Raw genomic sequence first — 114,508 nt, 5'->3', positions numbered from 1 at the left:
ACAGTGGGGCAAAAAAGTATTTAGTCAGCCACCGATTGTGCAAGTTCCCCCACTTAAAATGATGACAGAGGTCAGTAATTTGCACCAGAGGTACACTTCAACTGTGAGAGACAGAATGTGAAAAAAAATCCATGAATCCACATGGTAGGATTTGTAAAGAATTTATTGGTAAATCAGGGTGGAAAATAAGTATTTGGTCAATAACAAAAATACAACTCAATACTTTGTAACATAACCTTTGTTGGCAATAACAGAGGTCAAACGTTTACTATAGGTCTTTACCAGGTTTGCACACACAGTAGCTGGTATTTTGGCCCATTCCTCCATGCAGATCTTCTCGAGAGCAGTGATGTTTTGGGGCTATCGCCGAGCAACACGGACTTTCAACTCCCGCCACAGATTTTCTATGGGGTTGAGGTCTGGAGACTGGCTAGGCCACTCCAGGACTTTCAAATGCTTCTTACGGAGCCACTCCTTTGTTGCCCGGGTGGTGTGTTTTGGATCATTGTCATGTTGGAAGACCCAGCCTCGTTTCATCTTCAAAGTTCTCACTGATGGAAGGAGGTTTTGGCTCAAAATCTCACGATACATGGCCCCATTCATTCTGTCCTTAACACGGATCAGTCGTCCTGTCCCCTTGGCAGAAAAACAGCCCCATAGCATGATGTTTCCACCCCCATGCTTCACAGTAGGTATGGTGTTCTTGGGATGCAACTCAGTATTCTTCTTCCTCCAAACACGACGAGTTGAGTTTATACCAAAAAGTTCTACTTTGGTTTCATCTGACCACATGACATTCTCCCAATCCTCTGCTGTATCATCCATGTGCTCTCTGGCAAACTTCAGACGGGCCTGGACATGCACTGGCTTCAGCAGCGGAACACGTCTGGCACTGCGGGATTTGATTCCCTGCCGTTGTAGTGTGTTACTGATGGTGACCTTTGTTACTTTGGTCCCAGCTCTCTGCAGGTCATTCACCAGGTCCCCCCGTGTGGTTCTGGGATCTTTGCTCACCGTTCTCATGATCATTTTGACCCCACGGGATGAGATCTTGCGTGGAGCCCCAGATCGAGGGAGATTATCAGTGGTCTTGTATGTCTTCCATTTTCTGATGATTGCTCCCACAGTTGATTTTTTTACACCAAGCTGCTTGCCTATTGTAGATTCACTCTTCCCAGTCTGGTGCAGGTCTACAATACTTTTCCTGGTGTCCTTCGAAAGCTCTTTGGTCTTGGCCATGGCGGAGTTTGGAGTCTGACTGTTTGAGGCTGTGGACAGGTGTCTTTTATACAGATGATGAGTTCAAACAGGTGCCATTCATACAGGTAACGAGTGGGGGACAGAAAAGCTACTTACAGAAGACGTTACAGGTCTGTGAGAGCCAGAGATTTTCCTTGTTTGAGGTGACCAAATACTTATTTTCCACCCTGATTTACGAATAAATTCTTTACAAATCCTACCATGTGAATTCATGGATTTTTTTTTCACATTCTGTCTCTCACAGTTGAAGTGTACCTCTGGTGCAAATTACTGACCTCTGTCATCATTTTAAGTGGGGGAACTTGCACAATCGGTGGCTGACTAAATACTTTTTTGCCCCACTGTATATTAATGAATGGAATAAATGTAATCTGAAGTATTATTCAGTTTGTTCATGCCGGCACAGCAATGTAGTGGATGGCATAGTTAGAACTTAAACAGAAAATACTTGTCAGATTAAACATAATCATGCATAATATCAATCAGTGATACAAATATAATCCAGTTTGTCGAAATACCAAAAAGCTCAATCTCCAAATGAATCACTCATTCTTCTTTTTTAACTGCCTGAGCTTTTTTAAATCACATAAGAAACTCTAACATGACCGTGAGTGACCTCTGGGTGCTGATGTCACTGTTCAGGTCAGTTATTTTATTGCCCCTTATTGGAAACAGACAGACTCTGAAACAATCATCCACAAAGAACAATATAAAAACAGTAAAACCAACGCACAACAACCACAAAAATGTTAAATCACTAATACACCAAGTCATTAGACACAGTAAAGATCGTCGCCTGCAGCAGTAGCAAGCAGAGAGCCTGTTTAGTGTAAACACGGCTGACTTTGTTTTTACTTTGCACTTTATTTTATTTTATTTTATTTTTTACGGTCATCTGCTTTTGATTCACTCTGAAGTGTGTTGTTTCTGCTCCGTGTGTCTTCATGTGCTGGATTAGCAAAGCCAACAGGAAGCCGCCAAAGCAAAGTGTCTGATCACCTTCATCAATGAGAGATTTCATTTTTTGATTTTCCATCAAATCTGCTAGAAACACGCTTTGACTTGCTGATTACTGAATGTAAACTGATGGAAAAAATCTCAGTCTTTCCATGTAAAGTTACATTTAAATAAACACAACGTTACGAATACTTTAGGGGTCACTGAATGTCACGGAGGCCCCGAAAGTCCCGCAGGTTTAATGGGACATATCACCCAAACTCCACAGTGAGATGTCAGCAGTGCTAACAGAGGCCTCAGCCTGTCACAGAGCATCATATGCTATTATCAGACAATAATACACCATACTCCCACCCTGGCCCCCACCCACTCAGAGCCTCCTGCTGGCTGCTTGCTGAGGGCCGAAATTGTGCAACGCAGAAGGCTTCTGGTTTTCCGGAGCCAGAAAAAAAGGCTAAGAGAGGAAAAAGGAGATAAAGAGAGGGCGGTTGGTGGTCTGAGGCCGGCCAAAGATGCCTTACCTCCCTCCACCACCTTGAATGTGTGTGTCTGTTTGTGTGTGTGTGAGGGGTCCAGGCAATAACAGTACGGATGAACGTCATGAAACATCAGAAACCACAGCAAACCCACACTTTTTTTACAGATGTTCACAGAGGCATCCGTTAGCCGTTAGTGCTGGTTACACACACACACACACACACACACACACACACACACACACACACACACACACACACACACACACACACACACACACACACAGTAAACGGCTGGGGAGTGAACAGCTGCAGCAGATGTTGACATCTTGTTCTCTCAGCAGCCAGAAAACACTCAGAGAGTGGACTGCTACACTCAGAGGTCCTCCAGGACATGAAGTCTGAGTTTGTCCTGAAGGTGGCGACAGAGGGAGAGGTCCCCAGGTCACCACAGTTGGTAGGTTACACAGGCTGTGCGTATTGTGACGAGATCCCAGAAAACTAAATGTAAAAAACAAAGAGTGTGTGTGACACAGGAGTTTGGCATTTGAAGCACATATTTTATTTGAATGAGCTTCTTGGTAATGAAAGGAGCCTCTCAGTCTGGTTCAAGTCTCATTTGGCTTTCAGTGGGGATGCATCGATCAGCTGTGAAGCTCACGTGAGAAAAGCCTTTCTTACATTCATGTTCCATCAGCCAGTAAAAGTTTTCTTGTCTGCATCGTAGCTGCATTTCATTTTCACAACCTACACGGATATTTTTGGCAGTTTCTCATGTTCCACAAACATCTGAGTAGCTTGTGATTTGTAGGTTTCCACTGTGGAGAATTGCTGCGTACATGCAGCAAAAGACAGCGACATGTTAAAGTGCAGGAGGCCCGTGATGATCTTTACTGCTTTCTTCACAGTCATTCAATAAGATCCAGACTTTAGTGACAGGTCTGTCTTGCAGTGATGATTTTTGGAAACTAGAGCGTCTAGAGGGGGATAAAATCGCTGTGCAGTAAATCATAAGGAGGGATACCTGGTCACTCTACCTAGGTCTGAGTTGTCCACTTACTGACTCATCCTCACCCGCGAGTCGCGACCCTGAATTGGTTAAGCAAAAGAGGATGGATGCATGGATGGATTCTACCTTCAGCAGTTTATTTTTAATGTGTCTTAATTATTTACAGATATTTTCTTATTATTAACTTATTTATAACTGATCTCTGTCCTCTATAGTGAGGATTTTCTGATTATTCTGCTTTGATATATAAGATGCGAGCACAGGGCAGGACAGGGGCACCTTCATAGACTTTTGACCTGCGCATGATTGTTAATGTCTTGCCAGTGAGTTTTGCAGGTAATGAACAAAGTTTTTCTACTTGCTTGTAAAAAATCACCCTGACTTTGTTTTCTTAGAAGAGATGATGAAACAATAAATAGTTTTAAAGGTTTTTGTGGATATCTTGTTGACTGCATTTACATATAGGGCATTTTCAGATACTTCCCTGCAGAGGTATGTGCCACCTGCCTAGACCTCTTGCCCCTCCTTTGACCCCGCCCCCATGTAAAACTTTCTAGATCTGCCACTGAATTTGATTTAAAACAGAAAAGAGCAGGATGGATGGCTGCAGTTGAAGTTACAGTGAAGGGCGCCCCCTGGTGACTGCTATGGTCTCTGCACCTTTCCCGTTAGTTTTCTCTTTGAGGTTGTTGTCCTTATTAAATCCACAAGATGTTCTCTGGATGTTTTCAGGTCGAGTGACTGTGAAAGCGCCTGAAGTCACTGAGCCCACCTCAGAATCGACAACAAGACGAAGTCATCCTCTTTTCATCTTCGGCTTCATGATTTTTCTCCTGTAACTTCTTCCCCTTCTAATAGTGAAATGTTCCCGTGCCCCTGGCTGCAGCGCATGCTCAGTCAATTGCCTCAGTTCTCTTTCTGCTTGACTTTATCACTATTTGGAAGCGCATCTGTAACCGGAAGGTTGCCGGTTCGATCCCTGGGCTCTCTGTCCTGGTCGTTGTGTCCTTGGGCAGGACACTTTACCCTACCGCCTACTGGTGTTGGCCAGAGGGGCCGATATCGCGCATATGGCAGCCTCGCCTCTGTCAGTCTGCCCCAGGGCAGCTGTGGCTACAACCGTAGCTGCCTCCACCAGTGTGTGAATGTGAGAGTGAATGAATAGTGGCATTGTAAAGCGCTTTGGGTGCATTGAAAAGCGCTATATAAATCCAATCCATTATTATTATTATTATAATTTACTAAATGACTGATTTCTTCCAGGACTGCGCATGCTTTGTGGCTGTGAGGAGCGCTTTATTGATGATGCCTTCAATGTATAATCGTAAACATTCCTCTCTGCGGACACAGGTCACATCCACACTGAGATTTACATTATTATTATTATTATTTTTTTTTTAAAGTTATGAACCTTTAAAAATAACAAGTGTAAACACTGATCAGTCCATACATCCATACAGAGCATGTAACAGCAGGACACTGGTGGGTTTCTTGACATTCACTTATATTTCTGAGAGATTAAGCTTAAGACTGACTCAGCTGTCACAAAACCATTCGTTGTTTCACAGCCATAACTCTGTCCTAGATGACTCCCTAGTGTTTCCTTGTTTTCTCTTCCCAGTGTTCCCAGTGCTATCATATTTACATTCCTCAGCCTACACGCTTTGCGCCACCTTCCACCATGTTAACTGTGTGTAGTACAGCACCACTTGCATAAAGTTGGGACCCTGCGCTAAAGAGAACACAAGGATCTCTCATAAACCCAACTTTAATTTATAACAGAACATGGAAACGTTAAAAGAACAAAACAAAACATGCAATCAGATCAAAACATCTGAAATAGCACCACTTTAAGAAAAACACGAGTTCATTTAGAATGAAAACATGTTAAAGTTAAAATGAACTGAGGTTCACAAATCTGCAAAAAACTGTGTTTCAGAATAATGCTCCTCAACATAAAATATCTCATCATCTGCAGTACATAACATCATCACACGACAATCTGAAGAAATCTCTGAAAAAAGCTGAAAATGAATATTGGGCCTACTGTGATCTTTGGGCCCTTCAGGAGGCACAGCATTAAAAACAGGCATGATTCTGTCACGGAAATCCATGCATGGATTCGGGAACACTTCCAGAATTCCCTGTCTGTCACAGTTCACTGTGCCATCTGAAAATGCAGGTTAAAACTTTAACATACAAACAAGAAGCCACGTGAACATGATCCAGAAAACCTCCTGCCTTCTCTGAGCCAAAGCTAATTTAAAATGGCCTGAGATAAAGTGGAAAACATGGATCCTGAGTCGTCTGGAATAAAGACGAGAGGGACCATTCTGGCTTGTTATCAGTGCTGCATCTCTGATGGTAATGGGGTGCAATAGTGCCAATGAAATTGGGAGCTGGCACATTTGGAAAGTATCCATCAATGCTGAAAAGTATATACAGGTTTTAGAGGAACATATACTGCCATCTTTTTCAGGGAAGGCTTTGCATGTTTCAGCAAGACAATACTGCATACTGGATCTACAACAGCATCATGGCTTCATAGCAGAAGAGTTGTGGTGCTGAACTGGCCTGCCTGCAGATCAGACCTTTCACCATATGAGAGCATTTGAAGCATCATGAAATGAAAAACAACAAAGAGGATCCAGGACTGTGGACTCCCATCATTCTTATATCACATTATTTTATTTACCTGATAAATCTCCCCACCTTTAATATAAAACCTGTTGAATGCAGCTTTTGTATAAATAGTTAAAAATTGTAAATTCTATTTATGTATAAAATATATTTTTACATAATGTGTTTAAAGCTGCTCAGTTTAAGAATGTTCTGGACGAAAAGTTACACGAGCTCCATCAGAAACTTCAGAATCGTACAGACCTAGAGCCCGGTTGGTGACTCCACCACAACCACTGGGGACAAATGTTTATCCCTCGACCGGTTGGCGAGTGGCCGCTGGAAGCTGCTTTTTGTTTTTAGGTGAAACCAGTCGTCTGCTGTGCTTCACTAAAAACCTTCTTGTGATTGCTCTGGTTGCAAGCAGATTGCTGCAGTTGTCATAGTTTGCGTGGAAGATGTTGCCAACTAGTCACCGAGCAGTATTGAAGCAGTGAAAAGGGCAAACAAATCAGAAACACACTACAGCATGGATGCATGACTTTAACTTCCCAAAACATAAAACTTTTTTGAAACTCCTGTGACGAAACTCCTGGAGTTTCTTTTGTTAAGATGCTTGTTTGGAAATCCCGTGTTTATGACTCATTCAGCTTCAAAAGCAGCAGCTCAGTGTTCATATATGTATTTAAACCATCTGTGGAATTTTAAAAGCATATTTCAGGCATCTTACCAAAGAGTTTTCCATGTTTATAGACTAATTCCTGCAGCACTTAGATAAACAGGATTTCTGTCGATCCTCGGTGCTCTTCAGCAGCTTTAATGTCAGAACATTTCTACCTCGATGTGTTTGGAACAGACCAGATCTCAGTTTGGTTCATCATTTTGTTTAGATAATGCTGATTTCCTTCCTTTTTGCTCTTTCTACTCTGCAGAGCAGTTATATATTCTTCTGCAAAAACCTGAAAAACATTTGAGCTGTAAACATTTTATTTTCATTTAAAGCAGGAAGAAAGCAGGAATGTCAAAAGTGTTTGGACAGTGAATGTTCTGATGTCAGAAAGTCCTGTTGCACCATGTAAATAAAGTTCAGTGAAGAAATATCTTTATCTGTCACAGTGAGTTTAAAGAGTTTCTGGAGAATTTGTGCTTTTAAAAACAAATGTAAAAGTTTTGATATAAAGAGTTTTATCAATGGTGCTGTATGGTGTGGTGTCATCTACTATCTTTCAGTACGCAAGCTGCCTGTTCACAGTTTAAAAAGTTATTTACATTCACACAGAGAAACTGTTTTTCAGAATTTTGTTCTGGAGTTTAAATTAAGCTTTCATAAAAATCAAAGCCTCGAAGGATCATTAGGCAGGAGGTGCTGTTATGGACAATTAATTTCACCAGGCAGGAACAAACTAGTCCAGTGCACATGCTCAGTAGGAATCTGTCCCTGTCTTTGTAAAAAGAGCAAGACTTCAAGATTTACAAGTCTTCGTAATTAATCCCTCCACTTGATTTCTGTCATGTCTTATATCAGTGTCCACCATTCTTGGTTCAATCTTAACATTTCAATTGCTTATTTAAATAAATATGACTTTTGATTAATCGATGTTAAAAGAGTTTTAGGATCCAAATATACTCTAAATCTAAAGTAAGAGAATTCATGATAATAGTGGATCATCATAATAAACAACTATAAACGAATCCTACATCTGGTACTATACGTGCTCTCATCCACTAGAGGGAACTTGAGGGCAGAAGAAAATTCAGCAAACATGAGTAATTAAACAAATACATTCAGTAAAGGACTTCATACCCTCCCTCTCATAGCCCTGCGACAGAGTGCAAAATTAATATTTCTTTGTTCCGTTATGTTTAACCAGTTTAATGACGTGTGGAAATCTGACAATGATTTAGGTCATTTTGATGAGAAATCTAGAAAAGTGTTGATAAACTGTCAAACCCTGCTGCAGTCGTGACGTTGAAATGCCATTATCTTATAAGAAGGTTAAACTGTGGTCACGTGATCTCCTCAAACGTAAAGTGGTGGAGAAGCTGTAAAACAGAGAGTGAAACCAGCGGGTGTTGCGGAGGTTTGTTGAACTTAACATAAAGTCCAGGGGCCCGTTCTTCGTACGTCGCTAAGTAAGTTAGCTGGATTAGATTGTTGACGATTTCGCGTGATCTTGGATCGTTCGGTTCCCCGAAGCTCATCCGGGACTTGCTGTCAGAGCAACAGAGCCGTAAGCGTAAACCTGCTCGGGAGCAGGTTTACTTTATGTAAACAGGATTAGATCGCGGCCACGCAGGTATGTCCGCTTCATTTATACGAAAGCAACAGCGATATTCCACCACTGTTTCACCATAAATAAATGACATCAATGTAACTAAAGATAATGCAGCACTTGATCCTTTTATTGATGTCACACAGATACATACAGGTCATTTCCTAAAAAAGGGAAATGTACTATTAACATTCTATTACATGTATGTGATTATTACAGATGTAATTCATATTTCAGAGTAGTAATTGTAAATTACTTCGTGTAATCAAGATGAGAGACCACGGCTATAAAAGCGAAGGTGGATTTGGGAAGCCTGTCGCAGCCATGTCCTGTCCGTATACGCGAGCAACCCATTGCGGAAGGTGCAAGATTGATAAGGAGAGTCCTCAGAATCCAGCGTATATTGCGGGATAGACAGGATCCTTTAGCTCAGCGCGACAGTGTGCTCATTGAGAGATATCGATTTTCCCGTGAGGGTATTATTTACTTAACCAACTTGTTGACGAGGGGGTGCAGGACCACCACCTGTCTTTTTTTCCTCTGCCCTTTTCTTGGTTGCTGTTACGAACGAACTAACAGAGTATTACAGGCCAGTATTACCTTGCCAAGAGACGAAAAGCAATATAAGAGATAAATATTACCATTCTGTAGAATACTCCTGTATTCCACTTTTACTTGTTCCCATGTTCTTGTGGGTCCTGTTGTGGCTCTAATGTGAAAGGGGATATAATATAACATATTATAATATAATATAATGCCATATGATATTGGACAATATAGTGTCATATGATAGATCTACCCTACCGCCTACTGGTGTTGGCCAGAGGGGCCGATGGCGCGATATGGCAGCCTGGCTACAACCGTAGCTGCCTCCACCAGTGTGTGAATGTGGGAGTGAATGAATAGTGGTATCGTACAGCGCTTTGGGTGCCTTGGAAAGCGCTATATGAACCCAATCCATTATTATTATTATTATTAAATTACCTACGAGTTTGATTTGTCAGCAACTTTCTGCCAGCCCTCTCTCCTTGCTTTTGCAGCCTTTGCAGTGTTCTCTTGCGTTTTAATTAAACTCTGAAACTCCTGAAATCCCTCACTCATGAGTTCTTGCTCTGCTGCCGGATAATACCGAGCACGCCCCTTCGACATTTTCGCCGACCAATCAGCGGGTTGCCGATCAATGTTTCTACTATCGATGCGTAGCCCCTTTTACGACACCCAGTGATGTCACATTACTGCGTCCAGCTGTACTAATCGTCAACAGCAGGTGTGTTCGGGGAACCGGATTAGCGAGCTCACGGTTAGCGCGATAGTTTGGTCTTGGATGTGTCATTTGGTCTTGGATGTAGTAAGCGACGTACGAAGCACAGGGCCCTGGTAAAGATCACTTCTGCTGTAAGCTAGTGATGGCCAAATGAAGCTTTCCGAAGCACTGAAGCTTGTATTGAAAAACGGTTCATTACTCGAAGCTTTTCAACACAGTCCTCTCCGGTGACATCTGGTGGTGAACATTTTGAAGAGCAGCTTGAATCTGCAAAATAAAACGGACTGCTCAATCATCACTGCTCACTCAAGAGTGGAGTTCTCTCTGATATTGGGCCACCGTTCCGTTGCTTTGAACATGTAATTGATTTTGTTTTCTCCATTGGGGGGGCTGAAAAAAATGTAATGCGTATTTGCGTAATACATTTTGATCAATAAACTTTCCCTATTTAAACATGCACTATGGTGTGGCCTTTCTTTGCTCATAACTCCTTGATGTTGGTAAATACAATAAGTGAGCAATATATATAATATACATATGAGAATGCACAGCACATTATGGAGTATGCCCCTGCTGTGAAGTCCTGCCTCCATCTACTTGTCATTTAATCACTGGACAGCTGGACAGGTTCATACAAAATATTAGATTAGGCCAATTGTCCTATACATATTTTTGACCTAGGGGTGGGATTGATTGTGAACTGGAAAGGGAAAATGCTTAGGAAGCTGAGTACGGCTGCATCGTTACTGATTTGTAGAATCATTTTGATTCGATACAGGATCCGATTCAATTTGATTGGAATCTGGAAAGTTTTGCCTCAGTCAGAAATATTACAGTTCTGATCATTTAACAGTATATATCCATAATTTCGTATCTATTAAAAGAAAGCTGACACATGTGAGACTTAATTAGAGATGTAAACAGAGAGTTATGAAACCTGCAGCTGCAGAAGCCAGCGAGGCAAAGACAGCGCGGACCCGACGACACATCAACATCTGATTCTGACGCGTCGGGTCCGCGCTCTGTGTTCACGTTTGTATGCAGAATCCGTAAACCTGCTCCCAGTTACTGTTTTAGCTGTATGGTGTTTGACGACATGTTGTGAGGTTTAACCTGATATGCTGGCGTTTCAGGCATAATAACGTTAATTTACAAATCGACACGGGATTTTAATGAATCAATATCACTTTATTCAATTTAGCATGGATTGTAATCAGAAAAGCGATAATCAAAACCCACCCCTAATCAAGAATTTGCAAAGTAAAAACATGATCTATGTAAGGTAGCCCTTTTGTTATTTACAGTTAAAAAGAGGATTAGTGTTACTGTGTGCTGGCTGAGTCTGTTTCTTTTCTTAGAAATAGTTTCTCCTGCCCTGGAGAAAATCCACTTGCATGGAACAGAAGAGGCTGTGGAGTGCAGGAACCACACTGCAAGCTGGTAGATATGCAGGTATTCCTGGGTCCTGCAGACTATCACCTAAAAACAATAAACAAAATGATTTTCTAAACTGTGTAGCAATGTAATGTACGTATAGTGTCAAATACATTGTTGTAGTCTTCATTAGCTTTAATTCACATGGAAGTGTTCCTAAAGTCATATGCTGTAATGATATTTACATTATGAAAACATGATTTTGGACATTTCAAGTTTTTCACTTCGGCAGATAAAATGAATTGAGCAAAATCAACTCAAAATATTTCCACACGCCATAACGTCCTCTCTTCCTCGCTGGCTCCATATCTGTCAGTGGAATGATCACCTCTTCGCTCTATGTCACCATCAACACACTCCACGAATCCCGTGGATGATTCACTTCCTTATATCCGTTTGAATCAGGTACCGAAGCAGTTACGTGCGTAATGAAGCTTCGGACGTCACTGGTCACGTGACTTTTGCCAAACGAAGCAAGCCTCGACTCAGTGCTTCTGAACCAGTGTGTTGTTTTTTTCGACACACGCTCCGGAGCGTCAGCTTCAAGCGGGCCATCACTACTGTAAGCTGTGTTTAACATGTGCGGTGCTCTCGCGTCTCTTTAACAATCATGTAATCGATGGTCTTTCCTGTGTTCGGGTGATCCACGTAATTCAATTCAATTTTATTTATTTAGCGCCAAATCACAACAAAAGTCGCCTCGAGGCGCTTCATATACTTATACGTACTTGTGTACATGTTGAAACAGCCGACAGAGCAAAAGTGGACAATAAGGAGAGAGTAAGAGAGAGAGAGAGTGGACCCTCTCTCTCTCTTACTCTCTCTAACTCTCTAACTCTCTCTCTCTCTCTCTCTCTCTCTCTCTCTCTCTCTCTGTGTGTGTGTGTGTGTGTGTACTGGTCTTGGGTGACTTTTGAACAAACCTGTCTTCATTCTCAGGTTGTGCGTTCGCAGAATTGTTGTTTACAAGTGCTTGAAGATGAATAATTTGGAGGAAGAGGAGGACAGAACACCGTCTCCTGTGTCTATGGCCAGTGACTGGTCCAAAGGTCGTCCTCCAAACTTCAGTAATGAACGGGGACCCTCAGACACAAAGTAAGAGGCGGTTTCTGCTTTACACTGACCTGAAAATGAGCCAGAGTCAGTGGTAGTGTCTTTAGTTGTAGAATAATGTTGTTCTTCCTGTTTTTTGTTTTTGTTTTTAACCTGCAACTCATATGTAATAATTTTATTTTTATTGTTTTTGTTAAATACCACAACTACCTGATACCTCTGCATAGTTAGGTACCCACATAGTTAGATACCCACAAACTAAATGTAGGGTAAAGACTTTAAAAAGAAATCTTACTAATACACTTTTTGGGTTTCAGGCATGGTAGTGATGATGTGAAGGATAAACCTATAAAGAACACAGAAAAAGTAACAGTAAAATCAAACAGCAAACTGTACATATAATGTTTATTTCCCAGCATAGAATCTATAATGCACTTAAAACAATCTTTAAATGAAAGACTCAGAGAAAACGTGTTGTGAAAGTCGGAACATAATCCGCACCTGACAGTTTTCATTTCTGTTGTGTCAGCAGCAGACTTGGTGTTGTTTAAGGGTTTCAGAGTAAAAATGAAATATAAAAACAGATTTCAGACGTAGTGTACGTACAAACTTCTTATGAGGTCAGCGGAAAGTGTCCTGTTTCAGGATCAGATATTCAATTCAATTCAATTCAATTTTATTTACACAGTGCCAAATCACAACAACAGTCACCTCAATGCGCTTTATATTGTAAGGTAGACCCTACAATAATACATACAGAGAAAAACCCAACAGTCATATGACCCCCTATGAGCAAGCAATTTGGTGACAGTGGGAAGGAAAAACTCCCTTTTAACAGGAAGAAACCTCCGGCAGAACCAGGCTCAGGGAGGGGTGGGGCCATCTGCTGCAACTGGTTGGGGTGAGAGAAGGAAGACGGGATAAAGACATGCTGTGGAAGAGAGACAGAGATTAATAACAAGTATGATTCAGTGCAGAGAGGTCTATTAACACATGAGTGAGTGAGAAACATGACTGAAGAAGAAATACTGCATCATGGGAATCCCCCAGCAGCCTACACCTACTTCAGCATAACTAAGGGAGGATTCAGGGTATGGGGCCTGATTATTTAAGACCTTGTATGTGAGGAGCAGGGTTAATTCTTATAGAACAATAATGCTGTTGTGAAAATGTTTGCTACCAACAGAAAACAAAAAATTAAAATTAAAAAATCGATATTTGTTATGTATTGTTGATCCTCATTAGGGGAAACAATAATTTGGAGGAAGAGGAGGATGGAACATCATCCCTTGTGCCCAGCTGTATGTCTATGGCCAGTGACTGGTCCAAAGGTCGTCCTCCAAACTTCAGTAATGAACCGGGACCCTCAGACACAAAGTAAGAGGCGGTTTCTGCTTTACACTGACCTGAAAATGAGCCAGAGTCAGTGGTAGTGTCTTTAGTTGTAGAATAATGTTGTTCTTCCTGTTTTTTGTTTTTGTTTTTTCCCTGCAATTCATATGTAATAATTTTATTTTTATTGTTTTTGTTAAATACCACAACTACCTGATACCTCTGCATAGTTAGGGACTCCACCCAGGGACTAGGGTGACCAGATACCCACAAACTAAATGTAGGGTAAAGACTTTTTTAAAAATATATCTAACTAGCACACTTTATGGGTTTCAGGCATGGTATTGACAATGTGAAGCATAAATATACTCATTTATTTGAGTGCAGTTTTCCAATTTACCATGCTGGTCTGTCGTGGAGCTAATATGGCGCGACAGACAACCATTCGTACTCACATTCACACGTATAGGTAATAACCTAACTCCACTTACTGCATAACTTTGGACTGTGGAAAGAAGCCAGAGTATCTGGAGTAAACCCACCCAAACACTGAGAGAACATGTAAACTCCATCCCAGATAGATCAGGGAAATACAAAAACTAACTGAAAAACTTTAAACCAGTTAAACCAGGGGCGGGGAACTCTGGGCCTCAACGGCCGGTGTCCTGCAGGTTTTAGATATCACCCTGAGTCAATACACTCGGATCAACTGATTAGTTCATTAGCAGGCCTAATTTAAGAAGTAATTTAGCCATTTAAATCAGCTGTGTTGGATGAAGGATACATCCCCACCCCGCAGGCACTTGAGGCCTGGAGTTTCCCCACCGCTGATTTAGACCCTCCAACTCTCCCCATAGAGGTCTGAGAGATCTTCTAGAAATGGTGATGTTAATTTCTGGTTAATCAATTGGTCAGTAGGGGATTATTTTATACCAGTTAATCTCCAATCTTGAACGTAACAGGATAGGTTACCATGGCGATTTACCTCGGTGAGAAGTGAACCACCTTCACAGCTGGACAAAATGCTGCTTGGTAGTAGAGTCCTCAGGAAGAGACCGAAAAGTAGATATCAGGAAAATACTGTCATGATAAACCCTCTTCCTTGTAAACAGATGTGTTGACAGGGTGCTGAGAGCTCGTGTTTTGGATTAATATAAGTTCTGATGGTGTAAAAGGAAATAATTATTGCTTGATAAGTAAAGAAAGAGCATTGACTTAGTAATAGACCATTCTGAGACTTTCAACTTAAATAACTTCATGTTTAGCCACATGGCCAGAATAAGTTTCCCTTTCTATCCACAGAAAGAACAAGTGTGTGCAGGAGCCCGTGTCCAGTTCTGGATTTTGGACAGCCAGTAGGAGCAGCTGTGTGCAAAGTAAAATTGAGCATCTGTTTGCTGATGGAGTCATTAAAAAAACTAAGCAATATATGTTAAATGTTAAATATGTGTAAAAAACTATATATAAATTTTGTTTTATTGTCTTTATTGTCTTTCAGTAGATGATGGCCTTCAGGAAGTTTTCGATGAACATAAAATCTGTTTGAAGATGCGATGTCAATCTGTGACTGAGGGAACTGATAAAACAGGATGTGAAACTCTCCTCAACGCAATCTACACTGAGCTCTACATCACAGAGGGACAGAGTGAGGAGGTTAATACCCAACATGAAGTGAGTCAACTTGAGAGAGCTTCAAACAAGAAGACCCTCCATGATGCTCCAATCAAGTGTTGTGACATCTTTAAAGCCTTACCCGAACAACAAAGGCAAATCAAAGTGGTTCTGACCTACGGTGTTGCTGGCGTTGGAAAAACCTTCTCAGTGCAGAAGTTCACTCTGGACTGGGCAGAAGGTTTGGAAAACCAAGACATCAGTGTGGTGATTCTGCTTTCATTCAGGGAGCTGAACCTGATCAGAGATGTGCAGTATAGTCTCCTGGAGCTGCTCCAGGTTTTCCATCCAACATTACAGAAGGTCACAGCAGAGAAGCTGGCTGTCTGTAAACTTTTGTTTATATTTGATGGTCTGGATGAAAGCAGACTTTTACTGGATTTCACTAAGAGGAGCGTCATGTCTGATGTCACACAGAAGTCAACGGTCACGAATCTGCTGACAAACCTCATTGAAGGCAATCTGCTTTCTTCGGCTCTCATCTGGATAACTTCCCGACCAGCAGCAGCCAATCAGATCCCCCCTACATGTGTTGACCGTGTCACCGAAGTGCGAGGTTTCACTGATGCTCAGAAAGAGGAGTACTTTAAGAAGAAATTCAGTGATGAAGAGCTGTCCGGCAAAATTATTTCCCACATCAAGTCATCCAGGAGCCTCCACATCATGTGTGGAATCCCAGTCTTCTGTTGGATCACTGCTACAGTTCTGGAGCACATGTTGACTGGAGGGCAGAGAGAAGAGCTGCCCAAGACCATGACCGACATGTACTCACACTTCCTGTTGGTACAAACAAAAAGGAAGATTAAAAAGTACCATGAGGGAGAAGAAGCAAGTCCAGAAGAGCTGATGGAGGCTGACAAGAAAGGTCTTTTAAAGCTCGGGAGGCTGGCATTTGAACATTTGGAAAAAGGAAACCTCATGTTCTACCAAGAAGACCTGGAGCAGTATGGTGTGGATGTGACAGAGGCCTCGGTGAACTCAGGACTTTGTACAGAGATTTTCAAAAGAGAGTGTGTGATCTTCCAGAAACCAGTCTACTGCTTTGTTCATCTGAGCATTCAGGAGTTTCTGGCTGCCGTTTACATGTTCCACTGTTTCACCAATAAAAATACTGATGTTCTGCAGGACTTTATAAATATAAAATCTTTTCTTGAGAAACCCTCTAAAAAATCTGGAAATATTAATTGTTCCATCCCATCTCTGGATGTCTTTCTGAGCAGAGCCATGGAGAAATGTTTGCAAAGTAAAAATGGACACCTGGACCTGTTTGTTCGCTTCCTTCATGGCCTTAGTCTGGAGTCCAACCACAGACTTTTAGGAAGCTTACTGGGTCATTTGCAAAATAGTCCACAAATCATCAAGAGAATTATAAACAACCTGAAGAAGATGAACAGCGATAAAATATCTCCCGACAGAAGCATTAACATTTTCCACTGTCTGATGGAGATGAATGACCTCTCAGTACATCAGGAGAGCAAAGAGTTCCTTAAGTCAGAGAACAAATCAGAGAAGAGACTCTATGAAATCCACTGCTCAGCTCTGGCCTACATGCTGCAAATGTCAGAAAAGGTTCTGGATGAATTGGACCTGAACAAGTACAACACATCAGAGGCAGGGCGACAGAGACTGATCCCAGCTGTGAGGAACTGCAGAAAGGCTCTGTAAGTCTAAAGGCCCTTTCACATAGGACGCGGCATGTGCAGCGCTGTACTCCAAAACCCATTCTTTTCTATTGCACAAGACTACTCGCACATGCTATGGTCAAAGTTCAACCCAGCTGAACTTTAACCGCTATATGCTGTGACATACCTTTGCACAACCAAGAGAAACGAAGCCTACAGTCACACTAACCTCAACCACACAATGGACGAGGAACTCTATGACACATGTTTACATACATATATAGGGACCTCCTGGAGCCCTTGAGTAAGTCACTCCATTCAACAGCTATGTGGAGGAAAGCACTGTTGTGGAAACGACATACTCTTCCCTAGTTGGGATACTTACAATGTTTTGCCTTTTATGGATGAGAGATAAATGTTTTGAAATGACACAGAGCAGGCACAGCTGGTACACATAGAGTGAGCAGAAAAAAATGACATACAGTGCAGTAGTCAGCGCAACACAAATTTTGGGCCATTCACTCTAGCTGGCGGTCAGTGCAGCACACGCTGCCGCATCCCACTCTCATTCCTACTCTCACCTATGGTCACAAGCTCGGACTGAATGGATGATGTTGCAGATACAAGTGGTAGCAATGATTTTTCTATGAGGTGTGGCTGGGCTTTCTTTCAGAGCAGCTGTTAAATTGAAAGAGGTGCCCTGGATGATCAAAAGTCTTGACATCTCTACTCAGAATGCTTCTTGGTCTAGATATCAGCTAGCTACACTGGAAAGCCCCCAAATTGGCTGTTGTTCCCAAAAGGCTTTTCGCTGATGGGTTCCCTGATTGAACAAGATCTGCTCAACTGTTTTGATGTTAAATGCAAAAGCAAAAATAAATATGTAGTATCTTCTTCCATGATAATGTCTTTTGCAAATTTGTCTTATCACAGACTTTCTGACTGTGGAATTTCAAAGACTCACTGTGAAGTCTTGGCCTCAGCCCTGAAGTCCAATCCCTCCCATCTGATAGAGTTAGATCTGACCTTCAATGAGCTGGAGGACTCGGGACTGAAACTGCTCTCTGTAGGACTGGAGAGTCCAAACTGCAGACTGAAGACCCTGAAGTCAGTACCCTGACCGTTGTTGTTGTTTTTAATACATTTACTTTATAAATTTGGATATACATTTTCAGGATTTTCCAAAACAACCAAAAAAGTACATAAAAAGTACACAAAGTGAAACCTTGCTTTGGTTAGTATCCTTTTCTGTGCTTAGAAAGTGAACAACACCATTTTGTACCATTTCAGACTAGCTAAAATATGTAACAGACTGCTCTTAATGGGGGGGGGGATTGTTTGGAAGCATGTACCAGTGAAATTTTAGCCAAAGCTTAGTAATCATACCTGCTAGGGTTAACCGATCCTACATAGATAGGAGGAATTAAAAAATCAAAGTAATCCAATCTAATCATCACTGAATGCCTGCAAGATACAAAACCATCATTAGAGAAATGCTAAGTCGTTATTTCAGTTAGTGATTTTTTTTATGATACCTTTTCCCTGAATTAGTTTTATATCTGTGCATTACATACTATAAAGTGATGTGGCACTACGTTTAAAACCTGTCAACATGTCATTAGGTCAGAAATAATTGTATCTGTCTTTTTCTTTCTTCTTTTGTTATTCAGACTGTGGCACTGTGGATTGTCAGAGATTAGCTGTGCTACTCTGAGCTCAGCTCTGAAGTCCAACCCCTCCCGCTTGAGACATCTGGATCTGAGTTACAACAAGCTGCAGGATTCTGGAGTAAAGCAGTTGTGTGGTTTTCTGGAGTGTCGACCCTGTCAACTGGAAACTCTGAGGTCAGCTGTGTTTTCATATTAAACTGTGTTTTCAGAATGTAATGATGATCTTACAGGTTCAATTCACAAAAAGTCATGTTCAAATATCTTGTTTTATCTGTCCCTAATACAAGACACAACGGATCTGCAGTTTGTTTATGCCAAATTCTGACTGCCTTTAGAATGTTGCAGCAGAAATCGAGACACATTAGACAAGGGAATTGTTTTTCAGCTCTTCTATTGTCCACTTTTGGTGGTCCCCAACCCTTTCATGTTGTTAGCTGCTACATGTGGCACCCACTGTGTTCTTCTGCTTTAAGGTTCAACATGTTGTGCATTTAGAGGCCCAAAACAGTTCGGCCATTTTCCCTCTTACATCAATAAGAGATTTTCACTCAGAGAACTTGTTGCTATGCACACGGGTGTTCACTGCTCGTGGACTTAAATTACACCTTTCTTGGCTGCTACTTCAAAGCACATTGTGCGCTGTCTGTCCTGCGTGCTGCACAACAACATTGAATATTTAGTATTTACTGCTGTTTACACTTAGCTAGATTAATGCGATGGTGTTGTGTTTAGTATGTTGCTTTGTTGTTGTTTTTTTCTTGTTTTCTATTCTTCTTCTCTCAACAGGTGATCCAGGAGATTTTTTTTTCTCCCCCCCTTTCTCACTGTCCCTCTCCCCTTCTGTTTTTCTTTTCCTTCCCCTTTCTTTCTCCCTTTCCTATCCCTCACTCATGTCTGTCCCGTCTGTAACATCTGAAAATAAAATATAATAAATAATAAAAACAAAGGTCGATCAAATGGACCAATACGGCAATGCCACGATGATCCATTTGGCAAAGTAAATCCATTGGGTATCCTTGTTGGTCTTCAGACAACAATTCTGATGGCTAAAGAACCAAATGGGACAGGCAAAAAAAAATAAAAAATAAAAAAAATAAAGAGAACTTGTTGCTTTTGTGTCTATTCTCTGTAAACCCTAAAGATGGTTTGTGGGTAAATCAGATCAGTAGTTTCTAAAACACTCAGAACCACCTGTGTGGTTCAAATAATCCTGATATGCTCAAAATCACTTGTTGCTTGATTTGAACTTAAGTAGGTAGGTTGTCTTAACCATGCCCACATGCCTAAATGCATTGAGTTACTGCCATTAGGCATTACGCAAATCAGTGTTAACAGGCAGTTAAATGGGTGTGCATATGTTTTTTGCTGAGCACAACTGCATGTAAATGAAGTCACTGCTTGAGCTGGCAGTGTATGAGAGCTGATTTTATTATGTCTTTGTTGTGCAGCAGAAATAGCAAGATTTGATTAGTAATAATAACAGCTCTTTTTTTACTTATTATGTTTGATTATTTATATGAAATATTTAAAACAGAAACATTGTCTTTTTATTTTATTCTTTATTCAGACTAAGGGAGTGCTCTTTGTCAAAGGCCAGTTGTACTTTTCTGTGCTCAGCGCTGAAGTTAAACCCCTACCACCTGAGAGAGCTGGACCTGAGTAGAAACGGCCTGCAGGATTCAGATATGATCCAGCTGGTGAATCTTGTGAATAATTCAAATTACAGACTGGAGAATCTGTGGTAAGTAGGAAGTTGCATTGAGTCAATGCTGCTTTTAGCACTACTGTATAATACACAGTTGGTATCGGAGCAAAGATCGAGTGTTTCCTTTTTTTTTTTTCTTTTTTTTTTTTTGTGTCCCGTTTGGATCTTTAGCCATCAGAATTGTTGTCTTAAGGCCAAGGCCAATGTGCTTTGAGGCAGCAGCCAAGAAAGCTGTAGTCCGCGTCTGTGAATACCCGTGTGTACACCTGTGTGCATACCTGTGTGGATCAGCATGCTTGCATTCCAAAGGTTTCTCCATGTAACGATCTGCTAGGGAGTGTGGGGAGCCACAGCCCCGTCCTCCAGGGTATGAAGCAGGTATGGAGGAGATCAAAGCTCCAGACATCCAGAGGCTCCCAGAACACAAGAGACCAAGGAAGACCAACAGAGGGGCAGCCGCGCCACTGTCCCAGTAAGAGCTGAGGAGAGTCCCAGATGAGGGCTCACTCAGCAGCCGCGGAGAAGAAGCCAGGGGGAGTTGCAGTGACGCGCCCGTGAGCTCCGTCGGCAGCCAGCCGTGCCTGAGTGACCGAGCCCCAGGCCGAGAGGCCGGGGGCACCCCACCTCCGAAGTGGCCCGAGCGAGCCCCAGGCTCCAGGCCCCGATAAGCGGCCGCCAAGGAGTGAGCCGGTGTGTACCCGGACGCCCACCCCCAGACACAAAGAACCACCAACGCACCGATACCTGAGGGAGTCCGCCACTGGCAGGGGAAGTGGTGGTGGGTGGAGATAAGCCTCCAAACCTTGGAGGGCCTGAGATGTCCCCAGAGAGGTGGCGTCTGATACCCAACCTGACATATAGACACAGACATACAGGCACACACAGACACAAACATCCATTCCCACCCTCATGCTCTCATATGCAATTATTCAACACTCAACCAACGTGGAGACAGACATAAAGAGACGCTGTACACACGATCACACTCCCCAAGCGTACTCTACGAACCGGGTCTAGGTACCCTTGCCCCTGGAGGGGGGAACTGCACCCAGACCCAGGTGGTGTTACCCTTTTCCCTGCGGTGGGGAGAGGCAGACCGCCCCGACTCCGCAGCAGCAGGGAGGCCCCACACTCCAGACCGCAGTCGGACGGCCAACTCCTCCTAGCCCCCCCGCTCCAGCAGGCCGCAGAGAATGGGGGTGAGAGAAGACTCCAAACCTCCCTCCACCCGCTCATTGTAGTGTTGATGCATGTGTGTTCTAAGGTGCATTTAAAACCCAGGAGGGCATGGAGCTACCTGCCAGAGAGCAGCAGGTAAGCGCATAGTCCCTCCTGCTAGCCCTCAATGTCTACGTGTATTCAAAATTGAGAGGTGGGCAACGACGCCAGGGGTGAGGTGTACACCCTGATGGTAATTTGGACTCCGTGTATCGTGCCCACCCCCAAGATCCTATATGTATGTGTAATGAGAGTGTGGTAATGTGAATGTCTAAGTTGTGGGATAAAATTGAGGCAGAGGCAGCCAGAAGGGGACAGGGGGGGGGGGGGGGTAGCCTCCTCTGCACCCTGGTGACATACCCCTACTCCAAGGCCCTGCATGTGTGGGTGGTTGTGGTGGAGCGGGAAGAGGGAGGCAGCTGGAGATGGGGAGGGAAGGAAGGGAGGGGCAGGTGACCCCTCCCTGGGGCCAGCTCCCCCGCTGACCCCAGTAGGCACTCCCATACTCCGCGACCCGCCAGGGAAAGGGGGCCCAGGCCCATCCAGACTGGGGCCCAGTGTGTTTCGAGTGTTTCCTATAAACCCTCACTGGCTGCTTTTCTCAGTAAAGCGGCAGCTGTTAACAGTCATCATTTTTTGAGAGGACGAGATTAGACTGAAGCTTGAGAGGGCTGCACTGTGTTAACGTGTTAGCGCCGTGCAACCCTGGCATGGGCCGAACGGGAATTTGCTGTGTTAAGGCGTTAACGTCATATTAACGAGAATAACGCTGACAGCACTAGTAAAGACCCTAGAAAACCCCAAAAATCATATGATCCCCAATGAGCAAACACTTCAGTGACAGTGGGAATAAAAAAACTCCCCTTTAAAAGGAAGAAATCTCTGGCAGAACCAAGTTCAAGAAGGGTAGGCCTTCTGCTGCAACCGGTTGAGAGTTAGTGGAGGAAGACAGGACAAAAACACACTGTGGAAAAGAGCCATAGACCATAACTAATGATTAAATGCAGATTGGTGCATAAGCACATAGTGAGTGAAGGTGAAACACTGGACCTATTGCAGAATAACTAACAGAGGATTCAGGGTCACCTGATCCAGCCCTAACTATATGCTTTTATCAAAAAGAAATGTTTTAAGCCTACTCTTAAAAGTAGAGATAGTGTCTGTCTCCCGAATCCAAACTGGGAGCTGGTTCCACAGAAGAGGGGCCTGAAAGCTGAAGGCTCTGGCTCCGATTTTATTTTTAAATGTGTTAGCAATCACAAGTAAACCAGCAGATCGAGAGCAAAGTGCTCTATTGGGAAGATACGGTACAATGAGGTCTTTAAGATAAGGTGGGGTCTGATTATTCAAGATCAGTTTTTAAGGAGAAATATGGTCTGTCTTTCTTCTGCCGGTCAGCACTCTTGCTGAAGTATTTTGGATTAACTGAAGGCTTTTCGGAATTTTCAGCATCACTCTGAGACAGGATATTTATATTTTGAGAGATGTTGTGCAATTGAAAGAAAGTAATCCTACAAATTTGTTTATGTGCATTGAAGGATATAAAGTCGATTCCTCACAGTGTTGCTGGAGGCCGAGGTAATGCCATCCAGAGTAAGAGTCTGGTTAGATACCATATTTCTAAGATTTTCAGGGCCGAATTCAATAACCTCAGTTTTATCTGAATCTAAATTTAGAAGCAGGAAATTAAACTTCATCCAGGTCTTTATGTCTTTAAGACATTCCTGCAGTTTAACTAATTGGTTTGTGTTATCTGGCTTCATGGACAGATAGAGTTGGCTGTCATCTACATAGCTGTGAAATTGTATGCTATGTCTTCTAATAATACTGCTTAACCCAGGGGTCGGCAACCTGCGGCTCCGAGAGTTATCTTCATTTTAGATGTCAAAAAGTATTTGAGGCTCCCAGTGTTTTCTTTTGCGTGGAAACCAGGTCCAAATGGCTCTTTGGGTGTTAAAGGTTGCAGACCCCTGGCTTAAGGGAAGCATGTATAATGCAATGTATAACAGACTCCATTTACATGAACAAATTGGAGTCTGTTAGATAGATATGATTCAAACCACTGCAGCGCAGTACCTGTAATACCTACATCGTGCTCTAATCACGGTAATAAATCATGGTCAACAGTATCGAACACTTCACTGAGGTCTAGCAGGACAAGCACAGAGATGAGTCCACTGTCAGAGGCCATGAGAAGATCATTTGTAACCTTCACTAAAGCTGTTTCTGTGCTGTGATGAGCTCTGAAACCTGACTGAAACTCTTATAATAAGTCATTCCTATGCAGATGATCTGTTAGCTGTTTGACAACTACTCTTTGAAGCTCCTGGCCTCCAGAGCTGTAACCATATTTGTTACAAGTATCATCATTACTAAAGGAGGCTGAGAAGTAGCTAAAACTCTGACACAGTGAGCAAGAGTTCAGGAGGAAGAGGCCCTCTGTTCATTTCTAAAGCAAGTAAAGAAGTGTTGGAGCCAAGACATTTGAAGAGATATAGATATGGATATAGATACATGGGTCTTTTTGACCAGATAGTTGTACAATCAAATTAGATTTTTTCTCTCTTTTCTTTAAAGTCAGTCAGACAGAAGCCTGCAAACTCCTTTCCCTTATTTCAGAGAATCATCCTTACACTTAGTCACTGTTCGTTTTTACACGCAGAGCCTGATATGCAGTAATCATATTTTTTTATGACTCTTGTAAACTCTAATTCATGACCTCTGTTATTTCTTCTCTCTACAGCCCCCACGAATTGTCGGTAACAGTTGTCTGCTGAGCTATGACGAGCTCTGCCCTGATGATCTGGAGAGTTTTAAACAGCAGCAGGAATTTGTGCATTAGCATGCCCTGACTCGGCCATGAAGTTAGAAGAAAAACTTCAACCAGCAGTGACTTCTAGAGGAATCAAAAGAAGTACAAATGACTGTTTCAGTGTGAACTGCCCTTAGAAGTGCAGACTCAATAAGAATTATTCACAGACATTATGCAAACACATATATGTGCTTAAACTGTGCATATGACTGTTTCTCCTGCTAATCTGGGATTCTGTTCTCTTTTCCTGAGCTTGCTTGTAATGAGCAGGCATATTTAGAACTACGACAGACTATGTGTCTATACAAAAGATGAACTGTCTTAGAAAGTATATTAAATATTTATCTGTTCAAAATGTATTTAAATTAGAGTCCACCCTTACTGGAAGTTAGTTACACTCATTTCTCTGTGATGTCCTGGTTATAGATGATGGACTAGTGGGTCCTTGTTTGGACCTGCTTACTTCTTTTCTTCTGGTTTGCTATGCTTTAACACTTTTAAATGTCAAACTTTTCTTTTAAACTTGAGCCACAGCCTTTGTCTTAGAGAATAAAACATTCATCTGTGTAAGCAATATATTATATATACTGTAAGTCAGTGAATCCTGATGAATATACCATCATCCCTGTGTTTTTCATAAACCTGATAGAGTATAAAAAAATCATACCAGCACTGCTCCTCTGATTACTTCTTATGGTGACACAAGGTTTATAGTCATTTAGACGGCACTCAAATCAGTGTAAACTAGAGTAGGCTTTGATTTTCTGTGTTAGAGCGCCACACTGTGGCATAATTGAGAACTGCAGTTAATGTTTACACAGTAACTTGCTTGATTGTTAAAGACTGCTTGCATGCACAGTTTCATTACTGTCAGTGGATTAGGTTCCTGTTTAGTCTTCCAGTAATTAATATTTCTGAATGCAAAGTATTTGTTGGATGCATAAAAATGTGAAGGAACGATGTGAAAGTTTAATAAACCTCTATGAGCTCACTGAACCCTTTAGAACTCACCACAGTACTGAGACTGCTCTTATTAAAATAGCTAAAGACTAAAAAAAAAAATCCTGTCCTGTTTGGCAGCGTTTGCAATCAAAATTACGACCTGAATGCAAACATATTTTTCCAAGATCAGCTCTATAAATTCTCTATAGGCTCCTCTTGTTCAGGTGTTTCTTTTATGTATTTATTTATTCATTTCTATTCATCTTATTTCAGTTATATATGGTATAGCAGGACAATGTCTTAAGGCAGCCCCCAAGAGTACTGAAGCCCCAAGGCCACACATCTCAGCAACATGTGCGCGCCCAACCCAGGAGGAGAAGGAAGGAGGCCCTAGATCAGAATCAGAATCAGAATGGGTTTATTGCCAGATGTTGAGGTTTACAACATTAGGAAATTGCTGCGGTGCTTCAAATGGCCACAGGGTGAGAGTCCCAGAGGTGAGGGGCGGCTGACCTCCCTGGTGCAAGCCCAGTACAGGGTCCCAGGGCTCCAGGCCCACAAGTACCGCCCAGTACCCGGCAGAGCCCTCCCACCCCTGGCGACAAAGATGAGCTACAAGCCTGTGCCAGAACATCCAGCCACAAGCCCCGGAACCAGCAAGTACCCACATCCCAGGGAAGGGCAGCTGTGAGAACATATCATCCCCACCCTCGTAAATGTCCTCTTGTCATGTCATACATTACTTACAAGATCCTGTTACAAACCCCTCAATACCCTGATCCCTCAGTATCTCTCTGATCTGCTGCAACCATACACACAGTCTTGGATGCTACGGTCCTCAGCCACGGGCCTGCTTTCTGTCCCGCGCACCAGCCTCCATACCTTTGGGAACAGAGTCATCAGGCTGGAGGCCACCACCCTCTGCAACTCTTCCATATCAGCTTCACAACGCTCCGTCACTGGAATCCTTCAAAAAACTTCTCAAACTCACGTCTTCACCAAAACCTTCTGCTCCTCTGTAAAGCATTCTTGGGTCTTTTAAAAGGTGCTAAACTAAGTTATTACTATTATTACTATTATAAAGCACATCTGAGTGATTTTTGAATCCATGTTGAATTTACTAAAAGCATTGAACCTAAACAAAAAAATATGTCATGTGCAAGAGCTAGACTTTTATAAATCCTTTTTAATCAGGTTTCCCAAAACCTAATAAAAAAATGTGACGTAGTGGTATCATATTTCTTCCATGCTAGCTTCTTTTCATAAAATTTACAACCAACCCAAAGTGTAAAGACCTTTAAGGGTTAACCCAGTTTAGATTACTCTGATAGCAATGTTTAAGTGGCTGTTAAATTTAGGCCTGTTGTCTTTGATAGTAAGAAAAGAGACGTACAACCAAGCTGGACCAAAGGTCTCCCTGACACACACTGATGGAGCTACATTAATGTTTAACTATTGACTTCTACATGATTAGAATCAAGTTGCTACCTGCTCGCTTACTCACTATGCCACTCGACTTACCAGTTAGAAACGAAAGTATTCATTTTGGTGATAAAACCAGAAGTCTACCATTAGGGGGCCTCAGATTATATATAAACCTTCATTGTCCATATATGGCATATATGTGTGTGTTTTGAGAATGTGTTCGATGTGATTTGATGCTCTGAAAGTTCTTGAATCATAAATCTAGAAGCCTAATTATATGATATATTTATGTATTCTTGTATGTCTCTCTCTCTCTCTCTCTCTCTCTCTCTCACATACACACACACCCAGGATGACGTCATGTGATTTCCTGTAAATGGAGAAGGGAGGAGCATCTCTTCTCCATTGATCTAGGTCACTGCAAACTACGGAGCAGGAGGAAGAAATGAATGTGAGCTTTAAGCCCGACATTATGTTTCGTCTGCTTTCAGTCAGCTGTCTCTGTGGACTAGAAGAAAAAACAATGATGTGCTAATTCAGGAAGTGGACTGACAACTCAGTTCACTGCTGGAGTCTCTCTGTGTGTGTGTTGTACTTCCTGTTTTGTCAGTCATGAGAGTGGTTTGTATTCTGTGCTAATGCTCAGCATTTCTGAGTTACCGGTGAGCCTGGCTGAAAATGAATGTTTTGGAGGAAGAGGAGGACAGTGCACAATCTCTCTGTTTTCCTATGAAGAGAGACCTTTCCATAAATGACAGTGAACCTGGACCTGCAGACACAAAGTAAGAGACCGTTTCTACTGTAAAGTGAAGTGAAGATGATTTATTTGTTATGAAGAAATAATGTGTGCGATCTATTTTAGTGAAGTGTTCCCCCTAAACCCTTGATGTGGAACATCCGGAGCAAAATTTCACCGCGGATGTTAAAGACTAAAAACCTGTTTGCACAGAAATAATGCAAAATGAAACTCATGAGGGAGTTTTTACATTTGTATGCATGCAGTACTCATAGAGATAAATATGTATAGGGAGGACTGCCTGAGTAATAGATAGACATTATAAACTGTTCACCAAGCTTGTGGGCCACAGACAAACTGACTCTTGTTGGAAAAATGCATATTTTATAATTTTTTAAAACTTCCATCCTTATCATCAAGTAAAAAAACTACAAAAAGACATTGGAAAAAGGAAACAAGAAGAGTTCAGTGCAAACTAGCATTGATATCAACTGCACTGATTAGTTCTTTTATTAGCTGCTTATACAGCTAAATTTTCTTACATTCTCACCAGTTTAGAATGACCATTTAGGATGTGGATCTTTGGAAAGGGACACAGCTGGTGAGACAGAGAGGTAAATAAACATGGAGACTGACTTCCACAGGAGATGCTGAAGACAAGAAACATCCCCAAAACCCCAAACCCTGGGTCAGTGACCCTGGGACCAAGACAGATCCCGTCAACATGAATGATGTGTTACATATTATATGTTTGTGTTCCCAGAGGTCAGCAGCCCAGGCGCAGAACAGCGTCTGTAGGATCAGAGTGTCTGTCAGTGAACAGTAACATCTCCAAAGATGATCCTCCATTCTTCAGTAATGAACCTGGACCTTCAAACACAAAGTAAGAAAATGTTTCTGCTGTAAAATGAGCTGAAGAAAATTCCCTTAGCAGGCAGAACAAACATGCTTCCATATCTGTAAGATCAGCTTATTGTGGTAGTGATATAAATAAAATCCAAACTGAGACCCTGTGACAGTGAATGTTTCTGCTTTTACTGAAAACCTCCAGAACCTCAGTCCTGTACTCATAATAAGTGACTTATTTCTAACAACATGAAGATACGAATTAACAATGTGCTAAATATTATATGTCTGTGTTTCAGAAAAGGAACAGAGACTTCAGGATTCGACTCTCTGTCTAACGTTTCCAAAGACGAGCCTATGCACTTCAGTAATGAACCTGAAGTCTCAAACACAAAGTAAGAGACTATTTCTCCTCTAAAATGACACGAAGATGGTTTGTTAGGATGACACTAACACAGAAAAGCTTCAGTGATTTTCAAAATCAGAAACCTATTTGAACAGAAAAGCTGTAACATGAAAACATGAAGGACTTCTTGTGTTTGTAAGTGTCAGATATTTTAAAAACACATTATGAAATAGGCCACACTCATGATGGAGAACACAACAAAATATGAGGGGATACAGAGACACGCAGGATGGTGAAGGAAAAGGCAACAGGTGGGAACGCAGCAGCAGTAAACTATCATAATTACCTGGAAGGAAATTAGACACAGGATACAGAGAAGAACAGTCACCAAAATAAAACAGGAAGAGAGCCACAACTGAACAGCGAGACAAGATTAACCTGATGCCAAGCACAAAAGAAGACCAAGTAAAGCACAGAAAGACAAAGGAGGCAGGAATAAACAGAGAAGCAAGGAATAAAGCACAAACTAAATCTGACATCATAACCTAAACATAACCAAAGCTACAGAACTATAAAACCCCCAACATCACAAAATTCAAACCTGTGTCCAAGATCCAGTGACCATGACAGTATGTACCTATAGAAGGTAGAATATGTTCCTGAGTAATAAAATCCAAACTGAGACCCTGGGACAGTGAATGTTTCTGCTTTCACCGAAAACCTCCAGAACCTCAGTCCTGTACTCATAATAAGTGACTTATTTCCAACAACATTAAGATGCAGATGAACAATGTGCTAAATATTATATGTTTGTGTTCCCAGGGGTCAGCAGCCCAGATGCAGCCCAGCGTCTCCAGGATCAGAGTGTCTGTCTATGAGGAGTGACTCTTCCAAAATTGACCCTATATCGTTTAATAATGAACCTGGACCCTCGGACACAAAGTAAGAAAGTATTCTGAACTGGCCGGTCTCCAGAGTGAGGCGGTTTTTCTTTCTTTCTTTTTTTAAATTTAATATCTTCTTCCATGGTAAAGTAATTTGTAGTTTTCCAAATATGTGTTGTAAACTTGAAAATTAGTCCGTGCATGATTGCCCCACTGATCATAAAGTCTGTGCATGTGCGCCTATATCGCCCATCAGGGATTGTTGGACTGACGATTGCCGGTTGGAAACTTTTTACATATTTTTTCACATATCGCCCAACCTTAGCATTTATACACCAAAGAATATATATTTTTCTATAATTATTTGTCTGCATTAGACTATTATTTTAATGTATGTAACGTACCTCTTTGACTGAGCGTTTTCAGTTAGTTAGTGCACTTCCCCCTATATTTTACCCTTGTGTTACTTATCTTCCTACTAATCTCCCACTGAATAAATACCCCCACCTTATATTAATGAATACCCTGTAATTTTATCTTCTAAACCATGCTATAATGTTTTACTTCTTATTCTGTCTGCACCTTTGTTCTCTTTTATAGTCTTTTATCTTATGTTTTAACCTTGTTGTGAAGCACTTTGGTGTACCTTTGGTTTTAAATGTGCTATATAAATAAAGTTGTATTGTATTGTATGTGTACTGGTCAATATACATTTTCTTTTGTATGCACAGAGAGAAGACAAAGAATCCTGTTTCCCACTGTGGAGAAACAGCCAAGTTTGGACGACATATAGGTGGTCAGAGCAACACTGTGCAAAGTAAGATTATACTTTATAAGATATAGGGGAAGATTCCAGATGATGATATGCTATACCAATATTAAAGTTTCATTAATTTTATTTCTGTCTTTCTTTTTTGTCTTCTAGCAGTTGCTGGTCTGCAGGAGCTTTTAGATGAACATAAGTTCAGTCTAAGGAAGAGATGTGAAACTGTAACTGAAGGATCTGAAGAAACAGGAAGAAGAACTCCCCTGAACAGAATCTACATAAACCTTTACATCACAGAGGGACAGAGTGAAGACGTTAATACTCAACATGAAGTGAGGCAGCTGGAGACAGGTTCCAAGATGAAGACCCTCCATGAAATTCCAATTAAGTGTCATGACATATTTAAAGCCTTATCTGACAAAGTGATCAGAGTGGTTCTGACCTACGGTGTTGCTGGCGTTGGAAAAACCTTCTCAGTGCAGAAGTTCACTCTGGACTGGGCAGAAGGTTTGGAAAACCAAGACATCAGTGTGGTGATTCTGCTTTCATTCAGGGAGCTGAACCTGATCAGAGATGTGCAGTATAGTCTCCTGGAGCTGCTCCAGGTTTTCCATCCAACATTACAGAAGGTCACAGCAGAGAAGCTCGCTGTCTGTAAACTTTTGTTTATATTTGATGGTCTGGATGAAAGCAGACTTTTACTGGATTTCACTAAGAGGAGCGTCATGTCTGATGTCGCACAGAAGTCAACGGTCAATGATCTGCTGACAAACCTCATTGAAGGCAATCTGCTTCCTACGGCTCTCATCTGGATAACTTCCCGACCAGCAGCAGCCAATCAGATCCCCCCTACACTTGTTGACCGTGTCACCGAAGTGCGAGGTTTCACTGATGCTCAGAAAGAGGAGTACTTTAAGAAGAGATTCAGTGATGAAGAGCTGTCCGGCAAAATTATTTCCCACATCAAGTCATCCAGGAGCCTCCACATCATGTGTGGAATCCCAGTCTTCTGTTGGATCACTGCTACAGTTCTGCAGCACATGCTGACTGGAGGGCAGAGAGAAGAGCTGCCCAAGACCATGACTGACATGTACTCACACTTCCTGCTGGATCAGACCAAGAGGAAGATTCAGAAGTACCATAAGGCTTCTACTCCTGAAGCTCTTCGGAAGCTTGGGAGGCTGGCATTTGAACATCTGGACAAAGGAGACATCATGTTCTACCAAGAAGACCTGGAGCAGTGTGGTCTGGATGTCACAGAGGCCTCGGTGTACTCGGGACTTTGTACAGAGATTTTCAAAAAAGAGTGTGTGATCTTCCAGAAACCAGTCTACTGCTTTGTTCATCTGAGCATTCAGGAGTTTCTGGCTGCCGTTTACATGTTCCACTGTTTCACCAGTAGACAGAGCAAGATCCTGGAGGATTTCCTAATCCCTAAGTTTTCTAGGACGTCTAGGAATTTTGGAAATAAAACTGCCCATGTGCTATTTTTAGATGACTTTCTGAGCAAAGTTATGGAGAAATCTCTCAAAAGTAAAAATGGTCACCTGGACCTTTTTGTCCGCTTTCTTCATGGCCTTTGTCTGACGTCCAACCAGAGACTTTTAAGAGACCTGCTAGGTCGGACAGAGAGTAATCCAGATAGCATCCAGAAAGCCATCAGCAACTTGAAGGAGATAAACACCCAAAAAATATCCCCTGACAGAAGTCTCAACATTTTCCACTGTCTGATGGAGATGAATGACCTCTCAGTACATCAGGAGGTCCAAGAGTTCCAGAAGTCAGGAAAGAGATCACAGAGACTTTCTGTTATCCACTGCTCAGCTCTGGCCTACATTCTCCAAATGTCAGAAGAGGTTCTGAATGAACTGGACCTGGGTGAATATAACACCACACTGGAGGGCAAACAGAGACTCATTCCAGCTGTGAGAAATTGCAGAAAGGCTCAGTAAGTCTGCCCGTGACTAACATTATAAACTTGGTTCAGGTTAGCAGTTTCGAGCCAAAGGGCAAAATTAAGATCAGATAAGATTTCAGATACAATTTTGCTGTGATTGAGAATTCAACAGAAAGATGATTTGGAGTTTCTGTGAGGAAACTCTTCACATTTTGGTCAGAATGGACAGTAAACTTCCACATTTTCATTAGAAAATGGTTTTAAACTTAAACTTAAAACTCCTGCTAACATATTTTAGGTTCTGTTAGGTGCAATCAGTGCAAACAAATGCTGTTGCCTTGTGTTGCTAGTTCTTGTCAGCTTCTGTTGACTCAATAAAACTTATTAGAAAATCTAAAGATTAGATGACGAAAAACGAAATAAATGTCTACTTTCATAACAATATCCCAAAAGGTTGATTCTGTTCTGTTCTTTCTGGGATTTCCTTACTTGGACAATTGAGCATGCATCAAGACACTTCATAACACTATGTTTTGTAAAATGTTCTTCTTTTTTTTACAGACTTTCTAGCTGTGACCTCTCAGAAGCTCACTGTGAAGTTGTGGCCTCAGCTCTGAAGTCCAACCCCTCCCATCTGACAGAGCTGAACCTGAGCTTTAACAAGCTGCAGGATTCCGAAGTGAAGCTGCTCTCTGTCGGACTAAAGAATCCAAATTGCAGACTGGAGACTCTGAGGTCAGTTTACTGAGTAATACTTGCTTTTTTCCTCTCTTCAAATTGAGCATTGTAGTTTGAAGTGTTAAGACATTTCTTTTGTTGAGCTGTGAAGTAACCCCGTTATAAAGAGGCTCCATTATCAGATGATTGGATACAGCTGACAGCATAATATTGATGTTAAACTAATTTGAGGATTCAGAAGTCTGAGTCACAGAGCAAGTCGGTGTATTTGTGCTTGTACATTGTTTCTGTGTTGAACTGCAGTCAAAGCACAGAAAAAGAAAGTTTAGTTCTCAGTACTCTGTAACTTATGATCACCGCCGACAGCAGGAATCATATTGACAATGAGGGACTATTTAATAAAAAATCTGTAATTCCTAAACCCCCTGAATTAAAGCTGAAAGTTCACACTTCAATCACATATTGGTTATTTGATCCACTGCGGTGGTGTACAAAGGGAAAACTACAAAAATGATGTCTTTGTTGAACAAAGCACAGGCCTAACTGTAATTTGCAATGATTTGTATATTAGTACATAATTTATAGTATAGGTGCAAATTTAAAACTAATATACATTATATTTCCTGTATTTTATAAATGACTGAATCTGAATCTGCCTTTTTTAAATTCTTTATTCAGACTGAAGGGTTGTAGGTTGTCAAAGGCCAGCTGTGCTTCTCTGGTCTCAGCTCTTAAGTCCAACCCCGTCTATCTGAGAGATTTGGACCTGAGTGCCAACACGCTGCAGGATTCAGGAGTGAAGAACATGTGTGGTTATCTGGAGAGTCCAGGCTGCAGATTGGAAGTGCTCAGGTCAGGCAAAAATGTTTTGGTTGTGTGGTCATATAAATATAAAAGTTTAATATGTAGGCTGGCAGTCTGCAGAGGATTTAATGCTAATGCTTTCTTCTTTATTGCTTCAGTCTAATAACTGCAGGATGCAATGTTGCACAACAATGTTGAGCAACACACTGAAAACCTAAAAAACGTAGATTAAGCACAATCAGAAAATTTTGTTATATTAGAATTAAAACCAAGGTGACGGCTAAGTCATTAAATAATGTAATTATTTTATAAATATGCTCTAATTTAACTAGTTTAGTCTATAAAATGTTCCAAACTGTGAAGCAACATTATTAAACTCACTTTCTTTGAGGTTAGCCTCAGAGTGTACGCCCCACTTTATGTGGGTTGGCTGCAGGCTGCAGTGCTATGCTAACAACAACCTGAAACAGATGAACAACTTTTTAATTTGTGCCTATATGAGGTCCAGCCCTGTAGTGAGAAGCCCAGCCAAAAGGCAGCTAATTATATCGATTCAAAAATGGAAGCAGTTGCAGACAACTACTTTGTGACGAAGTAAGAAATGCTTGAATAATCGTAACTTTGGTTTCTGGTGTGATTTTGAATCCAGCTTTCAAAGATTTGATGATTTTGTTTTTAACAAACAACATAATGTATATCAGTAAAGATTTTCAGCTTTACTATTTAAGTAATCAATCCCATTTTTGATTTAAACATGCGCTCAATTTTTTTTGAGAGGAGCAGCTAAAAACTGGAGGGAGTGCTGATTTCCTTGAGTTACAGACAGGGATCTCTGCAGGCTGGGAAGAGTCTCCACGAAGGAAAGATCATGAAAAGAGGAATAAAAAGTCACAGGGATAACTTGCTATCTTATGATGATAAGAGCAATGAACTGGTGTCAACTGGATGATTTCCTCAACCTTAAAGCAATCATGTTAACCTGTAGTTCACATGGAGAGTGGGCACAAAGGAGGACCACTCCTGACACATGTAAACAAAAAGTGAGCAAGGAAACAAGGAAACAAAGAGAATAAGAAAACAAAAGAACAAGAGGACTGTGATGGACTCATTTTTTGGATCATTAATGAAAGTTGACAATCAAATATATTTTCATGTTTATTTAAATAAAAATGTTTTATAAGTATTGATCATCATTTTGTTAACATTTCCATTTTATGGCTTGATGAACTTGGGCTGAAAGGATACATTTTTGACTTGTCTGATGCACAGGATTCGTTTGATTGTGTCTTTATTGAATCTATCAGTTATATTAAACTACTTTTTATTAGTTTTTCTGCTGAATAAAATATCTTGTTGGTTTGAGGTGTTTGAAGTCTCTGTTTCCTAACCTTTTACATCCTATACCGTCTTTAGCTTCAGATTATTAAACAGGTTATAATTTTAAAATCTGTCTAAACTTAAATGTTTCATTCATTTCTCAGATTGAGGGGCTGCAGTGTATCAGCGATCAGCTGTACTTTTTTGGTCTCAGCTTTAAAGACCAACCACTCTCATCTGAGGGAGCTCGATCTGAGCCAAAACAACCTACGGGATCCAGATGTGAAGCAGCTGTTGGATCTTAAGGAAAGTCCTGACTATAGACTGGAGACTCTGAGGTCAGTAAAGAGCTGGAGTCACTCTGTATTGCATTCAGCAGTATTGTACTGCAATAGAAATAATTCCAGACAAATATACAAATATATACAGTACACATCTGAGATAACATTCAGATCTATATTTCATAGCTAACTTAGCTTAGTGTCTTTCATGGCTGCTTCCATGTTTACTAGCCAGGTGATATTACAGAAAGCCGCCACAAAGATGTTTGTGTTAAATTGAACAGCAGGAAATACATTTTTAAAAAAGATGTTCATGGATCATTTATGACTCTTCACAGTTCACTTCCACTGTGGAACAATAGACTCGATGTTCAAACGTGTAGGTTAGTGGGTGTACATGTTGACATGAAAGCTCAGAGAAGCTAAGATAGGCTAAGATAGGCCACGCCTCCACTGCAGCTGTGAACAGGCTAGATGTGCTGCATCTCTGAGTGACAGCTTTTGAAGTGACTTATTTAATACACTTGTTTCTTGTCTCTACAGGTTGGAGTGATAATCTGTGTAACAATGAGAGCAAGCAGGACGACGAGTGGACGAGCTGTGATGATCCACTGAGGTTGGAGCAGCAGCAGGTTGTTGGTTCCTGTAGAAAACCGGTTCCCAGTATTCCAGTTCCTTGGAATTGTTAGTCCTCCTGTCTGTGTCCTTATTAGGGATTTGCACTGGTGCATGGGGCTGTAGTTAAATGGTGATTATGAGACAGAGTGTTTCAGCTATTTTACTTGTTCCCAGAGCTAATTAAGTAACATACTGCATTACTTTTACGAAAAGCATTCTGTGTATTCTGTGTAATATTAAACACTGACTACAACAACGAGCGCAAATACCTCAAACACGCACAGAAGTTTGACTCCAGCATGCAATTAATTTGCATGAATGTTATTTCTTCTTGCTGCTTAGTGACGGTGGTGACTCTTAAAATGGAGCCAATGAAAATCGATAAAGAATCAGAATCAGAATCATAAAATTCTTATCGATTCCCATCCGTAGCGTAGATACTGTAACTCGGCTGTTTTACTGAGAGCTGGATCAAGAACTGGCACTGTGAGGTTTCAGGGTTTCAGTGATCTTCTTCTACTCTGCACTGAGACATTAGCCCCAGGTTCATCTGGTCCTCCAAGGCTTTGCCATGTCTGCTGCTCTGCTGTGGATTCAAAACGTTTGTGCTGCACACGGTGTCTTTATGTGGCGGAGATAAATGTCTCCTTTATCTCTGCCACATAAAAGGCCGTTAAATCACAAGTTTAAATACCACAAAAACCTAATGAAATGCAAGTTTTTTTAATGGTGATGAGATGAACACCCTGTGATATTACTTAAGTGAAGCACAAATTCACTTCATTCATTGTATAAACTGTTTTATTGTTTTGTTGTTTGGTTGAGGTTGCTGATACTGATATTACTGACACATTAAAGTCCGTTATTCACTGGCATCAACACTTATCCCTTACATCATATCCTGCCAAGCCAGAACACACACAGGAAGTTATAAAACCAGACCCTTTTCCACATCCTTTACCTCCAAACCATCGTGAGAGGAAAAATGCATCAAGACCTTTTAGGTCCTATAAGTTAAATTAACTCTCTAATTTTTATTCTAACATTTATCTATTATGATATTTTGTCAACGTGTCAATTCAAAGAGTGCTGCATGATAGCTTGAATACATGTTGAATTTGGCAGATTGGATTCCTTCCATTTCTTTGTTAATAACTTGAAGACAGTGAAAATAAATAAAATGGTTTTTATCTGTCTGTGTTCTGTTTGTGTTGTTGATCTCTCTTCATGTGTTAAAACATTACCCACCTACATAACCATCAGTAATCGTACCAAATAAATAATGTTCACGCTGCATCTGTGAGCCAGTGCAGACGTAACTGTTTTCAACCACTGAATATCATATTAGACCCAGTAAAAGAAATAAAAAACTAATGCTGTTTTTAAGGCGTTTGAAAACAGAGTGTGAAAGGGGTTTTCTTTTTCAGTAATGAGCTAGACTTGGTCTTAATAGATACAAAAAAAATAGTAAAACTTTCAATATTTAATGGCAATGAGAACGAGTGAAGACAATTTTTGACCCTAACAGCTTGTAATTTGGGTTTTATTCATCTGATTATCAGAAAACATCCAGAAACCTTTTCTTTCGCCATTTGTCTTGAAGACTCTACATTATTATTTGATGCTGCCAATGTTTTTGTAAAATTGAGGAAATAACTTCTTGGATGATCTTTAGCACACTGCAAGTCAGATTATTTGTGTGGAAAAAAAAACACCAACAGCACATGTTGAAAAGATCCAAATAAGTGATTAAATTACCCAGCTGCTGCAGGAGGAGGAAAGAAGAGCTGCAGCAATGCTAAATATTAACATGTTAAATTGGTGTTGCCCAACACCTTAGAGACCCAGGCTTTTTGAAAATATTGTTATAAAGTTATTATTGCATATTTTTAATATGCAAATGAACACATTTCTTTTTGCCGGTGAGCTTTGCTTGTTTGTAGGAGGAATGCTGGAATAGTCTTTACAAACACAGTTTCTGCAGTTTGAGTCAGCGTGGACGCCATCCGACCACTAAAATCACGAGCATTTTTTTTACATTGCTGTTATTAGCAGATGCCTGGACGGTGTGCTAGAGAGGCTCGTGACAGAGGATCCACCTTTGTGTATTCATCAAGGAAACACTCCAGCTTTGGAGTGTGTGAGTGTGAGCACAAATAGTGTATTTCAAATGAACTCCGACATGTTTGCCATCTGTATAGTAAGGTCAGTAGGACACTGTGCAGGTGTGACCCACCTGGTTTGGACCAATGATGAAAAGTGTGTGTCACAATTTCAAATTTCACTACTGCTCGGAGGAGAGTTAGCAAGTTTTTGAATATAAAGCTTTACTCTATGCTCATGTGAACGAGGCCTTATTTGAACAAATAATCAAATATGGATTTTTACTCATTTCTCATCTTGGTTTAATATCAGCTCTATAGTCACAGTAAAAGGCTGTACTCTTCAAAGATTGCCTTCCACCTGAAACTGATAGTTGTGGCAGACTTGTAACATGTTAGCTTCACACGTGTCTAAATACAGTTTCTATATCTACACAATGAATCTTTGAATGATTAAAAATCACACCTGTGCCTAGTACCCAGAAGAAAAGAAATTATGAAGTTTGTTCCAGCAACTCTTGGGGTCATAGAGGTTGCTTGTTTGCTCATGCTTATCAATACAGTGTTGCTTTAAATTTGAATGTTTTATTTGTCATGCATGCCTCAGTATCCTCAGCCTGCTATCCTGTGCTTCAGCTGTCAGGATAAGCGATTTTATCTGGCACTGACCTGAGAACAGAAAGCAAATAAAGATCTTTTCCCAAATAATCAGTTCATTTCACATGAGCTTGTTTATTGAACAAGGCTGCAGACAGTTAGCTTGGCCTACCTGAGCTGATGTTGGTCCAGCTCAGAGTTTTAAAGTCAGACTGGATCTAAAGACACCGAGCGATCACTGACGGATCAGATCAGCTGCTTCAGTCACTTCTGCGTGTTTACAGCCAACTGCTGAAGATAAAAACTGCATTAAGCAAACAGCTGAGTGACGTTCCTCCATCCTGCTGCCTGGGAGCAGGTCTGATGGTAAAACTGTTCAGTCCAGCGTGAACTTGGCTCTTCCTGGTTGTCTCTGGACCAGAACCTGAATGATCAGATCCTTTGTTAGAATCATTAGTCCAGACTCTGCGATCCTGTGATTAGGCGCTGCTCGCACCAATCAGGGAATCAGTCGCTAGAACACAGTCTTAGAAAATGCATAGAAGACAAACATCCTAATGCCCTAAAAGACAGGAGGCAGAAGGGTGGGGCTAAAGGGTAGCACAGGGGTTTGTGGTGTTTGTAGTTTAACTGCTAAGGCTGTGGATGGAACATAGAAACAGACATTAAAATGATGCAAGTGATGTAATGGATCGATGGATGAGGTGTTGGTTTATTTATTTTTGTGTGGTTTATAACTTCAAAGTATTTTTTTTAGCACATCAAAGCAATAAATATTATTAAATTTACAGTCTTGATTTCAGTTGGCCATATAGTTTAGGCTTGCCTCTCTCTAATGGACAGAGCCATTCTTCCTTCTGCACAGTGATGCAGTTGGATTTCTAAATCCTGCAGTTCCTATAAGAAACTGCAAAACTGTGCAATTTACAACAAAGACATCTAGAAGGATGAACAGCTCAAAGGAAAGAAAATCTGTAAAACTGATTTTTGAAGTGAACTGTCCTCAGCATAAAAAGGGATGTTCTGTCGTGACCTCAGTGAGGCTCTGAATCCTGAGTATTTGTGAACTGATGCTTAACCCCTCACTGGGCATGCATTAAAAAGACTTTTTACAATTTTTACTTCTTTCTTCTCTTTTTTTCATTTTTACGCTGCAAATCAAGGTCAGTGAAGTCAGCATATATGTAACGTTTGCATTAGTGTTGCAAATGTGATTTCTGGCATCAGAAAGGGTTAAGTGGTTATTGTCCCCTCTATGCAGCAGCAAGCCTGTTATTTAATAGATTCGATATGAGAGCTTGCTTTGAATAGAAAATAAAGTCTGATTTGCTACTTACAAATTACTTGCCAATAATCGATGTAATGGCAATAACAGGTTAATCTGTATTTGAAGTCATATTTGAAAACATTCTTAAATTTACAGTGAGGTTAGTCATTAATAATCCAGCTGTTTCCAGACATGATTGAGCTTAAAAAACAAACAAACAGTGAAATCAGAAACACCTGTTACAGGGAAGGGTTACTGTTGATCTTTGAAACAAAACAGGTGCTTTTAAATCTGATATTTACACCCTGTTTTTTCCGCAAGCGTCATATTCCCTTTCCCTCTATAAAGCTGTGACCCTGATCAGCTCAAATATTGATCTGACATCAAGTTTAACTGTCCTGAAACACAAGCAGCTGGAGGAGGATGAAGTTTCACTCTGTCAAAAAGAAGCTCATCCAGCTAACGGCTGTTTTTATTGTTGATTAACAACCTGCTGAAAAATGCTTTGGATTAATAGTTTTGTCTATGAAAATGAATTAAAGAGGAAAAAAATATTGATATATAACATTTTAGAGCACTTTTTTTGGCGGGACCATTTTTGGTCCCGAGGGTCACGAAAGGATGGATTTTTAAAAATGTGCTCCTGCACAAAAAATAATAATGGATCAAAATGAATGTTGGTGCCAATCTTTGGCCCATCTAAAGGCCTAATTATAATAACAATCAAATATTACTTCAAATGTATTTTATGGAAAATATTAATTTTTTAATTTTTTTTTTCTGTTAAAAACAGGGCGCTCATGTACACAAACTGGTATTTAAAGGGTTAAAACAATGAAAATATAATTAAAACTTGATATGGATATTTTAAGCAGAAGTAGTTTTAAAAGATTGACTAATTTAAAGTGGAAAAAAATATTGATATATAACATTTTAGAGCACTTTTTGGGGCGGGACCATTTTTGGTCCCGAGGGTCACGAAAGGATGGGATTTTGAGGTTTTACAGAGGGTTAACTTTCCTTGGCTCACGGTTATATTTTTAAAATATCGTTTCAACAGTCCAAAGTTTGACATTTACAAAAAAACCCTTCATCTTCGGGTCTGGACAACAAATAGTTTTCATTCATTGGTCTAAAATGAGCCGTTTTACAGCTTTGTTACAGAGTGAAGCTTCTTCATCTCATAAACAGTCTTTGGATGAGTTTTGATGCACAAACTGAAAACATTAAGTTAATCTGACACATCAGCATCAGCACGTACTGTACATCAGCCCATAAATGACAACAAATAAGGTGTGAAAACACTGTTCTGCAGTTTGTCCGCAGAGAGCAGTGACCATTTTATTATTTTTACATCATATAATCTTTTATTTTAAAAACTTTACATTTCTTCGGTGTGATTCTGAAAGGAGACCTATTCTGCTCATTTCCAGCTCCTGGTCTTTATTCGGGGACTCAGCTAACGTAGCGTAGCATGATTTGTAGTTTTCTTTTACCGATCTTACACTGTTCCTTTGTACAGCCACTTCCTTGTGATTGGCCAATTTTATTGTGAAAATAGAAACAAAATATTTGTTATAAATAATTTTACTAATTTCTAAATATTTTTTGGCTTTCATGTTTTACTTCGACATGTTTAATACTTTGGTTTGTTACGAGACCTCAGGGAAGGCAGAATAGGTCCTCCTTAAAAGGAGCCTTACCATGTTGTTAGCGTTATTAGTTGTTTAAATAAAGTACTCTCGCGTGAATAACTCTTTAAAATAAACATTTTAAATGTGGCTTAAAAAACCTGCTACGTGAACAACAAAAAGAAAAATCTAGACACTGTTTCTTCTGCTATTTCGATTCAGTGGAGACGTGTGCGTGATTGTTTGCACTATTCAACTTGAACTTCTGCACATTATCCTGTGGACATTAATCAGTGTTTTGGTTTTATCTGTTAATTTAATATTATTTACATCTCTGTAGTGCACACTAACCCTCAGTCCAAATGGCAAACACAGGGCTACACTGTTGCTTCTCATTGATTTGTCTATAAAATGACAGAACTATTTCTACACTCTTAACAAATGTCTTAAGGGTGCAGATATCTTTTTTTTTTTTTTTTTTTTTTTTTTTGGAAGTGTGCAGATATCTGATATACCCATTTATATTTAATTTAACTTTGAGATTTTATAGATTACAGATGAGGTCTGTGTAAATTTTGTTCCTGTTGTTTTAAACAGAGCTACAAAATCAATCGATAAATTTAATTAGTTGGTAAAATGCCAGATTTTCTGAAGCCTGAAGAAAAGAAGTCAGGATTTAATGATTTCCTTTGATTCACTTGATGTAAATTAAACATCTTTCAACAAGAAAACCCATAAAAGGCCTCTGAAGATGCATTTATGGGTTGGACAAGTTACAGCACAATCTTTTGACTATTTTCTGACATCTTATAGGGGAAAAAAATCAATGAAGATTACTCGGTAGTGAAAATAATTAGTTGCCGCCCTAATTTTGGGACCTCTGGAGTTAAGGCGAAGACACATTCAGATAACATGAGGGGTCGTTTTGTTTTTGTGGCACACAAACTGATTCTTAGCTCAAGTATGTCTCAATTATAAAAAGCATTAAACTCAGTATTGGCTGTTGCATGATGGGATATTTTGGTGTCTGAAAGGTCTTGCCGTTGTTTGACGTGTTGCAGGAAGTGACGGCGTGCGTCTCTGCCTGCAGCTTCTGCAAAGTGACAGTCTGCAGGACGAAGGCTGAAACAAAACGAGGCACTTGTTATGATCCAAAGCTGCAGGTCGTCCTGCTCCTCCGCGGCTGTCGCTATAGAGACAGGCCATGTTGCCATGGTGATGTTATGTTCCTCGACAGCCGACAGGACCACAGCTGGACCTGACATCTGTATGTGTGTGTGCGTGTGTATGGCTCTGTTACATCATCAGGTTATTTTCCTTTCATTTTTACAAGCAAGCAGGCAAATCAAATCATCTCTGGATCTATTTAATCTCTAATATCGTTATAATAATAATTTTGTTACACGTTTATAAAAATAAAAAAATCATTCCAGTAATATTCACATGCTCAGATTACACAGAGAGAATCACGAAACAGCGCCGTTGTTCGGTTCGGATGTTGTTTGCATACCATTTTGAAGTTGGAAGGATGCGAGTGAAGATGATCGTGATGAAGCCATGAAACGCAGACGTGATGTTTCACACGGAAACGTCACATCAGGTCTGCAGACCAGGAGCCTGTATCACAAAGAGTTCAGCTGTCCACAGGCAGCTCGGGTGATTTGGTGAATGTTTCAATCGCTGTAATCTAACCCTAACCCGTATTAGGATGTTACTCGAATCAAGTCGAAATAAAACAGAATCCCGAGAGGAAGATAAAATAAGTGGAGGGTTGAAATTGTCTGACAGGCGATGGCGGCCCGATATAGCTTTATGATACAGGTCTCAGGATGTACTGAGGCATGATGGGTAATATTAAAGGTGTTGGTTCGGCAGGTCTGTGTAGCTGTTATGTCACCCACCAGCCAATTACAAACAGAGTTTTCTGTGGTCATCCAGTTGGACACAGACGGAGGTGTGTCTTCTCCAGCAGGCCAATCAAAAAAGCCCTTGATAAGTAGCCAATAAAAAAAAAAAAATCAGCAAATAAAAGAGGAGAATGCCCTCACAGCTGGCCAATCAGAGAGAGAGCCCACCCGCTAGTCCCCGCCCACGGATCTGACTGCTCGTCAGCACCTGCGTCAGTCTCTGCGTGCTCGGCTTCAGCCAAGGGCCCGGGCCGTTTCCATCTTGCAACGGCAACTCAGCTCTCCTCCAATCAGACTCCTCCCTCGAGCCAGCAGTGGCGATGCTTGCTGCTGATAGGTGCATCTCCGAAAAACTGGATGTTGATTCGCTGTCGGAAAGATGTCTGTCACTGCTGTCATCGTCCAGCGGCATGAGGAAGGAGAACGCTGCCTTCTGAGATGCAGCCGAGTTCCCAGCATGCTTTGCACGGCGGTTGGTGCTGCTGTTTCTCTCCTCTCTCCTCTCCCGCTCTCCCCCTCCTCTTCTGGACTCCTCTGACAGAGGTGAGTCCCTGAGGTGGGCATCACTCCTAGGTAAGCTCCTGCTCCTCCTCCCCTGCTCCTTGAGGTCATCCTGCTTCATCTGCCTGACAGTCTGACTTCTTCTCTTCCTCTCCTCCCTTTGCTCCTCCTCTTGCCATCTCCTCTCCAGCACCCGTGCTTCCTCCTCCACTATGTCCAGGTCCAGAGCAGGAGGCCCTAATCCTAATCCTCCTGTTCTTCTTTTGGTTTCTCTCTCTCTCCTCCTCCTCTCTCCTTCTCCCGCACCACTTCCTCGTCTCATTTCCTGGCTAAGAGAGGCAGTTGTCATGGTTATCGTATCCACATCCAGCTCCTCGGTCTGTGAAGAGGAGGAGGGGGAGAGGGCTCCTTCCTCAGGGCCTTATGGACAAACAGAGACAGAATATAATTATCTGAATATCTGCAAGTAATTATTGTGGTTATTCCTTTTGTTTATTTTTTTAAAAGTAGGTTTTTCTCCTGTCAAAAAATAAATCACCAAAGTGACCAACGGGCACCTCTGCTGTTGCCAGCCCTGCTGATGTTTCCAATCTTTTTTTTAAAATCAGGGTCTAATATGAAAGTCTGAAGCTTTGTGTTCAGACTCTGAACCAAAACCAACCAGGACAAATGAAGCAGGAGGTTCAATCAGAAATTCATGATCACGTAGCCAAGATATGACAATAGAAACATTTCAGATGTTGGCACTTTTGAAGGTTTATATCTCTATTATATTAGAATACACATTCTCTATTGCTACAAATATGCAAACATCAGTGCTGAAAAATGAAGCTGAGGTGCCAAATCTGCAGTTTCTCTAATGCAAAGTAGTCGAATTGTTTTGAAACTTGCTCTTTTTGAATTATTAAAGTTAGGGGCGTGGCTACTTTGGTGGACAGGTGTGCTCGTGTAACCAACGAATGATTGCTGGGCCTCACCTCTCCCATCATGAGCCACTGAACTGGAAGCCTCATTTGTGTTTGTGGTGTTGATGCCTTTTAATGAAATCAACAGCATAATAAGGCCTGCTGTGAGGTGTCCATGAAGTTTTTGCTCCAGTTCTGGTCACAGAAATTCAATAATTTTTTCAAATGTCTTAATCAGCAGTGATTAGGTATCTAAATCTGCTTGCTAACATTAGCTGCTAACTTGGCACCCCTCTGAATCTGGGTGTAAATGACCAACACGATGGCACTAAAGTCTAAAGTTCAGTCTGTGTCACTTCTCCGTGTCACACTGGGGATTTTCTGCATGTAAGAAATATTTTAACAACTACACCTTAAAGCCAGTCAGGGTTTTTACCGGGTCCTGGTTGGCTGTAATATGTTACTACCACCAGAAGATGGTGGTAATGTACCTTTAAACAGAAACAACATAAAACTGTCAGGTTACTCACTATCAGGTACTGGACCTATACGTGTGGCGCTTTACATGCAAATAATAACACTTAAAATACTCAGTACAGTAATCTGATGGCTATTCACATGTGACTATAATGCTGCAGACTGCAGCTGATGATCAGTGAAGATGAAGGATTGATGAAGTGAAAGTGAAGAAAATGAAAGCAGATGGGAAAACACGGAGTTACCAACCGCGTGTTTTCAGTGCGTCCAATCACGTAGAAGCAGGGTTCCCCCTGTTTAGAGTTGGTCATACAGAGAGACAGGCTGGAGAGCTCCACTGAGGAGGAGGAGGAGGAGGAGGAAAAACAAGAGGAAGGAGAGGAAAAGAGAGTCAAAGAAAGTTAAGTCAAACAGTGAGAGAGCCGTGGAAGCAGGTCAAAGGTCAGTGATGAGGGAGTACTTTACAAAAGCCTCTTCAACAGAGTATTCATGAACATCTTCTTATTTCCATCTCAATATTTATATTTTTGAACTCTAATAGAGTAGCTTTGCATAACTCTCAATTCAAAATAATCCTTATTTATCTTATAGTGGGCTGGGCTATTCAAGCTGCCTGAAACAAACTTTTTAACCCCTCCCCTTTTATGAAACCTGATGGGAGGGGCTTCTGTAGCTGAGATGACCATATTAGGATGGGTATTCTATTTTTTGATAACATCATGCAGAGCCTAAAAAGAAAATACGCTCTGAAGCTGAGTGCTGAGAGCAATCAGATGCCTGAGCTTTTAGGAATTACACAGATTGCTTCCAAATTCACTGACCTTATTATTTTAAAGCTTTACTGTTTCTTTGAGCTATGAGAAGAGTTTCCACCAAACTTTACACTTGCCACAGTGCAGTCAGACAAGTGCCGTTGCCCTGGCAACCACCAAACCCTGACTCATCCATCAGCAGGCCAGTAGGAAAAGCGTGAATCATCACTCCAGAGAACATGTCTCCATGCGCTAGAGTCCAGTGGCAGCGTGCTTTACACCAATGCATCCAGCCCTTTGCATTGCACTCGGTAAGCCTTGGATGCAGCTGCTCGACCATAGAAACCCATTCGTGGAAGCTCTCTATGCACTGATCTTGAGCTACTCGGAAGGCCACATGAAGTTTGAAGGTCTGTAGCGATTTGTTGGCAACCCTGCTGCTAGAGACACAAAAGCGATTTTCTGCACAAATTCCGACCTTATGAGGTCAGAAAATGCAAACTCTCCTGGAACAAGTTAGTTTTCAGCTGCTGTGGGCAGGCTGTCAAAGTTAGAGCTTTCCCGGCTATTTCCTCAGTCTCTTGTCTTAACAGAGCAAGTGAGTCAGTAAAGAGTCCAGGCAGTTTTCAGTGCTGCTGGTTTATCTGTGTATTTGTCAGCAGGATTATTATTAATCTTGCTGATTGTAAGCTGTAGATGGATAATGAGACAGAGTGCCCCTGGACACACGCCCAGAGTGACTCAGTGATCCTCCTATGCTTTGGGGTCAAACTTCACCGTGTGCCATCCATCCATCCATTCGCTTCCGCTTATCCTTTTCAGGGTCGCGGGGGGCGCTGGAGCCTATCCCAGCTGTCATAGGGCGAGAGGCGGGGTACACCCTGGACAGGTCGCCAGTCTGTCGCAGGGCCACCGTGTGCCATTTTGATTAAAAGATATAAAAGATCAAAGAATTCAGAGAGGATCAAGAAGAACTTGAAACTGAAGTCTTAGCAGAGAGAATGTCTCCCAGTTTTCTCTCAGCTGTGTCATGTGTAACAGTCCGTCCTGTGAAGTCTCACCGTAGTCGGGCACGTATCCGTTTCCCTTCTTGAGGACGAGGTGGATTCGATGTCCTCCTCTTCTGATCTGCTCAACGGCCTGACTGTGAGTCATTCCTGCTGTACTGTCTCCATTTATCTCCACCAGCTGGTCGGACACCTGCAACACACGGTGACACCTTGTTTACCATCAGGAGGAAAGTGCATAAAGCATAAAACTGAGTATATGTTATTTCAGGCACCGACAAACATCCTCTGCAGGGGCATGTGCAATCATCAGAAATGAAAAAGTCTTTGTGTAGATTGTTGAGGATGCTGACAGTATTGAAAACTACATTCAGCTGCAAGACATCAGAGAGACAATTACAGATCAGATTATTATTATTTTCAGTCCATATTTCAGTCCAATATTTTACTTCTTAGATCTAAAGTGCTAAAGCTGCTTAAACTATTTAGATATTTACTTTAATTCACTTTTGTTTATTATCCAGTTCATAATTCAGCTCAGTGTCATTTAAAAACGTTCAACTTGCAGTTGACAGACGCTGCACAAACATGACACATTCAGGTGGTTTGAGACATCAGGATTTAAACTGTTCAGAAAGGTTGGCTATTTCGGCCTCTGGGGGGCGCTACATTTGCTGCAGAGCATTTTGTGAAGTTCTTTTTTTTGTGGAACAACAAAAAAGGAAGCAGAACGATGCGAGCAGCTGCGATGTTGAATGTTTGATGATCAGAGTCTCAGAGCTGCAGGCACAAAGTGAAGCTCTGAATATTTCAGAAGGTTTAATATCACAAAGAACGACTTGACGGAGATCCTGAGTGATGTTTGTCTGAGTGGAAACGTCTCCGCTGCATTTCCTGCTGTTTCACTGTGCCCAAAGCTCAGCTCATATAGGAAACACGTTCAGACCCGATCCAGCATCAATCACACCAAGTCTCCACTTTTTCTCCACAAATCTGGCATCACCTTGAACCAGCCAAGAATTGGACTCTACAGACTTCCAAGCTTCCCAGTGGGACTGGACTTCCTTATATATCAGCAGCAGATCCTTTAAGTCCCCAGAAGTTTGTCAGACTTGTTCTCTAAACAAGTCTGAGGTGAGTCCTCACCCCTGCAGACTTGGACTGTCCCTACCTGACACCCAACGATGTTCACTTCCCCTGGAGGTCAGTGTTTTGGCTCAGCGGTGTCGTGTGTTTTAACAGTACCAGATATGACAGATCACAGAGAGCGTTTCTGCAGACGAATCATCAGTAGATTTAATAGAGCATCTCTGAATCTCTGCACAGCACAAACGCAGTAACACTGGGGAGGCTTCTCTCCTGCAGCTCAGCAGGTAGAAGGTGTCATCTACTAATCGAACAGTTGACGGAAACTCTGAGAAAGTCCTGGATCAGGCTCATGGTTTCACTGTCAGAGTTTATTCTACCGAGTCAGTAAAAGACTTCTCATCGCATTCGTTTCATCAGGACGCTGAAATATGTCCAAATGTTTTTAATGGATGCCTGTGATCGTCTGTTCACATTAATGTTTAAGGTGTACAGATTTGATTTTCCTCTCATATAGATTCACCTGCATTAAAGTATTAATGAAGGGTTTTAGTCAGTAGGTTAGATTATTGTTAAAATAAATAAGAAAAAAAAAACCCAATAAGACTTCCTGCACCTCTTTCACAATAAAAACAAGAATTCGGTCTCCTCACTAAGACTTTTGTTGTGAAACAGCTAATGACTGACACCTCAGCCTGAACCTAAATCTAAAATGATGAACAGGATTTTGCATTTTGCACCTGTATGTGTATTTAAATAGTACGAGTACACATGTACCTGTATCTTGTTGCTGCGCTGGGCTGGCCCCCCGTCCATCAGCCCGAGTACATACAGTCCCATGTTGTATTCACTGCCACCCCTCAGAGAAAAACCGAAACCCGTAGGACCTCGCTCCAGGTCCACGCTGTAGAACTTTGACTCCTCCTGCTGGACACAGACAGACAGTACTGCAGATACTAAACAGTACTGCCTCTTTAATGACAGTCCCACAGTACAGCTGTCTTCCAGTGTAAACTTCAGACAATTTAGATGTAAATGTAGCACACAGCAGGAAGCGGTCTGCTTCAGACACTTTTGCACAGCTGGAAACACTTTCTGATTTAGGTGGTGCTTCCTGCACATCCTGTCCTCGGTAGGATGTGCAGAAAGTGGAACACCTACACCTGGTCATTTGTGCACTCACATGCACCACATGTCAAGACAAATTCAGGGCTGCAATTCATGCGTGAAGAAGGCTTAAGATGACAGTCGCCGATCAAAGTAATATTACAACAAAACAAAAGTTAAACCGACCTTTGACCTCCCTCTGGGTCCTTTTATCATCCGACCATCTATGTCCAGATCTGCGGCTTCGGTCAGGGAAGAGGAATCTGGAAGAAGTGAAAAAGACAATGAGAAGGGAGATGAGATGACTCTATTTACCATCACAGTAGATTTAAGAATTAGGCAATCAAGACGTGAAAGATAAGTGTTATCTTTCAGTACAAAATCTGTTAATTTAAGCAGTTTAGGAAAAATATTTCATCATCCATCCACTTTCGTAACTGCTTATTCAATTCAGGAGGAGCCTCAGCTGTCACAGAGGGAGAGGCAGAGATATTAAAGGCTGAAGCAATATTATTCTAAGGAAAATATTTTAGTGTCTGACTGGAGAGACATGGCTAGTGTAGCAGCCATACAAGTATAAGCTATAATACTGTGATGTCCTTGTGTCTAACTTTAGAGCTCTCTGTAAAGTATTTGATGTCCAAGCTCCACTTTCACAGGCTTAGCAGTAATTAGAGTTCAGTTTCTTTATGCAGTGCCATTTCACAACACCGGTCCCCTCAAGGTGCTTTATATTGTAAGCTACAGACCCTATATTATTATAAAGAAACCCCATCACACAACCGTCTTTGAGCTAGCATTTGGCGACAGTGGGAAGGAAAAACTCCCTTTTAACAGGAAGAAACCAGAACCAGCTGCACAGAAGCCCCGCCTGCTGCTCAGTTGCTTTGTTTACTTCAGGTAACCAATCAGAAGAAAGCTGGCTTAAAAGTGAAGCAAAGGAAGCTAAAAGGCTTATTTACAGTTACTGGCCTTACTGTAGGTATAAGTGTTTTTAGTGTATCTGTGTTTTTTCATACGGTGTCGAGGAGTGATGCTCAGCCTCAGTGTGTTCCCAGCTCTTCTCAGGATCTGGGCCAGGTCTCGGTGCTGTAGACCTGCGACCGGCCGACCCTCCACCGCCTCCAGCTGGTCTCCGGGCTGGATCTGCCCGCTGCGAGCCGCCGGGCTGCCACGACGCACCGTCACGAACCGGTGAGACATCAGCGATGGGGCTGGAGAAAGGAGAGAAAGAGGTCACATGGTCAGACATCACCTGGACAAATCATGATATTTTTGGTACAGACTGCTGAGTTGAAATGACAAATAAGAACACTGAAACCTGCCAAATATTTTTCCAAAAAGTACAATTAACGATTAGGACAGGATTTACTCAGAACTGTGAGACTTTAGCCGACGCTGTGTATTCTCTCCTCGCTGCTGTGTAATAATACATGTGCTTCACTTTTAATAATTGAGGCCTGTTCACTCTGCTTGGCTGAACTACCAGCTGGTGCAGCTAAATAAAGGAGCAGAAAGACCCACAGTCAAACCACATTAACACCAACTGCAGGGTGTTGGTATGACCTGTGGTGGTCACATGACTGTTGTCTATCAGCACAGAGTAGAAACAAAGAAACAAAGACTCGCACACAGCAGTGATCTGGTTTTCACTCCTGTATGACACCCAAAGGCGTCCTGTGAGGGCAGGATCGATGCCTAAACACTGTCACAGAAACGTGTTGGTGAGGTTGGACAGAGCAACGTTTGAGTATAATGTACACTTGCCTGTAATTGTAATTTTGTCCTCAAAACTAAGACTAATGGTGCACCTGATTAAAGTAGCCCTGCCCACCTGCCAAGACATATAAAGACTGGGACTCTGGCAACTTTAGTTCCCATTTCTAGCATGAAGAGAAAGTGATGCAGGCAGTAGCAGTGTTAGTGGGGAGGAGGGAAACCACAGCACAGTACAACGTGCACTATTTCTAAACAGAAAACTGAATCAAACTGAAAACCTTTGACACAAATTTCCTAAAGAAAGTACTCTTTGAGTTGCTTTAACCTTTGTAAAGTTGCTGCACATGTGCAATCCGCTCTGCAACCCACCTCCACCCCAGGCACTCCTGCTATGGCCTTTTCTGAATGAATCCATGTCGTGTTGTTACTGACGCCTGTTCTGTGTGCTGTGCTTCTGCGCTCCTTGCCTCTGGGGTTTTCACATATGTACATGGAAGGGCAGGATAGCGTGCTCTCCCTGCGTCATGCATTTCCATGTCAGCGCAGGAAGCCATAGTCGAGCCATGCTACCAAATAGGGAAGGGAATTGATAAGAATATAGTGATTCTGATTCCATTATCAATATCATTTATCGACTTGATTCCTTATCGATTCTCATTGGGTTGAGCCACCACCAAGCAGCAATAAAGAAATAATATTCATGCAAATTAATTGCATGCTGTAGTCAAATGTTTGTGCGTGTTATTTCACCTCTTTGTTATGATCAGTGTTGGAGTTGTTACTCAAAAAAATCATTATTACGCATATTACACAGAACACTTTTCTTAAAAATGATGCAGTTATTTACTCCCGGGAAAAAGTTCTCATTACACTCGTTACTTTCATGTTACTCTGTAATATGGCTGAAGCACAATGTCTCATTATCACCATTTAAAAATATAAACCTGAGGCTACAACCCCACACCAACACAAGTCCCTAATGAGGACACACACGTCTCTAAGATCTTTCTCTTTGTAGAATATAAAGCTGTCTCGGCAGATGCTTGCATCGAAGTTGTGTTAGCAGCATAATGCGGTTGTTTCTGTCCTGGATGCAGTTTTACACTTTACCATTTATCTCGTCCTTTTGTGCAATAAAAATAAATGTCCACATCCACACTCCAGACTGTGTCACTATTTTCCTCCTCTGGCACGCGAACTGACATCAGCTAATTGTAGTGCGAGTGCAGGAACCAATAAGCAGGATCGATAGGACCTGGACTACTGGGTACCGGTTTCCTACAATAGCCAGTGCTCCCATCCCTACTATCAAATATAAATATATATTTAAATTTGTCACAGTGGAGGCACTCTGAGGTGCGCCTATCTGAGCACGTTCATCAATCACTGGTGGACTTTGCACCAATACTAAATCTTGTTTAGAACCAGTTAATCTCAGCTCGATCCTGCTCTGAACTTTTTTCCTTTTTAATCACTAAACTGAGGGAAAAACATTTGTAGGAGTTTGTTTTTGTAACAGCCAAGTTCACCAATGTAGTGTTTAAAGTCATTTCTGGAGATTCACACTGGTCAGAAGTTAAGCTAACCTTAAACCAAAGATGTAGCATTAAATTATTTACCTGTTCAAGTCCCCATAGTGTGGTATCACATACAGAATTATGCCTTTGTATTATTTCTATCGTAACACGCATACTAAGTGCACATAAACTAAAGCTGAAGCTCGAAACCAAATCTAAAACCTTAAAAATCCTTTTAAATGTCTGTTTTAAAGTGAGGACAGTCCTCACAAAGACACACACACACACACACACACACACATTGATCCAAGCCAGTGTTGAAATCTCTGGGAGGGAGGACCATGGGGGGAAATTCTGAGAAAGATTTTCTAGCTCAGAGACACTAATCATTGAATCGCTGAGAACAAAGAAAATGGAAGACAAACGAAAAAGAAAAAAACGTTTCCGGTTGAACAGACTGCGTGGTCACATGACCAGCAAATACACAAACCGATGACCCTGAAACCACCACCGAGTCCCAACTCCTGACTGTGTGCAGAGTTTCAGGTTGTAAAGTCTAGGAGATCAAACAGGAAGTGACTGAAGGCCAGAGAGCTCACCTGATTACAGTAACCTGCTCACATGACCCAGTTTAACAAAGACAGTAGCTGTTAGGGGTATGTAGAACAAAAACACTGCATATTGACTGACTTATGATGCACAAAACAGCCATAAAAATAGCAAAAAAATGGGCGCAACCACTTGTAAAATGAGCAAGTGACACAAAATGACTAAAAGGAGATTAAAAAATGATAACGGCAACAATAAGAAATGAGCACAAAGATATGCAATATGGGCAAAGATGACCAAAAAGCAACAAAAAGCAGTCATAGAGAAATAAAATACAGATATAAAAAGGTACAAAAATGAACAAAAGGGTTCCTATGTAGAGCATAAATTTATAAAGTTGAAAAATTATGAGCTGAAATGAACTTTTATACACATAATATTTCTAAATCACCTGTTGGCTGGTTCAGTGCACACTATGAATGGACAGGATATAATCTGGTATAAAAATATATATTGAAAATATTAAAAATGCAGCTGGCTTTTATCACTGACTCTGGCGGATTAACGTACTACTTCAAATGAAGCTGAAAGTTAATTACAGAGGCTGCCCTGACGTGAGAAAACCTGCATGAGAATTTTTCGTGCTGCCGTCGACCTGCAGCTCAGACACAGCCTGAACAAATAAACTGGCCTGCACTCGGCAGGACTGCGATGTAAACAGGATTCACAGAGAATGGACTGAAGCAGGACAAAAATCCCACCTGCTCCTTTAAAGTCACTTTAAGAAGCTTTAAAATATCAAAGAGGCAAAAGAGTGTGTATTTAATGCTGTTTAAACACACGGTGTAGGAGGGTGAATGCGAGCGTGTGAGCTGATAAGAAAGTGCTGAGATCACTGTGTTCAGTCAGTGGAGGAGGCACCGCGAGGCTACAGAGAGAGAAATATGCTTCAGTGAAGCAGAGGAGGAGAAGTGTGATAATATCCAGGCTGACAGCTGCAGGCAGAGAGCGATGAGAAAAACCCAAAACTGATAAACAGTCACTGCAAATCTTTGTGTCTTTTGTATTTCTGTGCACACATCTGTCTCCATGCCTTTGCCTTCAATGCATATCCAGTTGCTTCTTACTGGACGATAGCAGCCTGGTCTCACAGGTACTATGAGACCATAGTTTCTATACACAGTCTCACATTTTCAGAGGACAAAGCAGTTTCATGGTCAGGCCCGCTTCTTTGTTACTTGATTACAAATGAAGCAGACATCAGAAATTTACTCAAAGTGCTGAATTTGTATTATAGAGCTTTTCACTGTAAAGAAGAGAGAGAGCAAGTAAAAAATCAACAGTCTGGTAAAATCAATGAATGGACTGGCCTGAAGTGCATGATCACAGAATTCTTTCCATTGTTCAGAAAAACTATTTTACAACATCTAACCATGTCAAGAACACTCTCGGGGCGTGTCATTGTCACTGGTGGAACTGGGTCACTGGTGTTCATTAATCACGTGACTGCTGATAGCAGTCATGAATTATGAAGTGTATATGGTTATACGCTCTGCTCAGATTAGGACAGATCCTTCAATGACCCAATAACAGCAGCTGCAGACAGTAAAAGCAACCCAAGAGTTTCTCAAGGTGAAGAAATGGAATTAACAGCCAGTCAGCTGATCTCAACCCAACAGGGCAGCTTTTCAGTTATTAAATAGAAAACAGAAGGCAGAGAGACCCACAAGCAGCAACTGAAGGTGACGGCAGTAAAAACCTGTAAAAATGCAGCATTTGGTCTTGTTTTCATTCAAGTATTAAAAACATTCAAAATCATTTTAACTTGTTTACTTTTAAGTCTCTAAAAATTTGGGGATGTGCATAAAAATATCCAAATATTCCCAAAAAGTTCATGCAAAGGTTTTTCTAAAACCCTTGAAATAAAGCTGAAACTCACACGTCTGCACTCACATCTTAATTGTCTGATGTAAAACCAACCGTGGTGGTTTACAGATACAAAAACTGTGTCCTCTACAAATCATAGCCCCCCCCATCCCAGAGGATAAAGTCCTGTGTGTCTCCTAATGACAGTGCCCCGTGTTCCCTCTTGGTCCACTGAACAATGTATTTTTTAGGCTCTGGTAAAGTTTTGCCGTAAAAACAAAGTAGAGACTAAGTAAAGACCAACCTCCTTTTCAGCTTGACACATCACGTCAACAGTTTCACACAAGTCTCTTGTTTTCGATGTAGGGTGGGGGTAAAGTGTGGGACCGAAACTACAAGTTAAAGAACTTAAATTATTGAAGAAACTATAAAAAAACTTTAAAAATTGTGCCAAAAATCCATAAATCAAACTTCTATTCAGCCGTTTTTTCTGCTCAAACATACAACTATTTCATATGTCCTGACATGTACTTCTGGACATTTCCTTCTCCTTCCGTGTGAGGCCTCTCTGGGTCTGACTCCATGAATCATGTATGAGAACATTTGCTAGATCACTTTCTCCAACCACAGTTCTGACTCCAGATGTGCTGCACAAAGAAAACCAATAAAATATTAACCTGTTGAGGAAAAATTCAGCTTGATATCTCAAAGTAACTAAACATTCATGATTTTCACCACAACACCACAACCAGCACCACGATCCAGACTCTTTGGTCAGGCGGCTCATCGTGTTTTTGTTTATTTACTGTCCTTGTGGTAAACTCTGATGCAGTTTTCTGTGTATGGCTCAGAAAAGATGCTGTTTGGTTGTTTGGGGTTTGAATATAATACCAAAAATGATTTACTGACGTTGTTATGCTGCCAAAAGACCCTCCTGTGCCTGCACACAGAATAAATCCTCATCATAAGACCTCTTCCACATTCCTCAAACATCACACATACCTCCTGTCTGCCCACATGAACCCAGGTGCTTTTCTGCTGGTGCAGAGTCGCAAACAAGTCCGCTCTGCCTTCTCTCTAAAAGGCTAGAGGCCATGTTAACATATCAACATCAACACATAACAGCTAGCTTCATGACACTCATCACATTTTCCTGTCATTTGATGTTTTGTTATCACCAGCTGGCATTTTATAAATGAAAAAAAAAAGAAAAAAACTCAGTAGTTTTCTGCACACTGCTGCTTTAAATTAATTTTTACTCAAGCCCAGGTTATTTGTGTGTGGGACTTATAAAGTCTTATTTGGTATTCATAATCCTGCAAGTAAGTGGCTCCTGATTCTAGACCTGCGACACTGGAACTTTTCCCCCCGGATAAGACACGCTGCTCTGACTGTTGAAACATGAATAATTGTATTTCAGATTAGGCTCTGGCTCTAAACCAGCCTTAGGAGTGAAAAACAACCCCAGGAGACACAGTTACATGTTGGGGAAGCACACAAAGAGCTCTTGGAAAAAACAAAAACCTAAATTCATTTTGTATCTGCTGAGTTTTCTATATTCAATATGTTCCACAATTTCATATCCATCTATATCTACAGTTCACATGTCTGTAGCTCATGAGGTAGAACAGGTAATCCACTAATTGGAAGGTTGGTGGTTCGAGCCCGGGGTGACCGAGGGACTCTGATGTGTTCATTGTGTAAATGTTCGATAGTGCTTCTATAAATGGGTGAATGATGCACGTTGTATAAAGCACTTAGACTGCTTCAGTAGAAAAGCGTTATTTAAGAATCAGTCCTCACAATATTGCAGTTTGAAGTCTCAAAACATAAAATATAGTACGGAAAATTTCCCAAGGCGTTCCCGAGCCAGCTGAGAGATGTAATTTCTTCAGCATGTCCTCCATCTACCCCGGGGTCTCCTCCCAGTAGGACGTGCCAAATATCCTCACCTACGAGGCACCCAGAAGGTGCTGGAGTCACTTTATGTGCGCCACAACCAATTATTGTTTTTTTGTCAGCATTATCATTGCCCTGCTCACTGATTTAGTCCCACCTCCGACTGGCTTCAGAAGGCTCACCTGCACATATATAAAGCCAGCCTACAGGTCCAGCCCTAAAGAGCAACATGGGGCCCCCCATCTGCAGGAGGGGCTGTCGGAGCATCCTCAAAGTCAGGTAGTTACCACATGAACAGCAGGAGCACCTATTATTACACTTTATTCCAATCATATTGAATCCAATAACTAAAGTCATGCTTCTCCCACTAGTCGCCATGGGTCATGAGCCTGAACCATGAAGTGGCAAATTATAATCTGTACTTTTACACACATCAGTTCACACAGTTTCAGTAAACTCAGCCTCACACAGAGTCCTGAGGTTCAAATATGTTTGTCATCACTTTTATGACAGATTATAGCAGTGTCATAGCAGAATGTTTGCAGTGATTTTATTGATGCTTCCCATTTATATACAGACTATAGCCTCTAATTTAATATAAATACTCAAATATGACCACATGTAACCAAGTAATACCAGCACGCGTCACTGCAGCACGACATAACTGAATTCTATGTGTTTAGAAAGTCAGAGTTATGCTAATAAACAGATTTTGTCAGCAGCGCAATAAGCAGATGATGTCTGAGTATTAATATTTGGAGTTTTATGCTGTGGGACTTTTACGGGTGAATGGTTAAATACATGAGGATGTTTCTCGTTGCGAGGACGTTGAGTCTGTAGCTCACCTTGGGAGAGCTTCAGAAGACTGCTAGAGCACAGGTGAGAGTTCAGGTTCAGGGTAAGAAGCACGTTAATGCATCATGTACAGGAAGTCCTCACAAGTGCTGAAAGACAAATGTGTGTGTCTGTCCAATTTCATAGTCCAATAAGCCTGAAGTCACCTGCGCTCCAGTTTGTCAAACACACACAGCCCAGCTCATAATTCTGCTGAATTATGGATTAAAGCTGCTATTAATAGAAAGTTTAACATCTCCTATTCCGAATGCTAAAGCACGAACAGACGCATTCACACTCGACACACGACCGCCTCGGGAGCACAGGCTGACGTTTTTTCAGAAATTCTTTGAGTCACGGCATTCCTCTGGGAATCATGGGAGCTTTGCTGTTCATAGTGTGACTGGAATGGGACAGGAAAGAAGTCAGCATGTATAACAACGGGTCAGTTTTTAAATAAGGACACGTAATGCTCATCACTATGTATCATTTTTGGTCCTTTTGGCTATTTGGTGGTTGTTTCCAGCCAAAGATGGATCTGGCCACAGTGATGTCACCCATTGGTTAACCCTGTAAAACCCAACCCATCAAGAAATAGCCAGAAAATTTAGATTTTTTTGGAACTGGGATGATTATTAACCCTTATAACAAAATTCACTTTTTTTTTTTTTTGCTATATCATGTTTATGATTTGACATTTGATACATTGGCAGTTTTTGGCAACTTTTTATTAGCAAAAATGTTCATTTTAGACAAAAAAAAAAAAAAAAAAAAAAAGAGTTTGGTCAATAACATTTTGAAATTATGGCAAGTATTGATCATGTTGATGCGATAGAGGTCTCAGAAACTCATCTATCAAATATGATACAAAGGGTTAATGAGGCCCTCTTGCTGCTGACTGATTCTGCTATTACCATCTTTGGATGCTGAAGCCAAACAAGGGGTCACATGTGACTGAAAAACCCAGGGATGCTGCACGCTCATGGTGAAAATATATTTATTTGTCCCTTTGACTTTAAATGGAATTATAATTTACAACTCAATGTTGTTTCTTTTCAGTGAGGCTTGAAATTAGCAACTGAGACCAGAAATTCATTAGAAAAGCGTTTACATTTTCTCAAACCTCCGTACAACATGACTTCTTTTTGATGTCAGAATGATCCAGGATATTATAAATAATCTTTTATTTAACTATCATTCATAATTAAAAACACAGAGATGGAAAATGAGAGGAATAGTTGAACTATAAGGATTAATACGGGCTACATATATATTCTCGTGTTAATTTTGGGACTCCTTTAACAGTGAACCACAGCTGGAAATAGACAGCACATCTGGACACAAACAGGCCGGCAGATGAAGCTAAGCTCTGAGTGAATTTCAAAGGGTTATGTCATGAAGATTTAATATTACATAACTTACACACAGGCGCACACATTGTTTTAATATTGTCAGAAAACAGCAAAGGTAACAAAAATTAAAGAACTATTTAATTAAAAATTGAAATTTGCTACCAAGCTCATCCTTCAGCCCTGTGCATGTTTGCATTACTGATGATGTGGGAACATACAGTAAAAACCACATCATACAGTCTGAGCCACAGTGAGGACCAGACACCTCACAAAGGTCTAAACTCAAACTGGTCCACACACACACACACACACACACACACACACACACACACACACACACACACACACACACACACACACACACACACACACACACACACACACACACACACACAATAACGGCACATAGTTTCAATGAGGTGAAACTATTTCAGACATTCCTGAGAGCTGATACAGATTGAGGAGGAGAACAAGGAGGAAACAGATTCATAGTAGCTGGAGAGAAACATGTTACCAGCTCTGACTACATTCAAGTGTTTCTTCCAGATGCTGCAGTAAGTGAAAGCCTGTTATTTTGTCCTGTACACTGTGGACTCTGATGCCACTGACACCCAGAAACAGAAACAGTTATTGCTGCCACTGCAACTGTATTTTCACAAAACTTCACTTTCCCTTTTGTGTGGTGGACAAACATGAATCAGTGGACTCCTCAGTATCTAATCTGATATTACTTTTTAGTATCAACTGGAAGCTTTGAAGAATCTCACATTAGATGAGAATCATCAAACATAAAGAAGCAGCATGTGGCTCTTTAGATGAGAAAGAAAACATTTAAGTTGCAGATTCATTTATTTTCTTAATAAGCTAGTGTTGGTTAGGGTTCAAATGTACTGCTTTATGTAGGTTTTTCCATTATTATGCAAACCCAGGACAAAACTCATTTAAGATAACAGTGTTGAAAGGCAACAACTTCTAGTTTCTGAAATGATTCTTCTTATGCAACCTCACCCCAACAATAAATGGTTCACAGGCGATCTGGTTAGAGCCTGTAGTCAGATGACAAAAAACCCTGTTAAAAAAAACTTTACTAGGGAACAAAGCACAAGAGGAGCAGGCTGTGAAAACTTGTTCCACAGCAGTGCACGTACAAATTCAGGAGTACCTTTGACCCACACACAGCAGGACTCTAAATCAATACGGCTCAGGCACAGACACGATGATGGACGGACCTCCCAGAAACCAAGTCAGCCTTGAATTTAGAAGAAAGCTTAAAAATCCAAACTAAACTTACATTTGGAGTCCTTGACAGTTTTCAGAGCTGACTGCAGTCGCTCCAACATGATGGATAATTCAGACCTGAACCGAGCCGAGACCTCAACAATGCTCTGTCCTTGTTTCTCTGTCCTCACTGTTTGTCCTTCTGTCTCTCTGTGCTGTCTGCGTGAAGCAGGTTGCGGCTCTAAAAGCAGGAGCTGGACTGAGTGAGCTGAGCTGCAGTGAGTGATAGAGGGACAGTCAGAGGGGGCGGGGCTTATGCAGAGCAGATAGCGGTGGGAGGGAAATTACTCATGTGGAGGGGAAGGAATGCTAACAGTGGAGATGATTGTTATATTTCCAAAGGAGGAGGTGCAGTGGAGTGCTGTGTATCATTGTCGCTCAGTTCTCTGTTCCTTCCAGCTGAATGCCGACCAGAGAAGCTCAGGTGCAGCTGAAATCAACCAGAGAGTCGCCACAAACCCAGCTGTGGAAAATCCCTCAGTGCTTTTGCACAGCTACTGTACTGTATCCAGCTTCTGCTGCTTTTTGTGTCAGCTCCACCACAGTTTCAGGAGGAGGGAATCTTGGACTGCATTTATGTATTACTGTGCTGCTTTTATCTGAAAGCTTTAACTCCTCCCTGTACACCCGCGGCTTGTTTACATGTGAAACGAGTTGCTTATTAACCCAAACTAAACTGTGATATGCAAATCTAGTGCCCAGGGTTATAGTTACTTATAAGCTAAGTGCTCTTGTTTTGTAATTATTACAAGTAACCTTTATTTTATTGCAGCTGAGTGCCTTAAAATCACAGCAGACACGTATAAACATCAGTAAGGTAACTCTGGCCTGAGGCTGACGAAGCCATTTTTCTCAGCTTCTATTGTAGCCAGAATGTACAGAAGGAACATAATGGATATCCGGTTCAAAACTTCCTGTTTCTCCTCTGGTCCTTTTTAACCAATACAGATAAATTTTATCTGCATGCACCAAAGCTTGTTCAAACAGAAACCAAAAATGTACCAGTATAAAAAGTCTTGCCCTTCCCTCCAAAATCAGATGTTTGTTTATTTGAATATGAACTTGAACTCTGGATCGCTGGTGAACAGTAGGCTTGAAAAACAATTTTCAAGTTTCCATCATTTATTTATTTATTTTTTTCATCCTATATCTTCAGAGAGATTGAAGGATTTCAATAGGTTTTATTTTTAACCCATTTCAAGTGTCAGTGGGTAACATTTCCAACTCTGTGATCCAGCCCACTGAATTCCTTTACTTTTAAATTACCCACTTCCCCTCGGGCTAAGTAGAGAGGTTGTGTTTCTTACTTATGCATCACATATATTACCAAATGAAAGTCCCTTTCAAGTCCAATAGCTCTCTCCACTAATTAACTGCCTGCTTTTTCTAACAGTTTGATTTGTCGCCATTTAGTGATCAATGGAAATAACTTGTTTGCTTTCTCTTCTTGTTTTGGATGAACAGTCAAATTTTCTTTTTGCTGGAAGAATAATATCGCCACAATTTAACCACTAGACCATCTAAACAACATTTGCTTAATGATAATTTGAAGCAGTTGTTTTTCTATTGTCCGTTTCAGGTATATTCTTCTTGAATCCTGTTTCTGTTGTACTTCTTTGTGCGTCACACACAGGAATGTCAAACTAGGACGGATAAAGTGAGGAAAATAATCTACGATACTAAACACAGACCAGGGGCCCAAAGGGGAGGTTAACAAGCAACACAAGCAGACTGAGGGTTTAAATAGAGGCATGATGTCATTAGGGAGAGAGAACACAGCTGGGGGAAACAAGGCACAGGTGAACAAAATCAAACTAATGAGACGAATGGGAAATAAAGCTAAATACATGGCACAAGAGACAGCACCAAAATACAGTACAAAGTAATGACACAGAAAAAGACCTAACACAAAGACTAAGCCTGGATACGAGGAAACAGGGAGCACAGGGGAGGTAAAAACAAACTGAAAACTCCAGGACCTAAATATAACCTCAAAAGATGACCTAAAATACAAAACTCAATCATATAACAGGCGGTGACGCCGACAGAAGCTGGACATACGGAGGACTCTTTGCCACTCACCTCCACTCACTTCCTGAGAGGCGATAACAAATCCAAAGCCTTCTCCTTGTCGCCTCCTCAGCTCCACATCCACTGACTTTACTCCTCCTCCTCTTCCATCCTTAGGAACGGCTCCTAGTCCGCCCTCTCTGAGTGCAGGAGGTCCGCCGGCACTCTCCTCCACGCCCAACAAGTCACGTGGCTCTAAGGTCAGCGTCACAGGAACTGAGTCCAGGAAGCTAGTGCTCTGGATGAGGGCCGAGGCTGGAGGTCCGTTAGGCGTCTGGGCAGGAGGGGCACCTAAGGATTCAGTTCAGCTTTATTTGTATTCAGTCACAACATCTGTCATCTCAAGATGCTTATAGCTAAGAATTAGGCGACACTGTGGGTGCAACGGGACCCACATCATCTAAAAATGATCATTCTAAAGAAACCTGGCATTTTGGATTTGCTTGGAAAGCACAAGATTTGTTAAATGATTCCCTTAATAAATGATTTTCCTTTGCCTCTGTTAGATTTGTATTGTTGATTGTCATTTCGAACTGCAGGACTTCCTCACCGTGTTATCTAGGATGAACCATCTAGGGTGAGGGGGAGGCTACCCTCTTCCTGACCAAGGATGTTTGACCCTTTGATCAGCAGTCCACACACACACACACACACACACACACACACACACACACACACACACAGGCAAGGTACTCTTTGTGTATGTAGACGTCATATGTTAATGAACTTATGCATATTCATGTAACCTCAATAAAAGGACAGTGTACGGGAGAACGGACGAGAGCAACTGGGGTCAAGCGAAGGAACGGTGCCTGTCCGGTTCTCTCCCGTGCACGAGAAACATGAAGAAGCTTGCCTACTTGTGTCTTGCTTTGCAGTGTAATTATATTGCCTTCAACGTTCCAGCGGATGGGTTCAAGCTGCAAACCTATCAGCCTCTTTCTGGCTTTCTCGCTTTACAACAAAAAGTATTTTACTTAAATATTTACACAGCCCATCATAGTTAAGTAGAAATATGTAGAAGTGTAGAAATGTGCTGAAATATCTGCCTTTTGTTTTCCAATTTTCTGTTAAATAATAAATGCATTTATTATTTTCCTCTGCAGGAGCTGTTTCTGAGGCAGAACTGGGAAATCATGTCACTTATACACCAACAAAAACAGCTACTGGCACAGTCGCCACTCACTTAGCAGCACACCTCACTACTACTCTTGGATGCTTTTACCTTGGTGGTTCCCTGCTGCTGGTAGTTGCCCCTCCTGGGGACTCTCAAGGGCCAAGCCAGCCTGGCTGAGTGGGGGAATACCCCCCACCAAGGCACCCGTGGACGGGGAAGGCATGTCGGCTGAAGTGTTGGGGTGGGAGGAGGAAGGGCCGGTCATTCCGTGCGGGATGATGAGGCGTTTGTAGATGTTGGGGGTGACGACTGGGGAGGATACGGGAGCTGACGGAGGAAAGAGTAAGCCCTTAAGTTCTCATTATGTCATATAGATATGATCTAAAGTTAAGCAGTTAATCAAACCAGTTAACCAGTTAAAGTTAACCAAACAGTGAGTGACAATAGAAATTAAGTCTAAGCCTCCCGATGTGAAGGCATTCAAAATGAAAACACATTATTGGCCATTTCTGCATGCTTATTTACATTCTAGGAATTGCTGGATAACCTATGCTGTTCAATAACATTGATTAGTTTGCACCAAATATAACCAGTGTCAAAATGCATAAACATTTATGACACAATCATTGGCTGATGAGACGAAGACATCCTGCAGCCTGAGCCCGACATACTTAGATTTGCATTGGTGTTATTAACAGTCACAGTCATCAGTGAATCAGGGTTGGGGTAACGGGCGTATCTACCTCCTCTGTAGACCAGAAGTACAACCTCTCCCTGCTTGGTGTGTTCCTGCAGCACTCTCTGCACCTGAGGAAGGAAACAAACTCGTGTTTATTACTTCTGATGGAACTTCTTTAGTGTCAGATCTGTTCCTCACTCATCACGTCACATTAGACATCGGTTAGTTTTCATTAACCAATGGCTATGTCTGTCAGTAGTAACAAGGAGGGCTTAGGCAGGTAAACTACTGTGATGAGGATTTCTTTTTTAGGTTAAACAGGACCATCTCTCTTTCCTTGACACACAGAAATAAAACACCTCTAGGATATACGGAGAAATATCCACAAAACTCCCATGAGCACCTATGAGAGCTTCCCTCTTCCCAAAGACCAACTGTTCACTGCTGAGCTAACGTCAGTCAGAATATCAAGGTCGAGCGAGGTGATAAAGCCATGAAAATCTTTTACCTGGGAGAAGCTGAAGCTTTGGACGTCTGCTCCATTGATCTTCACTATAATGTCTCCTGACTGCAGCGACAGGCACTGCCTCCGATCCCAAACCCGCCTGACTACTGCCTGTTGACCCCCATTTCCTCCTGCTGTCACACTGAACCCCAGTCCCCCGCTCTCACTGCGGCTGAGAGCCACCGGCACGAGCTCCCCGCCGTGGGCTGTCCCCGGGGACCCGGCTCCAAGGGGGAGCACCAATCCCGGGTTTCCTCTGGATGCTGTGGAGGGTGCTTGGTGATTGGCCGGGCACCCGTTAAAGCCACAGGGTGGGATGTCTCTGGGTGGGGTCAGAGCGAGGGAGGTCTGAGGCATCAGTGGGCGATGCACAGGCGGACCAGGAGGTGTAGAAGAGGAGGGGGTGTTGTTTGTGCTGCTGGAGCTGGTGGAGTTTTGGAGGAGGCCCGTCTCGGGCTGAGAGAGCGCAAGTTTGGTAAGAGTGTGTGAGGATGAAGAAGTGATGGGGAGCGTGGAGGAGGATATGGGGAGCGTGGATGTGGACAGGTCACTCTCTGAGGACTTGGAGCTCTGATGTTGGAGAAGGGAAGTGGAAGAGAGGGCGGGGAGAGTGTTGCTGTTGTAGCGAATCAGAGAAGACCTGTGAGGAAGAGCAGAGTGGAACAGGCTGAGCACCATTACTTCTGAGATCACTGCTAAAGCTGCGCAGGATTTTTCCCAAAGGACAGAAGAACCTTTGAGGTTCGTTTTCACAAAAAGAATCCGGGAAGCACCACGATGTGTGAGGTACTGCTGATGCCCTCACTGACCTTCGAGTTCCTGCATTGGATAGGCCGCCATCAGAGTCACTGTGATTGGTAAGCGTCCTCTCCGCTGGGTGTGGTGGACCCAGTGGGGTATCAGAAGACGTGGGGGTGGGTGGGCCCGTGAGTCCATTTGTCATTGGCTGAGTGGCATAAGAGGGCGGGGTTTGTGCCAGGCCTGGATTATAGAGAGAAGAAGATGAATCTGTTAATTTGTGTTTTATTTTTAACAGCTGTCAGAGAAAAGCAAAGTTCTTAGGTTCAACTCTGATGTGATGTGTTCTTTTACATGAGCTATAAATAAGTTCAGAGAGCGAGACAATGGGACCCTCCACGCAGACACGGCGACGGGTCCCACAGCAGGATAAGCCATTGTGTTTTGTTTATCTTATTTTGATAACTTTCTCACTTTGTAGAGACTTTTCATTGTAAACTCTCGCGCTTTTGTTCTGCCTTTGGAGGCCTTTGATCGGCTTTCCAACAAGAAATGTTAAATACCCCCGCTGGGACCCCTGAGCCGGCAGCTCATTACATCATCCTCCCTGGCTACAAATAGCAGAAATTAGTAAAATTACAAAATAATCGTTGTGTTTTTACAATCCTTTATTATTTGTTAATGTGCCACATTATTATGCAGTGAATTAAAATAAATTATTAATGTTTCTAAATTAAATTTGTATCACACAGCTGTGATGAGAGTAGAGGACTGTAAATGTAAACCATGTGGTTTCCACGGTTGCTCTGACCTGGCGTGCTGCCGTTGGCGTCCAGAGTGCGGCTGTAGGTGAGGTGCGTCAGGCCTCGGCTCAGGTTGCCGGACTCGCTGGGGGTCTGCGGCTGCTGAAAGGTCGGATATGAGGTTAGACACTTTTCCCCTGGTAGTGTATGTCCCACGAGTGGAGCCCACCTCACAGATGAACCACTGATTTAAGGGTCTAAATATTTGCACGGCTCACTTTTAAATGGCTGTGCAAGTCTTCTCAACCCCAATTATTAAAGATTGGCTGTCTGCATTTGCAAAACAAGAACAAGACACGATAACTCATTGTTTTTATCTCGGCTCTGCTTAATTTTGTCTCTGCTTGTTTGTATAAAGAGGAAATGTTAGTGTGTGCTAAAAGGCAGCTATTTCTTGTATTTTATGCCTGTTTTTACTGGCTGTGAAGTCATTGATCTCTTACACAGGCCTTAAAGTTTCCCACAGCAGGCAGAAGAGGAGTCATGGGGAATCTTTTAACTTGAAAGCACTGAAATGTTTCACCCTCTCTATGGGAAAAAAGTAAAAAAAAAATCACACTAAAATAACTGATATTTAAACAGTTTTATGCCCTTAAGTAATTAAAGTAAATTTAGGGCTGTACCGTCTCCAGGCTCTGTTTGGGACAGCCGTCGGGGTTATAAAGCATCGGGTATCCTCTCCTCAGCACCACATCCACGCTTTGACCCATCGGTACCGACTTCAGCATCTCCACCACTTCTTTGTGAGAGCGACCCAGCACACAGGTGTCGTTGATGTAGACCAGGATGTCCGCTTCGAGGAAGCAAAATCTACTGGTTAGAGTCTTAATGTCTAACAGGACATGCAGGAGTGCATATGTGCAGCTGCTGCAGCTGAAATCTGTGATTACCAAAGAAATTAGTTTACAGTTAGAATCCAAAGACATGAAGCACACATTTTTACACTCAGTTTGACTTCCTGAAGCATCTCTGTCTGTCCACAACAAGCATAATCCATCATTTGAGTGAGAATATTGATGTTTTACGTTCTCTCGCCTTTCAGTGAGCAGTAAGGTGAACAGGCACAGGTACAAAATCCAGGTGTGAACCGAGAGGACTACAAGTGTAAATGAGATTTAATGTTTTGTGTCTTCTCATTCTGGGTGACAAAGTTTCATCTATTTAAAATGAAAACCACAACACGTGAACAGGTCTTAAGCTTGTTTTTTCCGTAGCTCTGTTTCATTCCTGATTCCACGCTGATCTCAGAGCATGTGAACCAACCCACAGGGAGGAGGCGTGGGTACGTGGGTCAGATTAAACTGTGTGTGAGAGCGCACGTGTGTGGATTAGTTGTAGATCATGAGATTAGTACTCAGCTCTTTATTTTTCTTAATCAACAGCACCGTAATCCTCCACAGAGAGAGAATCTCAACCTCTCTCCTCTGACCACCTGACCCACGACAACAACTCCCACTTTATGATGCTTTTTATGTGATTATGAGAGTCCAGATTGTGATTTGGGTTTTGAAACATCCTGCTTTTACATTTGAACACATTTTACCTGGATTTCAGAAACCTGGATCCAAAACCATGTAACAGATTCAGGTTTGTGACATAACTGAAGGTAAACTGTACTGTGATCAGTACCTGTGTTGAGAGCAGGCGGTCCTCCAGGTGTGACGCTGTACACCTGCAGAAACTCTCGGGGTCGACTTCCTCCAACTATGTTGAAGCCGAAACCTCGAGGACCTTTAGAGAGCCGAGTATGGATGGAGTAGCCCTTCAGCTGACTGGGCTGGTCGGTGAACTCTGGGACTGAGAGGCGAGAGAAGACATGGGGGACAAAGAAAGGAGGCAGGCAAAGGAGGAAAAACGATGAAGAGAAGGGAAAGAGGAAATGTTAGTCCTATCCTCGAAGGATGCTTGTATAACTCCAGAGGTTCATGTGCAGGAAGGGAGGACGTGGACTCTTTCTTTCCGTGTAAAACTCACAGAGGACAGGCATGCATCTATATTGTTCTTTTTTCTTTCTGATTGGTGTGACAATAAAAACAAAAAAAGTGGAGTTTGTGTGTCAGTGCTGCCCTCTGCTGGCTGCTGCTGCCAGAATGAAAGCATCCAAGGCAGTTTGTGTGGAAACGGGAAGTTTCAACACAAATACCACCTCAAATAAAAAGCATTTAACTAGAATTTAAAAATAACATATAACCATTTGAGGGTATGACTGTAATATTTTTAAATGTCCTTCAGAGAAGCAATTATGTGACATAATCATGAACAAAACAAGATGAATTGCATGTGAATGAATGATCTAAAACCGCCTTACGTTCTGTAGAAGACGTCGTCTCTTTGTTCTGAGTTCGAGGATCCAGCCAGCTGGTCGTCTTTGAATTATGGCTGATGGACAGAGGAACACACACATCCTAATTACCACCACCACCACCATCATCAACACACTGGACAATATAATCTGACAGATTGAGGATAAGTTAAAATGTAGTGCTTTTTCTGCCTGCTACTGGAAATTATTATTTTTGCAAAGACAGGAAACATTCAGCAACTCAGCTCAGTTTCCTGTTTGTGGGTCTCATGTCTCAGTTTGCAAGAAAATAAAACAAAAAACTGACTCACACAACAAAAACAAGCAGGACTGGTTCACAGAATAAGACATTTAAAGGATCAAATATTTTGTATGTACCAGACTTCATTGGAAAAAAGATAAATTTAAAGTTTAAACAGCATTACAGCGTCCATGGCTTTCCTCAACATATTTTTCTGATGGCCATAATCAAACGGATTAAATCAGCTGACACCAGAAGAAGAACTGATAAGTATTTCTCACTCGATGTAATACGGCTCCCCTGAATCACTGTAGGCCAGCTCCCAGTTTTCCGGCAGCGGACCTCCCACTCCCGCTCTTCCCCTCCCTACTCCTCTTCCCCCTCCTCCATTCTCCATTCCTACCGCGGACTCCCATGACTGGCTGAGAGGCAGGGTTGTGGGCGGGGCTCCAGCTGATCCTGCTGGTAGAGAATCTCGTCAACGCGCAAACACACCTGTGCAGGTAAGACTGGGATGTGTTACATGTGAGCTTCTCTACCCGTCAGCCCGCTGTCCTCCTCACTGTTGTCCCCTTCCTCCACAGCTTTCTCCAGGTTACTCAGAGACTTGCTCCTTGTCCTGAAGTTCCTCAGCAGGTTTCGATGTTCCTGGTATGTGATTGGTGGACTCTCTGGGCCAATGTGGACGGGGCGGGGCGTCCCATAATAATTCCCTGTGATTGGATGAAACAGAACAAACTGCTGTTTGAAACAGCTCAGGTTTGATGAACTTTTATAGTCAGAGATTTACACATTTCATATCTTCCTCCAGTTCTTACTACTCCATCCTTTCCAAAGGCTCAAACAGTCAGATTTTGTTAGGAAGTTTCCCCAAGTGAGTGAAGTGACCTGAAAGTAATTATGTTGTAAGAGTGCTGGTCACCAAATATATGCCCCCCACCTACGCCACTACTAACTAAGGCGGCCATGCTAAATGATGTTTAGGCTGCAAGATGTTCACCACAGCGTTCTCTTTCATTTAGGCGAGTGCTAATCGAGCTTTGTGCTGCTGAGCGGTGAGCACAGATCCCACTGAAAGGATGTTAGGCCCGCGTGGAGTCTGGAGACAGTTTGGTCAGAAACAAGCACATACAGTGGCTTGCAAAAGTATTCGGCCCCCTTGAACTTTTCCACATTTTGTCTCATTACAGCCACAAACATGAATCAATTTTATTGGAATTCCACGTGAAAGACCAACACAAAGTGGTGCACACGTGAGAAGTGGAACGAAAATCATACATGATTCCAAACATGTTTTACAAATAAATAATTGAAAAGTGGGGTGTGCGTAATTATTCAGCCCTGAGTCAATACTTTGTAGAACCACCTTTTGCTGCAGTTCCAGCTGCCAGTCTTTTAGGGTCTGTCTCTACCAGCTTTGCACATCTAGAGACTAAAATCTTTGCCCATTTTTCTTTGCAAAACAGCTCCAGCTCAGTCAGATTAGATGGACAGCGTTTGTGAACAGCAGTTTTCAGAGCTTGCCACAGATTCTCGATTGGATTTAGATCTGGACTTTGACTGGGCCATTCTAACACATGGATATGTTTTGTTTTAAACCATCCCATTGTTGCCCTGGCTTTATGTTTAGGGTCGTTGATGCTGGAAGCTGAACCTCCGCCCCAGTCTCAAGTCTTTTGCAGACTCCAAGAGGTTTTCTTCCAAGATTGCCCTGTATTTGGCTCCATCCATCTTCCCATCAACTCTGACCAGCTTCCCTGTCCCTGCTGAAGAGAAGCACGACGGCAAACTGCAAACGGGACTTCTTATGGTTTTCTGTTAACAATGGCTTTCTTCTTGCCACTCTTCCATAAAGGCCAACTTTGTGCAGTGCACGACTAATAGTTGTCCTATGGACAGATTCCCCCACCTGAGCTGTAGATCTCTGCAGCTCGTCCAGAGTCACCATGGGCCTCTTGGTTGCATTTCTGATCAGCGCTCTCCTTGTTCGGCCTGTGAGTTTAGGTGGACGGCCTTGTCTTGATAGGTTTACAGTTGTGCCATACTCCTTCCATTTCTGAATGATGGCTTGAACAGAGCTCCGTGGGATGTTCAGGGCTTGGGAAATCTTTTTGTAGCCTAATAATAATAATAATGGATTGGATTTATATAGCGCTTTTCAAGGCACCCAAAGCGCTTTACAATACCACTATTCATTCACTCTCACATTCATACACTGGTGGAGGCAGCTACAGTTGTAGCCACAGCTGCCCTGGGGCAGACTGACAGAAGCGAGGCTGCCATATCGCACCATCGGCCCCTCTGGCCAACACCAGTAGTAGTAAGCCTGCTTTAAATTTCTCAATAACTTTATCCCTGACCTGTCTGGTGTGTTCTTTGGACTTCATGGTGTTGTTTCTCCCAATATTCTCTTAGACAACCTCTGAGGCCGTCACAGAGCAGCTGTATTTGTACTGACATTAGATTACACACAGGTGCACTCTGTTTAGTCATTAGCACTCATCAGGCAACGTCTATGTGCAACTGACTGCACTCAGACCAAAGGGGGCTGAATAATTACGCACACCCCACTTTTCAGTTATTTATTTGTAAAAAATGTTTGGAATCATGTCTGATTTTCGTTCCACTTCTCACGTGTGCACCACTTTGTGTTGGTCTTTCACGTGGAATTCCAATAAAACTGATTCATGTTTGTGGCTGTAATGTGGCAAAATGTGGGAAAGTTCAAGGGGGCCGAATACTTTTGCAAGCCACTGTATGTAGCTTGCTGGAGATCGTGTTGTAGGGTCCTGGCGGTGCTCCTAATAGCCCGTGTCCTGGTATCTCTTCCACACTCTTTGGCCTGTGTTTCCTTGTGACGGCACGTATCTCATCCTAGATGAGGTGAAATATCCGTGTAACTATGATTGGTCTGCAAGTATTGTCTCGTGACACTGACAGTGACGAGGACATAAACAGAAAGCAAAATTAGAGAAAAATCAGCCCGGAGGGATGAGGAGAAATCAATGACCTGCAAAACCGTTTCCTCTTTGGAGGTCGTCATGTTGTTGCTCTCCAGAGCGCCTGTTCTCACTTTGATTTGCACCAAAGCAGCTGAAAAGCATTCAGAGTGGTTTGTGCTTCCGGCTGATGTCCCTGAGGGTTATCTGACTTTGTGGTGGACTGTGATGATCAAGTGATCCCTTAATTTCTTTGAGCTGTCTTTCTCAGATCATCCGCTTGCCTTCCTGTGGTCCCAATTTGTGTTAATTTGAGATTTTATACCTACTGTTGTATCAGCTTTTTAAAATTAAGCTTTACACCAACCAGCGCAATTTCAGTTTCTTATACGAGGATTAAACAAAACAATTAATCAAATTGTATGAATACTGAATCATCTAATAATGTGAAGGCACAGCAGTCTTTTGTTTTGAAATGTTTTCAACAGGAACTGAAAATAGATCAACTGTCAAATTAAAATGTTCGGGAGCATTAGTGAGAGACGCAGAGACGCATCGTTCGGTGTGAAACAGACTCTATGTGTGAATTCTGTTTCTATTTTAGTTTCATTAATCCCATCAGATTAATACGGTGGAGTGCTGTGTGGGGGGAGGACAGAGGGGGAGGCAAGTTTCATTTCTGAGGTTTGGAGGATTAGAGACACAAAATCCTCTTTTCCTCATGCCTCCTCCAAAAAAACCAAAAAACAAACCCGAACACAGTTTAAATTAGTCATTCCACACTGTAAAAAACATCACACCGTGATGAATAAATCACACTTTTCATTCACTGGAGTTTCATATAATCTGAGTACATTTTCATTACACTGCAGTATTCCTGAGGGTGTGTTTGTTTTCCTTACCTTTGAATTTGCCGCTCTCCAGCAGAGCTCCAGACTCCTCCAGAGAGAAAAATTCTTCAATGGAGACAAAGTTGTAGTCCACACCTGAAATCTCTCCATCTCGAGGCTGCCTGGTCGTACCTTCAGGGAGGGCAGAGTCATGTGATCACTGGGTGTACGCTGGACAGGTTTTGTGTTGTTGGAGAAAGTGAATCAGAAGATGAGGGTACAAACAAGGGTATGTTCTTCCTAAAGATGGCACGATACCACTTTTTTAAGTCTGATACCGATATCATAAATTTTGCCGATACCGATATGAATCCGATATCGTGTTTTTTAATCAATAAAACTGTTTTTTAATATCTTGCTGCTTTTTGTATAAGTTCATACTCAAGTTTAAATAAACAACAACACTAAAGCTATTCTGTTATACCTGTATGTAAAAAATACAACAAAATATTTCATAGTTCAGCAATACTGATCAATCTAATAAACTTAAACCTGCTCCATCCTCCCTATTCTGGTATTTTAAAGAGTACTTAGCATAAATATTAAGCAACCTAACTAATAGGGTTGCAAACTCCCAGCAAAAAAAATAGGGAACCACCCCCCACCCTCCACCTCATGATGCTTAATCGACGTAATCAACTTTAATTTGATGCAGTGTGAAAAAAGATGCACAGAAATAAATTATTTTTCAAGAATAATGAAATAGATTCAACATCTTTCTTCTACAGAAGTGCAGACTGCACAGATGGTACCTTCCCAAAGGAAAAAGTACTATAGCTTACTAGGGTATATTAGACTTAACAGTTACTATATACAGTAATGGACTTCTATTCATTTTACATCAAATTAAAACTTTGGGTGTTAGATTCAGATAATTATTAAAAGCTAGACATTTTAAATGAGAATAAGAAAGAAAAGTATGTCTTTGTGCCCCCTTTTCCCTGTTCATGCCCTATCGGCCCCCCTGGCTAAACTTTGCTAGATCCGCCCCTGCACAGTTACCAGCCGTCAGCTGTAGAAAAAGATCCTCGAGTAGAAAGAAATATTAAATAAATTCTAACAACAGCTTATCAAGGTTAAACGTGCTGCTGTTGTTCAGCTGCTGGTTTCCTCTTTCTGGCACGAAGTGAGCCAAAAACAAACAAGAGAGACGGACTCGTGACAGAAAAGCCGATCAGCTGATCATTGATCAGTTTCATGATTGAAGTAGCAGCCGGAGAGGGAGGGAGAGAGAAGAGGCAGTCACTCCATATATCGGTTGTTAAACTTAACGCGCGAATGCTTTACAAACATTCAGAGATGAACTTACACACTTGCTTTACTTCTCTCTGGGATCACTTCCTCGGAGATGAAATGCTGGTTTGGTAGCGAGGCTCCAAATACACACAGCCGCTCTATCACGTGAGCATACTGCTCCGACGTGCTACGGTTATGAGCCGAGTTACGCCGTGTCGCAAGTTTTGTGAGGTGCTTTTCTGATATTTAATGGATCGGATTACATTTTTTATTTCTCTCCGATATCCGATCCAGTAATTTAGGTCAGTATCGGACCGATACTGATATGTAATATCGGATCGGTCCATCTCTAGTTCTTCCTATCTTGGTGGGGACCAAAATCTGAAATCTTACTGTGGGGACCACAGTCTCAGTCCCCACGGGGTTGAAGGCATTTTTCACACTCAAAATGTGGTTTTAGTGTCAGGGTTACAATTGGGTTATGGTTAGGTGTAGAGATAGTTGGATTCAGTTCTCTTTTACTAAAGCGTTTAATGCACAGTCCTGGGGGTCGCTGGATCATCCGGACACTCCTTTAAAGTTCCTGTTCCTGCTCCACTTCTCTTTCCCTCAACGGTCATCTTTGGCGTTGTACTGGGGTAAGGGTTAGGCATTCATTTTTGATGGTTAGGGTAAGTGGCTGGAGAAACCATTATGTCAATGAGATTTCCCCACGAGGATAGCAACACCAGACTGTGTGTGTGTGTGTGTGTGTGCAGGTGTGTCTTACAGGGCACGGCGCGCAGGTACAGGTTCTCCCTGATGAGCTGCTGCAGCTGACTGTCCATGGAGCCCGGCGTGAAACACTTACTGAGGTACAACCTGAGGTCTTTACACAGAGATGAACCTGGGACACACACACACACACACACACACAGAAATACAGGATATGATGTCACAGTCATGCAGCACGTGCCATTATGCTGAACTTGAGAACAGTTTTGAATTACCTCTATTTCACTCCGTTGCTTATATCTTAAACTGCCGCATACTCCTCACTACACTGATTTGACAACTGCAGGAAGTAGTTTCTTTTCAGAATAAAATGTTACATGAAAGTACAGTTAGCTTATTATAACCGAAAAGAAGTGTCTCTTTGGCCGTGTCTCCTCGACTGAAGCTGACTAAATCTTTGTTGATAATCACAGTTTTGCTTTTTTGTCTTTAATAATAATGACAAAAATACTGGCGTGCGCCAATGATACCCGTCAGCCTCCCAGTAGATACCATACATATGGTATCAATTTCAAAATCCTGCATCGCCTTGTTCTCAAGTTATCACATTCAAAAGAATTTAAGAAAGCTTGACCTCTGACCTTGAGGTCACCTTTTACAGCTGAGGGGTGAAAAATGATGTCAGATAAAACCAAATCATGAGATTCAAGATTCAAACAAGATAAAAACAACTGAAAGAGTTATTAAGCAGTGCAGATTACTCTTCTTTCAGTCAGCCAGTAATTAACTTATATTATTATATATATTTGTTTTAGCTTCATAAAAATCCCTTTGAGCATCTCAATGTGAACATTACACGTGTCAGGTTAATGAGACATTTTATGGAGCCCGTTTCAGCCAATAAAGACAAACAAATAAGAAGTGAAATAAGTGACCAATTTTCCTTCTTTTATGTTTTCCAGATGAACAAACTAAACATCAAACATCCCCATCAGGTCATTAACAAACTTTTCTCTCACCTGGTGAGACAGTCTTGATTCTGATTGGATGAGGACAGGAGTTCAGGACTCCTCTGACATCACCGAGGGTCATTCCCAACACAGGTGTCCCTCCAATCTCCAGGATGATGTCGCCCACCGTGGGTCCGCCCCCGGGGGCGGCCGTGACGAACGGGAACTCGCCATAGTCAGCCCCGCCCCCGATGGCCAGCCCCAGCTCCCCTGAGCCACCGGTGCCGCCGCCCAGCGGGACGAAGCTCTCCTGCACCTGCAGACGACACAGAGGATGAAGTTCTCACAGGAAATGGTTCACCTCCGTTGTCACTGCAGGCGTTGCACGTTTCAGTACCTTGGAGCGCCAGTGCAGCTTCTTCACCGTCGCTTTAGACATGGCGGCTGAGCTGCAGACACAAGAACACAGGAAGTCACTGAGCGAGCTCAACAGCAGACTTCATCGGCTCATGCTGACAGGTGATCTGAACTAAACGCTGGCAGAATGACTCTGATCATTCTGTGAGCAGTTCAGCTGTAGCTGCTCCGTGAAGCAGATCTCCACACGTCAAGAAAAACTGATAATTTAACTTCTGCCCTGACAGCAACTCAGATTTACATTCTTGGATTAAAATTCAGATCCAGTTCTTCAGTTTTCCAATTAACTGATCCATCAATGTGTCACTGTTTTCTGCCAGAGAGGACTCGGAAAGATTGAAGCGGACGACAGTAATTTGGATAAATAGCTTTCGTATCTTACTTGAACGATAATGCAGTCTTTTTTAAATTCTTCTTCTTGTTATTAGTTTTAAGCTACAAATGTGCTGCAGTTGACATCTCGTGACATCCACCCACTACTCAGAGCCTCAGGATTTTAAGGACCAGACCAGAAGTTGATTCTGGAAAACTCAAGTTTGCGTTTTCCTTCCAGCAGAAAAATCAGAAGTGTTGTTTCCTCATTATTGACATAGGATGCATTGGAAGCTTCCTTACCCCCTAACAAGCCTCCTACTTTGATTCTTTAACTTCTTGCTATCTAACTAGGATTCATCCTAAATCTTTAATAGGACAGGAACCTTCTTTCCCCACTTCTATTCATGACTTACCTTCTTCTTTCCTTACTACAGGAAGCTCATTTTCTCCTATTTATTTGACTAGGAAACTTCTTTACCCTTACTTTCCTAGCCTCCTCACTCAAAAGGCAAAACAAGGTGTCTAAGAAACTTCTTTCCTTCTTTGTTTCCTTTAGAAGAAGAAGATTCTGTGTCCTCATACCCTTACTAGAAGGAAAGACCTTGTCTTTTTTGCGTCCTTGCTCAGTAAAACTTCTAAACTGCCGACCACGAGACATTTTTGTTGTGCCGCATTTTAATTTTGACCCCGAGCAGCAGAAAAACATGTCATCGGCAGAGTTCAGCTTCCTGTTTGAGACCAGCTCCTCCACAGACTCATCGACTCGCTGCTCCAGTCTGAGGGAACAGCAGATGGTGGCAGACAGCAGGGAGCCACACACACAGTCACAGCGTTAAACACAATCATATACACACTCATGTATGCACAAACACAGACTCGTCACTGCCACCGTTGCATTTATACACAGTTATACCCACAGGGAAACACACACACACACACACGGGCACATACACAGGCTACCAGACGTAGTACATTAAATATGGATGAGCATATGTGAATGTGGGAGTCAGTGAAGAAACAAACAACGTCGTCCCTGAGCAGCAATTCACAATCTGAGCCTCAAAATTTATCTGACTGACAAAAACACAAGCAAGGAAGCTTTCCTGGAAGTGAGGACATGAGGCAGCTTATTTTAGGGATTAAAGAGAGAAGGAGACAAGGGGACAGCAAGGCTTCCTGGCTTGGAAGCGTGGAAGGAGGTTTGAATGTAGGCAGCTCCACAAACCTATTCTAATGAGGTTATTACAGAAAGACCTTCAGCTAAATGTTTATATGAAACGACCCATGCAATTCAATTTTTTTACAAGGTGCGATTAAAAAGTTCCAGGGATAGTTGCATAAAATTCAAAAAGCCAAGGCTGATTAAAATTTAGCCACTCACGATTCAAGGTCATCTTCGTTCCAGAGCCAACATCCTGTCCTGACCGCTCAGTTCAACAATTCACCACAGACCTCACACTTAAATGGACCTGAGCTAGATGTTGTGTGGAGGCTCATCAATGCTGATGAGAGCTGTGTCTGCAGCTACAACCGAGAAGTTTTCAGATCCACAGTTTCTACACCCAAAGGTGAGGAGTCAAGCATCTTTTATTTTGAAATTCGCGCTCTAGCGCACCATCAGTGATGAGACTGACGACTTTACATTAAGTACAAACAAGCACTGAGATGCTATCTTAACGCCTGCACCTCTCAGTTCCTGTGACTTCAGCCACCTCTGGCCCAGTGGTGAAGATCCATCAAGGACCAAAAAAGTGATGTTTTAAGCTCAATCATGTAGCTGTTTTGATTACAGCTCGTTCATTAGTACAGATCAGTAGAGAAGGTGTCTGTCTCCCGAATCCTTAGCCTGTTCCCCAGAAGAGGGGCGTGAAAGCTGAAGGCTCTGCCTCCCATTCATCTTTTAAATATCCTGCAAACCCTCAGTCTCAGAGCGAAGTGTATAAAACATATTGTCTGCAATAGACTGCGACCAGTCAGAGCTGTACCCCACCTTTAGCCCTGTGACAGCTGGGATATACTCCAGCTCCACCTTAACTGGATAAGCAGAAGACAATAGATGGCCACAGTCATCTCAATAAAGCTTCATCACGTAAGGTAAGGACCCTAAAACATTAGAGAGAGAAGCCCAGTGAGCAGCATGTGGTGAGCGTAGGGGAGAAAACCTCCAGCATAACCCGGCTCACGAAGCAGCAGCCATCTGCTGCGACTGACTGGAGGGAGGGAAAAGAGGATCACAGAGAAACAACTCACAAACTACCTGAACTAACTCACAACCTCTTTGGATGTGGTAATGGAGCCGGAGAAGTTAATGATGTAAAGAAGGTAATGGGAATGTAAAGAAGGAGTTAAGGAAGGAAATGAGGATGTGAATAAAGTAGCAAGGAGGTAAAAAAAAAAAAAAGGCAGTGAGGAGCTACAAATAGTAGCAAAGAATTAAAGAAGGTAATGATGAGGTAAAGAAGGTTGTGAGGAGACATATTAGGCAGCACAGAGTTAGAGAGGTAAGAAATAAAGAGGTAAGAAATGTACCGAGGATTTAAAGAAGGCAGTGAGAAGGCAAATAGGTTAGTGAGGTGATAAATAAGACAGAAAGGAATTAAAGAATAGAGTGAGGATGTAAATAAAGTGACAAGAAAGTGAATAAGGTAGCGAGGAGAGAAGGAAAGGATGAGATAAAGAAGGCAGCGAGGTGCAAAAGAAGGTTGCAAGAAGGTAAATAAAGAGAGAATTAAAGCAGAGGATGCACAGAGCTGTGGTGAATGGATCCGGAGGCTGAGCCGTGTTTGTCAGGATGTGCGGTGACACTCGTCGCAGCGTGAGCTCGACATGTGCCGCTATTAACACATCATTAACACATGCTCGCTCGCCCCTACTCCAGTCCCCTCTCTCCCTTTCACTTCCTGGCTGCCACCTCTTTCGCTTTAGTCGTACAAAATAAAAGCCTTTCCCAACACTCGGTGGTTTGACTCGAGCGTGTGTGGCGTACCTTTACAAATCAACGCTGTGAGCTGCTGCGCGTTCAGCTGCCATCTCCAACTATCTCAGCAGCCGTGTTGGTGTCTCTTTCTCCTCTTAGCTCCTTGGTTTTCCTCTTTAATCCTCTTCTACTTGTGTCCCTCGCTCGTTTTCACTTCCGTGGCCTCTTTTGCTGATAAGCCTGGTCAGGGTTCACAGCGTGATGTAAGTCAGAGTGTGTTTAGGGAGTGGACTCATTGCTCGCGTTATGTACAAGTGTTTACAGGAATGTGTGCGTCCTTCTAAAGAAAGCGTCGGTGAGGCAAGCAAACAGTTTTGTGACCTTCAATGAGGGGTAATAAACACTCGAGACAACCCTCACTGATCGTTTATTCACGCTAAAGCCTGAGAGAAGCTCAAGTTTTCCACAGCTCACTATAACAGGCTTACACACACACGTCAGTCAAAACACAACGCCATATAAAGTAGTCATATCGCAGCTGGATATTTACTGTACTTTTACTACACATTTATTGTAGGACACTTGGGATGTATGCAAGCGAGCATTTGATATCAGTTTACTCATAGTCAGATTTTTGTCAGGTAGTTATTTTAGGTACAAAAACAAAATGTTTTGTTTGAGTTTTCTTCAGAGAATAATTCATAAGTAGGAGATTATTCCTGGGTTGGAACGCTGAAGGTAAATCAGGGTAAGACACACCCTTAGTTAGTTACAAATCCCACATAAATGTCATATTTTTTCTTACATCTGTATGCTGATTTCTTGTAACAGCATCTTTCTGTTGTCAGTAATTAAAATATTTTTGATCCTATTTCTAATGTCTCTTATAGAATATCTTCTCTCTGTCCTTGACCCAAGCATTGCAAATTATGGGTGGGTGGGTCATCTTATTTGGTTTATCTACTTTTTGGCTCTGTGAGCGAACTCGTCGGGCCAGGACTCTGCAGTCTATTTACACCTACAGGCCAGTGGACTCTCTTTCAAGGATGAGGATGTAACATCCTGGACAGGGAGGAACGCTGGTTTGAACACGGAGTCAAAGAGGAGATTTATGTGAAAAGGGAAAGACCATCTCTGAATCGAGGAGGGGGCCTAAGGGTACATCTGTCACCATCTTACAATGCTGTGATTGCAGTCATTCCCCAACTCTCTGTGAATGGTTCTCATGGCCATTGATCAGTGGCGTTTGATCAATGGCCATGACAATTTGCATATTAATGATGAAGGAACTGACCTCTCAGCCCTTTGTTCCTGTAGGCTGGTTTCAGTCATTATGCAAATGTACTGTTTATAAGATTGGAGAAACCTGAGTGACGAAACGTTTCTCCCACTGAAAACGCTTCGTCCAGATGAACAGAATCAACTTTTTGGGATTTGATTGTAATTATTTGTTTACTACAAAACAATATCAATGAATTAACAAAGAGAAAGCGCATTCTGTCACGTCCCTTGGTTTCAGAGCCAGGGTTTTGAGTTTTGGGGCTCTGGGGTTTCTTTAGTTTGGTACTTTTGGTTTTCTTTGGATTAAGGTTATGTGTCTGCATTGTTGGAATTTAGTGTTGTGTTATTTCTTAGTGTTTGCGTGTCATGTTTATTGCCTGATACCTTATATAAGTGCTGTATGCTATAATTTCATGCCTTCTGTTCTGGAGATCCTTGTGTTTATTTAGTAAATTCCCCTTTGTGTTCTTCTATTCTTGACTTTTGTCTTTGTATTTCTGTCTCCCTTGTGTTCTTCGTTCAGCTGTGTCTTGCTTTATTTTGGTAACTGTTGCCATCTGTGTCTTCTGTTCTGATTACTTCCCCCTGCCTCATTTTGTTTATAACCTTATAAACTTACTCCTCAATATCTTCTGTGTTCAGTATTGTATCAGTTCAATGCAATTTTATCTATATAGCACCAAATCATAGCAACGGCTACCTCACGGTCCTAAAATAAAAATACAGGGAAAAGAAAATCGTCTGCATTAGCCATGTGTTCCCACCTCAGTATTCCAGGTGTCCAAGCCTACATAGAGCTTTCTGGTTCTGTATATTTTCATATTTATATTTAAAAATATAAGATCCGTTTCAGCTTGATTCCTGCCTCCAGTGTGCTGCATGACTCTAAATGTAGAAAAACCACCAATATTCTGGTTGGACAACTGGACAAACTCTGTATGTCTGCTGTCATGCTGGCTGTATCTATACCTGTCATGTACTGTGTGTGGCAGGCAGCAATGGTGGACCCAAAGTGCAGACTAAACTCAGATGTATTGCTACACAGTAGAAAAATAGACTTAAACTGGAACTATTAACAAGGCTGAAACAGGCAGCACACACAACATGGAACCAGGGAGATCGCAACACAGACCAAGGAAAACACAGAGGGAGCAATCAGGGAATGGGAGACAGGAGGGAAACACAGCTGGGACAAATCAGAGCTAATGAGACAAACTGGACAGGGACTATCAAAATAAGACAGGACTGAACAGACTGAACTCAAGACACGCAAGCTTAACACTCGAGACTGGAGGAATGAAACCGAGACGAGAGTCACAAAACACAAGACACGGCTAGAGGGAGGTAAACATAATTACTGACAGCAAACAACCTAACATAAACCACTCAGAGAACCTAAACTTAGAATATACCTTTAACCCTTCAGACAAAGAAAACTAGAACATAATGAAATAAACAAACTCAAAGAACCAAAGACACAAAACACCGGGTCGACGACCCAGGCACCCTAACAATGATTCTATTAAAAGTCAGCAAAAACATGACAATCAACACAAAGCACCATCCTATAAACATGAAATGAAAGCATCAGATGTGTGTGCTCTTCCTGTGTCACGCTGCCTAAAGGAGAAGAAGTTTTAAACTGGAAGTTTTTTCCACTTTATAGCAAAATAATCACAGATATTTGATTTTGTCTTCTTTTTCTCAACGGTCAAGTGTAGGTGTTGTGAGAAGGAGAGTGGGTGGCATTGGAATTGGCAATCAGCAATGAAACTAACTAATAAGCAGTCATGAATTATTAATCAGTTTGATTATTAATTTTATTGCATTTGTTCCTTCAAGTCAGTTTAATATCATGTTGATAACTGAAGCATGGTCAGAGTCATATGCAGCTGTGTAGGCTTCCTATGCTTAAAGCAGCTCGTGTGTCGAAAAGCCCGCTGTCTCCGTGCGAGCTGAACGAGGATGTGTGGAGGTTGGTGGTGAAGGAACTCATTTGAGAGAACAAATTACTAATTTGATCCTTAATTCCTTCTGCTGTCCTCTGCCTGCAGTTTCGGAGTGTGATGTTCTGTGTGAGTGGATTAATATTCAGCAGGTCATATGTATGTCAGTCACTCACTGAGATCCTTGAAGTGCAGGGATGTGAGGATGCTCGCTTCGCTGTGGCCTCGTTTCCTTTTCTTTGTGTCTAACTGTATGTAACCCATTTTCATCCTGTCTGTGTGTGCATGTGTGTGTGTGTGTGCGTGCATGCGTGTGTGCGTGTAGATGCTGACTGACATTTCAGTGTCTCTAATGAGGCTGGAGATCTTCTGGCTCTGCACTTTAAAACTAGCCATGACAGTGAAAAACAGTCCTAATATTCAAACAGGAGAAGAAATGTCTCGGGAAAAAAATCACCTCCAGTTAAAAATGTGTCAGCTCAAATAGATCCACAGCATTTGTGCAAAACAGGAAATATCTGCACACTCTTTGGCTCCAAAAATAATTGAATTCATTCAATACTGTTCTTACAAAGCCATGTTTGAATTCAGCAGGACCTTCTTCAGAGAAAAGAAAGATTCTTTTGCAGGAGCACTCAGCAGTTCAACTCTCTCATCTGTCGCCAACAGGTAGAAGGAGAAAGAGACAGCACTGTTTTTCATTATCAAACTCTGAAAGTGCTTCTTTAGTTACAAACAATAGCATAGAGATTTTTTTTTTTTTTTTTTTAAAAAAGCCTCCTCGTGTATGGGCAGAAATCTGTGCCATCAGAAACTGAATTTGAATGAGTTCAATTTGAATTTGAATTGCTCAGATTGAATCTGAATTGTAACTTGAATAAATGCTTTTCAAAACTGAATTTGAATTAGTCTAATTTGAAATTGAATTTATGGTTTGAAAATGATCATCACTAAATTGAAATAGAATTTTATATTTTGAAAATTAATTGATTTGCTTTGAAACTGCATTTTATCCTTTAAAAATTCAGCTCTCGAATAATTTCAGATTCACTTCTCACCATTCAATTTCAGTTCCAAAATTCAGTTTTTTGGAACTTACATCCGGTTCCGGTTCAAGCGCAGATTAATAGAACTACGTTTTACTAGCGGACCGAAAGTGTTACTGATGGGAATCTACGGCGTCTTGAGCTGAATTAAGACTCCAGAAGTCATTCGTCATGTCGAATGACCAGCGGATAAACTCTCAGGTTGGTAATAAATGTATTACATGTATAAGAACAAGCGTCATGTTAACAAATGATAGCCGTAACTTTTATGCTTATTGAAGCTGCTAGCTAAAAACGCTAATTTAGCGTAGTTTGCCCTGGATTCAGCTTTGACAAACAAATATGATCGACTGTTTCTAGTAGAATTCCAAAGTTGTCATCTTGTACCCTGTCAGAGTACCCCCTCTGTATGCTTGCAGAGACCCCTACAGTAGGGAAACATGCAAAACGGTGCCCAAACCTTTGTATTTTAGCTTTATTTATGTCTTACACAGCATCCCAACTCTTTAGCTAACTTAATAACTTTAGCTAAAGTGAATAGTTAGTCTAATTCATTAGTGCAGCATTACTGGGTCACCTCTGTTTGAAGTGATATACAACTATCAGTGTTTAACTACCATAATAATTCTTAGGGTACTGAGTGCATGCTTAATTAGATTTTTTTTTAAAAGCATACTGCTCCATTACTATGTTTGACAGGCTGAAGTTATCGGGTCACCTCCTAAATCGACCATCTTTTACAGGTGTTTTGTGCCAGAAATGGAGTGTCCACTGAAGACTGAAGATACTGAATCTCTACGCCTTGCCATCCATCCCTCTTGTGCCTTCATCTAGACAAGAGACATTAACTTAACCACTCTCATATGCTCTGTACCTACATCACCTTCCCTGACAGTCGTAGCTTGGCTCATCTGAGGGTGAAATTATAAGAATGTGTTATTTTGCAAAGTGCTCTCTAGGGTTCCTAAATAAAATATGGCGTTGAGGTCATTTCTTTTGAATTAATCCCTTCTTCTGAAATATAAGAACCTCTCCTGGTTTTAATGGCACTTTGGATTTCCTTACTTTCTGTTCCACTTCCAAACCCAAATAGATGCGACAAGCTGACACAGTAACATGGAAGAGGGAAAGAAGTTGGAAAGGACTACTACAAATAAACCCAATGCCTAACAATGAAAAATATAAAATAAGAACAATAATAATAATAAAGATAAAAGATGAAGTAACAAGTTTTTAGTTTTGTTTATTCCAAATGATCATCCAGATGTCTGTGACATGTGATGACAAACACCATAATGGAAGGCCTTAGTCATCACATGCTTAAACTCATCATATATTTTTGCATATGCTGAACAGGCAGTCAGACATGCTGTAACTGTGGGGTAGAAAACTGCATGAACACTATACGGCAGGGGTCTCAAACTCCAGTCCTCGAGGGCATGGAAAAGTTGCATGACTCCAGTCCACCCTTGAGGACTGGAGTTTGAGACCCCTGTCATATGGAATTTGACAGGTGTGATTGAACTGCATGAAGACTCTGAAGTTTCTCTTCTCTTCTGGCAGGACAGGAATGTGGCCTTGTCTTGTGAGCCACTGTAAGGATGTACTTAGAGTAGAACTGGACTGTCACCGGCCTCAGGCTCTTCACCCTTTTCAAAGACAAAGCAGTCATTTAAATAAAATATTAGATATTGTTTACCTGTAAATGCACAAAGTAAATTTTGAAATGTAATTATTGTCAAGAGTGAACAAGCACTGATAATGTAATCTACAGCTGTGGCCAAACGTTTAGAGAATGAGAAGTGTTGTTTGCTTATTTACAAAGTTTGCTGTTTCAGTGATAGTTGTATATCATATTATATCACTTCAAACAGAGGTGATCCAGTAATGCTGCACTAATGAATTAGACTAACTATTCACGTTAGCTAAAGTTATTAAGTTAGCTAAAGTTATTAAGTTAGCTAAAGAGTTGGGATGCTGTGTAAGACATAAATAAAGCTAAAATACAAAGGTTTGGGCACCGTTTTGCATGTTTCCCTACTGTAGGGGTCTCTGCAAGCATACAGAGGGGGTACTCTGAGAGGGTCCAAGATGACAACTTTGGAATTCTACTAGAAACAGTCGATCATTCATATTTGTTGTCAAAGCTGAATTCAGGGCAAACTACGCTAAATTAGCGTTTTTAGCTAACAGCTACAATAAGCATAAAAGTTACCTTACGGCTATCATTTGTTAACATGACGCATGTTCTTATACATGTAATACATTTATTACCAACCTGAGAGTTTATCCGCTGGTCATTCGACATGACGAATGACTTCTGAAGTCTTAATTCAGCTCAAGACGCCGTAGATTCCCATCAGTAACACTTTCGGTCCGCTAGTAAAACGTAGTTCTATTAATCTGCGCTTGAACCGGAACCGGATGTAAGTTCCAAAAAACTGAATTTTGGAACTGAAATTGAATTGTAGAACTGAAACTGAATGGTGAGAAGTGAAACTGAAATTATTCGAGAGCTGAATTTTTAAAGGATAAAATGCAGTTTCAAAGCAAATCAATTAATTTTCAAAATATAAAATACAATTTCAATTTAGTGATGATCATTTTCAAACCATAAATTCAATTTCAAATTAGACTAATTCAAATTCAGTTTTCAAAAACATTTATTCAAGTTACAATTCAGATTCAATCTGAGCAATTCAAATTCAAATTTAACTTATTCAAATTCAGTTTCTGATGGCACAGATTTCTGCCCATACTCGTGGCCCCAAAATTGGAACATCCCTGTGAATTTATGCATAATTACACTTGTATGAACAAAAATGTACGATAGCCTGCAGATCTCACAGATTCCCAGCAGTAAGCAGCTGTTTACAGGCTGTGAAATCTAAATTTTCCTGTGCCGGAAACAAAAACAAACCCTTAGTGACACTGAAGCTGTTCTAAAAAGCTTTACAAACCTTTATTAAAGTGACCTTTTGACCTGTGTTAGCTGGAACAGGCCCCAAGATCTCCGTAACACAGATATGGCCGCGCAGGCCTAGAGACCAGTTGGCAACGTCCCAAACAACCATTCAGTGAATGGTTGTTATGTGAAATTAGGCACACCTCTTTGTAGTGCTGCACCAAAACACTTCTTATGATTGTTTTGGCTGCTGGCAGATTTCCAGCATCACCCACAGTCTGCATGGAAAATGTCTGACTTGTCTGAAAACCACTTGGTAACTACTTGCTGATTGGTTGTGAAACTGTGAAGTGTGCCGCAAACCAGAAATGGAGAAACTTACGGTAAGTTTAACAAGTAAAAGTTGCAACTTTTTAAATGTTTCGGTAACGCACTACCAGGTGAACATTCACCCTTTCCAGTTTGTGCTGCACTTTTTCAGGTTTCACTTTCACTTGGTGAGTTGTTGGCATTGACAGGGAGTCACAGCAGGCTCAAGGCCTGTGAGACTGAGGCCTCAGAAGTTACATAAATGGATCCAGCCCTCTAAAGCAGGGAACTCCAGGCCTCGAGGGCTGGTGTCATGAAGGTTTTAGATCTCACCCTGGGCCAACACACCTGAATCAAATGATGAGTTCATTACCGGGCCTCTGGAGAACTTCAAGACATGCTGAGGAGGTCATTTAGCCATTTATATGAGCTGTTGGACCAAGAACACATCTGAAACCTGCAGGACACCAGAACATGAGGCCTGGAGTTCCCCACCCCTGCTCTAAGGCCCAGTGGCTGAACTCCGAGGGTTTCCCAGAAATTCCATTTTAACCTCCTAAGACCTGAACTCTTTCATGGCATGCATTTTTTATTTTTCTTTGCTATATGGGCTGATTGGGACCTGATGAATGTAAAAACAAAGAATTACCAGATTTTTATTTTTACCTAATTTTTGTTTCTGAGAAAAATGAGATCAACATATAAGGACATTCATTTTAAATTTTGATAGAACAGTGGCAGTATAATGTCCTCGTAAGTCGATATCAGGCCCTTGTAGAGTAAAATTAGGTATTTTGGTCAAGACAACCCAAAATATGATGTTCACATATGTGGACGCCAGGTCGTAGGAGGTTAATGCCCCTCATGTCCTGAAAAACTAGCAGTAATAGCTATGAATAGCCATTAACCTGAAAAATAAGGAAAAAGAGCAGACGTTTTTGGTGCAACCTCATCCACCTCCAAGAGGCATGGAGAACAATGTTAGTGTTTCACTATCTTAATTGTGGCCCTCATCAGAGACACCAACAAACGCTGCTGGTTTCTCACAAAAATCGCATGAGCACTCAGGTATCAAAAACCCGCTGGAGAGCTGGATGGCATCCATGTTTGGACGGTGGAAAGGTTTGGCTATGTCAGCAATGTTTTCATTCGCTACACTTTTAGGGATACTGCTCACCTGTGGTTGTTGTATCATTCCCTGTGTCAAAGGATTGTTGGTAAAGATAATGGCTAGGGCTGCGGACCCTGGACGGGTGGATTCAATCTACTTGATGAACTTGGAAGCCAGAATGTGGGCCGAGGAGTGATACAACCCGAGGTGTGGTGACATTCCTTTTTGGAATGTCAAAAGAGGGAATGTGGAGATACAGAAATTCTTTTATTGCTGCCATATAATCTGCATAATTATAATTGCATTGATAACATTCTTTACAGCATTATTTCATCTAATAATATTTCTCACAGTATTGATATTGCATTAAAGTTGTTTATTGAAGATGTTCATTTGAGGATCCTTCCACTATGTTAACAGAAGTATTTCATACACATTGCATATCTGCGCTTATTTCGAGTTGATGTTCGGTTCATTAAGGGTCTTAAGCTTCACTGGCGTGACTGTCCAGGTGATACATGCTGAGGGAAACTAGAACATAGAAGGATAACTGCAATGCATGCTCACAGTACATATAACACATATAATCTAGGAATGTGTCAGGCCTGCGGCCTTAACTCATTTGGTGTCTCACTATATTTTAGTCTACTTGGCAACAGATGACCAGAGTCAATAATTAGCCCCAGAGACCCTGAGGGCTTGAAGTTTATTACCTTGTATGGAAGGTGTTATAGAAAAGAGAAGTTCTATGTCTGTTTATAGGCATTAAAGATGTACCATTAACTGTGACTAATGTCTGGAACCTATTTTAATCTGTAATTGACGCCATGGGGGGGCGTGTACCCCACTGCTTTATAAGTGTCCACAACATGTATTTTTGTCAGAAGACATAGGCTGATGTTTTCTCCTGTGTGTTAATAAACTCATCGTTTGATTGCACTTCTCTGGGGCCTCCGTGGTTTGTCTCACTGCTCTACATTGATTGATTTCGCAACACTGTGTAGGCTTCCTGTGAGTTTCACAGCGTTTTCTTCTTCGCCTTCTCCGCCTTCTCCGGCGCAGTGATGTGTCTCAGTGGGGACGACTTATCAGCAACAGACGACTCCGCTTGAGATGAAAGCCGTTTTCTCAGGTCTCTCCACTCTCATCTCAAACACATCATTCATAACTCAGAATCTTTCACTCCACTGGGAGTTGTAGTCTTTAACATCAAAGCTCTGTAGTTCTTCTAGGAAACGGGTTGGAGTTATAGAAGCACTGAATGAGACTCTTCTTCAAAGTGCAGAGCGAGCAGTTAGTCAGCAGACTCAGAGTTAAAGTCGCTGGGCTGCTGGAGCAAGCTCTGCTCGTATTTCCCTCCTCTCGCTGGTGTTTTTATGTAGCCTGACTAAATAAATCCACATTCTGCTCCCAGATTTGGGGAGAATTAGAAAACAGCTGTTATTACTGTCATTTTATATCAGCCTGTGAGCTTCAGATAAGTTAATCATCTCATTATCTCAGCTGTTTTCTGATAATCGGAATCAACCAGACAAAAAAAACGTTGTTCTCACAACAAATAGGGAAAATTATCCCATTATCCCACAATAACAGGATGAAATGAAGTTCTAAAATTATTGCAGCTGCTTTTTTTCAATGCAAATTCAAAATCCCAAACCATAATTAACATTATTGTTCCCTTCTTATCTCATTTAAACTTGCAATAATAATGGCATTAAATTGTATCGGTTCACTAATTAACCCTTTAGTTCTTAGTGTCACCTGGTGTTTTCACATAAGTTCATCAGGGAAAAAAACAGTTTTCTAAAGATACAATTTCCTCATAACAAAGCTAAAGATCCTAAACCCCACCTTTGCTCACGAGTGCTGAATGGTGACCAAAAGAATGAGACTGCAGTTAAAAGCATTGGAAATGAGCATCCTTCCTCATATGGGGAGTAAGTCACAGCAGGATACCTACTGGGCGTGAGGTGTTTGAGGAATGTCCAACTGGGCGGAGAGAACAAGCGGTGGACTCGGGACACGCTGGAGAGATTATACCTCTCGGCTGGCTTGGATTTGCCTCGGAGTCCCGCCTGTAGAGCTGGACATGTTGCAAAGGGATGGGGAGGTCTGGGCTGCTGTCCCCAAATAAAAAGTAAAAAATGGATGGATAGATGGATGTTCAGCAGTCTGTAAGCTGTAAAGCACCATCCATCCATCCTTTTATCCATTTTGTTAACAGTTTATCCAACTCAGAGTCACAGGGTAGACTAACATGTCTAATAGAAAGAGACCCTGCCACCTTCACCCACACCCACGACTAATTTACAATTACCAGTTGACCTAAACAAGTTATTTGGACCATGAGAGAAAACTCAGAAACGTCACACAGGCACAAACTCTGGTTTGACCTCAGTAGGACTCAAGCTTTTCTTATTGCATCACGTGTTGGAGAACAAAAGCTCTGCTATGCAGTGTTTCTGATAATGGCCACTTCTCAAATATAGGGAGAGAAAATAAAATCCACTTTCTGTTCATGAGCTGTGTCTGTGTAACCATGGTAACATGCAAGCACATCAGCTTCACCAGCAGCTCTCTGCTGTGCTTATGTCAGTCCTAAAGGGGACCGATTCTGCTGCTTTCCAGCTTTGTGTTTTTAGTCCAGGGCTCTTCTCGAGTTGTTCTGCATGATTCACAGTTCAAATTCTCATTCATCTTAAACTGGACCCTTTCAGTTCACCCGATGTCCCAAACAGCTGTTTAAGCTCCCGCCCCTTTAATGGTACCAACTGTAAATAAAGGGCAGGTGAGGATTGAGGACAGGTGTTGCAGTCAATCTGACCACAAACTGTGGCTAAAACGGCTGCAATGCAGTTCCTGTCACACCCAGCAGAGAGCACAGCATTCAGGAAGAAAAGAGAAAAACAAGCAAGCACCAATTAACCTAACAGCATGTCTGTCTGAGAACATACAAACTCAAAAGCCACCAACTGACCAACAAGTCTGAACCCAGAACCCTTCTGCAGTAAGGACACACAACTGAACCCTACATCCTGTGGCTCTGCATTGGTTAATACAACAAAACATGAAAATAGTATTCAGGCCATCCCGAACAAAGGAAAACCTTTCATTTTGACAGATTTTAAGAAATGCAGTGTTCCTGTTCATGTATGAGAATAGTTTGTAGTGACCTGGGGGCGTTTGGACCTCTAACAAACTGACAGCTACACTGTCTCATCAGATTTCACAGCGTGAATCAGTTAATTAATAGCCGAGAGCAGAAGTTTCTGTTAAAGCTGCACTGAATGCAAACATTCAGAGCGATGTGTTTCTGCATCCAGCCAGCAGGGAAGAGGTCAGAGGTCGCTGCACGCCGGGGAGCATGAATGTTTGTTAGCTCCCGCGCTGTGACGCTGAGCAGCTCTGACAGCAGCTGTCGCTCTGGATCTGTAGCTACTGATGACATCATGGAAGACAGGACGGCCTTTTGGATGATGTCATAAGAGGGCCATCGCTGTGGAGACAGCCAACGTGAATCTACCTACTCAAACGCCGCCTCTCCAACAGGTTAAAGGAAGTAGCAGCTACTCTCCACAGGATGATGACCATGAATGCTGACTAAGAGCTCTGATCGGGTAACAGCTCCTCATCCTTCCAGAAGCAAAAATTGTAAAATCTAAAACCAGAAGAAGAAACATCCATGAAATCAGCTGATTGTTCGCAGTGATCAGCTGGAGTTGGATCAGATGGGCTGAGTCAGACTGCAGAGACGCTGCTGCTGCTGAAACTCACAGCCACCTCACTGTTTCCAGAAAACACAGCTGATTATTCTGAAACAGAAACCAGCAGAGCTCAGACCTATCAATCAGAACCATCAGCTCAGACTCCAGGAAAAAGGCAGGAGCCGTGCAGAGATTAGACGGATCCCAACACTGAAGTGACAGGGACTCTGGAGAGTGCTGCTCATCTGGCAGACGCTTTGATTCAGAGACGTCTGAAAACGTGTTTGTTTTTCCTCCTTTATTAGTTTCACTGACAAAAAATGTTCAAAGAGCCACAAATACCTGACGACAGCAGCAGTGCAGCATGCACAAATCATCACTAGCAAGGCAACGCTGTTGCATGATAGGTTAAAGACTTCTGGGAGTCATTGCCTGCAAAGGATTCGCTATTTATAATTATGTTCATTTGATCAATTACATTTACGCTCATATAAAAATGTTCACAGCTCCTCAGTGGTCTCAAATTAAAGCTGAGACTCTGAAGTGTGCAGGAATTTCCAGACCTTTACTAACCTGATGTAACATGTTGTCCTTACATTGTCAATCACACTTAATTTTTACTAAAAAAAAAGAATAGTTAGTAGCATGTGCACTTATAGACCTATAGAGGCACGCTGCTGTTAAAACTGATGCACTGGTAATTTGAAGAAGACCCGTTCTGATCACTTACAGTTCTATATTTTTATTCTGAGACTCCACTAGAGTAGCTCAAAAAAACACCCATCCTTATTTATGTTATGCTGACTTTCACAGACTGATCCAAACATAACAGAAGTGCTGGGAGCACTGCAGATGACCTTAGAGGGAAGGGCAGCCAAATTTAAATCAAGTACGGCTTTTTGCTTTTTACAGGCACGGTAGCTGAAGTTTTTGGCCACACCTCATACTCTGTGCTGAATTATATTCGGCATTGCTGATGGTATTTTAGTGGCATCCAAGTATCTAGCAAAATGTATTCTATCTACATCGTGATATAAATTTCATGAGAATTTAGCTGCTGTGTTCAACACTTGAGTCGAGTAGACTTTAGCCGATTACAGGTCTCTTGGCTGTTAACCTCCCCCGGATGGCTGGGAGCCTTGTTAATGGTGAAAAATCCAGCACCTAAAGGTGGTCTCTAAACAGTGGCAACAACTGCCCAACACTGGAAAAACGTGGCAACGAAAGGATGATGGACCAAGTAGCAACCTCCAGGGAAGTGACTGCAGTTCCTCTGATGGCCACTTCAATTAATCCAGTCAGATTCCTACATTAAAGCAATAAAGAGCATTTTAATGCTTTTTAATTAAAACCTAAAATGCTTTTTAATGGTCCAAGAAGAAAAATGGCTCTACAGATACTTTCTCACTCATAATAGCTGTGCTGTTATATTTTTAATGTATTTCAGCCATGTGAATTCTGGTAAGGATTAAAAATAGGAGCATGGCTGCTTTGAGGTTTGCTGACACATGAACCTGTTGATGATGTTCATGATGTTGGCGTGCTTTGGAGCCATTTGAATGTAACTACCTGACAAACAATACCATTGGCGCCATCAGGCATAATCTTGTAGGTACAGATTTTTTAACACTGTTTTGAAAATTCAGTCTTTGCAATAGTTAACAGCAGATCTTGGATCTTAGGATTTTTTTCTTTGGCTAATGTGTTTGATCTGCGCTGTGTCTGAATCATCTCATGCTGTGATCCAAACACATTTGCAGAAGGATAATTGCTGTTAAACTCATTTTCAAGTTAACATTTTGGGTGCTTAATCAGCAGTCTGGAGATGTTGGGTTTTGTTTATTTTTTCTGTAAACAAGCAAACAAGAAGCTGGCAAGTGACTAAAAGCAAACAAAAACATCTTTTAATTATTTTGCTTTTCTGTAAAACAAACAAGTCAGAGTTTGTAACGCAGCGAAGTCTCGGGACGGATTCAGCCAATCGGATACGAAGCCGGGAACATAGAAATCAGATTTGTGAAGAAGACGACAATGACTGACAACAGACTGAGTGGACAGTCACTGATGAACAGCTATCGTGAAACTAAGTGCAGGAATCCTGGTGGGCTACACTTTTATTAGGGCTACATATTGTACAATGAGGTTTTATGAACATGTGACTCATCATGTGACTTTTACTTGGCTGCCATTTTGGACGTGTCCCAATCATAGTGACAATGTAAGATCAAGTGAATAAAGCCCCAGTTACACAAGCTCAGAGACTGGCCAGTGACCATCTGGCAGCCACCTGTCGCTAGGGGAAAATGCGTATTCCCCCAGTCAGCTGGCAGAAACCTCTGTGGTCTTAGTTTGAATAGAAATGATGGACATGTCCACAAACACTGTCCAGCTACTCTGAGCTGTAGTGAGCTGTAAAAAGTGAAACACAAACTGGACACAGAGACCGTTTCCTTCAAGGTAAAAGTTGTGCCTTATGAAACATGTTGGCTGTCGGCTTTTAATTTGAAGGTGAATCCTCGCCATTTCCACTTTGGGTTACACTTTTTCTTACTCCTACTCTGGTACTTGTTAAGTACTTTCAGACAAACATGGAAAAACAACAGGCAACCAAAGCAATCACTAGGAGATTTTTGGCTTCTTTGCAACTTCTTTCACCGAGCAACCTCAAGGAACCACTGCCAACCATTTGGTGAATACCCATTTTTGCTAGCAACCAGTGGTTGTATCCACATCCAATATGGCAAACAACTTTTAAGTAATGTACACATGACATCACATGAGAAATCTCAACGGTTGTTGTGTTACAATGTTGTGTTTAGCTGGCTTATTAATCTGTTGTTTATCCATTAGCAGATAGATGGATGCATCTTGCTAACTGAGCTTTGCTAACATTAGCGGATAACCTCACTACTCTCCACCCTTGTTTCGAGTCGTGGTTCTAAACAGATGATGTTCAAAACCACAGTGTCTGCATTCATGTTGTATACATTCTGAACAAGTATGGCAATAATATTCTCAGCATGCTGTTCTTCAGCTGGAAAGCTAAGCTGCTAACTTTACAGTAGCACTGGTAGGGATGGGTATCGAAACCCGGTTCTTGTTGAAAACCGGTTCCCACTCTTTCAATTCCTTGGAATAGTTTGCCACTTTTTGCAAACGATTCCCTTATTGATTCCAGTCGCCCCGAATGACGTCACCACGTTGCGGAGCGTCATTTACCTGGCAGGAAACACGGCGCCTAAGCGGCTCAAACGCTAAAAAGTTTGGTCATACTTTACGAGAACGGATGACAACAGGGAAACTTGCAATATTTGCAAAGTAGATATTTCATTTAAGGGAGGAAACACTACGAATATGCAAAAGCATTTGCTCACAAAACACACGATGACCTAAATGAATGTCGTGTTTTTAATTCCGCTCCAGACTCGTGAATCTCAACCCAGCAGCAGCGGTAACGTTTGCACGTCGTCTCCCGTTAATGCGGCAGGTAAATAATCAACTAACAGTGCATATTATGTTAGCGCGATCTGCCTTATTACAAAACCTGCCATTACTGTGCATTTAGGTGACCATGATGGGACAGACAGACAGACTCTGGCTAGCTCAGACGCTGGCAGTTCTCGCTGCAGTCTACCGGTAGCGTCTCCTTTCAGGCCAGGATAGACGAATGTCACCGAGCAGTGACTCAGTTTGTGGTCAAAGGCTTGCACCCATTTGCCGCAGCAGATGCCCCGATTTTCAGTAAGTGAATGTGTTTAATTGTAGGCAGGGACATTACTGGATATTCTTGTGTAATTGCTACAGAATAATTTATGTTATACTTTGTTATTGCTACAGAAGAATATTTATTTTATTATTTTACATCCGTAGGCTGTGGATCTCTTAAGATCTCACTGTTGGGTTTGTAAGGCCATGTTACTCCTAAATTTCTATCTTGTTCAAAGAGAAGATATAAAACAAAGTTCTAAGCTAATCGACCTTAGTGTTCTCCTTTTTAAAAAGAATCGATAAGAGAATCGAATCGTTAAACAGAATCGAAAATGGAATCGGAATCGTGAAAATCTTATCAATACCCATTCCTAAGCACTGGGCTGCAGTATGCAATACATCAAACCCCTGCACTGACTCACTGGTGTTTCCAGATTTCTGCCCGCCGCAGCTTTAATCTGCACGCTGTGAAATGAAACTGTGCAGCGAAGCTTCCTCGACATTTATTATCCGTTCAGCTGTTTAGCTCTCTGGTACGATGAAAGTTTGAGCCTCAGACTCGTCGAGCCTCCGGACTCATTAGGACTGTGATGATCGTAATCGTGTTAATATTTCATCCTGTGAACACAGCTGGCACTGCTCTTCGGTCCACTCCTCTGTTTGCTCGGTCGTTTTCTGTGTTGACTCGGCTCTGTTGTTCTGTTGCATTTCTGCTACGTTTGTTCATGAGTTCAGTAATCTGTCACCTGCTGGAGCCCTGGATAAATATTAACCCGAGGGCAACACCTTGCCTGCTCTCACCTCACACACTTCAAACACTCTTCTCTGCTGGCTTCATAAAGCTGTTCTCTCTTAACCCCACTACCTCATTTTACATTCCTCTTTTAATACTTTTGGAGGAAAGTTTAATGACTTCAGGTGAGGCAGACACTTGAGTCATTAACATATGAATGAACGAACCTTTATTGGCATTGCACAGATTACAATGGAATTCTGTGACTGACCTTCATGGTGCAAGAGGGAAAACTGAGAAACAGAGTGATGAACCCTTCTGAAAAAAAATATGTAAAACACATTATTTGTTGTACAAAGTTTACATAATAAGTTACATATTCTATACTTATGGGAAAGTAATAAAGAAAAGTAATAATCTGTATTTAATATTTGAAACTGCAGCAACCAAAGACTTCTGCAACTCAGTACAAGATTGAAAGTACAGCAACACCTGTGATGCAGATGACTGACGATCAATAAAATAAGCCGTATAGAGCTATGCATGGGAGAAAACTGATGACATGCACAACAGAGAATTCAATTTAGTTCTGAGAGTGTTTTCTCCTTTTTATTTTATATCACTATACAGCACCAGTGCAGCGAGTCTATAGAATCATATTTCTGTGCACTAGTGCAAAGACAAGACCAGGGTAGAAAAAACACACTAATCAAATTCAGCAGAAAAATGTCACTCAGCCTTCCTCCATGTACATCAATGCCATTATGTAACTGCAGCGTTCACACCCATAGTTAAAACTCCATCATCCAAGTCCCAAAGCAGTGTGCACAGAAGACCACCAACAACCTCTGCAACCAAACCAACCACTCAAACAGCAAAACCCAGAACTGCTGTAAACACAAATGTCATATTTCTGACAGAGCTGTGCTGAAAGATGTTTTCGGGCTTCAATGCTCACGAGAAGAGTCAATAATCAAAGTCTGTTTGAAATTTCCAACCATTCTTCATCCATACTGCCAATCTAATTCAAGGTTGCTGGAGCTGGAGCTTATCCCAGCTTTCATAGCGTGAAAGGCAGGGTACACCCTGGACACGTTGCCAGACTATCACATAGAGACAGGCAATCATTTAGGGGGAAGGAGAGGACCCACGCAGACATGAAAAGAACAGAAGCTCCACACAGAAGGGCTTCGGCTGGTCGGGGGCTTCAAACCCAGGACCTCATGACCTTTAATTTTCACTGACAGAACCACCCATCTCATGAGTTACAGGCTGAGCTAGGGCTGAGCGATATGGCCTAAAATCCATATCGCGGTATAATTTGAAGCATGTGCGGTAACGATATAGTCTTTTCTTCTGTATACCGTATTTTCCGCACTATAAGGCACACTTAAAATCCTTTAATTTTCTCAAAAATTGACAGTGCGCCTTATAATCGGATACACCTTATGTATGAATTCTGGTTGTGCTTACTGACCTCAAACTGATTTTATGTGGCACATGGCGCTCAAAAATCTGTCAAAAATGTTTTAGTACGACTTTGGTAAAGTACGAAGCCGCACCACTTGATGGATTGTCGGAGCATTACGGCTACCGTAGTCAGGAGCCCAAAACTCTGTCCGCTTCAGGTCCCAAAGTCAAATGAACTCTGCGGCATCACTAAGAGTTAAAAACTGTCTAAATTCTTTCATCTTTAATAAAATGATCAGCGTTGCTGCTTTACCAGGTGTAACAATTAAGTTTAACATCCAGGCATCCATGAAAACAGAATTTATTAAATTTAACGGCGTTAGAAGTTAGCAGGAAGTTAGCTCGCTAGTTTCCACCTAAAAATGATATTGCATGTTCTGACTCAGAGATTTCTGAAAAAAATAAAACGTACAGCTCTGCTATCACTTCCAACATAAATGAAGACAGAAAACTAAACAGCAGTGACGTTTGTAGGGTTACTGAAGTTGGACTAGCTGGTGCTACGTGATCGCTAGCAACACAGCTACATTAGCATAACAAACATAGTGAAGCTGGAGGATGAAGCCAACTTTTTTCCACTCGATAAAAGTTAATGTGAGGGTTAGGAACAAATGCAATCGCATGGCAGGATGCTGTAAATGGACCAAACTTCAGTCAGGAGAACAACTGAGATAATCCATCCACAATATGAGGTTAGTCATTAATATACTGCAACAACATGGGAACAGAGCAGCTGCGAGAGAATTCAACATTAATGAATCAATGGTAAGGAAGTGGAGGAAGCGCAGTTTTTGGCTTTCCTCATATTCTAAAAAATGTTTCATCTCTTCGCTAATATTGTCGCCCGGCATAATTTGCAGATGATATTGTTTGTAGCCGCTGCGATGCTTTCGACCAAAACAGGTGCAGCATGATGACACCACCAACATGCGCTATCGTGATAGAGCGGTATAGTCAAAATCTCTACCGCTGGCCAAATTTATATCGTTTCTACCATATACCGTTTATACCGCCCACCCCTACGGCTGAGCTGTGATTTTTGGCTGCATTTATATTTCTCTAAGAGAAAGAAGCAGCAGACGGTCTCTTGCATTTTATCACACTGAAGCCATGCTGCTTCTTTAAAAAAATGCACAGACTGTCATGGTCCGCGGCCCGGCGTCTGAGGTGCTGATGGGATGCCCACTCCCGTGGGCGTGGCCGCTGACTCCACACCTGCATCCCATCCCAGGCGATCACCAGGTGGACCATTTAATCCTGCCCAGCCTGCTGCTCCACGCCAGTCCGTAATCGTCCTTCAGCGGTAACGCACACCTACGGGAAAGTCCTTAGGCAATCCTATCCGTGTGAACTAGTACTAACTCTGCCTTGTATACCCAGATCACTGCTCGGCGTGTTTTGAGTCACCAGCCTGTCCACCTGCCTGTCCAGAATTTGGATCACGATCAACCCCAGCCGCCTTGCCCTTTCTGGAGCTTCTCCCCACGGACCCTCACCCCTCCCTCCGGTTCCCTTGGCCCCGCTATCATCCCTCCCACGGTCCCGCTCTCGGCGTTTCCTGCGCGATTCTTCTCCCGGTCCCTCGGTTTCTCTGGTTCCGTGCGTTTTCTCCCTTCTACTCTCCCGGGACACTCTCAGTTATAATAAAGTTTATTTTTTCTCTCGTACCGCTGTGTGTGTGTTCTGCTCCTGGGTCCAGCTTGTGTGTTGAACTTCGGTCCTTGACACAGACACAACATCGGGCTGGTTTCTGGAACATAACAATGAGTTTAGTTGACTCAGATGGCCTCAACAGTCACCAGATCTCAGTCAAACAGACCATTTCAAAAGATGCTGCGCACAAATCTGCACCAGCTGCATGATTCTGTGACGTCAACATGGAGCTAAATCTTTGAGAAATGTTTCAAGCATCTGTTTAAAATTCTGCCTCTGAGAATTTCATGCAACTGCAAAAGATTTGCCTTTCTCACCAAGTTTCTCCAGCTCCACCCTCTCAGCACAAACAAAAGGAACAGTTTAAAAAAAAAGATTGATATTGTTAAAAAGCAAGACAGGAACTCTGGGGCAAAGTCTAGAGTTGTTCCTAATTAAGTGGCATCATTAAGAGGTTCCTGTCCATCAACATATTTGTGTGTGACCCGGTCGAAACCGAGGCACAGTGATGAAGATCAAACATTTAAACCTTGACAACAACTTCAGCTTGAATCCACAAATCCATGTTTATAATGAGCTGCACGAAAATATCTCCAGTCTTCATCCTGCTGTGAAAGACAGGAAGCACGACACATGCTAGCTCAATCAATCGATCAATTTCTCATCAGATATGGTTCCCAAGTGTTTCTAAAAACAGACGAGCACAGAGGAAAACATTGAGAAAAGGTTTACTGAGGATACAGGTGTTCCTATTGAGAAGCCTCATCAGCTCCTGAAGGCTAGAAAGAAATATACCTCTGACGTACGTCACGTCTTTTACTAAAGTGCATATAAAAAGGCTGCTGAGACTTTTCAGAGTCCTTTTCAGAGGCTAAAAATCCCTGAACCAGCTCTATAAGCCATTTTCACACATGCACTGTAGCCCTGAAGTCTTCTAGACATCATCTGATGGAGGTGAAAATGAGAACAAAAAGGCCTGATGCAGTTGGATTGGACATTAAAGAGTCTTTTACCTGCCAGGTCCCCATTGCACCAATGTAACAGCAGCAGCAGGTAATAGTCCGCTGCACTGAACGAGCATCATGTCTGCTTCCTTATGTGTGATTTACACAGGCAGCTTCCTCGTTTAAACCATACACAGCATTTCCATCCGAATCAGAATAGTTCCCCCTGTTTTCTACATATTAAAAAAGATCAAATGTCGAACATTGTTCTAGAATAACACTCTGGACACGGCCATGTGACGTCATGTGTGCAAAAGACTTCAGAAACAGGCATTAATTAAACATGTGAGGCTGAGAGAATGCTTCAAGAGACACTTGAAAACCTCGGCTCTCAAACAAACAGGACAGAGATGGTCGCCAGTGTCCCCGAACGGTAGTGGAGGGTGGTGTGGGGGTGGGCAGGGGGGGGTCTATATAATCTTTATTTTTAGTAACGTTTTTCATTTTTATTTTTCAGGCTCGGCTTCATTTATTAGTCATCCATTCTCACATGCCCATTTCAAAAAACAAACATCAGATATGCATAATGCAACATAGTGCCAAAAACAAAATTACTTCCACTTCATGTAAGACATAAAAGCCGATTTCTTTGTCTCCGTGACGGCGGCTGGAGCAAAGCCATGTTGATCTGCTGGGCTATAAACCTTCCTTCATAACGGGAAAAAGTGAAACTCGCCCTGCCAGAGGTGTAAGTTGTAAAATAAAAATCACACCAGCTGTAACTGTCATCTGTACGCTGGGTTAAGCCTGGCTGATCTGAATGGGTGAACTCCTGTTAAAACAAAAGCCCATGTGTATGTATATATATATATATATATATATATATATATATATATATATATATATATATATATATATATATATATATATATATATATATTAGGGGTGCAACGATACTCGTATCGATATTGAACCGTTCGATACAGTGCTTTCGGTTCGGTACGCATATGTATTGAACAATACAAATTTTGTAATTTATTTTATCAACTTTCCTTCTGACGATGCTGTCTGTGTTGAGCGCTCTGTGAATCTGCGTTCGACTACGCCGCCTAGGCTGCACTGTCGAGCGCAGATCCACTGAGCGTTCAACACAGACAGCATTGCCAGAAGGAAGAGCGCAGGGCAAGCTAGCGAGACAGAAGTTAAGCTCTCCTTTTATTTATTTTGGTTTTCATGTGACGTATGACCCTGAAGGTAAGCGCGTCAAGGACTAAAGTAAAACAGTATGTTGGATGTGCCACGCAATGCTCAATTACATGGGTGGGAACTAGTGTGTTAGCGCAGTTAGCTCGTTAACGTGTTGGCCGTCTAGCCCCATGCAGGGGTAGCTCGTTAACGGAGATTTGCCGTGTTGTGGCGTTAACGTCATTTCAACGAGATTAACGCTGACAGGACTAGGCGTCACCCGTCACTATGGCAACATAAACAAAACATAACTGTACAAACAGAACCCCGAACAGCCCTGACCCGCTACAATATGCTGCTGAGAATATAGCCCAGAAGAAGTGTATAGTATAGCTTTTATTTTGGGAAGAGCCATTTCTCTGTAATAAACTCTCTTTTCCAAAGATGAGTGATTCCTCAATCAGATTCATTTTTTTAATTACTTTTGTTTCAGCAACATTAAATTTAAAAACTGTACTTTTGAGTTAAAATATATATTTATAAGTTTAATAAATGACAAAAAGGCATGAACATTTTTTTTGTATCGAAAAAATATCGAACCGTGACACCAAAGTATCGAACCAAACCGAACCGTGAATTTTGTGTATCGTTGCACCCCTAACACACACACACATACATATATATATATATATATATATATATATATATATACATACACATGGGCTTTTGTTTTAACCTTTATCTTTACTATTTTGTTTTATTTTGATCTATAAAGTTTATGATCCGCATGTTTGATTTGGCCTAAATATTATGCCGGATGCGCTTCCCGACACCCTGTCCATTTACCCGGGCTTGGGAGTGACATTTTCATTAGTTTCCCATATTTTTGTGTTTTTTCATTACCTTGAGCTGATCTATAATCGCATGTTTGATAAAGTGTAGGGATAAGTGATCCAACCGTATATTTGGACTGGATGTCAGTTTGATCTGTTCATTCATTCTTAACAGTTCAACACAAAACACAAACTAATCAAATTCAGTAGGAAAATGTCACTCAGCCTTCCTCTGTGCACATGAACCATGCATTATCTGATTGCAAAGACAGATAATGAGACAATCACGCATGCATGCTCGCGCCTGCATCCACCTCAAACTTAACCTGAACATGCATGTCTTTGGACTGTGGGAGGGGCTGAATTGACGGGTGGATGCAGGCAGAGTAACCCTGATTAATATTGTTTCACTTTCAGTCGCATCGGGTCAGGTGTCTGTGAGGAATGAACACGGTGAAAGCAGGTAAGGGAGACACCTGTACATACAGTAAAGACTCTCACACTGAGCTGAAATCAAAGCAACGCAAATAAATTATGTCAACAACGGGAATACATCTTTAATTTTATTTTACAAAGCAAAGTTTAAATCCAGCCTAAAAAGCACCACATGATGATCGTGGATGAAAATGCATTGGTATCTGCATCTGTGATCGATTCATTAATACCATTAACCCTACATTTAAGTCCAGTTTTGTTATTTTCCAGCACCAAACCTCAGGCCCTCCACACTGTGACCCCACAGAAAAACGCTGGAGCACACTTTTCTTCTTGGACCAGAGCGCGAGCACTGAAAATGGAAAAGAGCTGACTGATGGCAGTTTTATCCAGTGTGGAGACATTTCCATTCTGCGCAGTTTGAAACGTTTAACTGCTTCTCTGTTTAGCTGCTCCTTCAGCAGAGTGTCCTAGAGCTGGCTGCCAGATACACCCCCCACTTTACCCCCTTTTATCACTCTTCATCAGAACAGCTCAGATTAAAAGCATCCTCACAGCTCTGCAGCATCCAGCAACACTCCACGCATTACATACATAAACACACCATCACCCACAATCTGATACTACAACCAGCTCCTCCTCCCTGACAACACACCCTGTCCTCTCCACTACAATGATAACAAAACCCAAAACGTTATTTTCCCTCAGGTCTCCTCCTAATCTCTCCATCCTTGGCAGTAAATCAGCTTCAGGTTAAAACACCTTCTGCAGTGTGGAGTGTTTTACACAACAACTCCTCCTCCTCCTCCTTAATGTACTCTTCATCACCCCACTGTACCCCTCTCCTCCTGTATGTATACACCTCTTCCTCTTACTCCTGCTGCCATTCATGACAAACGGTCAGAGCAGACAAAGAGCGGCTTCTATAGCGCAGACCCAGCTGCTTGTCACCATGTAAACACACACACACACACACAGTGTCACCCGTCCACTCACACTGATCCCAAACCAGCTGTTACTTTACACTCGCAGTTCTGATTTTACACGGTGCCACACACACACACACACACACACACACACACACACACACACACACACACACACACACACATAAAGACGTGGTGCTGATGGAGGATGCGACCGACAGCCCGCTACCCCTGAGCCCGGACAGTAGGCTGCATGGGTCGGCTGTGGATCTGCTGACAGCGCCGTTTGTACCTGCAAGAGGAACAAAATGAAAAAAACAGAAACCGCTCCGACAAACCGGGTTTCTCGGTCAAAACGGCCGAGCGCACACATGCACGCGCGCGCCCCGGAGCCGAGCAAATAAAAGCCAAACCGGGACCCCCCTCTGCTGTTCCGTTACCTTCATAATTCCTGCCGAGTCCCCCTCCGGTTCTCCGCTCCGGTTTAAATCCTCTCCGGGCTTTTAGCGTATTGATCGCTCCCTCGGTGCTGCTGCCGCTGCTGCTGCTGCGTGCATGCGCGAGGAGCGTGCGCGCCGAGAGAGAGAGAGTGAGTGAGAGAGAGAGGGGGGGGCGTGTGCACGATCTCCACTGCAGGTAAAAATGCAAAGCGCTGAAAGGTGGAAGACCACACACACACTGTTACACAGAAACACTGAGCGCAACGTACACGTGTCTTTCTGTATGACTGAGTGTGTGTGCGTGTGTGATGCCCGCAGGTAACTGTGCAGCAGCAGCAGCAGCAGCACCAGCTTAATGGGGCTTTTACTACACTGTGAAAGCAATGACAAGTTAATGTCTCTCTACCGCCCTCCCTCTCTCTCCTCACACACAGCGGAAAGAGAGGTCTGATGATAATGTGTAAGGGGTGGTGGTGGTGGTGGGGGGGAGCTCCACCTTCAGAGGGAGGAGTCTGCGTGATGTGTGGGGGGTGTGGTTGGGGCAATAGGCTGACATCAGCGAGTGTGAGTATCTGTGTGTATTGTTAATGTGTGTGTGTGTGTGTGTGTGTGTGCTCTTGTGTTCGTGATATTGTGAGGACATCAGTTTGCGTACTCACGTTGTGGGGACTCTGCTCCCTCTGGGGGACAAAACCAAAACCTCATTATGTAATTCATCACATTTCAGTACTCACACTGGGTTTGAGGTTACAGGAACATGACTCTGTGTGTGTGTGTGTGTGTGTGTGTGTGTGTGTGTGTGTGTGTGTGTGTGTGTGTGTGTGTGTGTGTGTGTGTGTGTGAGCCATAGCTATAAACTGATAGTTCTGTGCAACACTGCAGGGGCCCGACTATGCCCACAGGGTTCAAATGCTTAACAGGCAGTTTATCCTCGCCATTGTCGTCCTTGCGAACAGAGGCTCGCGCCAAAAATGACATCACAACTGCTTGTCGTGCACCTCTATTAACCTGCCACATGCAGTGCAGCATCGGCCTCTGTGTGTATTTTCAGCTATATGAGCACGGGAGGACAGAGATTCAGAGACGTTACAGAGGAAGATACAACAGCTGGAGAAAACGAAATGCACTGCTGTGAACTTTGGAAAAACTCTTTGTTTCCTTTTTCAAATTCTCCTTTTCCTTTTTTCTGCATTTAGTGGAAGGTTTCAGCTCTAGGAGTATAAATGGTTGTGGATTATGTTGATGATAGAAACAGATACAAAGAGATGTAAAACAACAAAAACGACTCACAAGTTGACACAAAGTGACGCATACTTCACAAAGTTTATTCATCACAGCAATGTTAAGTAAGGACCTCAGTTCAAAGCTTGGCTCTTCTGGTGTGCTTGCTGCAGGTTGCTCCTCCACTTTTGACTGCAGAGTTCCTGATGTCCTTCAGGTCTGTAGATACGTCTTCATGCTAAAGAGAAATAAAAAAGATCCTCACACAGAGAAACACCGGACAACACATAGTTTCAAACTCTGCCTTTAGTAAAACATACACCTTGTGTATGTTTTATCCATTCATCCATCCATCTTGTATCGCATATGAGGGTCTGGATTTATTGCTTATAATTAGAGGTGTTTTATTTTGTAATTCCTCTTCTTTTGTTCTGTTTCTTGCCAGTTTTCTTCCTCTCCTGCTCTCTATCAGTCACTTGCTCACCTGAGTGGATATGTGGTTAACTGGCTGAGTAGGTTTTACATCTGTCCATCTGTTTGTTCCTGGGTTATTTGTTATTTGTTTCCTGTTGTTTCTTTTTTATTTTCTAAGTACTGATTTTTGACTCAGGCCAAGGCAACATGTATTACTCCTATGTGAGTCTCTGATTGGATAATATTGTCACTGGTCATGGTCACTGTGATCCATCATCCGTGATTAAGTGCGCTCGAAACGTCACATTTACTACTAGATGCAATAAACGAGGAAACTAGATTTCTGTAGTGTGTAAATGGTTAATTCTCTTCGTTGTCTGTATTTGTATGACCTTTGAAATGTCCTCAGACTCCTGCGTCTTGACTCCAGCCGACACCCTGGTTTATGACAATGATCAGGCCAGAGAATGGACTCAGCAGACTCAGACCTATTCAACACTCCCTCGTTCTCAGAGAGGCTCAGCTGGGCAGCTACAACACATCTCTGGACAGCTATTTCGAGGTGTGTTCAGTTCTTCAGTTTCCCAGTCTGTCCGTTCTCCACCTGTCATGGTCCTCCAGTCTTCCCCTGCTGACTCCGTCTTTCTGTCGTTCTCTCCTCTTTGATGCTCTCTCTCTCTGTCTGTGTATATGAAAGCATGTTTGTGAACAATTAAAACACCTTTGTGTTTCAGGGGCGGGGTCTCTTCTGGATTCCTGCACTTTGGTCCTGCACACCTGAAAGTGATGAACTCACCTGTTGGTAATCACCTGATTCTCTGGCTACGAAAGACCAAGTCAGACCTTGAGTTGGTGCCTGATTGTTGAACTATCACTATCACTGCTTCCTTCAACATGTGTGTTTGCGCTGTTTCACTCCATTAACATTGCTTACATTTCTTTCTCTTCTCTGCAGAAACCTGGAGGTGGATCCGAGAGAGATTGTTGTGGAGAAAGGAAACTCTGGATTAACCTGTTGGAGCTTTGAACTTCGCTACTTGGAAACCCTTTCTGTCTCAAGTCTAGTCTCTGACTTTCTTGTAAATAAACCTATTCAACTTTTGTTCAGAGTCCTGTGTCGTGAGTCCAACACAAACCCTAGTTTATGACAGAGACACCCAGAAGACCAAAGTAAAAGAACATACACCAGCCAGCACATTGACAGTTTTCCTGTCATCTCCTTACCACTGCAAACTCATCACTTCACTACTCTACTCCCACTTATGAACATGATGCTTTTGAACTCCCACTTCAGTTTTCGAGTCATCCACAAGCTCGGAAAGAGCAATCTGGCTGAGACTCCTCATGACCTCAGACTTGCAGGAGAGTGTGCTGCTCATTCTGACCAAAATAAAAGAATAAATCTGCAGTCAGATTCCTCACCGCTGCGAGCGAGTGTAAAACTTACTATTATATCTGCTAAACATCACATAATGTCTTTACATGTCTTTAAAAGAAGGAGACTTCAGCATTTTTAAAATAAATGAAAATGTGTAATTTAAATTAACATTGGACGCATTCAAAGTGAAAATGATCATCTCTCTCTCTTGTGGTGGTGTTATGTGTTCTCATACTCTAAATATATAAATATGAATCGCATAAAGTTTTATTACTATTATGTTTTCAGTCTTATCGAGTGGGTGGATGGGACTCTACCCTGTCTGTGGTCTCTGTGGTGATTTACAGGTGGATACGCTAATAAATAGCTCTTTGTTTCTGCGGTATGAGCTCTCCTGGGAAACACACACACAGACACACACACACACTGTTTGTATTTCAGTGCGGTGGTATGTTTGCAAGAACTACTGCAGTCCCAGGTCCTTGACCCTGAACCTGCGCCTGACTCTAAATTGAATCTTAAAACTGGTCTAAATCCTCAAAATTAAGACTGTAAGCAAAGTCCCCAAAAGGTTTTAAACTTGTGCTGGTCCTCACAAAGACAGGCATACAGGCACGTGCACACACACACTCTCTCTCTCTCTCTCTCTGGTCCATTACTGTCTCTGTACTGTCATATGAGACCTAATGAGCACTTCATCATTTGTAGTGTGTGTTCCTGTACATTTATCTGTGTAAGGAGGAACTGAAGCTTCAGATCTTGACAGTGACGTCTGAAGACATTCTGCACAACAAATATCAAGATCCGAGTGAGGGAATATCCCATTTAGAAATAAAACTCCTAAATTCAAAATCTTACACGGCTTCAAAGCCAGCTTATGTTCCTTCAGCTGCTCATAGAGTCACACCTATTCAATCTGAAACTGTCGGTGCATTAATCTGCCGAAGCATGACACGCTTATATGAGAAAAACAAGTTGGCCTCTTTTTCCTCATTAATGAGCACATTAACTTAGATTTCCGAGAAAACTTTTCCTTACAAAACAAATCTGCTGCATTTTTCTATTAATGAGATATTTTAAAATCCTAAATGAGTCTCACTTCAGAGCTCGATTTGCCTTCCCTGCTTACTTTAATCCATGTTTTAAAAAATAGTTTGGGTCTGAAACACTGAGATACTTGCAGGTTTGAGCAATAATATTGTTGGAGGGCTCAGCTAATTAGCAGCAGACGCTGTAGGCCCTCCTCCATGCTGGACTTTGGGGTCTCATTAAGTCAGAAAAACAGCGTTTTTTTGTGTGTTCATGAAAGGGTTGCTCAGAACTTCTGTTCTGTTTTATTGCTTTAGATGGACTATATCTCATTATCTCAGGAAAACAAGTCTCTATGTTTTTGTTTTTTTACCCCCTCAATAAATGCGTTATGCTCCTCTACTAATTACAGTTGTGTTTTCAAGGTTGTTTCAGCCTGGTTATTGTATAAAGCAGCACCAATCCACTGATCTATGGTCCTTACTAACTTTCGGAGCCTGTCCACAGAAAATGGACATTTTCCAGGAGAGTTTTCATTTACTGGCTTTATAAGGCAGGAATTTGTCCACAAACATCACTTTTGTTTCATCACCCATCTAAATCAATAAATCCAGGTGTTCCAATCACTTCCATGACCACTGGTGTATAATCAAGCACCCAGGCATGCAGACTGCTTCTACAAACATTTGTGAAGGAACGTGTCACCCTCAGGAGCTCAATGAATTCCAGCGTGGTCCTGAGATAGGATGCCACCTGTGCAACGAGTCACTAAATATTCCACAGTCAGCTGTTAGTGATGTTATAACAAAGTGGAGGCAACTTTAAATGACAGTAACTCAGCCATGAAGTGGTAGGACATGTAAAATCACAGAATGGGGTCAGCAGGTCTGAGCTCTATGAGCAAGCACTTTGGCAACAGTGGGAAGGAAAAACTCCCTTTTAACAGGAAGAAACCTCCAGCAGAACCAGGCTGACGGGGGGGAGGGGCCATCTGCTGCGACCGGTTGGGCCAGTGGTTCCCAAAGTGGGGGGCACACACAGCCATTGCAGTAGGGGGCGGTATGAATAAAAGAAAAAGAAATAAAAAAGAATGCTTGGACACTGCTAGCATAATGGACAGGTTTCTTGACAGCGTTCCCAAAAAAATGCAAAGCAGAGGTTGAAACATTGCCAAATATGCTTCCAAGCCAAAGACTAGAACATATGATGAAGCATATCTTGCCTTTGGCTTCACCTGCACAACAGCTGTCGTGCCAAGGGTAGGTCTCCCTGACAGAATTATTTCCCCCTGCGTTGGGATTGATTGATTTTTAGTTCACAAACACTTCTTATAAAGACTAACACTCCTGAAACTTTGGAGGTTTAAGCTCTTTATACAGTAAAGGTACAGGAGGATAAAAATCATTATCAGGAAAAATGTGCTTGGTTTGTTAAAATAATCTCATGTGAGAATAATACGACTACAGCACAAAGTTGATTACAGAGCGCAAACTGTACACCGGTTTAGTGGGTGAGCCGGTGACCGTAGGGCCAGGGTGCAGGAGGACCGAGTTCGAGTCTGAACTGCAGCCTCTCTGCATGTCTTCCTCTCTCTCTGCTTTACTGTCTCTATGAAAAAAGGCCCAAAATAATAATTTTTAAAAAGCACACACCTTCAAACACAGGTGTATGCACGCACCTCAAGTCTGTCATTGCAAAGGTTGACAGACTCCACTGGAAGACTTTTTATTTAAAACTCTCGAGAGAGGAAAACAATCACACAGAAAACCCCACGAGTCTTCTAGGATCTAACGTCGTCTTCCTGCTCTGTAATTTTCCTCGCCTTCTCCTCCTCCTTTCTACTAATACCTCGTTTGTATCTCATCTGCATCTTCCTTCTCTTTTCTTTTCTCTAGACTATTTTCTTTCTTCTACCCTATTTTCCATCTTCTTTGTAGTCTACACTGGTTGTGATGCCGTTTTAATCCAGCAGGAGGCAGCAAAGATCAGTTTTTAATACAAAAGATGATGTCATCATCCATATGGATTATGGGGAAAAAATTGAGACAGCAGGATTTATTGTGATACTGTAATACTTTAGACTGCAGATGGTTTGCCTGACTATTAATACCTTTGTTTCTGGCATGAGTTACTTTTATGACGTTGACGTTCATAACTTTTGCTTTTGGTTGTTTCTGTGTTTCATTTTTATTTTTATTGTCTTTACTTTTGTCTCTCTGCCTGTGTATGTGCTGCATCTCTGGGCTGTTTTTCAATCGCTCCCTGCAGGTCCTGCTCTGACCACTTGGTCTTGCAGAAACTTATGTGTGCAACATACATACTTATAATAAGGACGTTCAACATACACACAACCAGGACCAAAGACATGGAGACGCATATCCAATGCATAAGAATAAAACAGTGTCACAACAAATGAAAAAAAAAGATAAAAGTAGAATAAAAATAATGATAAAAAGCCCCGAAGTGGATATTGGTCATTAAGGCGATGGTTTGCAGTAGGAATAGACGAAGTCTCGAGTCTTTCGGTTCTCCTTACAGCTACTCTAAAACAACAGCCAGAGGGTAAAGAGTCAAAGTCACTGTGGACTGGGTGGCTAAAAGTAATAACAGAATGAGCCTTTAACAGCTCATGGTTGTTAAAAGTGCCCAAAAGCCCGTCTTGCCAACATCCTGAGATTTTGCTGGCAGGTTTTACCAGAAGTCACAATCCATTTTTGTTGTTTAGAGTCCTATTACCAAACCAGGCAAAGATACAAAAGGAAAAAACTGATTCAATAAAACTTCTGTAAAATAAAGATGACTTTTCAGAAAGTTCTCATCTTACTTAAAAATCATTCTTTGCTGAACTTTTGCATCAGCATGAGGTTTAAAATACAGAAATCCAGTTAAACCCGATGTTCTGGATGGATGAGTAACAATAAATAAATAAATAAACGACTGGACTGATGTTAAACTTTTTTCCTTTCTTTTTCTTTCTTTGTTTTTTAGACCAGGGTGTTTAGTTCTGCTATAAAGGTACATATGGAAGCCAGCCTCAAGTGGACATAAGAGGAACTGCAATCATTTTTGAAACTTCCATGTTGACTTCTTTCAGACCTCTGGAGAGTGGCACCTGACTGTCACATGCTTTCTACCTGGAAACTGATCTTTAGCTCCAGCTGCTACGCATTCAGTAAAGTGATGGGTTTTATTTAAAACAGGCTGGAAACACAAAAATCTAATTTTTTTTAAACACTTTTTGGTTTGACTTGGAAAAGAAGATTATGCATGAACCAAAGGATTGATTTTAACAGTAAATATCCGAAATGCTTTCAGGATTGAGTTCAGACTGTTTTTTTTTTTATTCTGTCCTTTATTTAGAGAGAAACAACAAACGAGTGAAACGAGAGAAAGAGGTAAATCCTCTCTGAGTCCAGCAGCAGCAGCACCGAGGATTATAAGGGGCTTAATATAGAAGCTTAGGGACACACACACACACACACACACACACACACACACACACACACACACACACACACACACGCTGCCCTGCATCCTCTCATCTCTGATCTGATGGGGACATAGCTTCTGTCCATCCATCCATCTGTAGTCTCGATCACAAGTATGTGGACGGTGCCATGTTTTTTTCTGTTTCAGCTCATCCAGGCTGAGGCAACATTAAAGTCTGAGCAGGTTTCCATTAGTGTACAAAGAATATTTGGAGACACAGACCTTGAGGTTATGGTGAAAGTGAGACATAAAGAAAGCTTATCGGACACAGTGACTCAAGTCTAAAAGGCAATTTCTCCATACAGGCTGAACTTAAACTCGATCCTGCCTTGAACTTTTTCTTTTCAACACGTTCTCACTCCCTAAGCCTAATATTTTACGCTAGGTGACAAATCGTCAACTTTTTTACGCTTTCGGGTACCCAACACTTCCTAAGTAGAACACATGAGAACCGTTTGGACTCAATCTACACATGTTCGTTCATTTTCTTAAAATCGCTTTGGAAAACACTATTTTACATCATTTAACTGCTGGTTCAGGTTAGCAATAACGTTAGGGTTAGGGATAAGGTTTGGTTTAGGGCTGGAACACATGGCTGGGACGTCCGCGGGACCGTCATTCCACTGGAATTCAGCCATAACCTGGCGCAGACCGTAACAACGCGGAAGGTCACCTTTGCGTTCATCAGGAACGCCGCGGGACGTGACAAAACGTCGGTATACTACGCCCCGGGAGTGAGAACGATATAGACAAATTCCTAGGAAGAACATGTCGACTTTTTATGTGAGAAATCAGCTTAGACTATGAGTTATTCAGAGACTTGTTCAGAGTACGAGTATTACCCTCCAGGACAGTGAAACAAACTGCTACCAGCTCTAATTTCTCCCAGCTTCTATTGCACTTTTAAATAAAGAGTCCGTTTAAAAGGACACATTGTTGTGCACTTGAACGTTTGCTTTATGGGAAACATAAACATAATTAATTATTTATTTAATTTATTGTTATTTTTTATTATTTTAATGCAGCTATGTGTATGCCTGTTTGTTCAGGACAAATTTCCCATGTGGGACAGTGAAATGTATTCCTATCTTATTATTTTTTCCCTCTGAGCACATTGTAGGATCCTGAAGCTACAAGGGCATCCTGAGAGAACCCAGAGTCACCAGAGTAACAGATGCTGTTAAGTGTTAAAACTGAAGAATGATATTTATTGAATGGTATTCTGGAGGTTATCCACTATGAAAACCATCTTGCCTCAGTAGGACACAGCAGAGAGTTTTCCTGTGCACTGAAAGTCTGCTGGCATGACAGCTGCTGCACCCAAAGATTAGATTGTGTATTTACTGAATATTGTCCTGAAACTCTTCGAAAGTTTTCTAGGACTTTTTCCAGAGCTTTTGGTAGAGGCACTCTGCATCCTTCTCTGTATACTCTGAACTCATTCTCTGCCGCTGTTAGTCTCCTCTGAGGCCTTTCCCAAACCGCAGCCTCAATTCATGCTGACGCCACCTGTCGCTAAATACTGTCAAACCTCAATGAGGATGTGGTCTCAGCTAGTGCAATGTACAGTTTGCCATCTTTGTACTGTTAATGTTTGTCTCCTGAACTGAATTTAAACCACTAAAACTAAACAATGTTCATTAAAACTGCATCTTTACACAGAAATCTTACCTCCACTGTCAGCTTCTTACATGCAGCTTGCCCCAAACACCCTCTGCATCAGGGTTACTGGTGAAAACCCAGCTGATTGTTTTATAAAAGCAAAAGAAATTATTTCCTTGTAAACTGTAATCACTGCTAGTCATGAAACAAAATGCAAACGAAATGTTTCCAAAAATGTGAGAACTATTTGTAAAATGTCACTGAAAACAGAAACATTTAACTGACAGCAGAACAAATACAACATATCAGCATATCAAATCTGAAACCAAGACCAAATAAATACTCATTTTAAATTTAATGCCAGGAATAAAACACAAACTAACTGTATCACTTCTTATTTTTTAAATAACTCTGTTGATTTTGTGGAAAAAAGTTTTGAAAGAAAAATGTTTCCCCGTTCCTCCCCCATAGGATCCAAGCTGCTTTATTCATTTTTATTTCATAACACTTCAGATATTTTCAGTGGGGTGAAAGGTGTGGGCTGCAGGAGGCCAGTTGTGCCTTCACAGATATGAAAGCCACCCGCGCCATGTGCACGTGGATTCTGATAATAATGTGTCTCCTCTTCATCGCAGGTTTCAGTCATTTCCAAAAATGATTTCAGTTATTTCCGATTGGCTTGTTTTCACATTAATGATTTTTTTCTTTGCATTGTATAGTTTTAATCTGCACTTGTGAATGCAGGAATGAACTGTTTGCTCACAGTGATTTTCACATCTGCTCCTGAGAACATGCAGATATTTCCAAAGCAGTCTGTCTTTAAAGACCACCAGCAGTTAATATTAGTCTGCAGTCTTGTCCCAGGTGTATAAAGATTTCTCTGAATTCTCTGAATCTTTAATGATATTATTTACGTTACATGATGAAATCTCCAGATTCTTAATTTCTTTACCTAGTGGCCCACGTAGTAATCTATAGAGCTTTAAACCTCTTCCCATCTTTAACCGTGACAGAGCCTCTCTGCCGTTTTTATAACCTTAAACCTTAAACCTGATTAAGTTTCAGGGTTTGGAAGATGCTCGGTCATGTGTTTTATTGGCAGCCCTGCCCTCTCTTTTTGTAGAGACTTTATGCTAGCATCAAATTCAAAATGTTAACGTTAAAAATAAAAATACTCCTTTTAACATTTGATATGTTGTATTTGTGCAATTTTAGTTAAATGTTGGGCTTTTTATGTTTTACACTTTTAAGCTTTTAGAGAAATTGGATCATTTTAATTGTGAAAATGATTTTCACAATTAAAATATCTGAGCGCTCAAAGCCCAAGTAAAACTTGCCACATTCACCCATTCATACAAGCACTTCCTCCTATGGTTAAGTGCTTTACTCATTCACACTCTGAGAAACTCTGTGTTAGTATCCTGCCCAAGCATATTTCCGATGAGTAGATGTCCTCCACCAGGGCTGGACTGGGACAAAAAATCAGCCCGGGCATTTTGACTAGAGACCGGCCCAGCAGGTATTATAGGAAAAAACCATAAAGCCTTTGAATGAAAAGAAACGCTGGCAAAACTTTGCTCGAGCCGCCCCTGCACAGTTACCAGCTGTCAGCTACACAGAAAAGGATCCTGGTTTTATTTGTCTC

At 41.8% G+C, this 114,508-nt stretch overlaps 3 protein-coding genes and 1 long non-coding RNA gene across 9 annotated transcripts; 3 read left to right on the top strand and 1 right to left on the bottom strand.

Annotated features, from left to right (window-relative positions):
* Positions 1 to 8,357: 8,357 nt before the first annotated feature.
* Positions 8,358 to 25,684, top strand: LOC146645842 (NLR family CARD domain-containing protein 3-like). Of its 2 annotated transcripts, XM_085394186.1 has the most exons (10): positions 8,358 to 8,429; positions 12,247 to 12,387; positions 13,591 to 13,722; positions 14,980 to 15,053; positions 15,176 to 17,009; positions 17,904 to 18,077; positions 18,641 to 18,814; positions 20,208 to 20,381; positions 20,680 to 21,659; positions 24,307 to 25,684. In XM_085394186.1, exons 2-9 carry the CDS (start codon positions 12,272 to 12,274, stop codon positions 20,819 to 20,821), a joined length of 2,820 nt encoding a protein of 939 aa, XP_085250312.1. In that variant the 5' UTR covers positions 8,358 to 8,429; positions 12,247 to 12,271; the 3' UTR covers positions 20,822 to 21,659; positions 24,307 to 25,684. The 2 variants fall into 2 exon arrangements, with proteins under 2 accessions (XP_085250312.1, XP_085250311.1); XM_085394185.1 differs by lacking the exons at positions 8,358 to 8,429; positions 20,680 to 21,659 and having other exon boundaries at positions 12,238 to 12,387; positions 24,307 to 25,681.
* A 1,416-nt stretch (positions 25,685 to 27,100) lies between these two features.
* Positions 27,101 to 37,078, top strand: LOC146645841 (NLR family CARD domain-containing protein 3-like). Of its 2 annotated transcripts, none has more exons than XM_085394184.1 (10): positions 27,101 to 27,524; positions 28,242 to 28,361; positions 28,624 to 28,719; positions 29,493 to 29,612; positions 30,286 to 30,371; positions 30,483 to 32,268; positions 32,779 to 32,952; positions 33,574 to 33,747; positions 35,181 to 35,354; positions 35,841 to 37,078. In XM_085394184.1, exons 1-10 carry the CDS (start codon positions 27,421 to 27,423, stop codon positions 35,848 to 35,850), a joined length of 2,844 nt encoding a protein of 947 aa, XP_085250310.1. In that variant the 5' UTR covers positions 27,101 to 27,420; the 3' UTR covers positions 35,851 to 37,078. The 2 variants fall into 2 exon arrangements, with proteins under 2 accessions (XP_085250310.1, XP_085250309.1); XM_085394183.1 differs by having other exon boundaries at positions 27,102 to 27,524; positions 30,480 to 32,268.
* Positions 37,079 to 38,557: 1,479 nt separating this feature from the next.
* Positions 38,558 to 104,241, bottom strand: magixa (MAGI family member, X-linked a). The gene is made up of 21 exons (XM_085394182.1): positions 103,731 to 104,241; positions 75,850 to 75,901; positions 75,522 to 75,768; positions 74,558 to 74,674; positions 72,565 to 72,684; positions 69,263 to 69,436; positions 69,005 to 69,185; positions 68,489 to 68,559; positions 67,810 to 67,977; positions 66,804 to 66,973; positions 66,189 to 66,282; positions 65,449 to 65,620; positions 64,643 to 65,279; positions 64,199 to 64,262; positions 63,564 to 63,782; positions 62,351 to 62,629; positions 50,274 to 50,468; positions 49,441 to 49,517; positions 48,925 to 49,071; positions 47,116 to 47,254; positions 38,558 to 44,340 (listed from the first exon to the last, which is right to left on the bottom strand). Exons 2-21 carry the CDS (start codon positions 75,889 to 75,891, stop codon positions 43,571 to 43,573), a joined length of 4,083 nt encoding a protein of 1,360 aa, XP_085250308.1. The 5' UTR covers positions 75,892 to 75,901; positions 103,731 to 104,241; the 3' UTR covers positions 38,558 to 43,570.
* On the top strand, positions 94,618 to 106,455 carry LOC146645839 (uncharacterized). Of its 4 annotated transcripts, none has more exons than XR_014909097.1 (6): positions 94,618 to 94,890; positions 94,969 to 95,144; positions 102,347 to 102,392; positions 105,775 to 105,927; positions 106,100 to 106,217; positions 106,321 to 106,455. It is a non-coding gene; the product is annotated as an uncharacterized LOC146645839 (long non-coding RNA). The 4 variants fall into 4 exon arrangements; XR_014909094.1 differs by having other exon boundaries at positions 106,100 to 106,167; positions 106,321 to 106,452; XR_014909096.1 differs by having other exon boundaries at positions 106,100 to 106,213; positions 106,321 to 106,416.
* The last annotated feature ends 8,053 nt before the right edge of the window (positions 106,456 to 114,508 follow it).

The sequence above is a fragment of the Rhamphochromis longiceps genome, linkage group LG20 (genome assembly GCF_057381845.1).
Source record: "Rhamphochromis longiceps isolate RC_006_pf linkage group LG20, R_longiceps_female_GT1.1, whole genome shotgun sequence".
In the NCBI taxonomy this organism is placed as follows: Eukaryota; Metazoa; Chordata; class Actinopteri; order Cichliformes; family Cichlidae; genus Rhamphochromis; species Rhamphochromis longiceps.
This window is presented reverse-complemented; position numbering and strand designations above follow the sequence as displayed.

Excerpts from the sequence above, each read along its gene's own strand:
- LOC146645842 (XM_085394186.1), top strand. The coding sequence starts at position 12,272 with ATGAATAATTTGGAGGAAGAGGAGGACAGAACACCGTCTCCTGTGTCT. Across the intron at positions 15,054-15,175 it reads TAGGAGCAGCTGTGTGCAAA|TAGATGATGGCCTTCAGGAA; the intron begins GTAAAATTGAGC and ends ATTGTCTTTCAG. Across the intron at positions 18,078-18,640 it reads TGCAGACTGAAGACCCTGAA|ACTGTGGCACTGTGGATTGT; the intron begins GTCAGTACCCTG and ends TTTGTTATTCAG.
- LOC146645841 (XM_085394183.1), top strand. The coding sequence starts at position 27,421 with ATGAATGTTTTGGAGGAAGAGGAGGACAGTGCACAATCTCTCTGTTTT. Across the intron at positions 27,525-28,241 it reads CCTGGACCTGCAGACACAAA|AGGTCAGCAGCCCAGGCGCA; the intron begins GTAAGAGACCGT and ends TTGTGTTCCCAG. Across the intron at positions 32,269-32,778 it reads AGAAATTGCAGAAAGGCTCA|ACTTTCTAGCTGTGACCTCT; the intron begins GTAAGTCTGCCC and ends TTTTTTTTACAG.
- magixa (XM_085394182.1), bottom strand. The coding sequence starts at position 75,891 with ATGTCTAAAGCGACGGTGAAGAAGCTGCACTGGCGCTCCAAG. Across the intron at positions 75,769-75,849 it reads AGCTGCACTGGCGCTCCAAG|GTGCAGGAGAGCTTCGTCCC; the intron begins GTACTGAAACGT and ends TGTCGTCTGCAG. Across the intron at positions 44,341-47,115 it reads CGGATACGTGCCCGACTACG|GCCCTGAGGAAGGAGCCCTC; the intron begins GTGAGACTTCAC and ends TTTGTCCATAAG.